General features: G+C 47.7%; 4 protein-coding genes and 1 long non-coding RNA gene across 13 annotated transcripts; 4 read left to right on the top strand and 1 right to left on the bottom strand.

Annotated features, from left to right (window-relative positions):
- Positions 1 to 31,632: 31,632 nt before the first annotated feature.
- Positions 31,633 to 54,164, top strand: LOC143770560 (ATP-dependent RNA helicase DDX19A). Of its 4 annotated transcripts, none has more exons than XR_013214663.1 (13): positions 31,642 to 31,814; positions 41,809 to 41,866; positions 44,303 to 44,377; positions 49,227 to 49,362; positions 50,077 to 50,169; positions 50,271 to 50,373; positions 50,644 to 50,758; positions 50,984 to 51,161; positions 51,235 to 51,472; positions 51,675 to 51,837; positions 51,915 to 52,106; positions 52,496 to 52,924; positions 52,988 to 54,164. XR_013214663.1 is itself a non-coding variant. In XM_077260270.1 (12 exons), exons 1-12 carry the CDS (start codon positions 31,758 to 31,760, stop codon positions 52,555 to 52,557), a joined length of 1,470 nt encoding a protein of 489 aa, XP_077116385.1. In that variant the 5' UTR covers positions 31,633 to 31,757; the 3' UTR covers positions 52,558 to 54,164. The 4 variants fall into 4 exon arrangements, 2 of the variants coding, with proteins under 2 accessions (XP_077116385.1, XP_077116384.1); XR_013214662.1 differs by lacking the exon at positions 31,642 to 31,814 and adding an exon at positions 35,336 to 37,415; XM_077260270.1 differs by having other exon boundaries at positions 31,633 to 31,814; positions 52,496 to 54,164.
- Positions 54,165 to 57,034: 2,870 nt separating this feature from the next.
- Positions 57,035 to 60,463, bottom strand: UBXN10 (UBX domain protein 10). 4 transcript variants are annotated; one of them, XM_077260265.1, is made up of 2 exons: positions 60,381 to 60,463; positions 57,035 to 59,241 (listed from the first exon to the last, which is right to left on the bottom strand). In XM_077260265.1, the coding sequence occupies exon 2, from the start codon at positions 59,224 to 59,226 to the stop codon at positions 58,504 to 58,506; it is 723 nt and encodes a 240-aa protein (XP_077116380.1). In that variant the 5' UTR covers positions 59,227 to 59,241; positions 60,381 to 60,463; the 3' UTR covers positions 57,035 to 58,503. The 4 variants fall into 4 exon arrangements, with proteins under 4 accessions (XP_077116380.1, XP_077116383.1, XP_077116381.1 ...); XM_077260268.1 differs by lacking the exon at positions 60,381 to 60,463 and adding an exon at positions 60,290 to 60,356; XM_077260266.1 differs by lacking the exon at positions 60,381 to 60,463 and adding an exon at positions 60,189 to 60,319.
- Positions 60,464 to 76,798: 16,335 nt separating this feature from the next.
- On the top strand, positions 76,799 to 92,142 carry LOC143770558 (acidic phospholipase A2-like). Its single transcript, XM_077260264.1, has 4 exons — positions 76,799 to 76,933; positions 77,102 to 77,249; positions 81,783 to 81,889; positions 91,883 to 92,142. The coding sequence occupies exons 1-4, from the start codon at positions 76,900 to 76,902 to the stop codon at positions 92,035 to 92,037; spliced, it is 444 nt and encodes a 147-aa protein (XP_077116379.1). The 5' UTR covers positions 76,799 to 76,899; the 3' UTR covers positions 92,038 to 92,142.
- Positions 84,627 to 88,739, top strand: LOC143766979 (uncharacterized). The gene is made up of 3 exons (XM_077255002.1): positions 84,627 to 85,458; positions 85,975 to 86,650; positions 88,683 to 88,739. Exons 1-3 carry the CDS (start codon positions 84,860 to 84,862, stop codon positions 88,737 to 88,739), a joined length of 1,332 nt encoding a protein of 443 aa, XP_077111117.1. The 5' UTR covers positions 84,627 to 84,859.
- A 6,841-nt stretch (positions 92,143 to 98,983) lies between the features above and the next one.
- On the top strand, positions 98,984 to 143,427 carry LOC143768761 (uncharacterized). 3 transcript variants are annotated; one of them, XR_013214012.1, is made up of 4 exons: positions 98,984 to 99,326; positions 100,185 to 100,444; positions 109,193 to 109,324; positions 109,412 to 109,799. It is a non-coding gene; the product is annotated as an uncharacterized LOC143768761 (long non-coding RNA). The 3 variants fall into 3 exon arrangements; XR_013214011.1 differs by lacking the exons at positions 109,193 to 109,324; positions 109,412 to 109,799 and adding an exon at positions 141,130 to 143,427; XR_013214010.1 differs by having other exon boundaries at positions 109,193 to 109,799.
- The last annotated feature ends 752 nt before the right edge of the window (positions 143,428 to 144,179 follow it).

The raw sequence follows: 144,179 nt of genomic DNA, 5'->3' as shown, positions 1-144,179 counted from the left end.
ATTAGAAAATCCTATTCCTCTTAGGGGTATTGATGCTACACCATTGGCAGCAAATAAACCGCAGTATTGGACTCAGGTTACCATGTGCATGACTCCTGAACACCGCGAGGTGATACGTTTCCTGGTTTTACATAAAATGCATGATTTGGTCGTTTTAGGGCTGCCATGGTTACAGACCCATAATCCAGTCCTGGACTGGAAGGCTATGTCAGTCTCAAGTTGGGGCTGTCGTGGTATTCATGAGGATTCCCTGCCTGTGTCTATTGCTTCTTCTACGCCTTCGGAAGTTCCGGAGTATTTGTCTGATTATCAGGATGTCTTCAGTGAGTCTGAGTCCAGTGCACTGCCTCCTCATAGGGACTGTGACTGTGCTATAGATTTGATCCCAGGCAGTAAATTTCCTAAGGGAAGACTGTTTAATCTGTCGGTACCTGAACATACCGCTATGCGTGCATATATCAAGGAGTCTCTGGAAAAAGGACATATTCGTCCGTCTTCTTCCCCTCTTGGTGCGGGATTCTTTTTTGTGGCAAAAAAGGACGGATCTTTGAGACCTTGTATTGATTATCGGCTTTTAAATAAGATCACTGTCAAATTTCAGTATCCTTTACCGCTGTTGTCTGACTTGTTTGCCCGGATTAAGGGTGCCAAGTGGTTCACCAAGATAGACCTTCGTGGTGCGTACAACCTTGTGCGCATTAAGCAAGGTGATGAATGGAAAACCGCATTCAATACGCCCGAAGGTCATTTTGAGTACTTGGTGATGCCTTTTGGGCTCTCCAATGCGCCTTCGGTTTTTCAGTCCTTTATGCATGACATTTTCCGGAAGTATCTGGATAAATTTTTGATTGTTTATCTGGATGATATTTTGTTTTTTTCTGATGATTGGGATTCGCATGTGGAGCAGGTCAGGTTGGTCTTTAAAATTTTGCGTGAAAATTCTTTGTTTGTCAAGGGCTCAAAGTGTCTCTTTGGTGTACAGAAGGTTCCCTTTTTGGGGTTCATTTTTTCCCCTTCTGCTGTGGAGATGGACCCAGTCAAGGTCCGAGTTATTCTTGATTGGACTCAGCCCTCGTCAGTTAAGAGTCTTCAGAAGTTCTTGGGCTTCGCTAACTTCTACCGTCGTTTTATCGCTAATTTTTCTAGCATTGTGAAACCTTTGACGGATATGACCAAGAAGGGCTCCGATGTAGCTAACTGGGCTCCTGCTGCCGTGGAGGCTTTCCAGGAGTTGAAACGCCGGTTTACTTCGGCGCCTGTTTTGTGCCAGCCTGACGTCTCACTTCCCTTTCAGGTTGAGGTGGATGCTTCGGAGATTGGGGCAGGGGCCGTTTTGTCGCAGAGAGGCCCTGGTTGCTCTGTTATGAAACCTTGTGCCTTTTTCTCTAGGAAGTTTTCGCCTGCCGAGCGAAATTATGATGTGGGCAATCGGGAGTTGTTGGCCATGAAATGGGCATTTGAGGAGTGGCGTCATTGGCTCGAGGGTGCTAAGCATCGTGTGGTGGTCTTGACTGATCACAAAAATCTGATGTATCTCGAGTCTGCTAAACGCCTTAATCCGAGACAGGCCCGCTGGTCATTGTTTTTCTCCCGCTTTGATTTTGTTGTCTCGTATTTACCAGGTTCAAAGAATGTGAAGGCCGATGCTCTTTCTAGGAGCTTTGTGCCTGATGCTCCTGGAGTCGCTGATCCTGTTGGTATTCTTAAAGATGGAGTTATCTTATCAGCTATTTCTCCGGATCTGCGACGTGTGTTGCAGAGATTTCAGGCTGATAGGCCTGAGTCTTGTCCACCTGACAGACTGTTTGTCCCGGATAAGTGGACCAGCAGAGTCATTTCCGAGGTTCATTCCTCGGTGTTGGCAGGTCACCCGGGAATTTTTGGCACCAGAGATCTGGTGGCCAGGTCCTTTTGGTGGCCTTCCTTGTCAAGGGATGTGCGGTCATTTGTGCAGTCCTGTGGGACTTGTGCTCGAGCTAAGCCTTGCTGTTCTCGTGCCAGCGGTTTGCTCTTGCCCTTGCCTGTCCCGAAGAGACCTTGGACACATATCTCCATGGATTTCATTTCTGATCTTCCGCTATCTCAGGGCATGTCCGTTATCTGGGTGATATGTGATCGCTTCTCCAAGATGGTCCATTTGGTTCCTTTGCCTAAGCTGCCTTCCTCTTCCGATCTGGTTCCTGTGTTTTTCCAGAACGTGGTTCGTTTGCACGGCATCCCTGAGAATATTGTGTCAGACAGAGGATCCCAGTTCGTTTCCAGGTTCTGGCGATCCTTTTGTAGTAGGATGGGCATTGATTTGTCGTTTTCGTCTGCTTTCCATCCTCAGACTAATGGACAGACGGAGCGAACCAATCAGACTTTGGAGGCTTATTTGAGGTGTTTTGTCTCTGCTGATCAGGACGATTGGGTGACATTCTTGCCGTTGGCTGAGTTTGCCCTTAATAATCGGGCTAGTTCCGCCACCTTGGTTTCGCCTTTTTTCTGCAACTCTGGTTTCCATCCTCGCTTTTCTTCGGGTCATGTGGAGCCTTCTGACTGTCCTGGGGTGGATTCTGTGGTGGATAGGTTGCAGCAGATCTGGAATCATGTGGTGGACAACTTGAAGTTGTCACAGGAGAAGGCTCAGCGCTTTGCCAACCGCCGCCGCGGTGTGGGTCCCCGACTACGCGTTGGGGATTTGGTGTGGCTTTCTTCCCGCTTTGTTCCTATGAAGGTCTCCTCTCCCAAATTTAAACCTCGTTTTATTGGGCCTTACAAGATATTGGAAATCCTTAATCCTGTATCTTTTCGTCTGGATCTTCCTGTGTCGTTTGCTATTCACAATGTATTTCATAGGTCCTTGTTGCGGCGGTACATTGTGCCTGTAGTTCCTTCTGCTGAGCCTCCTGCTCCGGTGTTGGTTGAGGGCGAGTTGGAGTACGTGGTGGAGAAGATCTTGGATTCTCGCCTCTCCAGGCGGAGGCTTCAGTACCTGGTCAAGTGGAAGGGCTATGGTCAGGAGGATAATTCCTGGGTGGTCGCCTCTGATGTTCATGCGGCCGATTTAGTTCGTGCCTTTCATGCCGCTCATCCTGATCGCCCTGGTGGTCGTGGTGAGGGTTCGGTGACCCCTCACTAAGGGGGGGGTACTGTTGTGAATTTGCTTTTTGCTCCCTCTAGTGGTTACTAGTTTTTTGACTCTGGTTTTTCTGTCATTCCTTTTATCCGCACCTGGGTCGTTAGTTAGGGGTGTTGCTATATAAGCTCCCTGGACCTTCAGTTCAATGCCTGGCAACGTAGTTATCAGAGCTAGTCTGCTGTGCTCTTGTCTACTGATCCTGGTTCCAGTTATATCAGCTAAGTCTGCCTTTTGCTTTTTGCTATTTGTTTTGGTTTTGTATTTTTGTCCAGCTTGTTCCAAATCTATATCCTGACCTTTGCTGGAAGCTCTAGGGGGCTGGTGTTCTCCCCCCGGACCGTTAGACGGTTCGGGGGTTCTTGAATTTCCAGTGTGGATTTTGATAGGGTTTTTGTTGACCATATAAGTTACCTTTCTTTATTCTGCTATCAGTAAGCGGGCTGTCATGATCTCCATGGCCAGAGAACTAGCATAAGCCTCTATAGGAACAAGCTCTTGGAAGATGTAACTGTACTGACCATGAACTAAACCTACCGCATCATCTAGAAGTAGCCAGGTAGCATGTCCTACTTTTTATCCCTATATGCCCAGCGCCGGCCGGAGAACTAAATAATGCTAGCAGAGGGAAATATAAGACCTGACTCACCTCTAGAGAAATGCCCAAAAGGAGACAGAAGCCCCCCACATATATTGGCGGTGATATGAGATGAAACAACAAACGCAGCAGGAAAATAGTTTTAGCAAATTTGAGGTCCGCTTTCTAGATAGCAGAAGACAGAAAGCATACTTTCATGGTCAGTAGAAAACCCTAACAAAACACATCCAGAAATTACTTTAGGACTCTGGCATTAACTCATAATACCAGAGTGGCAATTCCTGATCAACAAGAGCTTTCCAGACACAGTAACGAAACTGCAGCTGTGAACTGGAACCAAAATACAAAAACAAAACATGGACGAATGTCCAACTTATCTAGTAGATGTCTGGGAGCAGGAACAAGCACAGAGAGGCTTCTGATAACATTGTTGACCGGCAAGCATCTAACAGAGAAGCCAGGTTATATAGCGACACCCAGATCTAATCAGAACAGGTGAACAGGGAAGATGATGTCACAAGTTCAATTCCACCAGTAGCCACCGGGGGAGCCCAGAATCCAAATTCACAACAGCGGGCCTCTCTGTGCTAAACCTGGTTCATTTCTGTGTTTGTCATTTCCTCTTACCTCACCGTCATTATTTGTGGGGGGCTTCTATCCAGCTTTGGGGTCCCCTTCTCTGGAGGCAAGAAAGGTCTTTGTTTTCCTCTACTAGGGGTAGCTAGATTCTCCGGCTGGCGCGTGTCATCTAGAATCAACGTAGGAATGATCCCCGGCTACTTCTAGTGTTGGCGTTAGGAGTAGATATATGGTCAACCCAGTTACCACTGCCCTATGAGCTGGATTTTTGTATTCTGCAGACTTCCACGTTCCTCTGAGACCCTCGCCATTGGGGTCATAACACTTGTGATCCCTACTTGTAACACTGGGGCCAGGACAGAGCCTTGTGGTCCCCACTTGTAACACTGAGGCCAGGACAGAGGCTTGTGGTCCCTACTTGTAACACTGGGGCCAGGATAGAGCCTTGTGATTGCCACTTGTAACACTGGGGCCAGGACAGAGCCTTGTGGTCCCCACTTGTAACACTGGGCCAGGACAGAGCCTTGTGGTCCCTAGTTGTAACACTGGGGCCAGGACAGAGCCTTGTGGTCCCTACTTGTAACACTGGGGCCAGTACAGAGGCTTGTGGTCCCCACTTGTAACACTGGGACCAGGGCAGAGGCTTGTGGTCCCCACTTGTAACACTGGGAGCAGGATAGAGCCTTGTGGTCCCCACTTGTAACACTGAGGCCAGGACAGAGCCTTGTGGTCCCAACTTGTTACACTGGAGCCAGGACAGAGCCTTGTGATTGCCACTTGTAACACTGGGGCCAGGACAGAGCCTTGTGGTCCCTACTTGTTACACTGGAGCCAGGAGAGAGCCTTGTGGTCCCAACTTGTAACACTGGAGCCAGGACAGAGCCTTGTGTTCCCCACTTGTAATACTGGGACCAGGACAAAGCCTTGTGATTGCCACTTGTAACACTGGGCCAGGACAGAGCCTTGTGGTCCCTACTTGTAACACTGGGGCCAGGACAGAGCCTTGTGGTACCTACTTGTAACACTGGGGCCAGGACAGAGGCTTGTGCTCCCCACTTGTAACACTGGGGCCAGGGCAGAGCCTTGTGGTCCCCACTTGTAACACTGGGAGCAGGACAGAGCCTTGTGATGGCCACTTGTAACAGTGGGGCCAGGACAGAGCCTTGTGTTCCCCACTTGTAACACTGGGCCAGGACAGAGCCTTGTGGTCCCTACTTGTTACACTGGAGCCAGGAGAGAGCCTTGTGGTCCCCACTTGTAACACTGGGCCAGGACAGAACCTTGTGGTCACTACTTGTAACACTGGGGCCAGGACAGAGCCTTGTGGTCCCCACTTGTAACACTGGGACGAGGACAGAGCCTTGTGATTGCCACTTGTAACACTGGGGCCAGGACAGAGCCTTGTGGTCCCTACTTGTTACACTGGAGCCAGGAGAGAGCCTTGTGGTCCCAACTTGTAACACTGGAGCCAGGACAGAGCCTTGTGTTCCCCACTTGTAACACTGGGCCAGGACAGAGCCTTGTGGTCCCTACTTGTAACACTGGGGCCAGGACAGAGCCTTGTGGTCCCTACTTGTAACACTGGGGCCAGGACAGAGGCTTGTGGTCCCTACTTGTAACACTGGGGCCAGGGCAGAGCTTTGTGGTCCCCACTTGTAACACTGGGAGCAGGACAGAGCCTTGTGATGGCCACTTGTAACACTGGGGCCAGGACAGAGCCTTGTGGTCCCAACTTGTTACACTGGAGCCATGACAGAGCCCTGTGGTCCCAACTTGTAACACTGGAGCCAAGACAGAGCCTTGTGGTCCCCACTTGTAACACTGGGAACAGGACAGAGCCTTGTGATGGCCACTTGTAACAGTGGGGCCAGGACAGAGCCTTGGGTTCCCCACTGGTAACACTGGGCCAGGACAGAGCCTTGTGGTCCCTACTTGTTACACTGGAGCCAGGAGAGAGCCTTGTGATTGCCACTTGTAACACTGGGGCCAGGACAGAGCCTTGTGGTCCCTACTTGTTACACTGGAGCCAGGAGAGAGCCTTGTGGTCCCAACTTGTAACATTGGAGCAAGGACAGAGCCTTGTGGCCCCAATTGTAATACTGGGGCCAGGACAGAGCCTTGTGGTCCCCACTTGTAACACTGGGGCCAGGACAGAGCCTTGTGGTGGCCACTTGTAACACTGTGGCCAGGACAGAGCCTTATGGTCCCCACTTGTAACACTGGGGCAGAGACAGAGCCTTGTGGTCTCCACTTGTAACACTGGGGCCAGGACAGAGCCTTGTGGTCCCCACTTGTAACACTGGGGCCAGGACAGAGCCTTATGGTCCCTACTTGTAACACTGGTGTCAGGACAGAGCCTTGTGGTCCCTACTTGTAACACTGGGGCCAGGACAGAGCCTTGTGGTCCCTACTAGTAACACTGGGACCAGGAAAGAGCCTTGTGGTCCCTACTTGTAACACTGGGTCCAGGACAGAGCCTTGTGGTCCCTACTTGTAACACTGGGGCCAGGACAGAGCCTTGTGATTGCCACTTGTAACACTGGGGCCAGGACAGAGCCTTGTGGTCCCCACTTGTAACACTGGGCCAGGACAGAGCCTTGTGGTCCCTAGTTGTAACACTGGGGCCAGGACAGAATCTTGTGGTCCCTACTTGTAACACTGGGGCCAGGACAGAGGCTTGTGGTCCCCACTTGTAACACTGGGACCAGGGCAGAGCCTTGTGGTCCCCACTTGTAACACTGGGGCCAGGACAGAGCCTTGTGGTCCCTACTTGTAACACTGGGACCAGGACAGAGCCTTGTGATTTCCACTTGTAACACTGGGGCCCGGACAGAGCCTTGTGGTCCCTACTTGTTACACTGGAGCCAGGAGAGAGCCTTGTGGTCCCAACTTGTAACACTGGAGCCAGGACAGAGCCTTGTGTTCCCCACTTGTAACACTGGGCCAGGACAGAGCCTTGTGGTACCTACTTGTAACACTGGGGCCAGGACAGAGCCTTGTGGTCCCCACTTGTAACACTGGGGCCAGGATAGAGCCTTGTGGTCCCCACTTGTAAGGCTTGGACCAGGATAAAGCCTTGTGGTTCCCATTTGTAACACTGGGGCCAGGACAGAGCCTTGTGGTCCCTACTTGTAACACTGGGGTCAGGACAGAGCCTTGTGATCTCTACTTGTAACACTGTGGCCAGGATAGAGCCTTGTGGTCTCCACGTGTAACACTGAGGCCAGGACAGAGCCTTGTGGTCCCTACTTGTAACACTGGGCCAAGGACAGAGCCTTGTGGTACCTACTTGTAACACTGGGGCCAGGACAGAACCTTGTGGTCCCTACTTGTAACACTGGAGCCAGGACAGAGCCTTGTGGTCCCCACTTGTAACACTAGGGCCAGGGCAGAGCTTTGTGGTCCCCACTTGTAACACTGGAGCCAGGACAGAGCCTTGTGTTCCCCACTTGTAACACTGGGCCAGGACAGAACCTTGTGGTCCCTACTTGTAACACTGGGGCCAGGACTGAGCCTTGTGGTCCCTACTTGTAACACTGGGACCAGGACAGAGCCTTGTGATTGCCACTTGTAACACTGGGGCCAGGACAGAGCCTTGTGGTCCCTACTTGTTACACTGGAGCCAGGAGAGAGCCTTGTGGTCCCAACTTGTAACACTGGAGCCAGGACAGAGCCTTGTTGTTCCCCACTTGTAACACTGGGCCAAGGACAGAGCCTTGTGGTACCTACTTGTAACACTGGGGCCAGGACAGAACCTTGTGGTCCCTACTTGTAACACTGGAGCCAGGACAGAGCCTTGTGGTCCCCACTTGTAAAACTAGGGCCAGGGCAGAGCCTTGTGGTCCCCACTTGTAACACTGGGACCAGGACAGAGCCTTGTGGTCCCCACTTGTAACACTGGGCCAGGACAGAGCCTTGTGGTCCCTACTTGTAACACTGGGGCCAGGACAGAGCCTTGTGGTCCCTACTTGTAACACTGGGGCCAGGACAGAGCCTTGTGGTCCCTACTTGTAACACTGGGGCCAGGACAGAGGCTTGTGGTCCCCACTTGTAACACTGGGGCAGGGCAGAGCCTTGTGGTCCCCACTTGTAACACTGGGAGTAGGACAGAGCCTTGTGATGGCCACTTGTAACACTGGGGCCAGGACAGAGCCTTGTGGTCCCAACTTGTAACACTGGAGCCAAGACAGAGCCTTGTGGTCCCCACTTGTAACACTGGGACCAGGACAGAGCCTTGTGATTGCCACTTGTAACACTGGGGACAGGACAGAGCCTTGTGGTCCCTACTTGTTACACTGGAGCCGGGAGAGAGCCTTGTGGTCCCAACTTGTAACACTGGAGCCAGGAGAGAGCCTTGTGGTCCCCACTTGTAACACTGGGGCCAGGATAGAGCCTTGTGGTCCCCACTTGTAAGGCTTGGACCAGGATAAAGCCTTGTGGTTCCCATTTGTAACGCTGGGGCCAGGACAGAGCCTTGTGGTCCCTACTTGTAACACTGGGGTCAGGATAGAGCCTTGTGATCCCTACTTGTAACACTGTGGCCAGGATAGAGCCTTGTGGTCTCCACGTGTAACACTGAGGCCAGGACAGAGCCTTGTGGTCCCTACTTTTAACACTGGGCCAAGGACAGAGCCTTGTGGTACCTACTTGTAACACTGGGGCCAGGACAGAACCTTGTGGTCCCTACTTGTAACACTGGAGCCAGGACAGAGCCTTGTGGTCCCCACTTGTAACACTAGGGCCAGGGCAGAGCCTTGTGGTCCCCACTTGTAACACTGGGCCAGGACAGAACCTTGTGGTCCCTACTTGTAACACTGGGGCCAGGACAGAGCCTTGTGGTCCCTACTTGTAACACTGGGACCAGGACAGAGCCTTGTGATTGCCACTTGTAACACTGGGGCCAGGACAGAGCCTTGTGGTCCCTACTTGTTACACTGGAGCCAGGAGAGAGCCTTGTGGTCCCATCTTGTAACACTGGAGCCAGGACAGAGCCTTGTGTTCCCCACTTGTAACACTGGGCCAGGACAGAGCCTTGTGGTACCTACTTGTAACACTGGGGCCAGGACAGAGCCTTGTGGTCCCCACTTGTAACACTGGGGCCAGGATAGAGCCTTGTGGTCCCCACTTGTAAGGCTTGGACCAGGATAAAGCCTTGTGGTTCCAACTTGTAACACTAGGGCCAGGGCAGAGCCTTGTGGTCCCCACTTGTAACACTGGGACCAGGACAGAGCCTTGTGGTCCCCACTTGTAACACTGGGCCAGGACAGAGCCTTGTGGTCCCTACTTGTAACACTGGGGCCAGGACAGAGCCTTGTGGTCCCTACTTGTAACACTGGGGCCAGGACAGAGGCTTGTGGTCCCCACTTGTAACACTGGGGCAGGGCAGAGCCTTGTGGTCCCCACTTGTAACACTGGGAGCAGGACAGAGCCTTGTGATGGCCACTTGTAACACTGGGGCCAGGACAGAGCCTTGTGGTCCCAACTTGTTACACTGGAGCCATGACAGAGCCTTGTGGTCCCAACTTGTAACACTGGAGCCAAGACAGAGGCTTGTGGTCCCCACTTGTAACACTGGGACCAGGACAGAGCCTTGTGATTGCCACTTGTAACACTGGGGACAGGACAGAGCCTTGTGGTCCCTACTTGTTACACTGGAGCCAGGAGAGAGCCTTGTGGTCCCAACTTGTAACACTGGAGCCAGGACAGAGCCTTGTGTTCCCCACTTGTAACACTGGGCAACGACAGAGCCTTGTGGTCCCTACTTGTAACACTGGGGCCAGGACAGAGCCTTGTGGTCCCCACTTGTAACACCGGTGGCCAGGATAGAGCCTTGTGGTCCCCACTTGTAACACTGGGGCCAGGACAGAGCCTTGTGATCCCTACTTGTAACACTGGGGCCAGGATAGAGCCTTGTGGTCTCCACATGTAACACTGGGCCAAGGACAGAGCCTTGTGGTCCCCACTTGTAACACTAGGGCCAGGGCAGAGCCTTGTGGTCCCCACTTGTAACACTGGGACCAGGACAGAACCTTGTGATGGCCACTTGTAACACTGGGGCCAGAACAGAGCCTTGTGGTCCCTACTTGTTACACTGGAGCCAGGACAGAGCCTTGTGGTCCCTACTTGTTACACTGGAGCCAGGAGAGAGCCTTGTGGTCCCAACTTGTAACACTGGAGCCAGGACAGAGCCTTGTGTTCCCCACTTGTAACACTGGGCCAGGACAGAACCTTGTGGTCCCTACTTGTAACACTGGGACCAGGACAGAGCCTTGTGATTGCCACTTGTAACACTGGGGCCAGGACAGAGCCTTGTGGTCCCTACTTGTTACACTGGAGCCAGGAGAGAGCCTTGTGGTCCCAACTTGTAACATTGGAGCAAGGACAGAGCCTTGTGGCCCCACTTGTAATACTGGGGCCAGGACAGAGCCTTGTGGTCCCCACTTGTAACACTGGGGCCAGGACAGAGCCTTGTGGTGGCCACTTGTAACACTGTGGCCAGGACAGAGCCTTATGGTCCCCACTTGTAACACTGGGGCAGAGACAGAGCCTTGTGGTCTCCACTTGTAACACTGGGGCCAGGACAGAGCCTTGTGGTCCCCACTTGTAACACTGGGGCCAGGACAGAGCCTTATGGTCCCTACTTGTAACACTGGTGTCAGGACAGAGCCTTGTGGTCCCTAGTTGTAACACTGGGGCCAGGACAGAATCTTGTGGTCCCTACTTGTAACACTGGGGCCAGGACAGAGGCTTGCGGTCCCCACTTGTAACACTGGGACCAGGGCAGAGCCTTGTGGTCCCCACTTGTAACACTGGGGCCAGGACAGAGCCTTGTGGTCCCCACTTGTAACACTGGGACCAGGACAGAGCCTTGTGATTGCCACTTGTAACACTGGGGCCAGGACAGAGCCTTGTGGTCCCTACTTGTTACACTGGAGCCAGGAGAGAGCCTTGTGGTCCCATCTTGTAACACTGGAGCCAGGACAGAGCCTTGTGTTCCCCACTTGTAACACTGGGCCAGGACAGAGCCTTGTGGTACCTACTTGTAACACTGGGGCCAGGACAGAGCTTTGTGGTCCCCACTTGTAACACTGGGGCCAGGATAGAGCCTTGTGGTCCCCACTTGTAAGGCTTGGACCAGGATAAAGCCTTGTGGTTCCCACTTGTAACACTAGGGCCAGGGCAGAGCCTTGTGGTCCCCACTTGTAACACTGGGACCAGGACAGAGCCTTGTGGTCCCCACTTGTAACACTGGGCCAGGACAGAGCCTTGTGGTCCCTACTTGTAACACTGGGGCCAGGACAGAGCCTTGTGGTCCCTACTTGTAACACTGGGGCCAGGACAGAGGCTTGTGGTCCCCACTTGTAACACTGGGGCAGGGCAGAGCCTTGTGGTCCCCACTTGTAACACTGGGAGCAGGACAGAGCTGTTGTGAAATTGGATTCTGGGCTCCCCCGGTGGCCACTTGTGGAATTGAACTTGTGTGCATCATCCCCTCTGTTCACCTGCTCCTATCAGGATGTTGGAGTCGCTATATAACCTTGCTCCTCTGTCAGTTTCTTGCCGGTCAACAATGTAATCAGAAGCCTTCTGTGCTTGTTCCTGCTACTAGACAACTCCCAGCTAAGTTGGACTTTTGTCCTTGTGTGTTTTTGCATTTTGTTCCTGTTCACAGCTGCTGTTTCGTTACTGTGTCTGGAAAGCTCTTGTGATCGGAAATTGCCACTCTGGTGTTATGAGTTAATGCTAGAGTCTTAAAGGAATTTCTGGATGGTGTTTTGATAGGGTTTTCTGCTGACCATGAATGTGTCCTTTATGTCTTCCTGCTATCTAGAAAGCGGACCTCGATTTTGCTAAACCTATTTTCATACTACGTTTGTCATTTCATCTAAAATCACCGCCAATATATGTGGGGGCCTCTGTCTGCCTTTTGGGAAAATTTCTCTAGAGGTGAGCCAGGACTGTCTTTTCCTCTGCTAGGATTAGGTAGTTCTCCGGCTGGCGCTGGGCATCTAGGGTTAAAAAACGTAGGCATGCTACCCGGCCACTTCTAGTTGTGCGGCAGGTTTAGTTCATGGTCAGTATAGTTTCCATCTTCCAAGAGCTAGTTCTCATATATGCTGGGCTATGTTCTCTCGCCATTGAGAATCATGACAGTTTGACCGGCCCAAAAAAGGGTTAAATTACTGGCTGAGAAAGGAGAGAAAAAAGAAGTCTGCTACAATTATTATTTTTTTTTTTTTCCTCTAGTTCTGAGTGTGCTCTTAATTGAATCTCTTGCTAGTCTGCCTATACTGCAGCCTTCCTCTCTTTCTCTCCTTCTAATCCTTGAATGGCTCTGTGTTCACCTGTTTCAAATGGATCTTCAGAGTGTAGCTACAGGTTTGAATAATCTCGCCACAAAGGTACAAAATTTGCAAGATTTTGTTGTTCATGCACCTATGTCTGAGCCTAGAATTCCTTTGCCTGAATTCTTCTCGGGGAATAGATCTCACTTTCAAAATTTTAAAAATAATTGCAAATTGTTTTTGTCCCTGAAGTCTCGCTCTGCCGGAGACCCTGCACAGCAGGTCAGGATTGTAATTTCCTTGCTCCGGGGCGACCCTCAAGACTGGGCTTTTGCATTGGCACCAGGGGATCCTGCGTTGCTCAATGTGGATGCGTTTTTTCTGGCCTTGGGGTTGCTTTATGAGGAACCTCATTTAGAGCTTCAGGCGGAAAAGGCCTTGATGTCCTTGTCTCAGGGGCAAGATGAAGCTGAAATATACTGCCAAAAATTCCGCAAATGGTCTGTGCTTACTCAGTGGAATGAGTGCGCCCTGGCGGCGATTTTCAGAGAAGGTCTCTCTGATGCCATTAAGGATGTTATGGTGGGGTTCCCTGTGCCTGCGAGTCTGAATGAGTCCATGACGATGGCTATTCAGATCGATAGGCGTCTGCGGGAGCGCAAACCTGTGCACCATTTGGCGGTGTCTACTGAGAAAACGCCAGAAAATATGCAATGTGATAGAATTCTGTCCAGAAGCGAGCGGCAGAATTTTAGACGAAAAAATGGGTTGTGCTTCTATTGTGGTGATTCAACTCATGTTATATCAGCATGCTTTAAGCGTACTAAGAAGCCTGACAAGTCTGTTTCAATTAGCACTTTACAGTCTAAGTTTATTCTATGTGTGACCCTGATTTGTTCTTTGTCATCTATTACCGCGGACGCCTATGTCGACTCTGGCGCTGCTTTGAGTCTTATGGATTGGTCCTTTGCCAAACGCTGTGGGTATGATTTGGAGCCACTGGAGGCTCCGATACCTCTGAAAGGGATTGACTCCACCCCATTGGCTAGTAATAAACCACAATACTGGACACAAGTGACTATGCGTGTTAATCCGGATCACCAGGAGGTTATTCGCTTTCTGGTGCTGTATAATCTACATGATGTTTTGGTGCTGGGATTGCCATGGCTGCAATCTCATAACCCAGTCCTCGACTGGAGAGCTATGTCTGTGTTAAGCTGGGGATGTAAAGGAACTCATGGGGACGTACCTTTGGTTTCCATTTCATCATCTATTCCCTCTGAGATTCCTGAATTCTTGTCTGACTTTCGTGACGTTTTTGAAGAACCCAAGGTTGGTTCACTGCCTCCGCACCGGGAGTGCGATTGTGCCATAGACTTGATTCCGGGTAGTAAATACCCTAAGGGTCGTTTATTTAATCTGTCTGTGCCTGAACACGCTGCTATGCGAGAATATATAAAGGAGTCCTTGGAAAAGGGACATATTCGTCCTTCGTCATCTCCCTTAGGAGCCGGTTTTTTCTTTGTGTCTAAGAAAGACGGCTCTTTGAGGCCGTGTATTGATTATCGACTTTTGAATAAAATCACGGTTAAATATCAATATCCGTTACCACTGCTTACTGATTTGTTTGCTCGTATAAAGGGGGCCAAGTGGTTCTCTAAGATTGATCTCCGTGGGGCGTATAATTTGGTGCGAATCAAGCAGGGGGATGAGTGGAAGACCGCATTTAATACGCCCGAGGGCCATTTTGAGTATTTGGTGATGCCTTTTGGTCTTTCAAATGCCCCTTCAGTCTTCCAGTCCTTTATGCATGACATTTTCCGCGATTATTTGGATAAATTTATGATTGTGTATCTGGATGATATTCTGATTTTTTCGGATGACTGGGACTCTCATGTCCAGCAGGTCAGGAGGGTTTTTCAGGTTTTGCGGTCTAATTCCTTGTGTGTGAAGGGTTCTAAGTGTGTTTTTGGGGTTCAAAAGATTTCTTTCTTGGGATACATTTTTTCCCCCTCTTCCATCGAGATGGATCCTGTCAAGGTTCAGGCTATTGGTGATTGGACGCAACCCTCTTCTCTTAAGAGTCTTCAGAAATTTTTGGGCTTTGCTAACTTTTATCGTCGATTTATTGCTGGTTTTTCTGATGTTGTAAAACCATTGACTGATTTGACTAAGAAGGGTGCTGATGTTGCTGATTGGTCCCCTGATGCTGTGGAGGCCTTTCGGGAGCTCAAGCGCCGCTTTTCTTCCGCCCCAGTGTTGCGTCAGCCTGATGTTGCTCTTCCTTTTCAGGTTGAGGTCGACGCTTCTGAAATCGGAGCTGGGGCGGTGTTGTCGCAGAGAAGTTCCGACTGCTCCGTGATGAGACCTTGTGTTTTTTTTTCCCGTAAATTTTCGCCCGCCGAGCGGAATTATGATATTGGGAATCGGGAGCTTTTGGCCATGAAGTGGGCTTTTGAGGAGTGGCGTCACTGGCTTGAGGGGGCCAGACATCAGGTGGTGGTATTGACTGACCACAAAAATTTAATTTACCTTGAGTCTGCCAGGCGCCTGAATCCTAGACAGGCGCGCTGGTCGTTGTTTTTCTCTCGGTTTAATTTTGTGGTGTCGTACCTACCGGGTTCTAAGAATGTTAAGGCGGATGCCCTTTCTAGGAGTTTTGAGCCTGACTCCCCTGGTAATTCTGAGCCCACAGGTATCCTTAAAGATGGAGTGATATTGTCTGCCGTTTCTCCAGACCTGCGGCGGGCCTTGCAGGAGTTTCAGGCGGATAGACCTGATCGTTGCCCACCTGATAAACTGTTTGTTCCTGATGATTGGACCAGTAGAGTCATCTCTGAGGTTCATTCTTCTGCGTTGGCAGGTCATCCTGGAATCTTTGGTACCAGGGATTTGGTGGCAAGATCCTTCTGGTGGCCTTCCCTGTCACGAGATGTGCGAGGCTTTGTGCAGTCTTGTGACGTTTGTGCTCGGGCCAAGCCTTGTTGTTCTCGGGCTAGTGGATTGTTGTTGCCCTTGCCTATCCCGAAGAGGCCTTGGACGCACATCTCGATGGATTTTATTTCGGATCTGCCTGTTTCTCAGAAGATGTCTGTCATCTGGGTGGTGTGTGACCGTTTCTCTAAGATGGTCCATCTGGTTCCCTTGCCTAAGTTGCCTTCTTCTTCCGAGTTGGTTCCTCTGTTTTTTCAAAATGTTGTTCGTTTGCATGGTATTCCTGAGAATATCGTTTCTGACAGAGGGACCCAATTCGTGTCTAGATTTTGGCGGGCATTCTGTGCTAGGATGGGCATAGATTTGTCTTTTTCGTCTGCTTTCCATCCTCAGACTAATGGCCAGACCGAGCGGACTAATCAGACCTTGGAGACATATTTGAGGTGTTTTGTGTCTGCGGATCAGGATGATTGGGTTGCTTTTTTGCCTTTGGCGGAGTTCGCCCTCAATAATCGGGCCAGCTCTGCCACCTTGGTATCCCCGTTTTTCTGTAATTTGGGGTTTCATCCTCGATTTTCCTCCGGTCAAGTGGAATCTTCGGATTGTCCTGGAGTGGATGCTGTGGTGGAGAGGTTGCATCAGATTTGGGGGCAGGTGGTGGACAATTTGAAGTTGTCCCAGGAGAAGACTCAGCTTTTTGCCAACCGCCGTCGTCGTGTTGGTCCTCGGCTTTGTGTTGGGGACTTGGTGTGGTTGTCTTCTCGTTTTGTCCCTATGAGGGTTTCTTCTCCTAAGTTTAAGCCTCGGTTCATCGGCCCGTACAAGATATTGGAGATTCTTAACCCTGTGTCCTTCCGTTTGGACCTCCCTGCATCCTTTTCGATTCATAATGTTTTTCATCGGTCATTGTTGCGCAGGTATGAGGTACCGGTTGTGCCTTCCGTTGAGCCTCCTGCTCCGGTGTTGGTTGAGGGTGAGTTGGAGTACGTTGTGGAAAAGATCTTAGACTCTCGTGTTTCCAGACGGAGACTCCAGTATCTGGTCAAATGGAAGGGATACGGTCAGGAGGATAATTCTTGGGTCACTGCCTCTGATGTTCATGCCTCCGATCTTGTCCGTGCCTTTCATAGGGCTCATCCTGATCGCCCTGGTGGTTCTGGTGAGGGTTCGGTGCCCCCTCCTTGAGGGGGGGGTACTGTTGTGAAATTGGATTCTGGGCTCCCCCGGTGGCCACTTGTGGAATTGAACTTGTGTGCATCATCCCCTCTGTTCACCTGCTCCTATCAGGATGTGGAAGTCGCTATATAACCTTGCTCCTCTGTCAGTTTCTTGCCGGTCAACAATGTAATCAGAAGCCTTCTGTGCTTGTTCCTGCTACTAGACAACTCCCAGCTAAGTTGGACTTTTGTCCTTGTGTGTTTTTGCATTTTGTTCCTGTTCACAGCTGCTGTTTCGTTACTGTGTCTGGAAAGCTCTTGTGATCGGAAATTGCCACTCTGGTGTTATGAGTTAATGCTAGAGTCTTAAAGGAATTTCTGGATGGTGTTTTGATAGGGTTTTCTGCTGACCATGAAAGTGTCCTTTCTGTCTTCCTGCTATCTAGAAAGCGGACCTCGATTTTGCTAAACCTATTTTCATACTACGTTTGTCATTTCATCTAAAATCACCGCCGATATATGTGGGGGCCTCTGTCTGCCTTTTGGGAAAATTTCTCTAGAGGTGAGCCAGGACTGTCTTTTCCTCTGCTAGGATTAGGTAGTTCTCCGGCTGGCGCTGGGCATCTAGGGTTAAAAAACGTAGGCATGCTACCCGGCCACTTCTAGTTGTGCGGCAGGTTTAGTTCATGGTCAGTATAGTTTCCATCTTCCAAGAGCTAGTTCTCATATATGCTGGGCTATGTTCTCTCGCCATTGAGAATCATGACACAGAGCCTTGTGATGGCCACTTGTAACACTGGGGCCAGGACAGAGCCTTGTGGTCCCAACTTGTTACACTGGAGCCATGACAGAGCCTTGTGGTCCCAACTTGTAACACTGGAGCCAAGACAGAGGCTTGTGGTCCCCACTTGTAACACTGGGACCAGGACAGAGCCTTGTGATTGCCACTTGTAACACTGGGGACAGGACAGAGCCTTGTGGTCCCTACTTGTTACACTGGAGCCAGGAGAGAGCCTTGTGGTCCCAACTTGTAACACTGGAGCCAGGACAGAGCCTTGTGTTCCCCACTTGTAACACTGGGCAACGACAGAGCCTTGTGGTCCCTACTTGTAACACTGGGGCCAGGACAGAGCCTTGTGGTCCCCACTTGTAACACCGGTGGCCAGGATAGAGCCTTGTGGTCCCCACTTGTAACACTGGGGCCAGGACAGAGCCTTGTGATCCCTACTTGTAACACTGGGGCCAGGATAGAGCCTTGTGGTCTCCACGTGTAACACTGAGGCCAGGACAGAGCCTTGTGGTCCCCACATGTAACACTGGGCCAAGGACAGAGCCTTGTGGTCCCCACTTGTAACACTAGGGCCAGGGCAGAGCCTTGTGGTCCCCACTTGTAACACTGGGACCAGGACAGAGCCTTGTGATGGCTACTTGTAACACTGGGGCCAGAACAGAGCCTTGTGGTCCCTACTTGTTACACTGGAGCCAGGACAGAGCCTTGTGGTCCCAACTTGTAACACTGGAGCCAGGACAGAGTCTTGTGGCCCCACTTGTAATACTGGGGCCAGGACAGAGCCTTGTGGTCCCCACTTGTAACACTGGGGCCAGGACAGAGCCTTGTGTTCCCCACTTGTAACACTGGGCCAGGACAGAGCCTTGTGGTCCCTACTTGTAACACTGGGGCCAGGACAGAGCCTTGTGGTCCCCACTTGTAACACCGGTGGCCAGGATAGAGCCTTGTGGTCCCCACTTGTAACGCTTGGGCCAGGATAAAGCCTTGTGGTCCCCACTTGTAACACTGGGGCCAGGACAGAGCCTTGTGATCCCTACTTGTAACTCTGGGGCCAGGATAGAGCCTTGTGGTCTCCACGTGTAACACTGAGGCCAGGACAGAGCCTTGTGGTCCCCACTTGTAACACTGGGCAAAGGACAGAGCCTTGTGGTCCCCACTTGTAACACTAGGGCCAGGGCAGAGCCTTGTGGTCCCCACTTGTAACACTGGGACCAGGACAGAGCCTTGTGATGGCCACTTGTAACACTGGGGCCAGAACAGAGCCTTGTGGTCCCTACTTGTTACACTGGAGCCAGGACAGAGCCTTGTGTTCCCCACTTGTAACACTGTGCAAGGACAGAGCCTTGTGGTCCCTACTTGTAACACTGGGGCCAGGACAGAGCCTTGTGGTCCCCACTTGTAACACCGGTGGCCAGGATAGAGCCTTGTGGTCCCCACTTGTAACGCTTGGGCCAGGATAAAGCCTTGTGGTCCCCACTTGTAACACTGGGGCCAGGACAGAGCCTTGTGATCCCTCCTTGTAACACTGGGGCCAGGATAGAGCCTTGTGGTCTCCACGTGTAACACTGAGGCCAGGACAGAGCCTTGTGGTCCCCACTTGTAACACTGGGCCAAGGACAGAGCCTTGTGGTCCCCACTTGTAACACTAGGGTCAGGGCAGAGCCTTGTGGTCCCCACTTGTAACACTGGGACCAGGACAGAGCCTTGTGATGGCCACTTGTAACACTGGGGCCAGAACAGAGCCTTGTGGTCCCTACTTGTTACACTGGAGCCAGGAGAGAGCCTTGTGGTCCCAACTTCTAACACTGGAGCCAGGACAGAGCCTTGTGTTCCCCACTTGTAACACTGGGCAACGACAGAGCCTTGTGGTCCCAACTTGTAACACTGGAGCCAGGACAGAGCCTTGTGTTCCCCACTTGTAACACTGGGGCCAGGACAGAGCCTTGTGATCCCTACTTGTAACACTGGGGCCAGGATAGAGCCTTGTGGTCTCCACGTGTAACACTGAGGCCAGGACAGAGCCTTGTGGTCCCCACATGTAACACTGGGCCAAGGACAGAGCCTTGTGGTCCCCACTTGTAACACTAGGGCCAGGGCAGAGCCTTGTGGTCCCCACTTGTAACACTGGGACCAGGACAGAGCCTTGTGATGGCCACTTGTAACACTGGGGCCAGAACAGAGCCTTGTGGTCCCTACTTGTTACACTGGAGCCAGGACAGAGCCTTGTGGTCCCAACTTGTAACACTGGAGCCAGGACAGAGTCTTGTGGCCCCACTTGTAATACTGGGGCCAGGACAGAGCCTTGTGGTCCCCACTTGTAACACTGGGGCCAGGACAGAGCCTTGTGTTCCCCACTTGTAACACTGGGCCAGGACAGAGCCTTGTGGTCCCTACTTGTAACACTGGGGCCAGGACAGAGCCTTGTGGTCCCCACTTGTAACACCGGTGGCCAGGATAGAGCCTTGTGGTCCCCACTTGTAACGCTTGGGCCAGGATAAAGCCTTGTGGTCCCCACTTGTAACACTGGGGCCAGGACAGAGCCTTGTGATCCCTACTTGTAACACTGGGGCCAGGATAGAGCCTTGTGGTCTCCACGTGTAACACTGAGGCCAGGACAGAGCCTTGTGGTCCCCACTTGTAACACTGGGCCAAGGACAGAGCCTTGTGGTCCCCACTTGTAACACTAGGGTCAGGGCAGAGCCTTGTGGTCCCCACTTGTAACACTGGGACCAGGACAGAGCCTTGTGATGGCCACTTGTAACACTGGGGCCAGAACAGAGCCTTGTGGTCCCTACTTGTTACACTGGAGCCAGGACAGAGCCTTGTGTTCCCCACTTGTAACACTGTGCAAGGACAGAGCCTTGTGGTCCCTACTTGTAACACTGGGGCCAGGACAGAGCCTTGTGGTCCCCACTTGTAACACCGGTGGCCAGTATAGAGCCTTGTGGTCCCCACTTGTAACGCTTGGGCCAGGATAAAGCCTTGTGGTCCCCACTTGTAACACTGGGGCCAGGACAGAGCCTTGTGATCCCTACTTGTAACACTGGGGCCAGGATAGAGCCTTGTGGTCTCCACGTGTAACACTGAGGCCAGGACAGAGCCTTGTGGTCCCCACATGTAACACTGGGCCAAGGACAGAGCCTTGTGGTCCCCACTTGTAACACTAGGGCCAGGGCAGAGCCTTGTGGTCCCCACTTGTAACACTGGGACCAGGACAGAGCCTTGTGATGGCCACTTGTAACACTGGGGCCAGAACAGAGCCTTGTGGTCCCTACTTGTTACACTGGAGCCAGGAGAGAGCCTTGTGGTCCCAACTTCTAACACTGGAGCCAGGACAGAGCCTTGTGTTCCCCACTTGTAACACTGGGCAACGACAGAGCCTTGTGGTCCCAACTTGTAACACTAGAGCCAGGACAGAGCCTTGTGTTCCCCACTTGTAACACTGGGGCCAGGACAGAGCCTTGTGATCCCTACTTGTAACACTGGGGCCAGGATAGAGCCTTGTGGTCTCCACGTGTAACACTGAGGCCAGGACAGAGCCTTGTGGTCCCCACATGTAACACTGGGCCAAGGACAGAGCCTTGTGGTCCCCACTTGTAACACTAGGGCCAGGGCAGAGCCTTGTGGTCCCCACTTGTAACACTGGGACCAGGACAGAGCCTTGTGATGGCCACTTGTAACACTGGGGCCAGAACAGAGCCTTGTGGTCCCTACTTGTTACACTGGAACCAGGACAGAGCCTTGTGGTCCCAACTTGTAACACTGGAGCCAGGACAGAGTCTTGTGGCCCCACTTGTAATACTGGGGCCAAGACAGAGCCTTGTGGTCCCCACTTGTAACACTGGGGCCAGGACAGAGCCTTGTGTTCCCCACTTGTAACACTGGGCCAGGACAGAGCCTTGCGGTCCCTACTTGTAACACTGGGGCCAGGACAGAGCCTTGTGGTCCCCACTTGTAACACCGGTGGCCAGGATAGAGCCTTGTCGTCCCCACTTGTAACGCTTGGGCCAGGATAAAGCCTTGTGGTCCCCACTTGTAACACTGGGGCCAGGACAGAGCCTTGTGATCCCTACTTGTAACACTGGGGCCAGGATAGAGCCTTGTGGTCTCCACGTGTAACACTGGGCCAAGGACAGAGCCTTGTGGTCCCCACTTGTAACACTAGGGCCAGGGCAGAGCCTTGTGGTCCCCACTTGTAACACTGGGACCAGGACAGAGCCTTGTGATGGCCACTTGTAACACTGGGGCCAGAACAGAGCCTTGTGGTCCCTACTTGTTACACTGGAGCCAGGACAGAGCCTTGTGTTCCCCACTTGTAACACTGTGCAAGGACAGAGCCTTGTGGTCCCTACTTGTAACACTGGGGCCAGGACAGAGCCTTGTGGTCCCCACTTGTAACACCGGTGGCCAGGATAGAGCCTTGTGGTCCCCACTTGTAATGCTTGGGCCAGGATAAAGCCTTGTGGTCCCCACTTGTAACACTGGGGCCAGGACAGAGCCTTGTGATCCCTACTTGTAACACTGGGGCCAGTATAGAGCCTTGTGGTCTCCACGTGTAACACTGAGGCCAGGACAGAGCCTTGTGGTCCCCACATGTAACACTGGGCCAAGGACAGAGCCTTGTGGTCCCCACTTGTAACACTAGGGCCAGGGCAGAGCCTTGTGTTCCCCACTTGTAACACTGGGACCAGGACAGAGCTGTCATGATCTCCATGGCCAGAGAACTAGCATAAGCCTCTATAGGAACAAGCTCTTGGAAGATGTAACTGTACTGACCATGAACTAAACCTACCGCATCATCTAGAAGTAGCCAGGTAGCATGTCCTACTTTTTATCCCTATATGCCCAGCGCCGGCCGGAGAACTAAATAATGCTAGCAGAGGGAAATATAAGACCTGACTCACCTCTAGAGAAATGCCCAAAAGGAGACAGAAGCCCCCCACATATATTGGCGGTGATATGAGATGAAACAACAAACGCAGCAGGAAAATAGTTTTAGCAAATTTGAGGTCCGCTTTCTAGATAGCAGAAGACAGAAAGCATACTTTCATGGTCAGTAGAAAACCCTAACAAAACACATCCAGAAATTACTTTAGGACTCTGGCATTAACTCATAATACCAGAGTGGCAATTCCTGATCAACAAGAGCTTTCCAGACACAGTAACGAAACTGCAGCTGTGAACTGGAACCAAAATACAAAAACAAAACATGGACGAATGTCCAACTTATCTAGTAGATGTCTGGGAGCAGGAACAAGCACAGAGAGGCTTCTGATAACATTGTTGACCGGCAAGCATCTAACAGAGAAGCCAGGTTATATAGCGACACCCAGATCTAATCAGAACAGGTGAACAGGGAAGATGATGTCACAAGTTCAATTCCACCAGTAGCCACCGGGGGAGCCCAGAATCCAAATTCACAACAGTACCCCCCCCTCAAGGAGGGGGCACCGAACCCTCACCAGAACCACCAGGGCGATCAGGATGGGCCCTATGAAAGGCACGAACCAGATCAGAGGCATGAACATCAGATGCAGTGACCCAAGAATTATCCTCCTGGCCGTATCCCTTCCACTTGACCAGATACTGGAGTCTCCGTCTGGAAACACGGGAGTCTAGGATTTTTTCCACAACGTACTCCAACTCACCCTCAACCAACACCGGAGCAGGAGGCTCAACGGAAGGCACAACCGGTGACTCATACCTGCGCAATAACGACCGATGAAAAACGTTATGAATAGAAAAGGATGCAGGGAGGTCCAAACGGAAGGAAACAGGGTTAAGAATCTCCAATATTTTATACGGACCGATGAACCGAGGCTTAAACTTAGGAGATGAGACCCTCATAGGGACAAAACGAGAAGACAACCACACCAAATCTCCAACACAAAGCCGAGGACCAACACGACGGTGACGGTTGGCAAAAAGCTGAGTCTTCTCCTGGGACAACTTTAAATTGTCCATCACCTGCCCCCAGATATGATGCAATCTCTCCACCACCGCATCCACTCCAGGACAATCCGAGGATTCCATCTGACCGGAGGAAAATCGAGGATGGAACCCCGAATTACAGAAAAACGGGGAAACCAAGGTGGCAGAGCTGGCCCGATTATTGAGGGCGAACTCCGCCAATGGCAAAAAAGCAACCCAATCATCCTGGTCAGCAGACACAAAACACCTCAGATATGTCTCCAGGGTCTGATTAGTCCGCTCGGTCTGGCCATTAGTCTGAGGGTGAAAAGCAGACGAAAAAGACAAATCTATGCCCATCCTAGCACAAAATGCCCGCCAAAATCTAGACACAAATTGGGTTCCTCTGTCAGAAACGATATTCTCAGGAATACCATGCAAACGAACAACATTTTGAAAAAACAGGGGCACCAACTCGGAAGAAGAAGGCAATTTGGGCAGGGGAACCAAATGAACCATCTTAGAAAAACGGTCACACACCACCCAGATGACAGACATCTTCTGAGAAACAGGCAGATCTGAAATAAAATCCATCGAGATGTGTGTCCAAGGCCTCTTAGGAATAGGCAAGGGCAACAATAATCCACTAGCCCGAGAACAACAAGGCTTGGCCCGAGCACAAACGTCACAAGACTGCACAAAACCTCGCACATCTCGTGACAGGGAAGGCCACCAGAAGGATCTTGCCACCAAATCCCTGGTACCAAAAATTCCAGGATGACCTGCCAACGCAGAAGAATGCACCTCAGAGATGACTTTACTGGTCCAATCATCAGGAACAAACAGCCTATCAGGCGGACAACGATCCGGTCTATCCGCCTGAAACTCCTGCAAGGCCCGCCGCAGGTCTGGAGAAACAGCTGACAAGATAACTCCCTCCTTAAGAATACCTGTGGGGTCAGAGTTACCAGGTGAATCAGGCTCAAAACTCCTAGAAAGGGCATCCGCCTTAACATTCTTAGAACCTGGTAGGTACGATACCACAAAATTAAACCGAGAAAAAAATAATGACCAGCGCGCCTGTCTAGGATTCAGGCGCCTGGCGGTCTCAAGATAAATCAAATTTTTGTGGTCAGTCAATACCACCACCTGATGTCTGGCCCCCTCGAGCCAATGGCGCCACTCCTCAAACGCCCACTTCATGGCCAAAAGCTCCCGATTCCCAACATCATAATTCCGCTCAGCGGGCGAAAATTTACGGGAAAAGAAGGCACAAGGCCTCATCACGGCGCAGTCAGAACTTTTCTGCGACAACACTGCCCCAGCTCCGATCTCAGAAGCGTCGACCTCAACCTGAAAAGGAAGAGTCACATCAGGCTGACGCAACACAGGGGCAGAAGAAAAACGGCGCTTAAGCTCCTGAAAGGCCTCCACAGCATCAGGGGACCAATTAGCAACATCAGCACCCTGTCTAGTCAAATCGGTCAATGGCTTAACGACATCCGAAAAACCAGAAATAAATCGACGATAAAAGTTGGCAAAGCCCAAAAATTTCTGAAGACTTTTAAGAGAAGAGGGCTGCGTCCAATCACAAATAGCTTGAACCTTGACAGGATCCATCTCAATGGAAGAGGGAGAAAAAATATATCCCAAAAAGGAAATTCTCTGAACCCCAAAAACGCACTTAGAACCCTTGACACACAGAGAATTAGACCGCAAAACCTGAAAAACCCTCTTAACTTGCCGGACATGAGAGTCCCAGTCATCCGAAAAAATCAGAATATCATCCAGATACACTATCATAAATTTATCCAAAAAATCGCGGAAAATATCATGCATAAAGGACTGGAAGACTGAAGGGGCATTAGAAAGACCAAAAGGCATCACCAAATACTCAAAGTGGCCCTCGGGCGTATTAAATGCGGTTTTCCACTCATCCCCCTGCCTGATCCGCACCAAATTATACGCCCCACGGAGATCAATCTTAGAGAACCACTTGGCCCCCTTTATGCGAGCAAACAAATCAGTCAGCAACGGCAATGGGTATTGATATTTAACCGTGATTTTATTCAAAAGCCGATAATCAATACATGGTCTCAAAGAGCCGTCTTTTTTTTAACACAAAGAAAAAACCGGCTCCTAAGGGAGATGACGATGGACGAATATGTCCCTTTTCCAAGGACTCCTTTATATATTCTCGCATAGCAGTATGTTCAGGCACAGACAGATTAAATAAACGACCCTTTGGGTATTTACTACCCGGAATTAAATCTATAGCACAATCGCACTCACGGTGCGGAGGTAGTGAACCCAGCTTGGGTTCTTCAAAGACGTCACGATAATCAGACAGGAACTCAGGGATTTCAGAGGGAATAGATGATGAAATGGACACCAAAGGTACGTCCCCATGAGTCCCCTTACATCCCCAGCTCAACACAGACATAGCTCTCCAGTCAAGGACTGGGTTGTGAGACTGCAGCCATGGCAATCCCAGCACCAAATCCTCATGTAGATTATACAGCACTAGAAAACGAATAGTCTCCTGGTGATCCGGATTAATACACATAGTCACTTGTGTCCAGTATTGTGGTTTATTATTAGCCAATGGGGTGGAGTCAATCCCCTTCAGAGGAATAAGAGTTTCCAAAGGCTCTAAATCATACCCACAACGATTGGCAAAGGACCAATCCATAAGACTCAAAGCGGCGCCAGAGTCGATATAGGCGTCAGTAGTAATAGATGACAAAGAGCAAATCAGGGTCACAGACAAAATAAATTTAGACTGTAAAGTGCCAATGGAAACGGATTTATCAAGCTTTTTAGTACGCTTAGAGCACGCTGATATAACATGAGTAGAATCCCCACAATAGAAACACAACCCATTTTTCCGTCTAAAATTCTGCCGCTCGCTTCTGGACAGAATTCTATCACACTGCATGCTTTCTGGCGTCTTCTCAGTGGACACCGCCAGATGGTGCACAGGTTTGCGCTCCCGCAGACGCCTATCGATCTGAATGGCCATTGTCATGGACTCATTCAGACCCGCAGGCACAGGGAACCCCACCATAACATCCTTAATGGCATCAGAGAGACCCTCTCTGAAAGTAGCCGCCAAGGCACACTCATTCCACTGAGTAAGCACAGACCATTTACGGAATCTTTGGCAGTAAATTTCAGCTTCATCTTGCCCCTGCGATAGGGACATCAAAGTTTTTTCTGCCTGAAGTTCCAAATGAGGTTCCTCATACAGCAAGCCCAAGGCCAAAAAAAACGCATCCACATTGCGCAACGCAGGATCCCCTGGTGCCAATGCAAAAGCCCAGTCTTGAGGGTCGCCGCGGAGCAAGGAAATCACAATCCCAACCTGCTGTGCAGAGTCTCCAGCAGAACGAGATTTCAGGGACAAAAATAGCTTACAATTATTTCTAAAATTCTGAAAGCTAGATCTATTCCCTGAGAAGAATTCCGGCAAAGGAATTCTCGGCTCAAATACCGGAGCATGAATAATAAAATCTTGCAAATTTTGTACTTTCGTGGTGAGATTATTCAAACCTGCAGTTACACTCTGAAGATCCATTATTAACAGGTGAACACAAAGCCATTCAAAGATTATAAGGAGAGAGAAAAAAAAGAAAGACTGCAGCATAGACAGACTGGCAAGTGATCCAATTAAGAGCACAGAGGAAAAAAAAAAAAAAAAAAAACTCTCAGCAGACTTCTTATTTCTCTCCTTTCTCAGCCAAGGATTTTAACCCTTTAGTGGGCCGGTCAAACTGTCATGATCTCCATGGCCAGAGAACTAGCATAAGCCTCTATAGGAACAAGCTCTTGGAAGATGTAACTGTACTGACCATGAACTAAACCTACCGCATCATCTAGAAGTAGCCAGGTAGCATGTCCTACTTTTTATCCCTATATGCCCAGCGCCGGCCGGAGAACTAAATAATGCTAGCAGAGGGAAATATAAGACCTGACTCACCTCTAGAGAAATGCCCAAAAGGAGACAGAAGCCCCCCACATATATTGGCGGTGATATGAGATGAAACAACAAACGCAGCAGGAAAATAGTTTTAGCAAATTTGAGGTCCGCTTTCTAGATAGCAGAAGACAGAAAGCATACTTTCATGGTCAGTAGAAAACCCTAACAAAACACATCCAGAAATTACTTTAGGACTCTGGCATTAACTCATAATACCAGAGTGGCAATTCCTGATCAACAAGAGCTTTCCAGACACAGTAACGAAACTGCAGCTGTGAACTGGAACCAAAATACAAAAACAAAACATGGACGAATGTCCAACTTATCTAGTAGATGTCTGGGAGCAGGAACAAGCACAGAGAGGCTTCTGATAACATTGTTGACCGGCAAGCATCTAACAGAGAAGCCAGGTTATATAGCGACACCCAGATCTAATCAGAACAGGTGAACAGGGAAGATGATGTCACAAGTTCAATTCCACCAGTAGCCACCGGGGGAGCCCAGAATCCAAATTCACAACACAGAGCCTTGTGATGGCCACTTGTAACACTGGGGCCAGAACAGAGCCTTGTGGTCCCTACTTGTTACACTGGAGCCAGGACAGAGCCTTGTGTTCCCCACTTGTAACACTGTGCAAGGACAGAGCCTTGTGGTCCCTACTTGTAACACTGGGGCCAGGACAGAGCCTTGTGGTCCCCACTTGTAACACCGGTGGCCAGGATAGAGCCTTGTGGTCCCCACTTGTAACGCTTGGGCCAGGATAAAGCCTTGTGGTCCCCACTTGTAACACTGGGGCCAGGACAGAGCCTTGTGATCCCTACTTGTAACACTGGGGCCAGGATAGAGCCTTGTGGTCTCCACGTGTAACACTGAGGCCAGGACAGAGCCTTGTGGTCCCCACATGCAACACTGGGCCAAGGACAGAGCCTTGTGGTCCCCACTTGTAACACTAGGGCCAGGGCAGAGCCTTGTGGTCCCCACTTGTAACACTGGGACCAGGACAGAGCCTTGTGATGGCCACTTGTAACACTGGGGCCAGAACAGAGCCTTGTGGTCCCTACTTGTTACACTGGAGCCAGGAGAGAGCCTTGTGGTCCCAACTTCTAACACTGGAGCCAGGACAGAGCCTTGTGTTCCCCACTTGTAACACTGGGCAACGACAGAGCCTTGTGGTCCCAACTTGTAACACTAGAGCCAGGACAGAGCCTTGTGTTCCCCACTTGTAACACTGGGGCCAGGACAGAGCCTTGTGATCCCTACTTGTAACACTGGGGCCAGGATAGAGCCTTGTGGTCTCCACGTGTAACACTGAGGCCAGGACAGAGCCTTGTGGTCCCCACATGTAACACTGGGCCAAGGACAGAGCCTTGTGGTCCCCACTTGTAACACTAGGGCCAGGGCAGAGCCTTGTGGTCCCCACTTGTAACACTGGGACCAGGACAGAGCCTTGTGATGGCCACTTGTAACACTGGGGCCAGAACAGAGCCTTGTGGTCCCTACTTGTTACACTGGAGCCAGGACAGAGCCTTGTGGTCCCAACTTGTAACACTGGAGCCAGGACAGAGTCTTGTGGCCCCACTTGTAATACTGGGGCCAAGACAGAGCCTTGTGGTCCCCACTTGTAACACTGGGGCCAGGACAGAGCCTTGTGTTCCCCACTTGTAACACTGGGCCAGGACAGAGCCTTGTGGTCCCCACTTGTAACACCGGTGGCCAGGATAGAGCCTTGTCGTCCCCACTTGTAACGCTTGGGCCAGGATAAAGCCTTGTGGTCCCCACTTGTAACACTGGGGCCAGGACAGAGCCTTGTGATCCCTACTTGTAACACTGGGGCCAGGATAGAGCCTTGTGGTCTCCACGTGTAACACTGGGCCAAGGACAGAGCCTTGTGGTCCCCACTTGTAACACTAGGGCCAGGGCAGAGCCTTGTGGTCCCCACTTGTAACACTGGGACCAGGACAGAGCCTTGTGATGGCCACTTGTAACACTGGGGCCAGAACAGAGCCTTGTGGTCCCTACTTGTTACACTGGAGCCAGGACAGAGCCTTGTGTTCCCCACTTGTAACACTGTGCAAGGACAGAGCCTTGTGGTCCCTACTTGTAACACTGGGGCCAGGACAGAGCCTTGTGGTCCCCACTTGTAACACCGGTGGCCAGGATAGAGCCTTGTGGTCCCCACTTGTAATGCTTGGGCCAGGATAAAGCCTTGTGGTCCCCACTTGTAACACTGGGGCCAGGACAGAGCCTTGTGATCCCTACTTGTAACACTGGGGCCAGTATAGAGCCTTGTGGTCTCCACGTGTAACACTGAGGCCAGGACAGAGCCTTGTGGTCCCCACATGTAACACTGGGCCAAGGACAGAGCCTTGTGGTCCCCACTTGTAACACTAGGGCCAGGGCAGAGCCTTGTGTTCCCCACTTGTAACACTGGGACCAGGACAGAGCCTTGTGATGGCCACTTGTAACACTGGGGCCAGAACAGAGCCTTGTGGTCCCTACTTGTTACACTGGAGCCAGGACAGAGCCTTGTGGTCCCAACTTGTAACACTGGAGCCAGGACAGAGCCTTGTGGCCCCACTTGTAATACTGGGGCCAGGACAGAGCCTTGTGGTCCCCACTTGTAACACTGGGGCCAGGACAGAGCCTTGTGTTCCCCACTTGTAACACTGGGCCAGGACAGAGCCTTGTGGTCCCTACTTGTAACACTGGGGCCAGGACAGAGCCTTGTGGTCCCCACTTGTAACACCGGTGGCCAGGATAGAGCCTTGTGGTCCCCACTTGTAACGCTTGGGCCAGGATAAAGCCTTGTGGTCCCCACTTGTAACATTGGGGCCAGGACAGAGCCTTGTGATCCCTACTTGTAACACTGGGGCCAGGATAGAGCCTTGTGGTCTCCACGTGTAACACTGAGGCCAGGACAGAGCCTTGTGGTCCCCACTTGTAACACTGGGCCAAGGACAGAGCCTTGTGGTCCCCACTTGTAACACTAGGGCCAGGGCAGAGCCTTGTGGTCCCCACTTGTAACACTGGGACCAGGACAGAGCCTTGTGATGGCCACTTGTAACACTGGGGCCAGAACAGAGCCTTGTGGTCCCTACTTGTTACACTGGGGCCAGGACAGAGCCTTGTGGTCCCCACTTGTAATACTGGGGCCAGGACAGAGCCTTGTGGTCCCCACTTGTAACACTGGAGCCAGGACAGAGCCTTGTGGCCCCACTTGTAATACTGGGGCCAGGACAGAGCCTTGTGGTCCCCACTTGTAACACTGGGGCCAGGACAGAGCCTTGTGGTGGCCACTTGTAACACTGTGGCCAGGACAGAGCCTTATGGTCCCCACTTGTAACACTGCGGCAGGGACAGAGCCTTGTGGTCTCCACTTGTAACACTGGGGCCAGGACAGAGGCTTGTGGTCCCCACTTGTATCGCTGGGGCCAGGACAGAGCCGTGTGGTCCCCACTTGTAGCACTAGGGCCAGGACAGAGGCTTGTGGTCCCGACTTTTAACACTGGGGCCAGGACAGAGGCTTGTGGTCCCGACTTGTAACATTGGGGCCAAGACAGAGGCTTGTGGTCCCGACTTGTAGCACTCTTCCAATTGGATGTGCAACCATTTGTTAACACTCTTTGCGTTCAATCTCTGAGCCAGTTATAAATCCACCATCCTCTCCACCTCGGCGCCTGCTCCTCTCCTCTCCTCTCCTCTCCTCAGCGCCTGCTCCTTTACCCCTCAGGGCCTGCTCTTTTTCTTCTCAGCCCCTCTCCACCTCAGCCCCTGCCCCTCAACTCGGCCCTTGCCCCTCTCCTCCTCAACCCCTGCTCCGCCTCCTCTCCGTCTCAGCCCCTGCCCCTCTCCTTCTTGGCCCTTCCCCTTCTCAGCCTCTGCCCTTCTATTCCTCAACCCCTGACCCTCTCCTCCGCCTTTCTCCTCCTCAACCCTTGCCCCTCTACTACTCGACCCCTCTCCTCAGCCCCTGGCCCTCTTCTCCTCAGCCCCTGGCCCTCTTCTCCTCAGCCCCTGGCCCTCTTCTCCTCAGTCCCTGCGCCTTCTCTCCCCAGCCCCTGCCCCTCTCCTTCTCGGCCCCTACCCTTCTCCTTAGTAGCTCCTCTGCTCCGCAGCCCCTGCCCCTCTTCTCCGCAGCCCCTGCTCCTCTCCTCCCTGCTCCGGTCTCCATGGTAACAGAGGTTTGCCTTGTCCTATCACTTTATGTCATGTGACCTTCCTCACCTCAAGGGATTGGTGGAGACTGGAACTTCTGTTAGTTGGAACTGAAGTTCTGTGTCTCTTCTTCTAGTCGGGAGGATATCTAAGGAGCACCAGGGCGGAGCGGAGCTCCATTCCTATTGGTTGGGGCGGGCGGAAGCAGTGGTTTGTTCTTGTGGCGATTCCACTGTTGGAAGCTGAAGCACGATGGCGACTAATTCCTGGGCGCTGGCGGTGGACGAGCAGGAGGCGGCGGCTGATTCGGTGAGAGAGAGGCGGTCTCTGCGGTGTCCCCTCTAACCCCAGTCTCCGGCATCACATCCGGGCTCCCCGCACTGTTCACCCGGAGCCACGTGTGAGCCGCAGCAAGGGATCCCCGCAATGTCCGAGGAAGGCCCCGCCAGTCCCGTCCCCTGGAGACCCCACAAAATAGCGACGATAGCGGCTACATATACAGCAACAGTCCATAGGAAATAAGTCAGTGCACCAGCAGAATAGTGAGTTCAGCTCTGGTGTACAATACAGGATGTAACTCAGGATCAGTAATGTAATGTATGTACACAGTGACTGCACCAGCAGAATAGTGAGTGCAGCTCTGGGGTATAATACAGGATGTAACTCAGGATCAGTAATGTAATGTATGTACACAGTGACTGCACCAGCAGAATATTGAGTGCAGCTCTGGGGTATAATACAGGATGTAACTCAGGATCAGTAATGTATGTACAAGGGTGACTGCACCAGCAGAATAGTGAGTGCAGCTCTGGAGTATAATACAGGAGGTAACTCAAAATCAGTAATGTATGTACACAGTGACTGCACCAGAAGAATAGTAAGTGCAGCTCTGGAGTATAATACAGGAGGTAACTCAGGATCAGTAATGTATGTACACAGTGACTGCACCAGCAGAATAGTGAGTGCAGCTCTGGAGTATAATACAGGATGTAACTCAGGATCAGTAATGTAATGTATGTACACAGTGACTGCACCAGCAGAATAGTGAGTGCAGCTCTGGGGTATAATACAGGATGTAACTCAGGATCAGTAATGTAATGTATGTAGACAGTGACTGCAGCAGCAGAATAGTGAGTGCAGCTCTGGGGTATAATACAAGATGTAACTCAGGATCAGTAATGTAATGTATGTAGACAGTGACTGCAGCAGCAGAATAGTGAGTGCAGCTCTGGAGTATAATACAGGAGGTAACTCAGGATCAGTAATTTATGTACACAGTGACTGCACCAGCAGAATAGTGAGTGCAGCTCTGGGTTATAATACAGGAGGTAACTCAGGATCAGTAATGTAATGTATGCACACAGTGACTGCACCAGCAGAATAGTGAGTGCAGCTCTGGAGTATAATACAGGATGTAACTCAGGATCAGTAATGTAATGTATGTACACAGTGACTGCACCAGCAGAATAGTGAGTGCAGCTCTGGGGTATAATACAGGAGGTAACTCAGGATCAGTAATGTATGTACACAGTGACTGTCTGCACCAGCAGAATAGTGGGTGCAGCTTTGCTCAGCTGCTGCTCACTGTGTTGATTGTGGGTGTGGTCGCCACTGATCCTGCTGTGTGCTCCTGAGCTCCTGGGAACCACCACCTCTCCACCCGGGGACCTGCTCTCTCTCTTACCCAGGGAGTGAGTGGGTTTCCTGGGATGAGTGAAGGAGCCAAGTCCCAGGCTTCTGCTTCCCGGACCAGGCTGGCGGGGGGCAGAAGGAACCAGCAACCAGCCTGCACATCAGAGGATTCGGGGGTGAGACGCTCCACCAGGAGTCGCAGCAATGTGGCTCCTACTCCCCCCAGGTCTGCAGAGACCCAGAGAAGCCGAAGGCTTCCATGGAGGAGAAGCCTGCTAGCGTGCAGGATGACGGCCTTTCCGGAGGAAAGCTGAGTGCTCACGGAGGTGAGGCCGACCTCACTGAGGAGGGTTGGGCGCTGCAGAGACCCCGGGAGTCTGTGTCCACCTATGCCTCCCGGGTCATGAGCCACCTTCGTGAGTATGAAGAAGCAAGCAAGAGATTGAGAAGGCTCCGGGAGGAGCTGCGCTGCACAAGCGCAAAAGCTGCAGGCGCCTCCAGACCCAGGAAGACGCAATTCCAGGCTGAGGTAAAGAGGCTGAAGCAGGAAATTAATGACCTAGAGGTAAGAAAAGCCTTTATCCAAGAATAAAGTGGACCATTTAAAGAAAAATTGCAAAATGAAGACCGATTCAGAGAAATGGCTGATAACAGAGAGCAAAGGCAGATAGGGCTGCAGCCTGGGAGCCAGGTGGATGATGATGATGAGAAGAAGGAGGATGACCAGCAGAAAGCTCCACCTGGCAGCCTGCTTAGTCACTCACAGGCCACGTGCAGCGAGCTCCCTGCTGGACAGGCGACAATGACATCTCGTCGCAGTTCTGCTGGCTTTGGGGAGGACAGTGACATCGGCCAGGGAGGGGCACTAATGGCAGAGATCAAGCTTCTGGAGTCCCCAGTGTGCCTTCAGAACTTCCATCTTGGTGATGATTTGCCAGAGGAGGCACCTGGGGGCCAGAAAAAAAGGTGAAGAAGATCAAACCTAAGCTGCAGGAAGCGGTAAGCTATGTGTATGCCCCCCTCCCTGTACCCCCTGAGTCGGCTGCAGGGTCAGCTCGCTGTATAAGCCCCGTTGCCCAGCCCAGCCCGGGTTCTGCTGTGGATCCGGTGCAAAGGCGCGGGGAGACTACAAAGCAATGTAGTGAGGCACAGAGCTCCGTCTCTGCTTGTAGTAGCGGGGACGTAGCAGCAGGTGCATCAGCCGAGAGGCTGGACAGTGAGGGCGGCCCGGTGGCGGGCGAAAAATCAGGCCACGATACTGTGGTGCGCTCCCCAGTGGGAGGGGGGAGCAGCCCGGTGTCAGGGGCAGCTCCGGTAGCCTCGGTGCCCCTGAATGCTGTTGCCGCTGATCACTTAGTTGAGAAGCGGCGGCAGTGTGAGGGGGTTACCGGGGCTGGGCGTTCCGGTCCTCCCACCAAAGTCCTGTTCTGTGTTGGCGCCGCTGGTCAACAAGATCCTGATGCTAAGGATCAGCGGTGCCTCACAGCAGCTAAAGATCAACGGCGCCTGGTAGCAACCATGAAGCAGCGGAAAATATCAACTGATGCGGAGGGCACACATAAAACCAGGGGCGAGGTCGCCTCCAGTTCTGTGGAGGAGACTCAGCCCTTTGTGCCTGATGATGCGGAGGCCAAAATGTCACCCCCTGTTGTCACTGGTCCAGCAGGAGGGAATGTGGTGGTGGGTATGGATGAGGAAAACTCTTTGTCTAGTGGTGTGGTTGCTGGTTTGGTGGAGGGTGAGGAGGTTATTGAGGTGGGTAATGGTGTTGGTGTGGATGTGGTCACTGGTCCGGTTGCCCCCCCGGTGGTGGCAGCACCTGTCAGAAGTTATGCCGCTGTCACCTCCGGGGGAAATAGGGCGTCCTCCTCGTCTCTGGGCTCTGGGGATGGCATGTTGCAACGGCGTCTCCTGGAGGCTCTAAAGAGGGGAGAGAGATCACTAATGGTAGAGGGTCGAGAGGTTGATCTATCCTTCTGGATAGAGAGGCATGGCCTCGGGGCCTTCCGAGAGCAAAGGGGGGGATACAGTGTGGTCCCTCCCAACAGCTGGGCCGGGTAGTGTGCGTAGGAATGTGGTCCGTCTTCGGTGGAGGGGCAGTGATGCATGTCCTCCAAGGTTGAAGGTTGTGGAGCTCCTGCTGAGGATGGGCTTCAAGGCGATTGACATCTACGCCTTGATACATCCCTATTCCACACCTGAGTTTGATGTCGGCTTTGTTCGGCCGGAGGGGCTTGAACTCTTCTGGTCGAACTATGAGTTGGCAAAAAATGAGCCCGGCTGGCAAGACTTTGCCGTTCAGGCGGTGTCTCGCCAAAATCAAGTCAAGAAAGTGACCGTGATGACATGTAACGAGTCGCTTTCTTGTTATGACATCATGACGTGGCTTGGCCGGTATGGAGAGGTAGTGGAGATGCCAAAGAAAAACCGTGACGAGTTTGGTATCTGGTCAGGGGCCTGGACGTTTATGGTAAAACTTAAGCGTTCAGGTGGTACGGTTGCCCACATACCATCATCTGCCTTCCTGAGTAGGGATCGTATCCTGGTCTTCTACCAGGGGCAACCGAAGCTCTGTCACAAGTGCGGCGACCCTACACACTTCAGCGCAAACTGCACTGTGCAGAAGTGTGCATTGTGTGGGGATGTCGGCCATCTTGCTGCATCTTGTGTGGAGAGTAGGTGCCACCTGTGTGGTGAGTTAGGTCACCCATTCAGCCGTTGTCCTCGCTCCTTCGCTAACGCAGTCGTGACCCCAGTGGGAGGAAGCCGTGAGGCTGATTCTGCTGGGGAAGGGACTAGCAAGGGTGAGGGAGCTGAGGGGCCAAGGAAGAAAAGCAATAAAAAGACGCCTGCCCAGCTAAGGCGTCTAGACAAGCGCAGACAGGATAGGGAGCTGGGCGAGCCTCGGGCTACTGGGGTGGCCCCTGTCCTGGATGCCAGTCTTGCTGCTGAGGCCCCAAGGGATGATGAGTTGGATGAGGTCAGGAGGATCCACAGGGAGGAGAGTGCCACTGCCTCAGAGTCCTCCTATTATGAAAGTATGGGTGAGGATAATAGGCAGTGGCTAGAGGACAAGCGTAAGCTCGGCACCAAAAAGAAGAGAAAGAAGGGAGAAAAAAAATCTTCTCTCACTCTGACCAAGGTACCTAAGGAAGGAAAAACCGACTCCCCTCTGGTTGGTCTTTCTAACCGGTTCCAAGCCCTTGAAAACATCTCTTCCTCTGAGGAGGAAGCTGAGGGTGAGGTTCTGGCTTCGGCGGGGCTCACAGGGGGCGCCGAGTCTCCTCCTTCTGGGAACATAAGATCTTTGGAGGGAGGGACTGGCCCAGAGTCCGGAGACGAGGACGAAAAAAATAAAAACCGCGTGGAAATGGATACCTCCATGTCATTAAAGAGGGGGAAGGATTCCTCCTCTGAGGCAGAGGATAAGGGGAGTGGGAAAAAGAAAGCCATCTAACTCAATCACCAATGATGGCGGAACCCACTCCGTTGACGCTGGCGTCCATTAATGTCGCCAGCATAAAGTCAAATACAGCTAGATTTGCGGCCTTTGATTTTCTCAGCCGGGTTGAAGCTGACATTTTCTTTTTGCAAGAGACCAGGCTGCCAAACATGGCAGATGTGTTTAAAGCTAAGAGGGAGTGGAGACTCGGGCCCTCCTATTGGTCTCTTGCGGCCGAGCCGTATAGCGGAGTGGCGGTCCTTTTTACCGCACCGGTGGAATGCCGACGGGTTATTGAGTTAGAAATGGGGAGGTGCCTGATCTTAGATGTCCTCATGAAGGGACAAGAGCTCCGGCTCATTAACATCTATGGTCCCCAATCTAAGTGGGACTGGAAGTGTCTCTTTATGAGGATCAAGCCCTACCTTTTTACAAGTCGGCAGGTTGTCTTTGGAGGGGACTTCAATGCTGTCACGAGGCCCCGAGATAGAGGAGGTTCCAGAGACAAGCTGACTTATGATAGCGTCGCCCTTAATAGTATAGCTAGTGAGGCTCGCCTGGTGGATGTCCACATTCGGCACACCCCAGGCCACGAGGGGTTCACCTATCATAGAGGTAACTGTAGGTCCAGAATAGATAGGTTTTATTTAAAGGAGGAAGCTGTCTCTTCAGCAGTGTCTGTTGTTGAGGTGGAGTTCTCCGACCACTGTTTAATTTTGTTTTCTCTGAATGTTACAGAGACCCTCCAGATGGGAAGAGGCTTTTGGAGGCTCAATTCGTCTCTCTTGGAAGAAGCGGAGATAAGACAGTCCTTTGAGGATTTTCTTCAGAGCCAGGTACCCTTACTGGATCTTTGTAGTAGTAGGTCAGAGTGGTGGGAGATGTTCAAGGAAAGGGTGGCGAGATTCTTCCGCCAGCTCTCGAGCCTCAGGAGTCTGAGCAGGTACCGCCTATATCAGGGTCTGAGGAGGAAACTCGAGCATCTTGTCTCAACTGGAGGTAGCCGCGAGGAGATCTCCAGAGTGAAATCTTTGCTTATGAGGTGTCAGTACGATAGACACGCATCTTTGGTTTTTGAGAGGGATTACGGGAAGTACCGCTCGCCCGACCCTTACAGAAACTGCAAGATGTCAGTGAATAGTAAAGTGGTTACAGGACTGGTCGACACTACGGAGTCCCTGAGGCGATCCAGATCAGGGATCCTGGAGGTTGTCAGATCCTTCTACTCGCACCTCTTGGGGAAGAGGGATCTTGATTGGGATGAGATGTCGGCTTTCCTGGCAGAAGCTGTCCCCGAACCAGGGGTAGACCCCTCTCTTGACGTTTTGACAGAAATGATCAGGGAAGAGGAAGTTCAGTTGGCGATTGAAGGGCTTGCCCCCAAAAAATCGCCTGGTCCAGATGGCTTAACATCTGAATTCTATAAGACCTTTAAGGACGTTTTGGTTCCCCTCTTGACTGAGGTATTCAATGAGTGTCTTTCCTCGGGCACTCTGCCGAAGTCAATGAGGAGGTCTGCTCTGATCATCTTGTCAAAGGGTAAGGACCCATCTTGCATTGAGAATTGGCGTCCCATAGCGCTTCTCAATGCAGACAGGAAGGTTCTGGCAAAGGTGCTGTTTAATCGGCTGGTGACATTTGCACCCCGACTCCTTTCGGGGGCCCAGCATTGCTCTGTTCCAGGCCGCAGCACATTTAGTGCTGTGCTCTGTGTCCGAGAGGCAGTGGAGCAGGGTAGGGCTGGTCACTGGAAGGGGTACATGCTGTCACTGGACCAGGCAAAAGCGTTTGATCAGGTTAATCACGAGTACCTCTGGTCCGTCCTTCTGAGATATGGCCTGCCGGGGGGGTTTGTTGATTGGCTTAAGACCTTGTACAGTGGGGCAGAGAGTTTCCCGCTTGTGAATGGTTGGATTGGTAGCTCTTTTGAGGTTGGGTCCGGTGTTCGCCAGGGTTGTCCCTTGAGCCCGCTGCTGTACGTGTTTGCGATTGACCCTCTTCTTAGGAGGGTGGAGCGTGGACCGTTGGCCGGGATCGGGATGGATCAGGCAGCACCGGAAGCCACTCTGAGGGTGGTGGCGTATGCCGATGATGTCACTGTGTTTGCTTCCTCTCACGAGGAGGCAGGGTGGCTGATGTCAGAGGTAGATCGCTACTCGGAGGCATCCGGGTCCAAGATCAACCGGGATAAGTGTGAGAGTCTCTGGCTGGGAGGAGGAGATCCTGGTTTTGATCTCCCGGACACCCTTCCAGGACCCAAAGTCTCTGCAAAAGTCCTTGGCATCGAATTTGGCCAGGGGGATTACCCCAAACAAAATTGGGACAGCAGGCTAGAGATCGCCACTCAGAAGGTGAACCAATGGAAGGGTTGGTCTTTGACCCTAAGGGAAAGGGTAAACCTGATCAAAACTTACCTGCTCCCTTTACTGATTTATCTGGGCAGTGTGTGCATCTTGCCGGAATCTCTCTGGACTCGGGTCTACAGTTTGTTCTTCCAACTGTTATGGGGGAATAGACTGAACCTGGTCAAGAGGGAGGTTACTTACCGTACGAGGAGACTAGGAGGGTTGGGTATGGTCAACCCTGTGGTATTCCTTGTGGATACCTTCATTAAGATCAATATTGCAAACCTCTGGAAAGAGAGGGCTCCTCCGTGGGTATTCTCCTGTAGGGGATGGTTTCAGCCTTTCTTCCAGGAATGGGAGACAGGAGGGCAAGTGAAGGATCTTCGCACACCGCATGGACATCTTCCGGCTTACGCTACCTTGGTTCTGAAGGTAATTCGGCGGTGGGGTCTGGGAATGTGGGAGATCAGGACTCTGCCAAGGAAACTACTTGACAGTAGGGTTCTGTTGACCCATATCCAGAGGCCTCTGGCGCTCAGGGACTGCCCAAGTCGGGATCTTGGGGTGGGTTTGCATCTTTTGAATTCTATCAGGATCCCCTCGAAGTTTTGGGACTTGGCTTGGCGCTGCTTCCATGGGAAACTGTGTGTGAGGGACAATCTGAAGTGTAGGAGCTCTGAGGACAGGAATTGTCCTCGGGAGCATTGTGGTGCCTTGCTGGAAAGCATGGACCACTTCCTGCTTCATTGTCCCTTCAACACAGAGGTGTACAACAGGGTGGGCGCCTCCATTGGCTGGTCTCGGCTGACCGGTCTCTCCTATGCGGAATGGGCCTATGGAGCATTCGGAGACCTGGGTGGTCGGGACCGCTGCACCTTATTTCTAGTTAGCGCAGTGGTTAGGTATCACACGTGGAACGCACGGTGCTTAGTATCGACGCAACGAAAAATCCTCCCAGTGGACGATGTGTTTAGGACCATACTCGGTGACCTGGTGAAGGTGCGCTCTCTGGAGTATGGGAGACTGGGCGCACGGAGGGCCGCGCTCCTCTGGAGGGGCTTTTCTTTTAGTGTGCCCTAGTCTGGTCATCTCCTTTCCTGGTGGTGGGCTGCTGCTGACACTGTAGAATTTTGTTTTGTTTGATTATACAGTGATGTAGGGCTGCAGGCGCCGAACTTGGGCGTCGTGTTTTGTAATTATTGTGGTGTGTGCTGCTGTATATAATGTATATATTGTATATAGGGATATAGAATTGGGTGTAGGTGTTAGGTTGGGTGGTGGGAAAGGGGGGGAGGTGGGATTATCTTGAGGGACTATGGGACACTGGGTTGTTTGGGGGAAAAACTGGCACTGCCTGATCTGGCCTATGGACGTTGGACATTGACTGAGGCATGAGACGCAGGACCAGCTCTCAGGTCAGTGCGGGGGGTTGAGAATGGAGGATAGCTTGTAGTATTGTATATATTTGTTTAATTTGTAGTTATTTTATTTAAAACTAAAAAAATAAAAAAAAGTTCATGTATATAGTCTTTGTTTGCCATTGTTTATTTTATTTGTTATTATTATTTTGTTTGGTGACCGGACCTGAAGGTCAAAGTAGTTATTATTCTGTATATACTGTGTGAGAGGAGAGAATGAGCGGCTGGACCGGTGTTCAGTATACTGATTATTTTCTGGCTAATATTTTTGTTATGTTTTTCATTTTTATAATAAAAGATCTACAGGATGTAACTCAGGATCAGTAATGTATGTACACAGTGACTGCACCAGCAGAATAGTAAGTGCAGCTCTGGAGTATAATACAGGAGGTAACTCAGGATCAGTAATGTAATGTATGTACACAGTGACTGCACCAGCAGAATAGTGAGTGCAGCTCTGGGGTAGAATACAGGATGTAACTCAGGATCAGTAATGTATGTACACAGTGACTGCACCAGCAGAATAGTGAGTGCAGCTCTGGAGTAGAATACAGGATGTAACTCAGGATCAGTAATGTAATGTATGTACACAGTGAGTGCAGCTCTGGAGTATAATACAGGATGCAACTCAGGATCAGTAATGTATGTACATAGCGACTACACCAGCAGAATAGTAAGTGCAGCTCTGGAGTATAATACAGGATGCAACTCAGGATCAGTAATGTAATGTATGTACACAGTGACTGCACCAGCAGAATAGTGAGTGCAGCTCTGGGGTATAATACAGGATGTAATCGGGATAAGTGAAATACTCGGTTTCTAGGTGTTCCTGTGCCTCTCTTTATATTTCCCTTTATTCCGCCCTGTGTTCCTGTGTTCCTCCTTCTATAAACATCTCGTCACATAGAAGCTGGTGGACCTGATGCCTATTACTGGCTGATGGGAGGAACATGAGTTTGGATCAAAAGAAAATAATTCCATGAATGTACAGAGCTGCCCGGGGCCTTCATGTGCCCCTTACTGCTCGGATCCTGCGTTTCTCGTCCCTCATAGTCCTCCTTCTGTATTTAGGGCTGTGACGTTTGTTCTCGGCCTCCAGTTTGAGCGAGGAATCTTATTACACTTATATGAGGATTTTTGGAAGTTTCTTTTGCTCTTTTTTGGTTCTTTCCTCACAATCTCTGCTTGTTGACTGTGAATAGAACAATTTTTTACATCGGGAGGATGAGACGTCTGTGCAGTTATTACCCCTGACTGCTGAGGTTTTGTCACAATGTAGTTGTCTTATCAGCTTCAATTTAATTGTGTAGCCATTCTTCCCTGCAATCTCTTGTGTATTGCTGATACATTGTAACAAATGCCAGCAGCATGTGCAGGACGGGGCTGAATGTCCTGAATCCCTGGCCGCAAGCAGAGGTCGTGAAATGGCCGCAAATGTTCTGACCGTTCTTTCTCTTCTTCCTCAGTTCAATAAACTGCAGCTGAAAGATGAGAAAGTCCAAGCGCCTAAACCGGAGAATAACGGTGAGTACGAGCCCATCCACTGTGTCCTGTTTCACTTATTCCCATCATTGTGGCTCTATAGCTCCGGCCATAATGGGGGCTATGGAGAGTTATTTGGGGGGTTATTGCATCTCATCCTGACTGCATAGCTGTCCCCGGAGCAGACAACCACCATGTGATAACTGGCTGCTGATGTAAGTTCCTGCAGTGACTTTTCTATTGTCGCACCATGTGAATATTGGACTTAGTAGAAGGGAACAAGACCATGTCTCTGAATCTGCTGACTGCTTCATGGTCGCATCTCACATTTTGGGCAGGTGCATGCGAGCGTTTAAGTAAAAATTCTTTGTTTCATTCAGAACACTATGATGATTTTTTTCCAACTTATGTGTGTACAATTTTAATTTTTTCTTTTTCTTGACATCAGCAAATATAAACAATTTACAGTTTTAGATGCTATTTTGTGGCGCCCCCATACTGTTTTGTGCGCCTCCATCTTGTCATGTGCTACTCTCTTCCTGCGCCCTCGTTCTGTCGTGTGCTGCTCCCATTCTGTGCCCCCGTTCTGTCGTGTGCTGCTCCCATTCTGCGCCCCCGTTCTGTTGTGTGCAGCTTCCATCCTGCGCCCCCTTCTTGTCATGTGCTGCTGCCATCCTGTGCCCCCATCCTGTCATGTGCTGCTCCCATCCTGTGCCCCCATCCTGTCATGTGCTGCTCCCATCCTGTGCCCCCATCCTGTCATGTGCTGCTCCCATCCTGTACCCACATCCTGTCATGTGCTGCTCTCATCCTGTACCCCAATCCTGTCATGTGCTCCCATCCTGTCATATGCTGCTCCCATCCTGCGCCCCCATCCTGTCATGTGCTGCTCCCATCCTGCTCCCCATCCTGTCATGTGCTGCTCCCATCCTGTACCCCCATCCTGTCATGTGCTGCTCCCATCCTGTACCCTCATCCTGTCATGTGCTCCCATCTGGTACCCCCATCCTGTCATATGCTGCTCCCATCCTGCGCCCCCATCCTGTCATGTGCTGCTCCCATCCTGCGCCCCCATCCTGTCATGTGCTGCTCCCATCCTGCGCCCCCATCCTGTCATGTGCTGCTCCCATCCTGCGCCCCCATCCTGTCATGTGCTGCTCCCATCCTGCGCCCCCATCCTGTCATGTGCTGCTCCCATCCTGCGCCCCCATCCTGTCATGTGCTGCTCCCATCCTGTGCCCCCATCCTGTCATGTGCTGCTCCCATCCTGTGCCCCCATCCTGTCATGTGCTGCTCCCATCCTGTGCCCCCATCCTGTGCCCCCATCCTGTCATGTGCTGCTCCCATCCTGCGCCCCCATCCTGTCATGTGCTGCTCCCATCCTGCGCCCCCATCCTGTCATGTGCTGCTCCCATCCTGCGCCCCCATCCTGTCATGTGCTGCTCCCATCCTGCGCCCCCATCCTGTCATGTGCTGCTCCCATCCTGCGCCCCCATCCTGTCTTGTGTTGCTCCCGTCCTGCGCCCCATTCTGTAATGTGCTGTTCTCATCCATATGCCCCATATGCTGCTCCATAATGGTTGATGGCCCCCATAAGGTGCTCCATAGCATAATATACCCCGTATGCTGCTGCTGTGATTTAAAAAAAAATAAAAAAATGACATACTCACCTCTCATCGCTGGGGGTCAGGTGCCGGGGGCCTGAGCAGGTGGGGACATCGGCACTTGTGATATTCACCTTTCCCCGTTCCACCGCCGCGTGCCGCTGTGCCTTCCGCATCCTCTGGCTGTGACTGTTCAGTCTGAGGGCACGCACTATCCTCGTCATCACGCCCTCTGACTTGAACGTCACAGTGCGGCGGTGGAACGGGGACAGGTGAATATCGCAATGCTCTCCCTCCTGGCACGTCCCTGCTTCTCCGTCGGAGATCGAGGTATGCGGTCAGTGCTAACGCATACCGTGACCTCCTGGGCCAGAATTCTCATTCCCGGATGCATTACTCTGTGGGGTTCAGACGCTTGTGCAGTCTGTAAAGACTTCGGACAGAGTGACGCTCCCAGCATTATAAAATATATATTCGCATGTGGGTTAAAAATAATGAAAATACAACTAAAAATAAAATATATAATTCCTGTGGTATAGATTGTGCAGACAGAGCTTGGTTTTCTGGGGAGAAGCAGCAAAGGGAGCGTCAAATATACAGCGGTAGAATAGTAATGTGGGATTGAAACAAGAAGTGAGGGATGCTCCTCTGAGGCCGGGGATGCTCCTCTGAGGCTGCGGAGGCCCCTCTGAGGCCGGGGATGCTCCTCTGAGGCTGCGGAGGCTCCTATGTGATGGAGAGGCCATGCTTGGGAAGTGACGTGAGCTGGTGTTCAGCAGCTGAACTGTGCGGCACTGAGATATTTTGCTGATCTGACGACACTGAACAGAGGAACCTCCAGGTACTGACCTCTGCTCCCCTCTCGTTATCATAGGCACCGCTCCAGCAGATAACGGCGAAACAGAGAAGACGAGCAACGCAGCAGAGAAAACAGAGGATGACGAGAAAGGTGAGTGGCTGGGCGACCAACCGGGTCCTCGACCAGTAGCAGGGGTCATTAGTCAGCAGGCAGGTTCTCGCTCTCACACCTGAGACCAACATGGCGCAGAGCCCCTGATTCCAGCTATGTGTCACTTACCGGGATGTTTACTGCAGTTTTGATGAAATCTCTGTTGCTGTAGATCTAGCAGTGCTCTGAATGCTGAGCTCTGTGTAATCCTCCCCGATCACTGATTCACGGCTTCATGCAACAACATGGTGACAGATTCTCTTCTAAATGTGAAGTATAATGCAGATTGCAGACGGTTACTCCACAATGACCAGCCTGTAACAATGCAGCACTTCAGGTATGACGACATGTACGTGCTGCGCTCCCCACCCCCGCGCCGTCCCTCCTCTCTGTATTCCCACTACGACCAGTCCTGGAGTGGTGCCAAGTGTCCCTGACTCTGCTGGGGTCATTTTGACCCTCTCCTTGGTTTACAGCATTTGCTTCACCTCCTCGCCTGATCCCGCCGGCTGCGCCCCCATTCACTGTCTCCTGTTCACCTGTGGTGGGGGTTACTGGTGGCGGCCTCAGTGGGTAGGAGCTCTGGAGATCCCATTGCCGTTCATCACCTCTATTACCATTGGCCACACACGTTTCTTAAAGGAGAAAGCTTCCAGCCAGGCGCCACCCATCCAGTTTTCTGTCTTTTATGCTCCACTCTCTAGCGCGCTTTCTCCTGAGATTGTGGCTGCAGTCATTGTCGCTGTATTTGATGCTGGAAGGTGAAATTCTGTGCGATCGCCAGTCCCCTTAAAAATTCCCATCTAATTAATAATATGGGGGGATTACTGTCGATAGCGGCTATATTGTAATACTAAGTGTAAAGCGCTCGACTGGGATTGATGAGTTTCTGAGATCCTCGCCAGGAAAGCCTTCAACATTGCTCTGTATGCTGTGAGATCCCCTCCTGGTTGTAGCTACTCATATTGCAGATAGAGGGTCTGGAGGAGGCCGCAGAAAAGTCTAATGGAAAACGTATTGGTATGAGAAAACCCAGTGCTCGTCCTGCACAACAGATAAAGGATGTACAGGAAGATATCTCTGCAGGACAGGGGGAGATGAGAACATTATGGGAGGAAACAAAGGCGAATGAGAGGGCAGCGGTGGTGCAAGTGGACCGAGCTGAGGTTATGAAAGATGAGCGGTGCTCCCCACCAGGGGCTGCTCCTCCTGTACCCCTCACCTTCCTCTCCACCTGAGGCTGCTCCTCCTGAAGCCCCTCCCCACCACAGGCTGCTCCTCCTTATCCTCTCCCTTTCCTCCATGCCCTGGGACGCTCCTCCTGAACCCCTTCCCCCCTCCTTCCAGTCCCGGGGCCACGCCTTCTGAACCCCCTGCTATTGCCCCTCCTGATTCCCCCTCTTCCTCCGTGTCTGAGGCTGCTCCTCCTGACCTGGGTGTGCTACCCCTCCTGATCCGCTTCCTTGCTGCCTAGGTCTGCTGCCCTACCTGAACCCACTCCTCCCTGCCTGGGTATGCTGCCCCTCCTGAACCCCTTCTCCTTCCTCACTGCTTGGGTCTGCTGCCCCTCCTGAACCCCCTCTCCTTCCTCACAGTCTGGGTCTGCTGCCCCTCCTGGACCCCCTCTCCTTCACTGCTTGGGTCTGCTGCCCCTCCTGGACCCGTCTCCTTCCTGTCTGGGTCTGATGCCCCTTCTGGACCCCCTCTCCTTCCTCACTGCTTGGGTCTGCTGCCCCTCCTGGACCCCTCTCCTTCCTCCCTGTCTGAGTCTGCTGCCCCTCCTGGACCCCCTCTCCTTTACTGCTTGGGTCTGCTGCCCCTTCTTGACCCCCTCTCCTTCACTGCTTGGGTCTGCTGCCCCTCCTGGACCCCCTCTCATTCACTGCTTGGGTCTGCTGCCCCTTCTTGACCCCCTCTCCTTCACTGCTTGGGTCTGCTGCCCCTCCTGGACCCCCTCCCCTTCCTTACTGCTTGGGTCTGCTGCCCCTCCTGGACCCCCTCTAATTCACTGCTTGGGTCTGCTGCCCCTCCTGGACCCCCTCTCCTTCCTCTCTGCTTGGGTCTGCTGCCCCTCCTGGACCCCCTCTCCTTCACTGCTTGGGTCTGCTGCCCCTCCTGGACCCCCTCTCCTTCCTCACTGCTTGGGTCTGCTGCCCCTCCTGGACCCCCTCTCCTTCACTGCTTGGGTCTGCTGCCCCTCCTGGACCCCCTCTCCTTCCTCACTGCTTGGGTCTGCTGCCCCTCCTGGACCCCCTCTCCTTCCTCACTGCTTGGGTCTGCTGCCCCTCCTGGACCCCCTCTCCTTCCTCACTGCTTGGGTCTGCTGCCCCTCCTGGACCCCCTTTCCTTCACTGCTTGGGTCTGCTGTCCCTCCTGGACCCCCTCTCCTTCCTCTCTGCCTGGGTCTCCTGCCCCTCCTGGACCCCCTCTCCTTCACTGCTTGGGTCTGCTGCCCCTCCTGGACCCCCTCTCCTTCACTGCTTGGGTCTGCTGCCCCTCCTGGACCCCCTCTCCTTCACTGCTTGGGTCTGCTGCCCCTCCTGGACCCCCTCTCCTTCCTCACTGCTTGGGTCTGCTGCCCCTCCTGGACCCCCTCTCCTTCCCCTCTGCCTGGGTCTCCTGCCCTTCCTGGACCCCCTCTCCTTCCTCTCTGCCTGGGTCTGCTGCCCCTCCTGGACCCCCTCTCCTTCCTCACTGCTTGGGTCTGCTGCCCCTCCTGGACCCCCTCTCCTTCCTCACTGCTTGGGTCTGCTGCCCCTCCTGGACCCCCTCTCCTTCCTCACTGCTTGGGTCTGCTGCCCCTCCTGGACCCCCTCTCCTTCCTCACTGCTTGGGTCTGCTGCCCCTCCTGGACCCCCTCTCCTTCACTGCTTGGGTCTGCTGCCCCTCCTGGACCCCCTCTCCTTCCTCACTGCTTGGGTCTGCTGCCCCTCCTGGACCCCCTCTCCTTCCTCACTGCTTGGGTCTGCTGCCCCTCCTGGACCCCCTCTCCTTCCTCACTGCTTGGGTCTGCTGCCCCTCCTGGACCCCCTCTCCTTCACTGCTTGGGTCTGCTGCCCCTCCTGGACCCCCTTTCCTTCACTGCTTGGGTCTGCTGCCCCTCCTGGACCCCCTCTCCTTCCTCTCTGCCTGGGTCTGCTGCCCCTCCTGGACCCCCTCTCCTTCACTGCTTGGGTCTGCTGCCCCTCCTGGACCCCCTCTCCTTCCTCACTGCTTGGGTCTGCTGCCCCTCCTGGACCCCCTCTCCTTCCTCACTGCTTGGGTCTGCTGCCCCTCCTGGACCCCCTCTCCTTCCTCACTGCTTGGGTCTGCTGCCCCTCCTGGACCCCCTCTCCTTCCTCACTGCTTGGGTCTGCTGCCCCTCCTGGACCCCCTCTCCTTCCTCACTGCTTGGGTCTGCTGCCCCTCCTGGACCCCCTCTCCTTCCTCACTGCTTGGGTCTGCTGCCCCTCCTGGACCCCCTCTCCTTCCTCACTGCTTGGGTCTGCTGCCCCTCCTGGACCCCCTCTCCTTCCTCACTGCTTGGGTCTGCTGCCCCTCCTGGACCCCCTCTCCTTCCTCACTGCTTGGGTCTGCTGCCCCTCCCTCCTGGACCCCCTCTCCTTCCTCACTGCTTGGGTCTGCTGCCCCTCCCTCCTGGACCCCCTCTCCTTCCTCACTGCTTGGGTCTGCTGCCCCTCCCTCCTGGACCCCCTCTCCTTCCTCACTGCTTGGGTCTGCTGCCCCTCCCTCCTGGACCCCCTCTCCTTCCTCACTGCTTGGGTCTGCTGCCCCTCCCTCCTGGACCCCCTCTCCTTCCTCACTGCTTGGGTCTGCTGCCCCTCCCTCCTGGACCCCCTCTCCTTCCTCACTGCTTGGGTCTGCTGCCCCTCCCTCCTGGACCCCCTCTCCTTCCTCACTGCTTGGGTCTGCTGCCCCTCCCTCCTGGACCCCCTCTCCTTCCTCACTGCTTGGGTCTGCTGCCCCTCCCTCCTGGACCCCCTCTCCTTCCTCACTGCTTGGGTCTGCTGCCCCTCCTGGACCCCCTCTCCTTCCTCACTGCTTGGGTCTGCTGCCCCTCCTGGACCCCCTCTCCTTCCTCACTGCTTGGGTCTGCTGCCCCTCCTGGACCCCCTCTCCTTCCCCTCTGCCTGGGTCTCCTGCCCTTCCTGGACCCCCTCTCCTTCCTCTCTGCCTGGGTCTGCTGCCCCTTCTCAACCTCGGCTCGCCATGTGCTGTATGAGGGGCTACGGTGATGGAATCCCACATGTCACAGATTCCCACAGCTATCAATGGCAGACAGCGGATGAATCTGTGCCTCGGCGCTGGCTGTATAACGCAGCTGCCATCCTGGAGCCTGCATACACCTGTAATGCCATCCTCTGATCCGCCCTGTGTGTGTGATGGCAGCCGGATGGGTACGGTCACATATGACGGATGTGATGCCTGGTGCATGACTAGTCAGGTGATGGAAGAAGCCCCCTCTCCCTTCCTGGATGCCACAGTCATGGTGGTCCTGGCTGTTAGAGGATTTGTCTGCTACTGTCCGAGCCATAACGTAATGAAGCCCTCTTCTTCATCCGGCGATATCGGCGCTTGGTCACATTGTTGTACCGTGGCAGCGCTGCATCCAGTCAGTGGCTGTTGATGGGCTGCAGCCAGTCACTTCCCTAGGAGGAAGCTTGGTATAACCTGAGCCTGGAATGGCGTCGGTGTGGGGCACAGGTGTAAGGTTTCTACATGGGGGGGATCCACAGCATGTAAGAAGGGGTTGTCCACGTAGTGCAGTGTGAATGAGGGGGCTTCATCTGGCGGGACCCCTGATGTGTCCCCCGTCCTCTCCTCCATTCATTGTCTCCTCTCCCCCCAGAGGATAAAGCCGCTCAGTCTCTGCTGAACAAACTGATCCGAAACAACCTGGTGAACACGACCAACCAAGTGGAGGTCCTGCAGCGAGACCCCAACTCCCCACTCTACTCCGTCAAGTCCTTCGAGGAGCTGAGGCTGTAAGTGGGTGGTCCTAACCTGGAAATGGGGGGTAAATCCAAACTGCAAAACTACAACTCCCAGCATACCCCCCCCCCCCCATAGCCAGAAGTTATTAGGGCATTCTGGGAGTTGTAGTTTTTCAACAAAGTCTGCATCCTGGGCTGTTAACAGCACGTTTGGGCTTTTATTTTCTTTATTGGTGCTACGGACCCCCCGTCATTTCAATAATCCAGCCATTTATTACACGGTGGTTACGCACGTCCTGGCGGCAGATGCTTCTAGATCTTCTCCTCGATTCTGCAGCTTTTTTTCTTGCTGGGTAACGCGAAGGAGCAGCGCTAATTACATTACGGAGCCAAATCTCTGGCCTGAGTCTCCATGGTTACCGTCTCCGAGCGAGCCCCCCCACCCCTGCGCGGAGGCACTGGGGCCTGTAATAGCGGCTGCTCCTTAATGATGGCGTCGGCCCCCCGGACAGATGCGATTCCCGGCTCGATGTGACGCTTTTATTAATCTGCGCATTTTCTTTTTATATTGCTGGAATCTCGTCAATAAAAAACAAATCAATAAACTTACTCTGACGTCAGTATAAGCAGCGACCGGGGTCTCGGGTCACACGGGGGGTTATATGGGGGGTGGAAATATTACTTGCTCATTAAGGGTCAGTATCGGCGGTATCGCCCCTGCTCTGCTGTTTCTGGTAGTTTGACCCATCGGTTTTGTCTCTCCAGGAAACCCCAACTCCTACAAGGAGTCTACGCCATGGGATTCAACAGACCTTCCAAAATCCAGGAAACCGCGCTGCCGATGATGCTGGCCGAGCCGTAAGTGGCCACCCGGGGGTGTGAGAACTTCTACACCGGGGTTAATGTTCACACGAAGTACAAAGAGTTCTAACAGGAACTCGTCTGGTTGTGTCTTACAGATCACAGAATCTGATCGCTCAGTCACAGTCTGGCACAGGGAAAACGGCCGCCTTCGTACTGGCCATGCTGTCCAGGATCAACGCTGCAAACACCTATCCACAGGTGAGTGTCTCCATGCGCATCCTGCATTATACTCCAGAGCTGCACTCACTGTGTACATATATTACATTACTGATCCTGGGTTACATCCTGTATTATACCCCAGAGCTGCACTCACTATTCTGCTGGTGCAGTCACTGTGTACATACATTACTGATCCTGAGTTACATTAGTTATATATGACTGTACACAGTATGTGCACCAGCAGAACAGTGAGTGCAGCTCTGGAGCAGAACGCTTTGGCTCACGTCGCCCTGCTCTGTATCTCCGCAGTGCCTGTGTCTTTCTCCTACATATGAACTCGCTCTGCAGACTGGTAAAGTCATTGAACAGATGGGGAAGTTCTACCCGGAGCTGAAGCTGGCGTACGCTGTGCGAGGGAACCGATGTGAGTGCTCTGCTGGTATTGGCAGATGAGGTCGGGGTTCAGACCAGGTTCCTCGTCGTTGGGCCACTCTGTGAGATTCCCTGCAGGAAAATCTCTCTACTTTTGTCACTTATTCTGTAGTCAGAATGTGGCTTCAATTTTAAAAAATAAGTAGTTTAACATCTTCACAACATCCACCGTATATGTACTGCGTAGCGGGTGTGACTGTGTTCTTTATCCCCACAGTGGAGCGCGGCCATAAGCTGCAGGAGCAGATAGTCATCGGGACCCCAGGGACCGTGCTGGACTGGTGCTCCAAGCTGCGGTTTATAGACCCCAAGAAGATTAAGGTGTTTGTGCTGGACGAGGCCGATGTGATGATCGCCACACAGGGTCACCAGGACCAGAGCATCCGCATCCAGAGGTGAGCGCGGGGCACGTAGCGGCCGCTGCAGCGGGGACTGCACAGAGGGGTGACCAGACCTTGCATGTTGCAGGATGCTGACCAAGGACTGCCAGATGCTGCTGTTTTCCGCCACGTTTGAAGACTCGGTTTGGCGATTTGCTCAGAAAGTCGTCCCTGAGCCCAACATTATAAAGCTGAAGCGAGAGGAGGAGACGCTGGACACGATCAAGCAGTTCTATGTGCTCTGCAGTAACCGGGAGGAGAAGTTCCTGGCCCTGTGCAACATCTATGGGTCCATAACCATCGCACAGGCCATGATTTTCTGCCACGTGAGTGTTGGATGGAAATGGTTAATCACATCGGAGCTGTGCCTGTACCGCAGAGCCGATATACGAGATGACTCGTCCGGGCTGTCTAACCCCGTAGATGCTGAAGTCCTGAATGACGGTGTCATCTAGGTGGTTAGACGATGGAGAGAAACGGTTCCTCGTCTGAGCACCTGCGTATAATGGTGCACCATATTCTCTGCAGACCCGGAAAACTGCATCCTGGCTCGCGGGTGAGCTATCTAAAGAAGGCCACCAGGTGGCGGTACTGAGTGGCGAGATGATGGTGGAGCAGAGAGCAGCCGTCATCGACCGATTCCGAGATGGCAAAGAAAAGGTTCTGGTCACCACCAACGTGTGCGCCAGAGGTGGGTAAAGCCCCGCTACCGCCAGGGCCATGTAGGCATCGGCCTAGTGTGGGTGACCCGTCTTCCTCTTCCTCCAGGTATCGATGTGGAACAGGTCTCCATCGTCATCAACTTCGATCTTCCCGTGGATAAAGATGGAAATCCAGACAACGAGACTTATCTGCACAGAATCGGACGCACCGGGCGCTTTGGAAAGAGAGGCCTCGCCGTCAACATGATCGACAGCAATCACAGTATGAGCATCCTGAAACAGATCGAGCAGCACTTCAGTAAGTAACGGAGCGAAACGGCGCTGAGGGAGGAGTAAGGGAGGTCTGTGGGGCCGCCGGCTATCAGAGGAGTACTGGGGCCTAAATCTGCTGTGCCATGAGGGCGGCGGTACCTGTCACTGTGGCTCCTGTGGGTGTCCTGGTTACAGTGAGAAACTAAAAAAAAAGTTATTTAGGAGTTAAAGTTTTCTTTACTCCTACCCAGAAATGGGGCACAATAAAAAAAAAAAAATCATTTTTATAGACAGTTTTATTTTTGTTGCTGGAAAAGTTAGTTTTGGTTCTTAGAACCGCAACGAGATAAATTTGTAGTTAGAAGGAGCCGAGTCCAGATGGAGTGTCCTCCTGTGCCCCCTTGCCACCGCTCACGTCACTTCTGTCTCTCATAGAGAAACCCATTGTGAAGCTGGACCCAGACGACATCGACGAGATTGAGAGAATCGCCAACTGAACAGATCTCCGCCTGCCGCAGCCACCTCCCGACCTCTAGGATTGTTTCTCAGGATGTCACACGGCAGACGACATCCGAATCGGGACGTGGGACATCATTGTTTTTAGGATAGTGTTAAAGGAGTTGATTTTTTTTTTTTCCCTCCCCTCTTGTTATGGACCAGGCATTAACCCTTTTTGCTTACTCTTAAATTGGGGTTAATCAATTGCACTTCTCAGACTCCCCACTTGGTACTGTACTACCTGCTTAATCACGATGAAATTTTACCTGTATGGCCCTGACCTTGGATGGTGGCCTCCTGTATGATCCTGACCCTGGATGGTGGCCGCCTGTGCGGTCTTGACCCTGGATGGTGGCCGCCTGTGCAGTCTTGACCCTGAATGGTGGCCACCTGTACGGTCTTGACCCTGAATGGTGGCCGCCTGTACAGTCCTGACCCTGGATGATGGCCGCCTGTACGATCCTGACCTTGGATGATGGCCGCCTGTATGGTCCTGACCTTGGATGATGGCCGCCTGTATGGTCTTGACCCTGGATGGTGGCCGCCTGTGCGGTCTTGACCCTGAATGGTGGCCGCCTGTACAGTCTTGACCCTGAATGATGGCCGCCTGTACGATCCTGACCTTGGATGATGGCCGCCTGTGCTGTCCTGACCCTGGATGGTCGCTGCCTGTGCGGTCTTGACCCTGGATGGTGGCCGCCTGTATGATCCTGACCTTGGATGATGGCCGCCTGTGCAGTCTTGACCCTGGATGGTGGCCGCCTGTGCGGTCCTGACCCTGGATGGTGGCCGCCTGTGCGGTCTTGACCCTGGATGATGGACGCTAATCACATAAATTGCTGTTTTCCTTTCCATGTTTTTATTTGGTCCCTGTCGCCCCCGCTCTGAACTCCAGGTGGGGTACAGCTATTTATTTAGGCTCTTATCTATACTTCACCATGGACTTAATTACTCTTTTAGCTTTATTATCCAGTGATTTTTGTTGATGGGAGTCCCAGCATTTCCTGCTCGGTGGGTACAACATGCTGGGATGGGATGGGATATCTTGGATATCACGAGATTAAATGACAGCAAACAAGACCTCACGCCGTGGAGAAAACAAAACCGCCTTTAAATGGATTACCAGACGCCATCGGTTTTGCATCAGGAGCCGAGTGACGTTGCACAGACACAATGCCGTTCGCCTCGTTGTGCGAGAGTGATGGCGTCGGACAACCCCTTTAAGGTGATCATGATCCATGGTGCCCTAAGCACTCCTCCTGCTGCAGGCACGATGACCAAGGACAGAAAGGCCTGTCGCCATTATCACTGGGTCCCCCCGCCCCTCTTCCACCTATTTCCTTTTTAGCTGTTTGGTTCGTGTTAAAAAAAAATCGCTTCAGAAGAGAAGCAGGAAATTCTTTTACAAAGTAAAATTTAAAGGCAAAAATTAAAGAGCGCGATCTGTACCTAAAGTTTTAGGGAAAAAAAATGGACGATTTCAATTCGACAATAAGAAAAATTAGCAGGAATGATGGTCAGCAGCACGACGTTCGTGGGGAGGGACGGACTCCTGCGGCTCCAATGTTTTCTTATGTTTGAATAAAGAATGTTATGACACCGGTGATCGGCGGCGTCCATTGTGCTCATTACCGGCGTCCTCCATGCAAATAGATTTTGCTGCAGATGCTAAAACACGCTGTCAAAAAAAAGCCATTGCCAAAAAAAAGTGATCCTGTTGGCAACAAAGAAAAAAAACAAAAGTTACATTCCCACACTGCAGATTTTGTTTCAGAAAGTTCTGACCTATCACATACGTGTCAGCCAGCAAAAAGGTCAAACATTTCTGTATCAAAATCTGCACTGTGTGAATTCACCTGGAAAATACTTGATTCTTTCGTCTGTTGATTTCAGCAGCCGTAATTTATGATGTTAAGCCAGAATCAGTCTCCTTCCCCCTCTGGCAGCTGTCACTGTGGTCTCTTTTTATCTCCCTGATAACAGGAGTGTTCTCATTGTATGGAAGAGGCTGCTCCTTTCCTGACAAGCACGCAGAAAATGATTGATGGTGGCTGCTCCAGAGTGTCTCTGTGCATTGATCACTGAGCGTGTGTCCTCCAGCACTCGACTCGTTAGCTGGAAGGAACTAAGCATGTGGGTCCTACAGCACTCTGCTCTTTAGCTGGAAGTGACTGAGCATGAGTCCTCCAGCACCCGGCTCGTTAACTGGAGGGGACTAAGCATGTGAGTCCTCCAGCACTCTGCTCTTTAGCTGGAGGGGACTGAGCGTGAGTCCTCCAGCACTCTGCTCTTTAGCTGGAGGGGACTGAGCATGCGAGTCCTCAAGCGCTCTGCTCTTAAGCTGGAGGGGACTGAGCATGTGAGTCCTCCAGCACCCTTCTCGTTAACTGGAGGGGACTGAGCGAGTGTGTCCTCCAGCACTTGACTCGTTAGCTGGAGGGGACTGAGCATGTGAGTCCTCCAGCGCTCTGCTCTTTAGGTGGAGGTGCACATTACACTGAACAGCAGGTGGCGCTGTACTCTGACTTGCCTTTATTTATGGGATGATCCCTTTTATTCGCTCGCGCCTCTTGGGGGCAGAAGACACTTTCTACACATAAATGAACTGATGCTAGAGAGAAAACGTGCCCAATCTGTTTATTAGATGCAATTAGCAGAAGTAACGAGCGCACGGCAAACACACAGGATCAGTGGAGGACGGAGATGAGCGGCGCCAGTGCTGCTCCTTGTGGGCCGGGGTGACGCTGGAGAACCTCTGTGTGCCCCAAAACGTAGCGGTATGAGGAGTGTTTGGATTGGCCACATGCTGGGAGTTGTAGTTTTGCCACATTATACCCAGCAGATCCTACCACCATGTAATTCAGTACTTTCTGTTAAGTGGATGGCCAATATATTTCTGGTCTTAGGTGCCAGGGATTCTCTGCACCCAAAACACTGCACACACTGGTCGTCGGCCGATAACACAGGTCAACAAAAAAAATTTTTTTTTCTGGTGTCCAAAATATTTTAATGAATTTGGGGTATTTTTGGGGTGCTGATTCTGAATATGCTATCAGTTTTGCCAGATTGGCTTAAGTTTTTGACATTTTTGGTATCTTATTTATAGCACTTGTTGGTAAATGCGACGCATCATCTCATTAATTTCTTTGGATTAGTACTTGAACTGAGCAGTTCTCAATATAGTTTTGTGTTAATTAGTGTTCTAAAAGTTTGTTCATAGCTTGATTTTTGCACTAACTTTATGTTGTTGTCTGTTTTCCAGTGAAAAGCATGAACTCATCAAGAAGAAGTTGTCTTAACGATCCAGACTCATTCTGTTACATTTGTGGTGAATACACACTGCCAAAACATAGAAGAAACATAACAGACTTCGTAAAAAAAGTGTATTTTGCCTAAAATCTTCAAATTTGGTGTTCCAATGGTGTGGAGAGAGCCAAAAAATCATCATGATGACTGTTATTTCTGTGCAGTGCAAGTGCAAGGATTCAATAAGCATAAGAAACGAAAATGGGAGTAACATGGAATCTGCAAGAAGGCCTGTCCCTCATTGTGAAGATGTGCCTGTACCTGTGTTTACCATAAATAACAGTCATCATGATGATTTTTTGGCTCTCTCCACACCATTGGAACACCAAATTTGAAGCTTTTTCTTTGTCCTTTGCTCCATTTTCGTAATAATTCGATACATGCTTTGCACACTATGTGTGGTGCCCAAAACTTGTCTTGGTCCCCAAGCATAACCCCAAAATAGGCAAAATACACTTTTTTTACGAAGTCTGTTATGTTTCTTCTATGTTTTGGCAGTGTGTATTCACCACAAATGTAACAGAATGAGTCTGGATCGTTAAGACAACTTCTTCTTGATGAGTTCATGCTTTTCACTGGAAAACAGACAACAACATAAAGTTAGTGCAAAAATCAAGCTATGAACAAACTTTTAGAACACTAATTAACACAAAACTATATTGAGAACTGCTCAGTTCAAGTACTAATCCAAAGAAATTAATGAGATGATGCGTCGCATTTACCAACAAGTGCTATAAATAAGATACCAAAAATCTCAAAAACTTGAGCCAATCTGGCAAAACTGATGACATATTCAGAATCAGCACCCCAAAAATACCCTAAATTCGATGAAATATCTTTGGCACCAAAAATGCTGTTGACCAGTGTAATAATACAATCGCCGGGATATTTGGGCTCGTCCTGCGGATCTGGTAAGATGAGGAATCTGCGAGAGAGCGACTTCAGCACGTACTGAACTATACAGATGTCACGGGATCGGCACCCACAACGACGGCGCGTCTAATACTCGTCTGGTGTAACACAAGATCATGCGCCGCGCCCGGCGGTGCCATCTTGTCTGGGGGTTGGAGGGCCGCAATTTATAAAAAAAAAAAAAAAATAGAAAATCATCTTGGCGTCAGAGAATAAAGTCCCTAAGCCGAACTCCCAGACCAGTACAATGGCTACTGGCCCTGCACCCAGCTTTACAAGAGCACCGAAAGGAGAGTCTGTCTAATGAGAAAAGCTGGGTTACACGTGGTACTCTGAGCCCAGCACCCGGCTCTTCTACACTCAGAAAAACGTCTACGAAAGGACCCCACAGCGATGTTACTAAGCAGACAGCAGTATGGCCCACGCCACCTGCAGGGTCTGTGACCTTCCGAAGATGACTGGTGACACCCGCCGCATGGAGGATCTGTGACCTCCCGAAGATGACTGGTGACACCCACCGCCTGGAGGATCTGTGACCTCCCGAAGATGATGGGCGGCACCCGCCACCTGGAGGATCTGTGACCTCCCGAAGATGATGGGTGAAACCCGCCACCTGGAGGATCTGTGACCTCCCGGAGATGATGGGTGACACCCCGCCACCTGGAGGTTCTGTGATCTCCTGAAGATGATGGGTGACACCCGCCATCTGGAGGATCCGTGACCTTCCAAATATGATGGGTGACACCCGGCACCTGGAGGGTACATGACCTCCCGAAGATGATGGGTGACACCCGCCACCTGGAGGATCCGTGATCTCCTGAAGATGATGGGTGACACCCGCCACCTGGAGGACCTGTGACCTCCCGAAGATGATGCGTGACACCCGCCACCTGGAGGGTCCGTGACCTCCCAAAGATGCGTGACACCTGCCACCTGGAAGGTCTGTGACCTCCTGAAGATGATGGGTGACACCCGCCACCTGGAGGATCTGTGACCTCCCAAAGATGGGTGACACCCGCCACCTGGAGGGTCTGTGACCTCCCAAAGATGGGTGACACCCGCCATCTGGAGGATCTGTGACCTCCCGAAGATGATGGATGACACCCGCCACCTGGAGGGTCTGTAACCTCCCGAAGGTGATCGGTGACATCTCCTGAAGATGATGGGCGACACCCACCACCTGGAGGGTCCATGACTTTCCGAAGATGGTGGGTGACATCCCCCACCTGTAGGGTCAGTGGTATCTTTATTTTGATAGATGGTACCCAACGTCTGGAGCGTCTGTAACTTCTTGAAGACACTGGGTATCATTTGGGTAATCCGTGACCTTAATATAATGGGTGCCACCCCCTTACCTGTAGGGTCAGTGACTTGTTTAAGATGAATGGTGGCACCTGGACGATTGATGATCTAAAGGTGATCTGTTGCACCCCCAATTAGGAGCGCCTGTGGCCACCTGAGGACAATGGATGGCACCCCCAATTAAGAGGGTCTGTAGCCTCCTCGTACTATTGAAAGGCACTGACCTCTGGGAGGGTCTGGGACCTCCTGAAGTTGCTGGGTAGCATCCAATGCCTGGAACACAATGGTTCTGTCAGGACTCGTGAACTTATGGGGGATTTCCATTTTTGGGGAGAGAGGGTGATGCTACACAGCCTTGTCATGGACTGGCATTTGGGTTCGTGGTTGCGGGTCCCACCGCTGGACTATGGTATATACAGTCAGGTTCAGTCTCTCTCCAGCCGGTGGATGCACAGCACAGACTTGTTGGGGATCCCGCACTCCTGGAGGGTCCGGCTGAGGTCGGTGAAGCTTCTCCTTGGCACCTCCATTGACTCCACACTGCAGTCCTTACACGAGGTCCCTGTCTTCTGCTCCGCCGCTGCCAGGATGGTGAACAATGTGTCTGAGGGGCGGAAGAACTGCTCAAACCTCTGCCCGGAGTGGGACCTGACGGCCAGGAGCAGCCGGGGCTCCTGTGTGGACGGCGGTTCCTGCACTTTCACCTCAGAGTCCTCCATGTTGGTTTGGCCGCTGTCCTCTTCTCCACTTCGTTGCCGGTAGAGGGTCTTGGTGCTGTGGCGATCGCGGACCTTGGAGGTCAGCCTCATGGCGCTGGCTCTATGCACCAGGTCATCCTCTTCGCTGTCTCCACCGCCCACTGCCCCAATGGAGGGGAGGACGCGGTAGCGGTTGAGGCTGGAGGATGGGGGCCTGTACGGAAGCTGATGGAGAAGCTCCGGGACATCGTCCCTGGGACTGGACAGCGCTCGCGCTGAAGACACCCTGGGGGTGGGCGACATGCGGCAGGGGGAGACCTCCATGCTGTGGGCAGCGCCCTGTGGGGTGGTCCTGGTGCGACCTTTGGCAGATTTGGGTCTCGTGACGTGCATCCTCCGAAGCGGCTCCCCTGCACCACGAGAATTCAGGCCGGTCGGAGCGGACGCCATCTTTATTCACCGGACCTGGAAGAAAAGGCGCCACGTCAGTGTCCTCCATAGCAAAGTGCCCCCGAACCTACCCCGTACCTTCTCCCCAACATAGCAAACCTGAGAGGGCGCCCCTGTATGTGTCCCCCAAATGTCATCAGTGCCCCCCGAATCTACCCCGTGCCTTCTCTCCAATGTAGCAAACCTGAGAGGGGGCCCCCAAATGTCATCAGTGCCCCCCCTAATCTACCCCGTGCCTTCTCCCCAATGTAGCAAACCTGAGGGGGGCCCCCGTATAATGTGTCCCCAAATGTCATCTGTGCCCCCCCGAATCTACCCTGTGCCTTCTCCCCAACATAGCAAACCTGAGAGTTGGCCCCCGTATAATGTGCCCCCCAAATGTCATCAGTGCCCCCCTGAATCTACCCCGTGCCTTCTCCCCAATGTAGCAAACCTGAGAGGGGCCTCGTATAATGTGCCCCCCAAATGTCATCAGTTCCCCCCAAATCTACCCTGTGCCTTCTCCCGAACCTACCCCATGCCTTCTCACCAATATAAAGAACCTGAGAGAAGGCCTTACTGTATAATATGCCCCCCGTCCCATATCATGTGTCCCCGTCCCGTATAATGTGCCCCGCCGTGGGGTCCCGTATAATGTGCCCCCCCCCGTCCCGTATAATGTGCCCCCCTGTCCCGTATGTAACCCCCAGCCTATATACTGTGCCCCCCAATACTCCATACAGTTGGGGCCCCCACTTTGCGCCCCTCGTCCTGATCTTAGGGCTCCGCCATGTGCCGCTAAATACAACAGCTGCAGCTCACGTGACCCCGCAGTCCCCTCCACCTGCAGATTCCGGGGTGTGACTACTCCTCATGTACAGACTTGTACCCACACCGAAGCCTGCAGCGCACTGCACGACCCCCAGGGGGCGCCCTCCTAATTCTGGGCCATCAGCACCCCACCATACACACTGACCACACACCCCTATAGATGGTTCATTCCTGCAGAACGTCTCATAATCTGCTACGGTTGAAGGGCATCATCCATCAATTAATGGGGGTGCGAAAATACCGGCACTCTAACCTGCCTCTTCCACCCACATATAAACCGCCCGTCACCCGCAGCCTGTCCGGTAACCAGTCTATTCGCCACTGACAAACCGCCCCAGGGTTACCTGTGCACGGACGCTCTTATCGCCGCCATCTGGGAGTCCAGTAGCAGCTAGTAAACAACCCTGTCTCCCGGGGTAACCGTGCGTCACTCAAATGTCTGACGTCATCACGTTTAACAAGAACTCAGCTGCTGACAGATGTCGCCGTTACAGCGGCCGCCATGTTGTTGGTTGGCTAAAGTCACGGTAGAGGCAAATGCTAGTGGGCTAATAAAGGACCTCTGCCGACATCGTTACCATGTGACGTCACAGAAAGAGGCGGAGCCTCCTCATTAATTGCATTGCAGACCTGAAGGAGCCGCGGAGAGATGACAGTGAGAGGACGGAGGGGCTGAAGGCTTGGCTTAGGGGCTGCATGTTGGGGGCTGCACATGGTTAATCACTGCTGCCCCCATTGGATCTCAAAATCTACTTTTCTTATCACTTTGTCTTTGGAGTGTGGGAGGAAACTGGAGGAATAGTATAGTGCTAACCACTGAGCCACTGTGCTGCCCTATATATAGTATAGTGCTAACCACTGAGCCACTGTGCTGCCCTATATATATAGTTCTAACCACTGAGCCACTGTGCTGCCCTATATATAGTATAGTGCTAACCACTGAGCCACTGTGCTGCCCTATATATATAGTTCTAACCACTGAGCCACTGTGCTGCCCTATATATAGTATAGTGCTAACCACTGAGCCACTGTGCTGCCCTATATATAGTATAGTGCTAACCACTGAGCCACTGTGCTGCCCTATATATAGTGCTAACCACTGAGCCACTGTGCTGCCCTATATATAGTATAGTGCTAACCACTGAGCCACTGTGCTGCCCTATATATAGTATAGTGCTAACTACTGAGCCACTGTGCTGCCCTATATATAGTATAGTGCTAACCACTGAGCCACTGTGCTACCCTATATATAGTATAGTGCTAACCACTGAGCCACCGTGCTGCCCTATAGTGATAACCACTGAGCCACTGTGCTGCCCTATATATAGTATAGTGCTAACCACTGAGCCACTGTGCTGCCCTATATATAGTGCTAACCACAGAGCCACTGTGCTGCCCTATATATAGTATAGTGCTAACCACTGAGCCACTGTGCTGCCCTATATATAGTATAGTGCTAACCACTGAGCCACCGTGCTGCCCTATATATAGTGCTAGCCACTGTGCTGCCCTATATATAGTATAGTGCTAACCACTGAGTCACTGCTGCCCTATATATAGTATAGTGCTAACCACTGAGCCACTGTGCTGCCCTATATATAGTATAGTGCTAACCACTGAGCCACTGTGCTGCCATATATATGGTATAGTGCTAACCACTGAGCCACTGTGCTGCCCTATATATGGTATAGTGCTAACCACTGAGCCACCGTGCTGCCCTATATATGGTATAGTGCTAACCACTGAGCCACCGTGCTGCCCTATATATATAGTATAGTGCTAACCACTGAGCCAGAAATGTCTGATCTATCAAAATATGAAACAAATTGATCCGATCAGTATGTGGTCTAATGAAAAATAAATAAAAACGCCAGAATTACATTTTTTTATTGCCGCAACGTTGCAAAAAATGCAATAAAAGGTGATGAAAGCATCATATCCCCCCCATAATGACATTAATAAAAACGTCAGTTCAGGGCGTAAAAACTAAGCCGCCATTGAGCCCCAAATCCTGAAAATCTGAATGTTACAGGTCTCTGAAAATGGCGATAAATGCAAAAACATTTTTTTCAGACAAAGTTTGGAATTTTATTTCACCATGTAAATAATAAACTCTATATGTTTGATATCTGCGAACTCGTACGGACCCCGAGAATCATAATGGCAGCTCAGTGTCACCATATACTGAACTGGTAAATAAAAAATCCCTCAAACCTTGTGGAAGTGCACTTTTTTTTGCAATTTCATTGCATTTGGATTTTTTTTCCATTTTCTAGTACAATATATGGTAAAATCAATGGTGTCATTCAAAAGTGCAACTTTGTCCTGCAAAAAAAAACAAAACACACAAGCCTTCCCACGGCCATATGGCTGGAAAAATAAGAAAAAACCTGTGGAAAGTCCGGGGGTCTCCGCTAGATACTCTGTATACAACAATCAGATGAGCACAGCAGCAGAAATCTTACTGCTGTCTCCCGAGATCTTGTTCCATTTTTCCTGTTTGTAAACATTCTATCAGTCTGGAGTCTGAGATGTTTATTGTTCACCTGGATACAATTGTAACAAACCTCAGCTACAAGAGTATGACAGGAGGGGTTTCAGCATCTGGATAGAAATAAAAAAACCCCTCCTCACGTGATTCCTGAGGAATAAGCATTCACGGGCAGCGGCAAAAGCCATATATAAGAAAGTGTGTAAGAAGCTGCGTCCAGCCTGCTGAACTCCCTGAAGAGCTCGGCCCTCGCTGCTCACACAGCCGCCGCCTCCGTCCCAGAGGATTTCACTGGAATTAAATCCACAATAAATAGAAATCCGTTTGTCAGTCTGAAGTTTATATTATATTCATCGTCTTCTTAATTATTACTATATATAGGTAACTATTAAAATGAAAGGAGAAAACATGAAAGTTCCCATAGGGGTTCACATCTGACCCAACTGTTCTGCTGGGCTCATTACATATAATATCATAGTGCCTTGATAAAGTTTTCATACCCTGTGAACTTTTCCTACATCCACAAATTTCATTGTATTTTATTGGAATCCCACCGCGCTGCCACCAATCTGTCACGGTTCACGGGGAGGATACCTTTATCATCCCCACCACTCACACCAATTTGTCACGAACCGGGGTTGTTTGGTTGCCCCTGGTTCCTTCTGAAGGGGATTTATCTATATCCCACTTCCCAGTTCCGCTTTGAAACTTTAAAAAAACAAAAACACCAAGATGGAAGTCAAAATATGGTAGACAATATATATAGAATAAAATATAAAATATCAAAATTAAGGCCAAGACATATAAGCGTATATATAAAAAATGCCTTTATTTATTATATGGCAAATGGCACTACATAATGTGCCTGTACTTGGAAAAATTAATCAAAAGGTATATAACAATAATATAATAACTGGACGGACAAAGAAGTAAGGAAATCATATAAGACTTGGACCATGGTGAACACAATACATGTATCTACATAAATAGGTGTTATACAAAAAAGCAATGTGCTAAAAAATGATGCAATACATGCAGTAATAAAATTACATGTGTGCAAATGCTATACTGTGAGAAACCAAAAAATCAAGCTATGGACGATAAAATAAGTATAATGGTACAGGTGTATATAATATATACCATGTGCCAAGATATGTGGCAAAAAATGATGCTAAAAGAGTAGTGATATATAACGTGCTGAGCAAAGTAAAAATCAATGAAGGATGAGTGAAAAAATAGATGTGTCAAATACTACATGTAAGGTGCACCAAAATGCAAGAAGCTATAAACCTGGTATATACCTGCAATGTCCGTCCCTCCAAGTACAGCACACCCCGACGCGCGTTTCGGATTAAAATCCTTCGTCAGGGGGTGGTGTACTAGTGGACCGGAGGGTTTTTATGCATGTGTGGAAAGACGCCAATGAGAAGGAGCGGAAGCATTAGCGGCGCATGCGCCGCCAGGAGGACCCGGAAGTGTACAGCGCTCGTGTCACGCTGCGCAGCAGTAGATAAGATTCACTGCCATGGCTACCAAAGACGCGAGATGCACACATACCGGGTGAACCTGGGAGCGTGCAGACCCAAAATAACAAAAGTATAGAAGAGGTTGAGAAAAATAATAAATAATAATAGAGAATGTGTGTGTGTGTGTGTGTGTGTGTGTGTGTGTGTGTGTGTGTGTGTGTGTGTGTGTGTGTGTGTGTGTGTGTGTGTGTGTGTGTAAAACAAAAAATAAAAGGATATACACTGAATGTAGTATAATAATGTACCACTATAAAGTAGACAATATAGAAAATATATATATCTACATATGTGCAAATGAGCAGTTACAGGTAGGCAAAAAAATAATAAATACAACATATACATATGTGCAAAATATAACATCTATGTGATAAATGTGAAATTGGAAAAAATCTATATCCTTTGAAATATCCAATTGGGGACATATACACACAGAAAAAAAAAGGGGGTGAATATAATAAGAGACAAACCATGCCCCGTGAGGGACAAGGGAGATAATAAAAAGCACACACAAAAAATACGTTACAAAGAAAGGGACGCTTTCCAGAAATAATACAAAATAAATATATTAGTAGGCACAAAATTAATGTTAGAAATAGAACACTTGGTTTTTTTCAGATGAGTCAGAGACGGTGACCACCAAAGGAGTCCGACATCAATCCATATATGCCCACTTCAAATGTAATAGTAACAAAGGAAGGAAAGGACCAACGAGGTATATATATTGCTAAAATATAAAAAATGAAATATTAAAATCAAAATCAAAATAGTCCTGCATAAGGGTATATAAAAAGGATAAAATACAAAATAATAAAAGAAAAAAAAAAAAACGTACATGTCCGCGATTGCGGAGACACACACCAGAACATAATGCTCATTTATATAAAAGTATGTAAAAGTAAAAATATATACTGGTTCAATTAAAAAGGTTCACAAGAAAGACACAAAACTAATATTCTCATTTAAGCCTAAGGGTGAAACTGTTTTGAGTGTCCAGATCCATTTCAATTCTAATCTCGCCAAAGGTATACTAATCTTACCCTTCTCTAATAGTGGGTTTGATTGTATCAATCCCAATGACCCGTAACAAGGAGGCATCAGAATCATGACAAATTCTAAAATGTTTCGGGAGGGTCTTAAGTGTAGATATATCCTCAATATCTTTGGCAGCGACAATACCCAAAACATGTTCTCGAATTCTCACTTTTAATTGGCGAGTAGTCAAGCCAACATATATTAAGGAGCATGGACAGGTGGTGTAATATACTACCGCCTTGGTGTTACAGGTTATAGGTTGGGTAATTTTAAAAGTCTCCAAGCCATTAGAGCTTACAAAAGTCTGGGCCCTCTCAACATTAGGACAGGCCACACATTTTCCACATAGACAGCAACCAGCGGACGGTTTAGAGGCTGACAAGAAGGATTTGAATTCTTCAATATAATGGCTTTTAACCAATTTATCTCCCAAATGTGTAGACCTTCTAAATGTCATGCTAGGTTGGTTGGAGAATAGGTTCGCTGCATATGCTGTATAGTCTTCCGCTTTTAAACTTGCAGCTCTCTGGCCCCCCCTTACCCTCAGGTCAGTCAGGGTACTACCATAATAGAGAAAAGTAAAGCCGCACAGCTGCCCCACGATCCGAGACCGACTGCGATCCATCCAAGCCGTGTCACACAGGAGCCTGATATCCAGGTAGAGGTGCCCGCATGAGTAAGAAGTGCAATCATCAGAGAAGATACAGAGAAATGCGGCAACACTCACCAGTCCAAGTGTGGTTCAATTCCTTTATTGAAGCATGTAAAACACAGCCGTCCTATTCATGGTCCGGGATGGTGAAACAGAGAAGGAGGTGAGCAGGATGTCACATCCTGCTCACCTCCTTCTCTGTTTCACCATCCCGGACCATGAATAGGACGGCTGTGTTTTACATGCTTCAATAAAGGAATTGAACCACACTTGGACTGGTGAGTGAAGTCAGGGTACTACACCTAGGGTAATTAGTCACCCAAAGGGCTGCCTGCTATGTACTGGCAATTGGGCACGCTGCAGCTAGGGCGATATAACTATTCCCACACAGGCGGGAACAATATCAACGCCGCCAGTTGCTGCAAAGACGCCCAATTGCACAGGACAAAGTATGCTGCCACCAGCTTTGATTTTCCAAGGATTAACGGGTCCGGAGCCAACCCAAATCAGTAGCGTAATTCACTTCAGAGGACGCGACAGTTCGTTTAGAGCATTGGGAGACAAGCTAGTAATTTTATATTTTACTCCAAAAAGAGGTAGGCAGTGTTTACAAAGTATAAAAATAAATTATAAAGGAGACAATCATATGTACAATACAAATTACAAATAAAATGGGATTAAAATTGAAAAGAATACTTACAGGTCATTATGTCATTGTATCATTTTGACTGGCCGTGTGCTGGGGGGAAGGGTGAACATATATCCAGATGCATGGCACCCCTCTATATAGCAGCTGAACCCCGGACAAAAGGCACTGCAAGAATGCTGTCTCACTAAGTTATTCCTAGCCCCAAACCCAGGCGCTTCCCCTGTGGTGACATCACTTAGATGCTGACATCTCCCCTTTACTTAGAATATGAAAACTATTTTTACACGTATCTCGCTGTATGAATCTCGTATAAGAAAGACACGATGATCAGAACGTGCCCCACATCACGGAGATTCTTTTAAGTGTACACAATGCATAATTACCTGAACCGCTTATGAAGAAATCCACACTTTGAACTCGTTGCGTTTAGCTGCTAGTGCTTTCAGTGGGTGATAGATCGATAGATGGATATCTGGAATATATAACCCTAATATCCTTAGACCGGATCGGTGCCCATATATATCACGTTAATAGAACAAAGGATCTCATGCAGTTTGGATGGGGCTATAACAGTTTGGGCTGGTATTGGCTGGGAGGAGGGAATGAGTAGTTTTAGGAAGATTTACAGTTAAGTCCATATATATTTGGACAGAGACAACATTTTTCCAATTTTGGTTATAGACATTACCACAATGAATTTTAAGCAAAACAATTCAGATGCAGTTGAAGTTCAGACTTTCAGCTTTCATTTGAGGGTATCCACATTAAAATTGGATGAAGGGTTTAGGAGTTTCAGCTCCTTAACATGTGCCACCCTGTTTTTAAAAGGACCAAAAGTACTTGGACAGATTCAATAATTTTAAATAAAATGTTAATTTCTAGTACTTGGATGAAAACCCTTTGTTGGCAATGACGGCCTGAAGTCTTGAACTCATGGACATCACCAGACGCTGTGTTTCCTCCTTTTTGATGCTCTGCCAGGCCTTCACTGCGGTGGTTTTCAGCTGCTGTTTGTTTGTGGGCCTTTCTGTCTGAAGTTTAGTCTTTAACAAGTGAAATGCTGCTCAATTGGGTTGAGATCAGGTGACTGACTTGGCCATTCAAGAATCTTCCACTTCTTTACTTTAATAAACTCCTGGGTTGCTTTGGCTTTATGTTTTGAGTCATTGTCCATCTGTAGTATGAAACGACGCCCAATCAGTTTGGCTGCATTTGGTTGGATCTGAGCACACAGCATGGCGGCTCTGAATACCTCAGAATTAATTCGGCTGCTTCTGTCCTGTGTCACAGAGGCAATTTGCATATTATATTTCCCAGAGGAGCATTGCACGGCGAATAAGCCTCCTTACCTTGACAAGCCAGAGATGGTATGTCACTCTCCATAAGGAGAAACGATACCCCTTAGACTCCAGTCCAGAGCCTCTCACCTAGCCAAATCAGTTCTCATGCTTCGCATTGACGAGGGCCAACAGCCCGAAACACTGTGTCTGCGAATTGAGATACTGATTTGGCTTTTATCCTAAGTCATATTGCACGACTCGTTAAAGGGTTGATTGTGACTTGTAGGATCGCTACTTCCAACAGGTAGCGCTATAGAGTTTAAGTCCTCTTTTTTTCTCAGAAGAGGCAATTTGCACATCATCCATAAACACTAGTGACCCAGTGCCACTGGCAGCCATGCATGCCCAAGCCATCACACTGCCTCCGCCGTGGTTTACAGATGATGTGGTATGCTTTGGCTCATGAGCTGTACCACGCCTTTGCCATACTTTTCTCTTTCCATCATTCTGGTAGAGGTTGATCTTGGTTTCATCTGTCCAAAGAATGTTCTTCCAGAACTGTGCTGGCTTTTTTAGATGTTTTTTAGCCTTTTTCTTCTTGATGCTTATGAGTGGCTTGCACCGTGCAGTGAACCCTCTGTATTTACTTTCATGCAGTCTTCTCTTTATGGTAGATTTGGATATTGATACGCCGACCTCCTGGAGAGTGTTGGTCACTTGGTTGGCTGTTGTGAAGGGGTTTCTCTTCACCATGGAGATTATTCTGCGATCATCCACCACTGTTGTCTTCTGTTGGCGCCCAGGTCTTTTTGCATTGATGAGTTCACCAGTGCTTTCTTTCTTTCTCAGGATGTACCAAACTGTAGATTTTGCCACTCCTAATATTGTAGCAATTTCTCGGATGGTTTTTTTCTGTTTTCGTAGCTTAAGGATGGCTTGTTTCACCTGCATGGAGAGCTCCTATGACCGCATGTTTACTTCACAGCAAAACCTTCCAAATGCAAGCACCACATCTCAAATCAACTCCAGGCCTTTTATCTGCTTAATTGAGAATGACATAACAATGGGATTGCCCACACCTGTCCATGAAATAGCCTTGGAGTCAATTGTCCAATTACTTTTGGTCCCTTTAAAAACAGGGTGGCACATGTTAAGGAGCTGAAACTCCTAAACCCTTCATCCAATTTTAATGTGGATGCCCTCAAATGAAAGCTGAAAGTTTGAACTTCAACTGCATCTGAATTGTTTTGTTTAAACTTCATTGTGGTAATGTCTATAACCAAAATTAGAAAAACGTCTCTGTCCAAATATATATGGACTTAACTGTATCTGCTACAGCTAAGGCTACTTTCACACTAGCGTTTTTTTGCATACGTTGCAATGCGTCATTTTGGCGAAAAAACGCATCCTGCAAAGTCGTCTGCAGGATGCGTTTTTTCCCCATAGGCTAACATTAGCGACGCATTGCGACGTATTGACACACGTCGCAACCGTCGTGCGACGGTTGCGTCGTGTTGTGGCGGACCGCCGGCCACAAAAAACGTTACATGTAACTTTTTTTGTACCGACGGTCCGCCATTTCCGACCGCGCATGCTCGGCCGGAACTCCGCCCCCACCTCCCCGCACCTCACAATGGGGCAGCGGATGCGTGGAAAAACAGCATCCGCTGCCCCAGTTGTGCGGCGCTTGCACAGTATGCGTCAGTAAGTCGGGCCGACGCAGCGCGATGGCCCCGTACCGACGCTAGTGTGAAAGTAGCCTAAAAGCCATAAACTGCTCACACCTTGGTATCAAATTGCACAGATTGTCTGCCATAGGGCTTTGTCTTTATATGAGCGAATGCAGAGGGGGAGAAAGGAGGGTCGAATCTGCAGCATGTGTGTGGAAAGCCTAAACTCACAATATGACATTTTTACATTATCATGACAATATATAAAATATTAATTTTTATGTACTGTTAAATCCTGTATTATACTCGAGAGCTGCACTCACTGTTCTGCTGGTGCAGTCACTGTGTACATACATTACATTACTGATCCTGAGTTACATCCTGCATTATACCCCAGAGCTGCACTCATTATTCTGCTGGTGCAGTCACTGTGCACATACATTACATTACTGATCCTGAGTTACATCCTGTATTATACCCCAGAGTTGCACTCGCTATTCTGCTGGTGCAGTCATTGTGTACATACATTGCATTACTGATCCTGAGTTACATCCTGTATTTGTATTATACTCCAGAGCTGCACTCACTATTCTGCTGGTGCAGTCACTGTGTACATACATTGCATTACTGATCCTGAGTTACATCCTGTATTACACTCCAGAGCTGCACTCACTATTCTGCTGGTGCAGTCACTGTGTACATACATTACATTACTGATCCTCAGTTACATCCTGTATTATACCCCAGAGCTGCACTCACTATTCTGCTGGTGCAGTCACTGTGTACATACATTATATTACTAATCCTGAGTTACAGCCTGTATTATACCCCAGAGCTGCACTCACTATTCTGCTGGTGCAGTCACTGTGTACATACATTACATTACTGATCCTGAGTTACCATCTGCTTTATACTCCAGAGCTGCACTCACTATTCTGCTGGTGCAGTCATTGTGCACATACATTACATTACTGATCCTGAGTTACATCCTGTATTTGTATTATACTCCAGAGCTGCACTCACTGTTCTGCTGGTGCAGTCACTGTGTACATACATTACATTACTGATCCTGAGTTACATCCTGCATTATACCCCAGAGCTGCACTCACTATTCTGCTGGTGCAGTCACTGTGTACATACATTACATTACTGATCCTGAGTTACCATCTGCATTATACTCCAGAGCTGCACTCACTATTCTGCTGGTGCAGTCATTGTGCACATACATTACATTACTGATCCTGAGTTACATCCTGTATTTGTATTATACTCCAGAGCTGCACTCACTGTTCTGCTGGTGCAGTCACTGTGTACATACATTACATTACTGATCCTGAGTTACATCCTGCATTATACCCCAGAGCTGCACTCACTATTCTGCTGGTGCAGTCACTGTGTACATACATTACATTACTGATCCTGAGTTACCATCTGCATTATACTCCAGAGCTGCACTCACTATTCTGCTGGTGCAGTCATTGTGCACATACATTACATTACTGATCCTGAGTTACATCCTGTATTTGTATTATACTCCAGAGCTGCACTCACTGTTCTGCTGGTGCAGTCACTGTGTACATACATTACATTACTGACCTGAGTTACATCCTGCATTATACCCCAGAGCTGCACTCACTATTCTGCTGGTGCAGTCACTGTGTACATACATTATATTACTGATCCTGAGTTACATCCTGTTTTATGCCCCAGAGCTGCACTCACTATTCTGCTGGTGCAGTCACTGGGTACATACATTACATTACTGATCCTGAGTTACATCCTGTTTTATGCCCCAGAGCTGCACTCACTATTCTGCTGGTGCAGTCACTGGGTACATACATTACATTACTGATCCTGAGTTACATCCTGTATTATACTCCAGAGCTGCACTCACTATTCTGCTGGTGCAGTCACTGTGTACATACCTTATATTACTGATCCTGAGTTACATCCTGTATTGTACTCCAGAGCTGCACTCACTATTCTGCTGGTGCAGTCACTGTGTACATACATTACATTACTGATCCTGAGTTACATCATGTATTATACTCCAGGGCTGCACTCACTATTCTGTAAGGGTGTCTTTTTTGCCGTGGGATTCAGCAACGACAGGCTGTGCAATCTGACCTGAAAATAAGTGGGAAGGTCCCCTTCCCCCAGTCACCACATGACGTACCATTGAATGATATGAACGAACTGTAAGTCGATTTTCACCGTTAATCCCTTTTTATTTGTAATTGTTTGTACATACAATACTTGTCTTCTTTTATAATATCCTTTTACCCTTTTGTAAACACTGCCTACCTTTTTGGAGTAAAATATAAAATTACTAGCTTAGTTTCTCCTTGCTCCATAATGTACTGTCACGTTATCTGAAGTGAATTACGCTACTAATCTGGGTTGGCTCCGGACCCGTTATTAATTATGAAATCGGAGCTGGTGGCAGCGGAGTTGTCCTGTGCGTTTGGGAGGCCTTGTAGCGACGGATGGCGTTGGTAATTATTGTTCCCGCCTGAGTGGGAGTAGTTATATCGCCCTCACTGCAGCGTGCCCATTATCCAGTACAAAGGCAGCCTTTCAGGCGACTAATTATCCTAGGTGCATACCCCGTCTGACCTGAGGGTAAGGGGGCACCAGAGAGCTGCATTTTCCAAACCGGAACTGGGAAGTGGCATGTAGATAAATCCCCTTTAGAAAAGAACCAGGGGCAACCAAACAACCCAGTTCATGGCATATTAGTGTGAGTGGCGGGGATGATAAGGATATCCTCCCTGGGATCCGTGACACCTGTATTATACTCCAGAGCTGCACTCACTGTTCTCCTGGTGCAGTCACTGTGTATATAAAGAGGCAGGATGCGCCGTACATCGGACACAACAGCGTGATGTGAATGATATTGTAATGTATTTCACTCTGACGGTTTTGTAAAAAAATAATTTATAACTTGTAATGTTGGAATTTCACCACAAGGTGGCATATGGAACGATACAATTGAATTGAGCTGTACTGCAGATTGCAAGATGGAGCAAAGTAAAAACTAGCAGTTGAATTATTGATTATTAAAAATTATTTGCACAATATACTTCACGTTTTTGCTCGAATAAGGATTTCCACTTCAATTTGTATTTCAGCTGTTAGCGGTGATAGTAGGAATCAGCAGGGCTTGTAGCTGGAACTGTACTACATTCGTTATACTCTTAATTAATTGCAAATAAAAATTAAATGCAGAAGAGTTACAATATCAGAAGAATATGAGGTCAGGAACTCTGTTGATACAAATCTGTAAAATCCTATGAAAAGCAGAAAAGTTTAGAACACTATTAGGCCAGTCTCACACGTCCAGATAATTCCGGTACCAGAAAAATCGGTACCGGAGTTATTCGTGTCCGTGTGTCCGTGTGCTCACGTGGCACATCAGTGTGGCACACGTGCGGCAGCCGTGTGCCGCCCGTGTGCCGACTGGGTACCACACGGACCGTGCAGGAGACAGCGCTACAGTAAGCACTGTCCCCTGCTTTGGGTGCTGAAGCCGGAATTCATTCCTTCTTCCCAGCAGCGTTCGCTGGAGAGAAGGAATGAAAAATCATTGTTTTTTTATTTTTTTTGCGGTTAAAATAAAGTTCCTGGTAACCTCCCCCCTCCCACCCCCTGTGCGCCCGCCCGCTGGAAATAAAATACTCACCCAGCTCCCTCGATGCTTCCTCCCAGCGTCGCAGCTTGTTCTGTATGAGCGGTCACGTTGTACCGCTCATTACAGTGATGAATATGCAGCTCCACCCCTATGGGAGGTGGAGCCGCATATTCATCACTGTAATGAGCGGCAGCACGTGGCTGCTCATACAGGACAAGCTGCAGCGCTGAGAGGAAGCATCGAGGGAGCTGGGTGAGTATTTTATTTCCAGCGGGCGGGCGCACAGGGGGTGGGAGGGGGTTGGTTACCGGGAATTTTATTTCAACAGCAAAAAAAATAAAAAAACAATGATTATTCATTCCTTCTCTCCAGCGAACGCTGCTGGAGAGAAGAAATGAATGGCGGCTTCAGCACCACAAGCTGGGGGGACAGCGCTTACTGTAGCGCTGTCTCCTGCACAGCACACGGACAGCACACGGACAGCATCCGTGTGCGGTACGTGTTTTACACGGACCCATTGACTTTAATGGGTCCGTGTGATCCGTGCGCTCCCACGAACACTGACATGTCCTTGTTTTCAAACGGACACATGGTCCGTGAAAACACGCTGACATGAGCAGAGACACATTGATTTTAATGTGTCTACGTGAGTCAGTGTCTCCGGTACGTGAGAAAACTGTCACCACACGTACCGGAGCCACTGACGTGTGAAACAGGCCTTAGCGATTAGCTATAATCCTGCATCATGTGCATTAAAGTGATAAATCAGAAAGCGGCTGCTGCAGTTTTAGGAGAAAAAAACAGTAATTGTAAAAATGAAATTGTCTTCTTTGTATATATTACAAGTATATTGTCTGGATATAAATGATTTATATAATTGTAGAACACAAAATCTATAGTTAGAATATTATTCTTGCCCTCGGCTAATGACAGGTGCTCATAAACCTCAATGGGAAGAATCGCCACATTGTCCTGACTGCCGACAATACAGACTATATCAATGGTGCGGAATATATCCCCATTGTGGGGTCATTCAGTGCTGTGGGGAGAGACATCCATTATGACAAGCCTATGAGCTGCAGGTGTTCAATATACAGAAAGGTCAAATTAATACGAGGCTTCCATTATGTTTTATTCTTGTTGTTTGTTTGATACAATGTTGCAAGTAGCATCCATAGAGAAATACTGCAAAGAAGTGAGAGAAATACATTGTATGTACAGAACTGAGATCCAACTGAGTTCAAGACTCCGGCCGCACTTAGATCTTCGAGTTTGCTGCTCTGGCAGAAGGTGCAGAGAGCACAGTGAGCAGAGAAGGATTTGGTTAGAGAAGACCCATCAGCGCTTTTTACACATTAAACAATTAGACTCAGGATGAAGCGGCTGAAAAGCTGAATAAAATAAAGCTGTTGGACCATGCAAGACTTGGTCTGGTCATACCACATCTCCCGGCGAGAGGGAAAGCATAAGTCAGTTATCATTATTGAGTATATAGATTAAACAGCAGGGGCTCGCAGCTGCTACTTTCTGCATTACCCTACCTGTTTCATCACAGGAGCGAGTGTCTTCAGTCCTCTGAGCTCATCATAAATCCAGTCAGTGATGTAGGAGTGACGTGCCCGCAGAGCAGTGGGGTACTCGGTACCGGGTCTGGTCACAAGGGGGATGTCATGGTGGCTGCGACCCGGTCCGTGGCCCTGGGCATCAACGTTAAAGGGGAAAATGTTCAAAGTTTGTCGTGACGCCACCTGTGGTGTTCGGTCAATAGGGGGACCGACGCTGCATTAGAGGGGTCCCCTGGGGGATATTGCGGCAGCCCAGATGTTACACTTCCCACAGGTGAAGCGGGGTCCCCAGGGGTCCTATGGTGTCTGGCGTAGATGATATAGCCAGTAAATAAGTGGAGGAGACAAGTTGTAAGTCTTTAACTGGTTTACTACAGGTTGCTGGCCATAGTCCAGGGTACCAGGCACAGGTGATGGTGGTCCGGCCGGCTCAGAGGCAAGTGAGAGTTCTCCTGTACCAGTAGAGGTCCATGGGCCTTTCCAACTAGCGCCTTTCAAGGTGAGGTCCCTGCTGCCTGAAGCTTCCTACAGGGTCCTCCAGTTTCCCCCTGTCCTGGGACAGGTAACTGCACTACGGGCAGCTTGAGCCTTTTTACAGGGACTCTAACATGCCTGGGCTCCTCAGGTGCTGCTGCGTCTCAGGCATGGTGCGGGCAGGTAATGTGTAGTGTCGTGCCCTCCGGTTCTGCTCTGTGTCCTAGAGTCCCACAAAAGCCTCGGGCTCCCGGTTCCCGGCTATTGCGCTTCAGCTTTGAGGGTGCCCTGCCACAGTTCACCTCTGTACCTCTGTTCCCTGTGCTCCTTCCCTTCTGGCTACTCCACATACAACAACCCTTCAGGTTCTTCCTCCTTCCAGAGGCTGTAGCTCCCTCGTGGCTGCCAGGCCTCTCTGTCTGCACTGCATCTCTCCTAGATGTCTGCTCTGCTTGGTCTCCCAGGACCAACTGCCTAGCTCCTCCTCCAGGTCAGGATACATAAAGCGGAAGGGAAGCTCCCCTGAATCTGGGTGATGAGCTCCCCCTCCTGGCCTGGATTCATAATGTGTTGCATGTGTGCCTTACCTGGTGAAGAGAACTCCTTTGCCTCTGAGCATGACATTACCTTCCCTGAAGGAAAAGCAACATCACTGCAGCACCCGGTAACGTGGGGTGCTGCAGGAGCTCTGACCATTTATGTCACTGACTTGATTTATGATGAGCTCAGAAGGCTGGAGACACTCGTTCCTGTGATAAAACAGGCAGGGTAATGCGTTATGTCAGAAAGTAGCAGCTCGGCCCATTACATGTCTTGTATCCTGCTTCTATCACCAGTTTTGCCCACTTCAGTCTCCATCTCTAATTTTCAATTGTCTCTGAGCTGGTGGGCTGAGATGAGCTGCCATGATGTCTCCCATACACTCCACAGTCAGACTTGATGTAGCTCGTGAGGATTTCTGTAAACCCGTTTAGGACACAAATTCTGCAACAAATGTCAAAGTGAATAAGAACACAAGGGACAAGTGGTGAGAAGGCAATTTTACCAAGATTTTGCCGTTTTGTAAGAAAGCATCCACTTTACCATATACAATACAGAAAAATGGAAAAGAAATTCAAAGTAAGCTGAGATGGTAAAAAAAAACTACAATTTTGACAGTGTAATAAAATTACCCCCATCACATTAGTCAAATGAAAACTCGTCCTAATCACATGTCAAGACAAGCTACAGTCTGAAGAAACACGACTCCCGAGACCTGTGTCTCAACTGACAGAGGAGCTGTATTTTAAGAGAATGTGCTGGTGAGCTGCTGGAAAATGGCTGTGACAGGATAAATCTCATCTGCTGACTGACTGCGGAAGGAGGACTGAGGAAACATATCTTCTGTGCTCAGTCAGTTGAGGAGAAGCTTTATTTCTTCTCTTGTCAGACACTTCTTCTCGGCTCAGGCAGCTCCGTGTGCTTCCAAAACTGAGATTTCAGAAATGTGACAAAAGTGCATATAATATTATGACTTCAGATGTTCGATAGAACATAAATAATTCTGACTTTTGTTTAGTTTGTTTCCTTGTCATGTTGTGTTTTCTATGGGACTGAGGGAAAAAAACAATGTGGGAAAGTCAATGATAATACTATTGACTTCTCTCGTTTGTTGCCCCAGGATCAAATGTGCAGTGCAGGTAAGGGTTAATTTTTCCCTACACTATCACCGCCTCATATGTTGCTGTTATTAGGTATTTGGCCCCAGGCAGCCAATAGCAGACAGCACTCGGCAGCCCCACCTAGTGGTAGGAATATGTAGTGCAGATATCAGGAGGATATAATCCATGGTGGTATCTGCTGCTCCTACAGATCGTCTTCTCCTGGATATTCGCCCTCTGTCTCCGGTGCACAATGATAACCTGTGTGCTGCTCCTCCTCCGTCTTGGTAAGTCCTGATATTATCCGGAGCCTCTCAGGTGATGGGAATATAGCAGGGACTGATCTCCAGGCAGCTCCCTGATCTGAGGAGGAAAATTCCCCGTAATCTCCATCATTCCTGGTGAATGCAGCACTCCAAGTCACACAACGAGGTGATGGTGGTTTTATCTTCTAGGGTCGGTGGAAGGAGATGGACCTTATCTCAGTGATTTCAGAGACATGGTTAGCGAAACAATGAACAGAAGAGTTACAGATTTTAACTTATACGGCTGCCAGTGTGGAATATTATCTGTGGGAAGTAAGATAGTGGATGAAATTGATCGCTAAGTGGCTGATAATATATGTTACTTATAATTACGTGGGTGTAAGGAAGTTACGGTGCTGCCCCCCACATCCACCCCCTAAACAATTATGTGTTGTAATTTAATGCATTGCACTGTTATCAATGTGATTTACCTGTTTAGAATTTTTTCAATGCACTTAGTTGAGTACTGTAAGGAAAACCACACATGAGAGGAGCCGGGAGATACAGATATTCCCCCGCCATCACCAATCTGTGATGGGGCTTACAGTGACAGCTCTTTGGTGCCCCCTTACCTTCAGGTCAGTTAGGGAACTGCACCTAGAATAAGTAGTTGCCGGAGAGGCTGCCCTGTCACATACTGGTTATTAGGGCACTCTGCCGTGAGGGTGGTGTATGTATCCCCAGTCCCAGGCCAGGAATATATATATAAACCTCTGATCCCCCAATAACACCAGGACGGTATGCTGCCACCAGTTCCTCGTTAGATATAAGCCCGGTCCGTTACCAAGCCTGTATCTGGTCAGAAACCAACCCCAGGTAGCGTGTAAGTACTAGCCGGGTATCGAGATAACAGAGCAGCCCAAAATTAATTGATATTTTAATTGCCAAAAGGAGCACTAGAAACTACAAATATATACAGAGTAATATACAGATATTACAGCAGAGGTACAGATAAAGTTAGGGTACAGGTTGGGGATTGCAGTTAGTGTATGTGTCACATTACAGTTTCTTATCACTTGTGGATGGAGGGAAGCTCTCGTATCCACAGTCACTGTCTCAGTTTCTGGTCCATCTCCGTGTGTGACGTGATGCAGCTTCCATGGCAGAACAATGACAAAGGGTAAAGGTGTGTGGCTAGCTTTTAACCCGTAGCTCGCCACCTCCCATATTCGCCACCGCCCCTCTGGGTTGGACTGAATTCTCCCTTGACTTCTTAGCTGAAATAATTCCCAATATCTAGGATGGGTCATAACTTGCTAGTGGAAGGTCCAAACGGGACAACTAACGTCTCAATGGGTTCGTTGGGTCTGGACCGATACACAGAGTCCAAACTTGGGTCAGGCAAGAAGTTCTGGATAGCTAGTCTCAATAGCTCGGTATCCGGGACAGCTAGACAAATATGAGATGCAGGGATGCAGGTGGAGGACTCCCAGGGTTCTGGTGGTATATTGGACATAACCCTGAGCTGCATGGTGCTCTCATAATTCATTTCTAGATGTCGGTGCCTAAGTTTCTAGAGTTTCCACCGATAGATAATTGATGCTGGCCGCCTTGCACAAGACAGCAAGGGGTCCTAGCTCTGCTCCTCCTCGCCTTTATTAACACGTGGCTTCTTATTCTCTGGCTATATGGTAAAGTTCTGTTCTTTTGGGAATTGTGTACTTATACCAAGGGTGCGGGCCACTTCAGTAGTGAAGGAAGATCTCTGGACAATATATTGGGCCTGAATTAATTAGTCCAAAATGGAGTCTCCCTCATCCCTCAGAGGTATAAATAGAGTTAATGCTTGGGACTAGCCCAGAATGGGAGGGGCTATGTGGGAAGACAGAAGGCAACTTCCTGATAGTGAGTGAGATGGGCCCAGTGTTCAGTAGATGCAGACCTAAGGTCTAACAGATGGCAGACTGACATGTTATAGTGTGTCGTGCGGAGAGGGAAGACCACAGGGCATCCGATAATACATCCTAAGGACTAAAGGTACCTTCACATTAAGCGACGCTGCAGCGATAGCGACAACGATGCCGATCGCTGCAGCGTCGCTGTTTGATCGCTGGAGAGCTGTCACACAGACCGCTCTCCAGCGACCAACGATGCCGAGGCCCCCGGGTAACCTGGGTAAACATCGGGTTGCTAAGCGCAGGGCCGCGCTTAGTAACCCGATGTTTACCCTGGTTACCAGCGTAAAATGTAAAAAAAGCCAACACTACATACTTACATTCACGTCCCCCGGCGTCCGCTTCCTGCACTGACTGAGCGCCGGCCCTAACAGCAGAGCGGTGACGTCACCGCTGTGCTGTACTTTCACTTTACGGCGCTCAGTCAGTGTGGGAAGCGGACGCCGGGGGACGCGAAGGTGAGTATGTACTGTTTGGTTTTTTGCGCTTAGTAACCCGATGTTTACCCTGGTTACCAGTGTAAAACATCGCTGGTATCGTTGCTTTTGGTGTCAAACACGACGATACGACCAAATAAAGTTCTGAACTTTGTTCAACGACCAGCGATATCACAGCAGGATCCTGATCGCTGCTGCGTGTCAAACTAAACGATATCGCTATCCAGGACGCTGCAACGTCACGGATCGCTAGCGATATCGTTTAGTGTGAAGGTACCTTTAGGAATTGTGAACAGATATCAGAAGGAGAGATTTGACAGATTGGAGCCAGGACAGGGAGGCCACCTAAATGGTACAGGACTTATCTCAAGGGAGGTAGACGGCCCACTTAGGGATTGTATCACAAGAAGGGATTGTATGAGCAGGACTTTAGTGAACAGTTATCTATGGTGAGAGGGAGCTCCATTGTGTGTATTGGATGGAATCAATGGTCGCCATATTGAGACTTACCTCTCCTACAGAGAACAGTGGACTTCAAGGATCTAGTGAGGAGTCGTATGGATGCACCTCAAGTAGTGGGGTCCTCATTAGTCAGCTGGCAACTAACACTAGCTGGGAGCAGCCGCAGCCTTACAACTCAACCCGTGCTCCCATCTCCCATAATTGTTTGCTGGATTGTTGGCTGGATATTCATCAACCTCTGTGTTGGACTCATTAAACACTGGCATGTCTCTGTAGTGGAGATGATTTCCTTGGTGGTGGGCCATTATGGAGGTAGTATCTGGTGTTGGTGGTAGGGGTACTAAATCTCCCAAAACTGATGCAATAACACAAGCCCTCTCCTCACTTGAGGCTCCGAATCCCAATGTGATCACAAATTCCTGGATTGGGGCTCCTTGTGACTGGGTATTGGATTCAAGACTACCACTGGATCCTGGATTTGGCAAGCAGATTAATTCCTCTGGGTCCATTTCAGTGGAGTTTTCATCATTCTCCACGATGTTCTGGGTAACCTAAAGGACCAATTCCTGTATCAAAACCGACTGACTGTTGGTTGCCTGGTATTCGATCTGTCAAAGCTGGCACATCTCCTGTAGTCGTCGTTTCTTGTTATGGCTGTATTTCCCCTCCAGTCCTCCTCCCAAGGCTGAACTAGTGGGGTTGGTCATGGTGGCATCTGAAACCTGCTGTGTATGCCTCACCTATGTTCTGCTGCGTCTGCCTATATGCCTCCCTGGGTATGGAGCCCATGGACGGTGTTTGTGAACACCAGTCCCCTGCAGCTCTTCCAGATCCGCCGGGCTCAGTAGTATAATACTGCTACCACCAAAATGTGGAGACACGGGGGTCAGTGCATGCTGTCATCTACCCAAGGGCATAACACTACCCAGACAACACAGGTTGAGGGTAAAACAGCATGGCAATACTTTGTTAAACCACAAAACAGGCAAATACCACGTAGGACAGTCCAAGCAAAATATCCCAAGATGGTGCACACTACAGAGTCTCACCCTTCGGCTGACTTATCAGGATTAGAGCAGCTGCGACTTTGGGGCTTCCAGGGCCGACTAACCCCCCAGTGGCACACTGCTTTTGGTGAGCACCCACAGAGAGGAGGTATTAACAAGCCTAGGAAGCTGACAGTCTATTGTGGTATGTGGCCAGGTGACTGGAGGGTCACAACATGGCTTCTCCGAATGTCTACATGGGACCAAGTGACCGGAGGGTCGCAACTTGGCTTCTTCAAACATTTTTGAAGGTTCAGTGATGGTCAATGTAGCAGCTCTGTATTCTTCCAGCTAGGACCATGGTCCTTGAGCTGGCATTCTGTAGAATGTGAAATCTTGATGGAGCCATGTTGTCCTGGCAGCTGTCCTCTAGAGTATTCCTTTACGGAATCATGGTGTTTGGTCTGTTGTTCTGTCAAGTCACACTTGATACAGAGGCATATCCTTTTATAGTTCACAACTGTCCTATAGGCATCATCCACAGGTGAGGGAGGAGGTAGGATGAGAATATCTCTCATTGTTTGAGTATTTAATCAATCTGCATAGTATGCCCTTTACTGTTTGCAGGTCAACAAGCCACATGTATTTATTCAATGGAGAATCAACACATTATCAAAACATCGATTGTTCAATGACCCTGTGTCCCTATCTTGCAAGGATAGCAGACAATAACCTGTAGGAGCTGATAGAAGAGGCAAACAGCAGTCATTTGTCAATTCAGAAACAACAAAACATTCAAACAATAGTCTATGATTCTTAACCCATGGAAGAAATCACAACAGGCATAATTAAGATTAAATGATTTGTCATCACACACAGTGATAACTCTGAGTACAGATAATGTAGTAGATGTCACCTGCAGTCCCATGTAACACCACAGATAACACAGTGATAACTCTGAGTACAGATAATGTAGTTGATCTCACCTGCAGTCCTATGTAACAACTGCTGATTGGACACTTACAGGCGACGGTCTTCTCTCCTCCTTTAGATGCTGTCTTGCACAGTTTTGCATGTATAAAGCGATCAGCACAGATGGCTGCCGGCCATTGTTAGCGCTTTACTATTACACCTACAGTAATGGGACCATCACCTGCGGTAAGTTTGGGGGTCTCCTCAGGGTTGGGACATTCGGGGACATTGTGAGAGGCAGAAAAATTACAGCTTTATTCTTATTGAATTTCTAAACATCAGACGAGTGGTGTCCGTCCAGGTGATTTGATGTTCGGCTGTGACAGTGTGACTGTGGTTTCAGGTGACTTTCCAGGATAAGCCGTCGTGTGTGCACAGGACACATAACACTAATTCTGCCCATTATAAAACTTCTAGACTTTATTTTAGAAGTTTTTCCCTCTGCACTAGAAGCCTCAGCAGTTTTCTTTGTTTCTCTCTACTCTCCCATCTCCATCCCTGTTCCATAGACTTCTAAAGGCAGAAGACTGAACTACACGCAGATTCCAGATGTTTTTTAGAGTGAACAGTTCATACAAAACAGGAGCAGGGCGACGTAGGCGAGGGGGAAAAATGGGCACTTGTCCAGGGTCTCCATTCCCAAAAGGACCCCCAGCCTCTATAAGACAGAAACTCAGGGCATACTGCCAGTCCTGCAATAATCTGGAGGAACCGAAGAGAAAGATAAATACTGGGATGCTTCCTAATGTGTGCAAGTGTGTAGCATAGAGTGTGTGTAGCATAGAGTGTGTGTAACATACAGTGTGTGTAGCATAGTGTGTAACATACAGTGTGTGTAGCATAGAGTGTGTGTAACATAGTGTGTGTAGCATACAGTGTGTGTAGCATAGTGTGTAACATACAATGTGTGTAGCATAGAGTGCGTGTAGCATAGAGTGCGTGTAACATACAGTGTGTGTAGCATAGAGTGCGTGTAACATACAGTGTGTGTAGCATAGAGTGCGTGTAACATACAGTGTGTGTAGCATAGTGTGTGTAACATACAGTGTGTGTAGCATAGTGTGTAACATACAGTGTGTGTAGCATAGAGTGCATGTAACATACAGTGTGTGTAGCATAGAGTGTGTGTAACACAGTGTGTGTAGCATAGTATGTAACATACAGTGTGTGTAGCATAGTGTGTAACATACAGTGTGTGTAGCATAGAGTGTGTGTAGCATACAGTGTGAGTAGCATATGGAGCGCCCCCAGACGCAGGGCAATGGGGTACTCGGTACCGGGTCCCTCTGTCTCAGTTCTGGGGATGTCACGGTGGCCCGACCTGGTCCGTGGCCCTGCTAAGGGGCGTCCAATTAAAGGTGTAGGTGGTGGTGGTTTAGGTCGCGGTAAATAACGAGGACACAGGGTTGCAGTCTCTTTACCTTTTACTGTAGACTTCGGCATCCACAATCCAGAGCACTGCTAACAGGGCTTGCTGAGACTGGCCGGTCCGAAGGCACATCCAGAGTTCCCTTTGCAGGTGGAAATCAATAGCCTTCCTACTTGCGCCTGTGTGTTGTAGTACCTCCCTGCTGAGCACCACGGGATAGTCCTCACAACTCTTGTATCTGTTTCTGATGTTCTCTCTCTCCGTCCCCCAGTTTGGATAGGACGCACCCGTATGACGGGAGTAGGCCTGGAGCTATTTTATAGGGACCCTAGAGACACCCCTCTCCCACAATTTGCCTCCGTTGTCTGCTTAGGTGAAAAGGTGAGACAGCCAACATGAAGTCACCTGCCCTGCCGTGATTGAAGTAAAGCATAGAGCCAGTACTCCCTCGGTGTTCCGGCCACCGGCTACGCGCCTCAGAAGGATGTTGCCACGATCTTAGGGCACGACTCCTCCCGGTATTATCTCTTTTGTTGCTGTGATCTCGTTTCTCACTTCTCCACAATATACTTCGCTTCTTGTCCTTTCTTAAGATACCGCCGCAATGAAGTGCAGGCGCGGCTCCATAACGATCTGTCTCTTGCTAGGCCTCTGTCAGGATCCCACCCCTGACAGGGACCCCCCTGAATCTTTCCCCGCAACACCCTCTCTCACTGGATGTTGCCTGGGTAAAACCCAGTCAGCTTTCTCACTAACTTCCTATCCAACCCCCAGTTTTACCAGAGTGTGAGGAGTGGCCTAATACATAGAACCTTTTGCTCCCCCTGGTGGCCGGAGTGTGAAGTGTAATGTGTGACTGTGATACCTGGTCAGGTGAACTCCTTTAGTACAATCAGACGTACCATCACTCCCCTTAGCGGCAGAGCGACAATACTGCACGACCAGGACTCTGGGGTGCTGCACATAGAGCGTGTGTAACAGTGTGTGTAGCAGAGTGTGTGTAACAGTGTGTGTAACATACAGTGTGTGTAGCATAGTTTGTGTAGCATACAGTGTGTGTAACATAGTGTGTGTAGCATAGAGTGTGTAACAGTGTGTGTAACATACACTGTGTGTAGCATACAGTGTGTGTGCATAGTTTGTGTAGCATACAGTGTGTGTAGCATACATTGTGTAGCATACAGTGTGTGTAACATAGTTTGTGTAGCATACAGTGTGTGTAACATACAGTGTGTGTAGAATAAATTATAGATTAATAGGAATCTGTCAGCCCCCAAAACACCCAGTAATCTAACCAAAGGACGTCCTCTCTCTTCTTCGGCCGCTCGCTGCAGAGCTGCACCCGGGAGCGTTGAGGCAGAGGAGGACGGTGTGCGTGCTCATGTCCGAGCTTTGTCTTCAGACAGGAACGCCAGCGCTGCTGATCAGCAGAGAAGGAGGTGGATGGAGGCGACATCTAGGAGCAGCGGGTGCACCGCGCACCCTCATCTCACATCACAGGACTGTCAGCAGAGCGGAGGGACAGGTTACGATGAAGGTGGAGCGTCGGGCTGACCACGCTGTAGTTCTAGTGTCATGTGATGGAGTGTTTGGTGACTGACAGCCGCCTCTCAGCCTGATCTGTAGCAGCAGATAACGGTTTCTGTGGCATCTATTATTTCCGCACTATGTCAGTATCATAGCTGCTTAGGCTACTTTCACACTAGCGTTAACTGCATTACGTCGCAAATCCGTTTTTTTGCCGAAAAAACGGATGCGTCAAAAAAGTGAAAAACGGTGACAAACGTATGCCACGCATCCAGCATTTCGACGGATCCGTCGCAAATCCGCTAAACGTTTCCGTCGAAAATACTGGATGCGTTGCATACGTTGCATACGTTTTACCATCCGTTGTATCCGTTTTTCCGACGGATCCGTTTTTAAAATGGGAGGCTCCCAAATTTGATTGGCTACTGGAAAATTTGAAAAACTATATAGTACTGTTTTTACAGCCCATCTTTGTGGGTTTTAGTTTTGTGGCAGCGATGGAAGGTGTTCTTGGGAGGATTGCTAGTTTGGTTACCGACGTTATCTTTGAGACAAATCGCCTGGATATCATAGTACGGGAGAAGGAGGCGGCAGCGGAGAGGCGTAGGATGCTTCTGCAGCAACGGAGACGGAGGCGACTGTGGATTCATCCGATTAATCAACTACGGATGACCCGGGGTGTCCAGTCCACTCTGTACCTGGAGTTGCGGCACAATCCACACAAATTCCACAACTACGTGCGGATGAGGATTGAACATTTTGATTTTTTGCTTGCAAAAATGGAGGATGTCATCCGAAGACAGGACACAAGGATGAGGCTTGCCATCACACCGGCGGAGCGGCTGATGGTGACCCTGCGGTAAGCCTCTTTTTTTTTCTGTCATTGGTCATTTTGAATGTTATATTACATGCTGCAGACAATACTGCGCTGGCATACTGCGCACTATTTTCTGCAGCATGTAATTTTGGTTTTCTTGGCGGACATTCCACTGCTTTATTTAAATGTCATTGCTGATATTGAATGTTAGATAACAGACTGCAGAAAATACTGCGCTGAAATATTGCGTTGCATTTTCTGCTGTTTTTTTTTTTTTAAGTTTTTTGGGCTTGATGACATGCAACTGCTTTTTTTTCTGTCATTGGTCATTTTTAATGTTATATTACATGCTGCAGACAATACTGCGCTGGCATACTGCGCACTATTTTCTGCAGCATGTAATTTGGGTTTTCTTGGCGGACATTCCACTGTTTTTTTACACCGGTTTCATGCTGGTTTTATTGTGTGTCCCGTCCTTAAAAAAAAATTAACAGTGCCATATTAAAACTTGTTGGTCTGTGCAATTTTTGCTAACATTTTTTTTTTTTTTTTTTAAAGTTTCCTAGCTACGGGTGAATCTATGACTTCGCTCCATTATCAGTTCAGGCTGGGCATTTCCACTATCTCTGGAATAGTGAAGGACACATGTCGGGCTGTTTGGACCACTTTGCAACCAGAGTATATCCCCCAACCATCCATGGAAATCTGGTTGCGAAGTGCTGAAGAGTTTCAGCAAATTTGCAATTTCCCTAATTGTGTGGGTGCAGTTGACGGGAAACATATAAGGATTGCGAAACCGGCAGGAACAGGATCAGAGTATTATAATTATAAGAAGTATTTCTCCATCGTCCTTATGGCTATTGCAGATGCCAACTGCAGGTTCCTTGCCGTGGACATCGGAGCATATGGACGGTCCAACGATTCGCAAGTTCTTAAAAACTCTCCGATGGGTCGTTGCCTTTATGGAGAGAGCTACGATTTACCGCCAGCCAGACCACTGCCAGGAACAAATGACCCAGCCCTGGAATATGTCTTTGTAGGTGATGAAGCCTTTCAACTGTCGCCGCACCTACTGAAACCGTACAGTAGCCGGAACTTAAACCATACCAAGCGGGTCTTTAATTACCGGCTTACTAGAGCACGAAGAGTAGTGGAGTGTTCCTTTGGCATATTGACGGCGAAGTGGCGAGTTCTGCTGACGGCTATCAAGCTGAAAACAACAACTATAGACAAGGTAGTTAAAGCCTGCGTGGTGCTCCACAACTTTGTCCTTTCAAAGGAGCCCGTTTCCTTGGATGATGAAGAGTTGGAGACCACCTTGTGGGACTACCGCAGCAGCTCGGTTCGCTCTACAAGTTCAGTTACAAGGATGAGGGACCAGTTTGCCGATTATTTTGTCTCACCTGTCGGGCGGATCCCGTGGCAAAACATGATTGTGTAACCTGTTTCCCATGTATAACCTGTTTCCCATGTGTTTTGTTTATGTAAAAAATGTGTTTCTGCCCCCCCCCCCCCCAAAAAAAAAGCCAAAAAGCGTGGTTTTCTTGCTAGTAAAACCATTATGTTATACCTTTAACATGTCTGGTGTTTGTTTTTATTAAACTTTTTTTTATTATATTACCTTAATAAATCCACACACACACAAAGAGTAGAATTATAATCAGAATTTTATTTTAACTCTTTTTTTTTTTTTTTTTGCCAAAAAAATATAGATATTTTTTATTTTCCAATTTTTTTTTTGGAAAACTTTGCAAAATTTTTTAAATTATTGACATAAACATTTAAAAAACATATTTACAAGTCTTGAAAGTGTTGGGTGGAGATATGAGAGGAGGAGGGGCAGGAAGGTTGGACCATGTCGATAGGTGGGGAAACCCTACTTGTTTGGGGTGCAGTGGAAGGGGGGGTTAAACCAAGAGGCTGACCAGAGGGGGGTGGTGTTGGGGTAGGGGGAAGAGAAAAGCTGAGTAAAGAAAACATTGGGGAAGTAATTTGGTCTGGGGGCCGGGATTGTTGTGGGGACTGGGTTGGGTATTGTGACTGGGTAGGGTAGTGGGACTGGGTTGGGTAATGGGGCTGGCGTGGGGTTTGTGGCTGGGTTTGGTAATGGGGGGTATGGTGTGGAAATGGGGCCTGGGGTGGAATTGGAGTGGAGGTGTGGGTAGGTGTGTGGGTAGATTCATTAACGGCCTGCAGTAGAGCATTATGGCAGGTATTCATTACCCGCATCTGTTGCTCAAAAGAAAGCTTCTCCATGCTCCTGAGCATGGATTGGAAAAAAATATTGGCCGGATCTGGACTTACAGCTGAATGCAGCCTATCCAAGCGACTGCTGGTTTCCTGGCTTGTTTCACTGATGCGTGACTGCACCATGTTGAAACCAGCAGTCACTTGCTCTCCCAAAATTTTGAAAGAGCCTTGGAAGGATGCATTCAGGTGTAAGAACTCAGGAGCATAGCTCCTTTCCTGACCCCTCTGTCGCTGCCGCCACGAACCTAATGGTGGTGTCGAGGTGGCAGGATCAGAGGGGTGGGGTAAAGGGAACGCTAACTGTTCAGCATCAGATGCGAGCAATGAAGCCTGCAATAATGCTCCACTGCTTGGGGCGGATGAAGTGGAGGGGACAGAGGGGTCAGAGGAGGGGACAGTGGTGTGGGGCCTACCGACGTGGCCCTCAGTGGCGGACTCAGGAGGGATCGCTCCAGAGGGCGCAGAGGAAGATGCAGGCACCCGGTGGCTGGAGAAGGTGCTGTGAAAGAAAAAACAAAAGAAATTAATACATTGGAATGAAAAAGCCCTGACTGAAAGCAAACTAAGTAGACAGGTTAACATGGTCATTAGTGGGCTGTAGAATACTTACACTCTGCTCAGCATGGTTCGCCTCAGGAAGGAGAGGGCCTGGCCATATTTGTATTTGCTCCTCTTCCTTCCTGCAGAGCCACTCGGGGCCTTCATCTCATCGTTGAATTCCCTCTTAAAGCGATCCCTCAGTGACCGCCACCGCTTCCTAACCTTTCCAACTGTGAAGACAAGAATCAAAAGAAAAAAAAAAAATTGGTAAATGCAATACATTACAGTCAGCTCAAAACATCACTGGAAAGTGAATACTTACCTAGTTTGCTCAGCTGCTGAGGATGAAGGCTCTCCCGCCTTGGAAACAGGTTGCGACACACTTCGTCCCAGAGCCGACGGGTGACACCGGTATCGGCATGCCTGCGGTCAGCCATGTTCCACAGCGGCTCCCGCTCGCGAACCTCCTCAATGAGATCATCTATGTCGATGTCATCATCTTCATCGTCATCTACTGCGGGAGCACGCTGTGAAGCCTGTGCCAAAAAAAGGAAGAAGAAAAACAAACAAATTAGTACACTGAAACACTAAAGTACCAATAGAATCCCCCTCCCAAAAAAAAAAAAAAAAAAACTCACTGATGGCCGACCGCGGCGACGAGTCCGCCGACTCTGGGAGTGTCTGGGAGAACCTTCAGCGGCAGCAGCAGGAGCAGCAGCAGCAGCCTGAAATAAAGGAAACAAATTCTCAGTTAGGTAGGCATATATTTTCTGTGTTTAGTAAGCTGTTTTGTGTATGGTGCAGTGTGATGTGCGAAGCAACTGTTTCACCACTACTTACACTTGGTTCCTCCTCCACTTGCATCTCTCCACCCATCTCGCCCCCTTCTGACAGCTCCTCATCTGATTCAGCTTCCTGTTGAAACATAATTTATGCATGTAGTGATCAAAAAAAAAGTAAATTAAAAAAAAAAAAAAAAAAATTGTGTTAACTTACCGATACACACTGTTGCTGTGGAGGAGGGCTGTCCGAAGAGGACATTGTTGTGGAAGTAAAGGCCGGTGGCTGTGGTCCTGGGCTGACAGGCGGCGGCTGTGGTCCTGGTTTTTCTGTAAGTTTAAAGACACTTGCAATCTGCTCTACACATTGAAGCAGCAGATTTGGGGTCTTCAAAACTTACTTTTAACAGTTGGTGGCTGTGGTCCTGGTGGGCTGGTCCTGGGCTGACAGGCGGCGGCTGTGGTCCTGGTTTTTCTGTAAGTTTAAAGACACTTGCAATCTGCTCTACACACTGAAGCAGCAGATTTGGGGTCTTCAAAACTTACTTTTAACAGTTGGTGGCTGTGGTCCTGGTGGGCTGGTCCTGGGCTGACAGGCGGCGGCTGTGGTCCTGGGCTGACAGGCGGCGGCTGTGGTCCTGGTTTTTCTGTAAGTTTAAAGACACTTGCAATCTGCTCTACACATTGAAGCAGCAGATTTGGGGTCTTCAAAATTTACTTTTAACAGTTGGTGGCTGTGGTCCTGGTGGGCTGGTCCTGGGCTGACAGGCGGCGGCTGTGGTCCTGGGCTGACAGGCGGCGGCTGTGGTCCTGGTCCCTGGTGTATCTATAATAAGTATAATGGATTTCTAGTTAGACCACCCCCTAAACTAGGTAATGTTTTAATAAACACCCTGCTAAAATGATGTGAGAAAAGTTCATTAAATGTGAACACCAAAACCCCAAAACAGGTGCACGGTATACCATTCATTTCCATGTTCCCAAAAAAATATTTTTAAATGTGAACCCACCATGTAAACATATATTTACCACATTTTATTTTCAAAAATCACCTCCCCAAAAAAACCTTTAAGTGTAACCTTTATTAAAAAAAAGTGCCCTCAACCAACTGTGTATTGCAAGTATAACCATTGGTACATACACCTGTTTTAAATTTACCTTTATGAAATGATACTACGGACATTTTTTTAACAAAAATTTTATTATTTTCTTTTTTTTTCACTCTTTTTTTTTAAATCACAATTAGGAGCTGACATGCTCTTTATTTTAAATACAAGTACATCAACTGCAAATGGTTTTAACAGTAAAATAAAACCAACACTTTTAAATAGAAAAAAAAAACCACACTCACACATTCAAACCACAAGCTGCAGACCGCTAGACTTTTTTAAAAAAATACATCAGATTTAAAAAAAAAAAAAAAAAAACACATTTAAACCACATGCTGCACAGACCACTATACAGTCAATACATCAGAAAAAGGCAATTAACTAATTAAAGCATGGACAAATGCACATGCAATCAACAAGACGCACACAAACATGCATGGTATGTGTCCACATTCCGGATCGCATCAGGATTTGGTCAGGATTTTCCATCAGTATTTGTAAGCCAAAACCAGGAGTGTAACAATTAGAGGGAAAGTATAATAGGAAAACAGGCACACTTTTGCTTTTATCACCCACTCCTGGTTTTGGCGTACAAATACTGATGGAAAATCCTGACCAAATCCTGATGCAATCCTGCACATGGACACATACCCTCCCACATGAACAGGCATAAGATTGACAAAGGCATAATAAGGTGCAGGCACATGATACAAAAGCACACAGCCGTCCAAAAATACACACATACACATGCACGCACATAGCTTTATGCAAATACACATATGTACAACAAAGGCAGAAAGGTGAACCCAATCAGAAGACGCATACACACACACACATACAAAAGGCTGACAATCCTTTGGCTGGAGCTGCATGTCTTCACAGTGGCTGGCATCATGGTGGATCTGGACTCTAGCATGGCACTGGCTGGTGCAGGACGATGGCAGGCCTCAGGTTCTCTTCAGGTTTTAAGCTCTTGCTGTAGTCAGTAGTACCTCATACACACAGAAATGCACAGGCACACAGATGCACACAAAAATTGCAATACTCACACTGGCTCTATGGTGGCTGGAGTCTTGTGGCAGGATGGCTGCAGTCTTGTGACAGGCTGGCTGGACTCTTGTGGCAGGCTGGCTTCTTGTGGCAGGCTGGCTGGGGTCTTGTGGCAGGCTGGCTTCTTGTGGCAGGCTGGCTGGACTCTTGTGGCAGGCTGGCTGGGGTCTTGTGGCTGGCTGGGGTCTTGCTGGCAGTCTCTTCTCCTCTCTGTCTTCTTGCTGGCATATGTGGGGTTGAAGGCCCAGGCCAGGTTTATATAGATTTGGGGGTGTCTGGCCAATTGGCAACAAAATTCTGCTTCTGAGCATGCTCAGTGTAAAAAAAACGTATTGCAGCGCTGTATTGCGTCGTACGACGTGTCCCGACGCATCCGTCGCTCATAGGCTTCCATTGCAGCCAACGACGTATGCCGCAGGATGCGTCGCGACACGTTTTTTAGGCGGAGACAAAAAACGTTACAATCAACGTTTTTTTGAGACGACGTGTCGCCAAATTTCGACGCATACGTCGTAAAACGTACACGACGTATGCCAATCCGTCGCCATACGTCGCCAATACAAGTCTATGGGAAAAAAACGCATCCAGCAAAAACTTTTGCTGGATGCGTTTTTTCTGAAAAAAGACGTTTTGAGACGTAATGCAGTTAACGCTAGTGTGAAAGTAGCCTAAGTCTCACGTCTCGGGCCGGCATCCACCACGGATGATCAGTAATGGATGTTTCTGTTATACCCACAGATGATGAGGACGAGTCCGGCTGCACCAGACGAACCCGTGAGAGCGACCGGAAAACCGTCATGTGTTTAATGAGCCACAAGTATTCAGAAGTGAATGCAAAATACAAACGTTTCGGCAGATGTTCGGGGAGGCGTCCACCCTGTGATCAGCAATAATAAAGATTGGGTGCACAGAAAAGGACACTGCTCCTAATTCATAAGAATATGAAAAATCTGGCACTCTAGAAAATGTATGCAGAGAATTTTATTAAAGATAAATAATCCCAATATCTTGTGTAACGTTCCGGTCTTACAATCAAACCTTCCTCAGAAAAGATATATTGAGAGGTGGACAGCCCAATTATAATGGCATACTGGAAAAAGCCAAAGTTAGACAATAAGTGAAGGGCCCATAAATCGCGCAATGGAATGGAGAAAGTTCCCTGGCGAGAAGCGCAATAATGAGGCGTCCTGAAGAGCTCGGCCTGTCGCTGATCACACAGCCGCTGTGTCTGTCACACAGGATTTCACTAGAGTTACATCCTGTATTATACTCCAGAGCTGCACTCACTATTCTGCTGGTGCAGTCACTGTGTACATACATTACATTACTGATCCTGAGTTACAGCCTGTATTATACTCCAGAGCTGCACTCACTATTCTGCTGGTGCAGTCATTGTGTACATACATTACATCACTGATCCTGAGTTACCTCCTGTATTATACCCCAGAGCTGCACTCGCTATTCTGCTGGTGCAGTCACTGTGTACATACATTACATTACTGATGCTGAGTTACATCCTGTATTATGCCCCAGAGCTGCACTCGCTACTCTGCTGGTGCAGTCACTGTGTACATGCATTACATTACTGATCCTGAGTTACCTCCTGTATTATACTCCAGAGCTGCACTCGCTATTCTGCTGGTGCAGTCACTGTGTACATGCATTACATTACTGATACGGAGTTACATCCTGTATTATGCCCCAGAGCTGCACTCGCTATTCTGCTGGTGCAGTCACTGTGTACATACATTACATTACTGATCCTGAGTTTCCTCCTGTATTATACTCCAGAGCTGCACTCGCTATTCTGCTGGTGCAGTCACTGTGTACATGCATTACATTACTGATCCTGAGTTGCATCCTGTATTATACTCCAGAGCTGCACTCACTATTCTGCTGGTGCAGTCACTGTGTACATACATTACATTACTGATCCTGAGTTACATCCTGTATGAGTTACATCCTGTATGAGTTACATCCTGTATTATACTCCAGAGCTGTACTCACTATTCTGCTGGCGCAGTCACTGTGTACTTAGACTACATTACTGATCCCGAGTTACATCCTGTATTATACTCCAGAGCTGCACTCACTGTTCTGTAGGTGCAGTCACTGTGTACATACATTACTGATCCTGAGTTACATCCTGTATTATACTCCAGAGCTGCACTCACTATTCTGCTGGTGCAGACACTGTGTACTTAGATTACATTACTGATCCTGAGTTACATCCTGTATTATAGCCAGAGCTGCACTCTCTATTCTGCTGGTGCAGACACTGTGTACATACATTGCATTGTTGATTCTGAGGTACGTCCTGTATTATACCCCAGAGCTGCACCGGGAGGATATTTTTATCATCCCCACCGTTCACACTAATATGCCATGAACTGGGGTTGTTTGGTAGCCCCTGGTTCGTTCTGAAGGGGATTTATCTATATCCCACTTCGCAGTTCCGATTTCGAACTTGCAGCTCTCTGGCGCCCCCTTTCCCTCAGGTCAGACAGGGTACTGCACCTATGATAATTAGTCGCCAGAAAGGCTGCCTTACTTTGTACTGACTAATGGGGCACACAGCAGCGAAGGCGATATAACTACTCCCACTCATGCGGGAACAATAATTATCAACGCCGTCCGTCGCTACCAAGTTTCCCAAACGCACTGGACAAATCTGCTGTCACCAACTCCGATTTCTTAATTAATAACGGGTCGGGAGGCAACCCAAATTAGTAGTGTAATTCAATTCAGAGGACATTACAGTACGTTATAGAGCAAGGATAAACTAAGCTAGTAATTTTATATATTTTACTCTAAAAGGTAGGCAGTGTTTACAAAAGTAGAAAAAAAATGTTCTAAAAGAAGACAAGTATCCTATGTACAAACCATTACAAATAAAAAGGGATTAACAGAAGAAAATCGACTTACGGTTCTTTCATATCATTCAATGGTATGCCGTGTGGTGACTGGGGGAGGGGACCTTCCCCAAAAATCTTCAGGTCAGATTGCACAGCTTGTCGTAGCTGAATCCCCTGGCAAAAGACATCCCCTTTTTTGGGCCTCTGAGTTTTATCCCTTTGCCCAAAACTAAGGTTCTCCCTCTTGGATGAACTTATGGGGTGGGCAGAGCTATGGAATGCACTCCTCTTTCTTGAGTATATGAAAGAACATCATCCCACATATCTTGGCATATGAACCTCGTAGAAAGACGACACCCATGTCGCTCAGCGTGACCTAGGGGTTTGTTTAAGCATAGACATGGGGTAGCTGGGTGACCTAGTTACGTAGTAATCTATTTCTCAATAGTGCTGGTTCTGGAATCTAGAAAACTCACTGGCTGGTAGTTCTACTGAGGCACATGTCAAAAATGTATTTGTCCCACTCCTATCATTAATCGGTGCTATCATATTTACATTTGCAAAGACAAAGGAACCTTGTTTTTTTCCATGTGCTTCTACTTGTACTTCCACTTTAAGGCCATAAAACTCCTCAGTGAAGGTTGCTGGCACGCTGGTCTCACATTACAGCTGTATAGCAGGGGGAGGGAGAGGGAGTGAAATAGCAGCCTGTGTCTGGAACCAATGCATCTTCTGAAAATTACTCAGACCATGGCATTTTTACATTATCATTACAGCTGCACTCACTATTCTGCTGGTGCAGTCACTGTGTGCATACTTTACATTATTGATCCTGAGTTACATCCTGAATTATACTCAAGAGCTGCACGCCCTATTCTGCTGGTGCAGTCAGTGTGTACATACATTACTGATCCTGAGTTACATCCTGCATTATACTCCGGAGCTGCACTCACTATTCTGCTGGTGCAGTCACTGTGTGCATACATTACATTACTGATCCTGAGTTACATCCTGTATTATACTCCAGAACTGCACTCACTATTCTGCTGGTGCAGTCAATGTGTCCATACAATACTGATCCTGAGTTACATCCTGTATTGTACTCCAAAGCTGCACTCACTATTCTGCTGGTGCAGTCACTGTGTACATACATTACATTACTGATCATGAGTTACATATCCTGTATTATACCCCAGAGCTGCACTCAACCTTCTCCTTGTCCAGTCACTCTGTACATACATTACATCACTGATCCTGAGTTACATCCTGTATTATACTCCAGAGCCGTACTCACTATTCTGCTGGTGCAGTCACTGTGTCCATACATTACATTACTGACCCTGAGTTATATCCTGCATCATACCCCAGAGCTGCACTCACTATTCTGCTGGTGCAGACAAACTGTGTACATATATTACACTTCTGACCCTGAGTTACCTCCTGTATTATACCCCAAAGCTGCACTCACTATTCTGCTGGTGCAGTCAATGTGTCCATACAATACTGATCCTGAGTTACATCCTGTATTATACTCCAGAGCTGCACTCACTATTCTGCTGGTGCAGTCAATGTGTCCATACAATACTGATCCTGAGTTACATCCTGTATTGTTCTCCAAAGCTGCACTCACTATGTCAGGACACTGAACATTTTTTATTACCTTTTGTGCATTACTGCCCTTTTCCAAGATGGCGTCTTTGGTCTCATGTGCACTGTGTCTTCCTGCTATAAAACTCCACCCCAGCTTTCAGTCTGTGCTAGAGTATTCTGCCTTGCATCCAGCTCCTGACCCTGGTGACTCCCTGGCTATATACCTGCTCCTGTGAACCTGTGTGGTGATCCTGCTACTCTGCTCTGAGTTCCTGCTGCATACACCAGTTTCCAGTAATCCTCCTTCATCTGCTGCTCGTGTTTACTTCCATCTGCATTTACTGGACATGTAAGCTGTTGCTGCCTTGCATAAACCTGAGACTTTCACCCAGGCCTCCCTGGTTGAGCTAAGATATTATTTGAACTGCCTTATAAGCATATTTATCTGTATCCTCAAAAATAATTGTGCTTCATAGACTTTCTGCGTGATTGCATTTTCCTCTGAAGTTTCCTATAGACTGCTAAGCTACGTTTAATATTTACACCAAGTGTTGTGGACCTGAGTTTCTCTCTGCACCCGTTTGAATCACCGTGTGATAATATAGACTTTACCACTTATAAAACTGTGTCCTGTAGTTGTCTTGTTCCACGCAAAGAGTCTCCTGAGTTATCCCCTATAATTATTACAGGATACTCTAGCCACAAAAGAGGAGACTGCTGGAACAATGACTGCAGAGAGCAGATTAGAGCAGGAGTTTTCAAAATAAGATCACTGCAGAAAGATGTGGAAGGTCTGCAAAAAAAGTTTGGAAGCTTTAAACACAATCAACAAGTGCTTGGACAGACTTTGCAGGACTTAAGCACCCGCATGGCAGCCCAGGAAAACAAACTTGCTGGCATAGAGTCCCAGTATGGACGGGCTTTTCAGGACGTAAGCACGCAAATAGCTGCACAAGCGACTTTACCATCTGGGCAACCGCCAGAAGCTAGCCCACCTAAGTTGCCCCCATTCAGATTTAATGGTGATCGCGACAAATTTCGTGGCTTTGTGAATCAATGTATGCTATATTTTGATGTGCATGCTGACCGTTTTCCTAATGATAGATCCAAAGTATTGTGTGTAATAATGCTGCTGACCGCACGAGCGCTCGCCTGGGCGAACACGATGATTGAGTCTCGTGACCCACTGTAAAATAACTTGGATGATTTCTTGGCCACTATGGCATTAATGTTTGATGACCCTAATCGCCGTGCAACCGCTGAATCTGCTTTATTGTCTTTACGCCAGGCTAAACGTTCTGTTATTGAGTATGCTACTGAATTCAGGAGATTAGTGGTAGATACCAATTTGGACAGTTATGCACAATTGCCTATTTTTAAAAGGGGTCTGTCTAGTATTGTAAAAGATGAACTAGCTCGCTCTGAGTCACCACAAGAGCTAGAGACATTTATACAGCATTGTGTGCGCATAGACATTCGCCTTACTGAGCGTAGGCAGGAGAAGTTTGCTGCATATAACCGTATTTCTAACTTTTCCCTAACTTCCAAAGAGCCTGCAGGTAAAACATCTCGGGAGGTGGAGGAGGTGCCCATGCAAATTGATTCCGTTGAGAGGCGCGAGATCAATGAGCGCCGGGAGCATCGCCTTCGTAAAAGTCTATGTTTCTACTGCGGCCAGTCTGACCACTTCTTGATCAATTGTCCTAAGTGTCCTAGACGGCCTAACAAGGTGCTAGCAGCAGTAGGGGAGTATGACAACTGTGATGACGAATCTGACATCTCTGAATGTAGCCTGCCTTTAAACGCTGTATTCCATTCACTATGACTTCACCCCCCAAGGAGCTTAAGGAAAAGAACTCTCACTGTTCTCTCCCTATTAAGATCCTGTGTTCAGGACAGTGGATTTCCATTGCAGCTATGATTTACTCTGGTGCAGGTGGCAATTTCATGGATATCGCATTTGCCAAGGAACATGGTATTGAAATTCAGCAAAGAGCCTCTCCAATTACCATGGAAATAGTGGATAGGTCACCTTTAATCTCTGGGCCTGTGGATCAGGAGACCGTACCCCTTGAAATTTTGTTGGAGCTTAATCATCAGGAGCAACTTTCTTTCTTGCTAATTTCTTCTCCTCATTTTCCTGTGATTTTAAACATTCCTTGGTTGCATTCTCAGAACCCAATTATCAACTGAGAGACCAAGGAGATTATCTTTCCAACAAGGAGCAACTCAGCGTTAACAGAAGCTGTCCCTGAGTCCGCGGCTACGGAACCACATGTACAGGTATTTTCTTTACCTCCAGCATATAAAGAGTTCTCTGAAATCTGTGACAAGAAGAATGCAGATCAGCTTCCTCCACACAGGCATTATGACTGTCCCATTGAGCTGCTTCCTGGGGCAGCTATTCCTTTTGGTAACATATACCCTTTGGCGGCACCTGAGCTTCAAGCCTTAAAGGAGTATATTGATGAAAATCTGGCCAAAGGCTTCCTACGTCCTTCTTCCTCACCAGCAGGGGCACCTATATTTTTTGTAAAAAAGAAGGATGGGACCCTGAGACCCTGTGTTGACTATCGGGAACTCAATAAGGTAACCGTACAAAACCATTACCCTTTGCCTCTGATTCCCGAATTACTGGAAAGAGTCCGCCATGCTAAGGTGTTCTCTAAACTGGATCTTCACGGGGCTTATACTTTGGTGCATATTCGTCCAGGGGATGAGTGGAAGACAGCATTCAGATGCCGGTATGGACACTTTGAATATCTTGTGATGCCCTTCGGGCTTTGTAACGCCCCTGCAACGTTTCAACACCTTGCTAATGACATTTTCAGAGATTTGTTGGACCAGTTTGTGGTGATCTATTTGGACGATATACTAATCTTTTCTGACTCTTTACAGGAACATGAAGAACATGTCAAAACTGTTTTAAGATGTCTGAAAGAGAACCATCTGTATATTAAGCCGGAGAAATGCGAGTTCCATTGTTCTGAGATACAGTTCTTAGGTTACATCATCTCTTCCCAGGGGCTGAACATGGAATCTGGTAAGACTCAGGCTATCCTTGACTGACCGGTACCCAAGAATGTTAAGGAGGTCCAAAGTTTTATTGGTTTTGCAAATTTCTACAGACGCTTCATTCGAAATTTTTCTGATATTGTCCGTCCCATTACTTCCTTGACAAAGAAGGAAAAGCCCTTTAAGTGGTCATCACAGGCTCAAGAAGCTTTTGATCGGCTTAAGATCTGTTTCGGTTCCCTGAAAAATGCCCACAGGAAAAATGCCCACAGGAGAATTGCCCATATGAAAAATGCCCACAGGAAAAATGCCCACAGGAAAAGTGCCCACACAGAAAATTCCCCACACGGAAAATTCCCCACACGGAAAATTGCCAATTACAGCATCACAAAGTTTCAGATCTATGATATTTCAGGTGCAAGGTGAGGATGTTCACATAATATGTGATCAACTTGTGATTTACAGTTGACCTATTGCAAAACTGCAAAAATGATGATCCGTGGTTTGCAGCAGTCTGTCATTATCAGCAATAGATAGATCTAGTCTGCTCTCATCTCTCACTGATTCTGCCTTACTCCTCCCACCAGCCCAAAACAGCAGCACATGCAGAACCAGCAGCAGTGTGATCCAGAGGAGCCATCACTGCTGTCAGTGATCACAAAAGTATCACTGCTGCTGGCAGAGATATTTGGTCCTGGAAGCCCAGAAGGCACAGCAGAAAGGTGAGATTCTGTCACTTGTACCATTTTGTGTTCTTGCTGAGAATGTATGATATGCTTTTGCAGTGGAGTCCGATGGGCCCCAGTGCGAAATCTGGACCTTTCCCCCCACACACACGTTGGTCAGATGTATGGGCCCCTGTAGTGTTCTAAATTCTATAAAGACGTATGAATTGCCCCCCTCCCCCTTCATTATGTGGTAATGTCCCCCATACTGGTATATATGCCCATCATCCTGGTGAATGTGTCTGCATCCTGGTATATATGTCCTAATGCTGGTATATATGGTCCCCATCCTAGTATGTATGGTCCACGTGATCTCCATCCTTGTATTTATGCCCCATTTCTGGTATATATGTCCCTATCCTGGTTTTCATGGTCCCCAATCCTAGTTTATGTGTCCCCGTTCTGACAGTAATGCATAATTGAAAACAATAACATTCTACTCACCTTTCCTCTGCTCCCACGTCGCCCAGTGTCTTTTGTAGCCACCGCACAGCCCGGCAGCTGACATCGGAGTGTGTGCCATTTCATGCACCGCTCCCTGTGGCTGCACCTCTTATGTCAGCTCACAGCCAATGTGCCGGCAGCATGTATCGCAGTGCAGGGACCCCACGGGTCTCTGCAACATGATGCATGTCATCTGGATCTGCATCTTCTGTGAAGACGCAGATCCAGCAGAAGCAGGCACCTTTACCCCCTTGCCTGGTTGTGGACTTGATGCCTGTGACCATAGTCGTTACACATCTGTGTTTTTTTGTATTGGTGAACCAATAGTCTTATCTATCCCCATATTTGTTAATTTATTTTCAATAAAAGTGTATTTTGCGTTCATCTAAAGTATTCTATTTCTTCTTGTAGTGCTAACAATGGAGTTTGCAAAAAGCCAGAGAAACAACAAAGTTATGATTTACTTGGGGTTTGAATATCTTGCATTTCGTACTATCAACGCAGTGGTGACTTGGAAATGCCGACTGTACCGCTCTTCAAAGTGCCATTCAATTCTCAAAACAAAAGATGGCGACGTAGTTCAAGAACCAACAGAACATTGTCATAGCTCCTGCCCTCAAAAAGCAGAAGCAAACGTTGCCAGAAGCAAAATGAGAGAAGACATGAGAGCAGTAAGTGCTACTCCTCACAGCGTGATGGGAAAGGTGTTGTCTGTGTTGAGTAATGATGTATTGGCCCATATGCCAAGACAATCATCTCTTGCGAGAAGCCTGGTCTATCATAGAACAGGTGGTAATTTGCCTAACCCAAAAACTATACATTTATGCATTCCGGAAAAGTATAGTTAACTGATACTTCATGATTCAGGATTCTGCAGAGCATCTCACCTATAATTCTATATTATTCTTGTGCCGTGCAGAGCATCTCACCTATAATTCTGTATTATTCTCCTGTCCTGCAGAGCATCTCACCTATAATTCTATATTATTCTCCTGACCTGCAGAGCATCTCACCTATAATTCTATATTATTCTCCTGCCCTGCAGAGTATCTCACTTATAATTCTATATTATTCTCCTGCCCTGCAGAGCATCTCACCTATAATTCTATATTATTCTCCTGTCCTGCAGAGCATCTCACCTATAATTCTATATTATTCTCCTGCCCTGCAGAGCATCTCACCTATAATTCTATATTATTCTCCTGCCCTGCAGAGTATCTCACTTATAATTCTATATTATTCTCCTGCCCTGCAGAGCATCTCACCTATAATTCTATTTTATTCTCCTGTCCTGCAGAGCATCTCACCTATAATTCTATATTATTCTCCTGCCCTGCAGAGCATCTCACCTATAATTCTATATTATTCTCCAGCCCTGCAGAGCATCTCACCTATAATTCTATATTATTCTCCTGTCCTGCAGAGCATCTCACCTATAATTCTATATTATTCTCCTGTCCTGCAGAGCATCTCACCTATAATTCTATATTATTCTCCTGCCCTGCAGAGCATCTCACCTATAATTCTATATTATTCTCCTGCCCTGCAGAGCATCTCACCTATAATTCTATATTATTCTCCAGCCCTGCAGAGCATCTCACCTATAATTCTATATTATTCTCCTGTCCTGCAGAGCATCTCACCTATTATTCTATATTATTCTCCTGCCCTGCAGAGCATCTGACATATACCTGCATACTATCCCCCTGTCCTGCAGAGCATTTAGCCTATAGCTCTATGCTATTCTCTGTTCTGCAGAGCATCTCACCTATAACTCTCTACTGTTTTCCTGTGGGTATTCATGTCTGTGGGCACTTTTCACATATGTGAACCCCTTGCACCTGAAATATCATAGATCTGAAACTTTGTGATGCTGTAATTGGCAATTTTCTGTGTGGGGAATTTTCCGTGTGGGGAATTTTCCGTGTGGGCATTTTTCATGTGGGCATTTTTCATGTGGGCAATTTTCCTGTGGGCATTTTTCTGGTCACCATCTGTTTCACATCAGCACCGCTGTTGATACACCCAGATCCAACACTTTATTTCATTGTGGAGGTGAACGCTTCTGATAATGCTTTGGGGGCTATTCTCTCCCAAAGAACTGGAGAGAAGGGTCTGCTACATCCTTGTGCTTTCTTTTCCCGTAGACTAACCTCAGCAGAGAAGAATTACGACGTGGGAGACAAGGAATTGCTGGCTATTATTGCAGCTTTCAAAGAATGGAGACATCATCTGCAAGGAGCTGCACAACAGATCATAGTGCTAACTGACCATCGCAATTTAGAGTTCCTTAGATCCGCTAGATGTCTTTCTCCTCGTCAGGCTCGTTGGAACTTATTTTTAAATCAATTTAACTTTGTTACCTCGTACCGTCCAGGTTCTCGTAATGGGAAGGCTGATGCTTTATCCCAAATCCATGCTGCGGATTCCGTACCTGGAGCCACGTCCAAGACCATTCTATCTGATGCCAATTTCATCAGAGTTATCCACGATCAGGACTTGTGGAAGGAGTGCAGGGAGGCCTATGACGGTGATGTATTTCTGGCCAACCCACCTGTGGATATTAATCTTGTCTTTAAGGGTGGCATGTGGTTCAGAGATCGACGTGTCTATGTCCCTGAGGTCGTCCGTCTGCAGATCCTCAAGTTGGTACATCACTCCAAGTTGGCTGGTCACAGGGGGGTACAGAAGACACAAGAGTTCCTGAGCCGATTCTTCTGGTGGCCAACTTGCCTGAAGGATACCAATGACTATGTTCTCTCTTGCGAGGTATGTGCTCGTTACAAGACTCCTCATGTGGCTTCTACGGGTCTTCTACAACCATTACCTGTTCCGTCCCACCCTTGGGGGTCTATATCAATAGACTTTATTGTGGAGCTGCCTACATCGGGGGGCATGAATCCAATCATGGTGGTAGTTGATCGCCTGACTAAAGCTGCTCATTTTGTTCCGTGCACCGGCCTCCCCTCAGCTAAAGATACAGTGAACTTGGTTATACAGAATGTCTTTCGGTTGCATGGGGTTCCGCATGAGATCATCTCTGACCGTGGAGTACAGTTCACTTCAAGATTCTGGAAGGGGTTTTGCTCTTCACTCAATATTAATGCCTGTCTCTCTTCCGCTTACCATCCTCAGACAAATGGTCAGACTGAGAGTACCAACCAGACGCTGGAACAATATCTAAGATGCTATGTCAGCCATCTCCAGGATGATTGGTTGGAGTTGCTTCCGTTAGCTGAATTTTCATATAACAATTCTCAGAGCGCCTCCACTAAATTTACACCTTTCTTTGCCAATCTGGGTTATCATCCGTGTATCTTACCTAGGTCTCCAATTAATTCTCCGGTTCCGGCAGTGGAGGAAAGGCTGACTGCGATGAGGCAAAATCTGGAGGTTCTGAAGGAATCCCTGACCACAGCTCAAGAACGATATAAGAGATCGGCTGATAGATTCCGTAAACCTGCACCCATGTTCAAGGTAGGAGATTTCGTGTGGTTAGCAACTAAGAATCTGAAGTTAAACATTCCTTCACAAAAACTTAGACAGAAATTCATTGGCCCTTTCAAGATCAACGGTATTGTGAGCTCTGTGGCCTGCCGGCTGAAGCTGCCTAGGACTATGAAGGTACATCCAGTTTTTCATGTATCTTTACTAAAGCCTGTATCTCCTAATACCTTCCAGGGACGTGTTGTGCCACCTCCGCAGCCTGTGGTGATTGATGGGCAAGAACAATTTGTGGTGGAGGAAATTGTTGATTCCAGGATCCGCAGGAATCGGCTCCAATATCTGACAAGATGGCAGGGATATCCCCTGAGGAAGACTCTTGGGAACCTGTGGAAAACATCAATGCCCAACAGAAGATTTCTCGTTTTCATCAGAGATTCCGTGAGAAACCAGGTCCAGGATCGTCCTGAGGCCGCTTCTAAGGAGGGAGTAATGTCAGGACTCTGAATATTTTTTATTACCTTTTGTGCATTACTGCCCTTTTCCAAGATGGCGTCTTTGGTCTCATGTGCACTTTGTCTTCCTGCTATAAAACTCCACCCCAGCCTTCAGTCTGTGCTAGAGTATTCTGCCTTGCATCCAGCTCCTGACCCTGGTGACTCCCTGGCTATATACCTGCTGTCATGGTCGCTGATACCTACTTGTCCGGCCGGCACGCTCCCAACGTCCCTCCTTCTTCTCGGTCCGGCTTCTCTGCTTCTCGGCGCGTCGGCGCATGCGCCCTAGGGTCTCCTCCGCCGCTCTGCCTTCAGGGAGGTTGTGACCCGGTAGCTCCGCCTCCAACATGGCGGCGCCCACCGGGTATTTCTGTTCGGTGCCTCCTCAGGTAAGCGCCTACGTATCTTCGTTGTAACTGCTACGTTTGTTCCAGCGTTGTATTCGGGCCCATCCTTAGGATAGCTTCCTCTGTTCCGTACCTTCTTTGCTTTCGGTTCCTCTGGCTTTCCCCAGCTTCCTCCGTTTTCTCATTACTCCTGCTCCAGCCTCCTGTTAATATTTGTATTATTACTTTTCAGTTCTTCGCCTCGTCATCCTCAGCGTTCCTGTTCCGCTGCTTCACCCAGTCGTCCCTTTGGCTCCGGCAGTTGCGGTTCCATCCTCCCTGGGCCTGCTCCTAACACTCCCTGTATAGGGGGTGCATCCATCAGGTTTGCTCGCCCTAGGGGGCTCTGGGACCGCGACCCAGAGGGTCCACTTTTGGGTTCACCTCGTCTCTCTGTCTCACCCCCGTGTAGCGTGATAGTATGCGTAGGCCATGGATCCCGCTGGAGCCGCTGCTGCTCAGAAAGAATTGCTCTTTCTTCGCGAAAATCAGTCCCGTATGATGGCCTTTATGAAGTCTATGGAATCTCGTTTATCCTCACTTCAATCTCCCGATCCCAGGAATGCTTCTTTGTTGCTTAATTTGCAGCAAGAGCTGGCGCAACAGCGCGACACCCAAACGCAAATTTTGACTTATATGGCCGCTATAGATTCTCGCCTTCTCTCTCTGCAGACTCCTATGCCTACTGTCGCTCCGGTCCCCGCTTCTCACGCACCTCCTCGTCTGGCCAAACCCCCACACTATAATGGAGACCCCAAATTATGTTGGGGATTCTTAAATCAGTGTCGTCTCCATTTTGAGCTCTTGCCGTTGCAATACCCCACCAATCGGGCTAAAATAGCTTTCATAATTTCTCATCTTGAGGGGAATGCGTTGGCGTGGGTAAATCCTCTCTGGGAACGTGACGATCCTCTGATGTCACACTTAGCAGACTTCCTTGAAACGTTCCGTCGAGTTTTCGACGAACCAGGTCGTCTGGCCTCTACTACTGAGTCCCTATTCAGTTTACAACAGGGGACCCTATCAGTTGGTCAGTACGCCATTCAGTTCCGCACATTATCTTCTGACCTTGGGTGGAATAATGAGGCTTTGGTAGGGGCATTCTGGCGTGGACTATCCGGGCGCATTAAAGATGAGTTGGCGGGTCGAGATACTCCTACTAATTTGGAGGATCTGATATCCTTGGCTACCCGTATTGACCTCCGATTTCAAGAACGAGCGTGTGAGAGAAGGATTCCTCGTCCCTCCCTGCCATTACGGAGACCACCTAGTCCTAGACCCAGAGTATCTACCACCCAACCGGCGCCTGAGCCGATGCAAGTTGGCCGGCTCAAGATGTCTGAGCAATGGCGCCAGGAAAGACGCACCCAGGGGCTATGTTTCTACTGTGGCAGTGCTTCCCATCTCCTCCGTGCTTGTCCTGATCATCCGGAAAACTCCTCCGCCTAGGTCAGGTAAGAGAGGCCTGCCTAGGTGCATGTGATACCGCTCTACCCCTTACGCTTTCCGTCCTACTTCATGTCACAGGTAAACGCTATTCTTTGCTAGCTTATATTGACTCGGGTGCAGCTGGGAATTTTATCAGACTAGAGGAGGTTGTTAGATTCTCTGTTCCCGTCAAGACACTAGAAAGCCCTCTTTTTCTTGCTTCGGTGGACGGCAAGCCCTTGCAAGAGACTATAACCCAGGTCACACAGGTAGTAGAACTTCAAGTAGGGGTTTTACACAAGGAGAAAATTGCGTTTTACGTTTTAGCCAATATTTCCCATCCTGTACTTTTAGGCTTACCATGGTTGCGGACCCATGAGCCCGCGTTAGATTGGCAAAATGGCAATATTCTTTCTTGGGGGGATTCCTGTCGGGCTCGGTGTCTGTTGTCGGTACGTCCTGTGGGTGACTCTTGCTCTTCCCTTGTCCTTCCTGGTCTGCCTTCTGCTTACTCTTCCTTTTCTGATGTCTTCAATAAAAGGGAAGCGGAGAATCTCCCTCCACATCGGCCCTATGACTGTCCTATAGACCTGGTTCCTGGTACCATGCCTCCGCGAGGAAGAATCTACCCCCTCTCACCTGCAGAGACTCAAGCCATGTCAGAGTACGTTCAGGAGAACCTTGCTAAAGGTTTCATTCGGAAGTCCACCTCTCCTGCGGGGGCCGGTTTCTTTTTTGTCAAGAAAAAAGACTCTTCGTCCATGCATAGACTATAGAGGTTTGAACAACATAACGGTGAAGAACAAATATCCATTACCTTTAATCTCTGAACTCTTTGACCGCTTAAGAGGAGCACGAGTATTCACTAAGTTGGATCTTCGTGGTGCTTACAACCTGGTTCGAATTCGTGCAGGGGATGAATGGAAGACCGCATTTAACACCCGTGACGGCCATTATGAGTACTTGGTGATGCCTTTTGGTCTCTGTAACGCTCCCACTGTGTTCCAAGAATTCGTAAATGACGTCTTCAGAGATTGCCTATATATTAGTGTCGTAGTCTATCTAGACGACATACTTATCTTCTCTCCGAATCTCTCCTCCCATCGACGTGACGTCCGTCTTGTTTTTCAACGCCTCCGTGAGAATCATCTTTTTGCCAAGATCGAAAAATGTGTTTTCGAACAATCAAGTGTACCGTTTCTGGGATATATTGTTTCTGATACCGGTCTGAAGATGGATCCAGCTAAGGTGTCTGCGGTTTTGGATTGGCCATGGCCAGTAGGAGTTAAAGCCATTCAACGTTTCCTCGGCTTCGCCAATTACTATAGGCAATTCATTCCACATTTTTCTTCATTAACCAAGCCCATCTCAGCTCTCACTCGCAAAGGACTTGCTTCCAACAACTGGTCCCCGGAGGCGCAAAATGCATTTCTAACTTTGAAACAGAAATTTGCTGTAGCCCCGGTGCTTCATCGTCCAGATGCCAACAGACCCTTTGTCCTTGAAGTGGTTGCATCTTCCGTGGGAGTCGGAGCAGTCCTCTTACAGAAGTCTGCTTCTGGACGTGTCGTTACGTGTGGTTTCTTCTCCAAATCATTTTCTTCTTCGGAACGTAATTACTCTATCGGAGACAAGGAACTGTTAGCCATTAAGTTGGCCTTAGAGGAGTGGCGATATCTCCTCAAGGGGGCTGTTCATCCCTTCACTATATTTACGGACCATAAGAACCTAGCCTATGTGCAATCTGCTCAAAGACTTAATCCTCGACAGGCCAGATGGTCCCTGTTTTTTTGACGTTTTGATTTTGAACTCCATTTCCGTCCTGGAGACAAAAATATCAGAGCTGATGCTCTCTCACGGTCCTCTCAACCTTTGGATGAAGTGGAGAGTCCTGCTCATATTATTGATCCTGCTAGGGTCATTTCCGTTGCTCCTCTGGAAGTAATTTCTCCGCCTCCTGGGAAAACCTTCGTGGCAAGCGAGGACAGAAGGAGAGTTCTGCTTTGGGGTCACTCCTCCAAATTTGCTGGGCACGCGGGAACCAAGAAGACACTTTCTCTTATAGCACGTCACTACTGGTGGCCGTCCTTTCGTCAGGATATCCTGGATTTCATTGCCTCGTGTCCCTCTTGTGCTAAGAATAAGGTTCCTCGGCAATTACCTTCCGGACTCTTACATCCGCTTCCAGTACTTTCTAGTCCTTGGAGTGATAGTGCCATGGACTTTATCACGGATCTCCCTCGCTCCTCTAATTGCTCCGTTATTTTGGTGGTAGTGGATCGATTTTCCAAAATGGCCCACTTCATACCCTTATCTGGATTGCCATCTGCTCCCGAATTGGCGAAGATCTTCATCTTTCATATCTTCCGACTTCACGGCTTTCCTCGTAGTATCGTTTCGGATCGTGGAGTCCAGTTCACTGCTCGCTTTTGGAGAGCTCTGTGTGGCTTAATGAAGGTGACTCTAGATTTCTCCTCCGCTTATCATCCTCAGTCCAATGGCCAAGTGGAGCGTGTCAATCAAGTTCTCACGTTCTATTTACATTTCTCCAATGCTCATCAAGATGACTGGGTTTCCTTGCTTCCATGGGCTGAATTCGCCTAGAACAATCATCCTTGTGAATCTTCTTCTAAATCTCCATTCTTTGTGGTTTTTGGGCAACACCCTGGCATTCCTTTTCCCATTTCCTGCACTTGTGGCGTACGGGCAGCTGATTCTTTGTCCCAGGAGTTCTCCAAAATTTGGCAGGAGACTAAGGAGTCGCTTCTCAAGGCCAGTGATCGTATGAAAAGATATGCAGATAAGAGACGTCTTGGTGTCCCTGCATATCAACCGGGGGATAAGGTGTGGCTCTCCTCTCGGTACATTAGGCTAAAAATCCCTTCTCATAAACTTGGTCCTCGCTACATTGGCCCCTTTGAAATTTCTAACCGAATCAATGATGTGGCATATAAGTTAAAATTACCCGCTTCTTTGCGTATTCCTAATGCCTTTCATGTCTCGCTTCTTAAACCTGCTGTATTTAATCGTTTTCACTCATCTTCTCCTTTTGTCTCATCCTCCTCTTCCGACGATCAATTCGAGGTGAGGGATATTTTAGCCCAAAAAACGGTTAAGGGTCGGACGTTATTTCTAATTGACTGGAAGGGTTTTGGTCCTGAGGAGAGATCTTGGGAACCTCGAGAAAACATCAATTCACCCCATATTTTGAAGAGCTTTCTTTCCAGTTCTAAAAAGAGGGGGAGTAAGAAAGGGGGTACTGTCACGGTCGCTGATACCTACCTGTCCGGCCGGCGCGCTCCCAACGTCCCTCCTTCTTCTTCTCTGTCCGGCTTCTCTGCTTCTCGGCACGTCGGCGCATGCGCCCTAGGGTCTCCTCCGCCGCTCTGCCTTCTGGGAGGTTGTGACCCGGTGGCTCCGCCTCTAATATGGCTGGCTGCGCCCACCGGGTATTTCTGTTCGGGGCTTCCTCAGGTAAGCGCCTACGTATCTTCGTTGTGACTGCTCCATTTGTTCCAGCGTTGTATTCGGGCCCATCCTTAGGATAGCTTCCTCTGTTCCGTACCTTCTTTGCTTTTGGTTCCTCCGGCTTTCCCCAGCTTCCTCCGTTTTCTCATTACTCCTGCTCCAGCCTCCTGTTAATATTTGTATTATTCCTTTTCAGTTCTCCGCCTCATCATCCTCAGCGTTCCTGTTCCGCTGCTTCACGCAGTCGTCCCTTTGGCTCCGGCAGTTGCGGTTCCATCCTCCCTGGGCCTGCTCCTAACACTCCCTGTATAGGGGGTGCATCCATCAGGTTTGCTCGCCCTAGGGGGCTCAGGAACCGCGACCCAGAGGGTCCACTTTTGGGTTCACCTCGTCTCTCTGTCTCACCCCCATGTAGCATGATACCTGCTCCTGTGAACCTGTGTGGTGATCCTGCTACTCTGCTCTGAGTTCCTGCTGCATACACCAGTTTCCAGTAATCCTCCTTCATCTGCTGCTCTTGTTTACTTCCATCTGCATTTGCTGGACATGTAAGTTGTTGCTGCTCTGCATAAACCTGAGACTTTTACCCAGGCCTCCCTGGTTGAGCTAAGATATTATTTGAACTGCCTTATAAGCATATCTATCTGTGTTTGGACTAAAACAAGGACTTATTCGTGTCAAGCATCCTCAAGAATAACTGTGTTTCATAGACTTTCTGCTTGATTGCATTTTCCTCTGAAGTTTCCTATAGACTGCTAAGCTGCGTTTAATATTTACACCAAGTGTTGTGGACCTGAGTTTCTCTCTGCACCTGTTCGAATCACCGTGTGATAATATAGACTTTACCACTTATAAAACTGTGTCCTGTAGTTGTATTGTTCCACGCAAAGAGTCTCCTGAGTTATCCCCTACAATTATTACACACTATTCTGCTGGTGCAGTCACTGTGTACATACATAACATTACTGATCCTGAGTTACATCCTGTATTATACTCCAGAGCTGCGCTCACTATTCTGCTGGTGCAGCCACTATGTACATACATTACATTACTGATCCTGAGTTACATCCTATATTATACCCCATAGCTGCACTCACTATTCTGCTGGTGCAGTCACTGTGTACATACATTCCTGATCCTGAGTTACCTCCTGTATTATACTCCGGAGCTGCACTCACTATTTTGCTGGTGCAGTCACTGTGTACCTACATTACATTCCTGATCCTGAGTTACATCCTATATTATACCCCATTGCTGCACTCACTATTCTGCTGGTGCAGTCACTGTGTACATACATTACATTACTGATCCTGAGTTACATCCTATATTATACCCCAGAGCTGCACTCACTATTCCTCCAAACACCCCAGTGTCCCATCATAGTCCCACAAGATAAGCCCACCTACCCCCTTTTCCCACCACCCAACCGAACACCTACACCCAAATCTATATCCCTATATACAATATATACAGCCGCACACACCACGATAATAAAAAATCACGAAGCCCAAGTTCAGCGCCTGCAGCCCTACATAACTGTATAATGATCAAACAAAACAAAAATCTACAGTGTCAGCAGCAGCCCACCACCAGGAAAGGAGATGACCAGACTAGGGCACACTAAAAGAAAAGCCCCTCCAGAGGAGCGCGGCCCTCCGTGTGCCCAGTCTCCCATACTCCAGAGAGCGCACCTTCACCAGGTCACCGAGTATGGTCCTTAACACATCGTCAACTGGGAGGATTTTTCATTGCATCGATACTAAGCACCGTGCGCTCCACGTGTGATACTTAACCACTGCGCTAACTAGAAATAAGGTGCAGCGGTCCCGACCACAAAGGTCTCCGAATGCTCCATAGGCCTATTCCGCATAGGAGAGACTGGCCAGCCGAGACCAGCCAATGGAGGCGCCCACCCTGTTGTACACCTCTGTGTTGAAGGGACAATGAAGCAGGAAGTGGTCCATGCTTTCCAGCAAGGTACCACAATGCTCCCGAGGACAGTTCCTGTCCTCAGAGCTCCTACACTTCAGATTGTCCCTCACACACAGTTTCCCATGGAAGCAGCGCCAAGCCAAGTCCCAAAACTTCGAGGGGATCCTGATAGAATTCAGAAGATGCAAACCCACCCCAAGATCCCGACTTGGGCAGTCCCTGAGCGCCAAAGGCCTCTGGAAATGGGTCAATAGAACCCTATTATCAAGGAGTTTCCTTGGCAGAGTCCTGATGCTCAGTTTGAAATAGACCATCTCCCCAAGTAACGAGCACATCCGAGCACCCAGATACTCGAGTAGTAACCGAGTGTCACCGAGCACTTTTGCTCACGCCTAGTACTTAGTTAACATAATTTTGACAAAAAAAAATGCAAAAGCCATCCAGCCACTTCATGGTGACCCTAATTGGGACAGTCCTAACCTCAAATATTCAAGCCTTACCATTTTTCAAGTGACATGCATATGGATAAGGGCTGAGGATGGAGCTTTTGGGTAAAGTGTGAGGTGGCTGTGATTGAGTCCAAGTTCTTTTTTATCAAAATAACTTTACTTAACACACTCAGTCCAGTGACAGGCATTGCACAGTGATCCTCAACACGCTCATTTCCTTTCCTCTGTGCTGTCCCTCGCCCTCCTCTCATTCTTTATTTCCGTACCGTATCCTCTGGGCGAGGGCGAAATCAAGGATGGCACTTTCCAACCTTTTCCAGACCGTAAGTTTCGGATGTTTATGATTTTCAGCTGAACCTAGTTGCTATTCCTCGCTGCACTTTTCTCTTCATGTCCAAATAACTTCTGGCCCCCAAGACCCTGGACCACTGGACTTCTCTTGCACTATTTACCTCAGCAACCTCACTTCTCGTCATCCCACACTCTGACTGACTGAAAACAGGGAGTGTCTGTAACTGCCACTACTCTGGCCCTGCCCAGTGTCTCAACTGTCACTACTCTGGCCCCGCCCAGTGTCTCAACTGCCACTACTCTGGCCCCACCCAGTGTCTCAACTGCCACTACTCTGGCCCCGCCCAGTGTCTCTAACTGCCACTACTCTGGCTCCACCCAATGTCTCAACTGTCATTACTCTGGTCCCACCTAGTGTCTCAACTGTCACTACTCTGTCCCCGCCCAGTGTCTCTAACAGCCATTCCTCTGGCCCCACCCAGTGTCTCAATTGTCACTACTCTGGCCCCACCCAGTGTCTCTAACTGCCACTACTCTGGCCCCACCCAATGTCTCAACTGCCACTACTCTGGTCCCACCCAGTGTCTCAACTGTCACTACTCTGGCCCCGCCCAGTGTCTCTAACTGCCACTAATCTGGCCCAACCCAGTGTCTCAACTGTCATTGCTCTGGCCCCGCCCAGTGTCTTTAACAGCCACTACTCTGGCCCCACCCAGTGTCTCTACTGTCACTATTCTTGCCCCGCCCAGTGTCTAACTGCCACTACTCTGGTCCCGCCCAATGTCTCAACTGCCACTACTCTGGTCCTACCCAGTGTCTCAACTGTCACTACTCTGGTCCCGCCCAGTGTCTCTAACTGCCAATACTCTGGCCCCACCCAGTGTCTCATCTGTCACTACTCTGGCCCCGCCCAGTGTCTCAACTGTCACTACTCTGGCCCCGCCCAGTGTCTCTAACTGCCACTACTCTGGCCTCACCCAGTGTCTCAACTGTCAATACTCTGGCCCCACCCAGTGTCTCAACTGTCACTACTCTGGCCCTGCCCTGTGTCTCTAACTGCCACTACTCTGGCCACGCCCAGTGTCTCAACTGTAACTACTCTGGCCCCACCCAGTGTCTCAACTGTCACTACTCTGGCCCGGCCCAGTGTCTCAACTGTCACTACTCTGGCCCCGCTCAGTGTCTCAACTGTCGCTACTCTGGCCCCGCCCAGTGTCTCTAACTGCCACTACTCTGGCCTCACCTAGTGTCTCAACTGTCAATACTCTGGCCCCACCCAGTGTCTCAACTGTCACTACTCTGGCCCCACCCAGTGTCTCTAACTGCCACTACTCTGGCCTCACCCAGTGTCTCAACTGTCAGTACTCTGGCCCCACCCAGTGTCTCAACTGTCACTACTCTGGCCCCGCACATTGTCTCTAACTGCCACTACTCTTGCCCCGCCCAATGTCTCAACTGCCACTACTCTGGCCCCACCCAGTGTCTCAGCTGTCACTACTCTGGCCCCGCCCAGTGTCTCAACTGTCACTACTGTCTCAACTGTCACTACTCTGGCCCCACCCAGTGTCTCTGCCACTACTCTGACCCAGTCCAGTGTCTCTAACAGCCACTACTCTGGCCCCACCCAGTGTCTCTAACAGCCACTACTCTGTCTCAACTGTCACTACTCTGGCCCCGCCCAGTGTCTCTAACAGCCACTACTCCAGCCCCACCCAGTGTCTCTAACTGTCACTACTCTGGCCCCACCCAGTGTCTCTAACTGCCACTACTCTGGCCCCACCCAGTGTCTCTAACTGCCACTACTCTGGCCCTGCCCAGTGTCTCTAACTGCCACTACTCTGGCCCCACCCAGTGTCTCTAACTGCCACTACTCTGGCCCTGCCAAGTGTCACAACTGTCACTACTCTGTCTCAACTGTCACTACTCTGGCCTCGCTCAGTGTCTCTAACTGCCACTACTTTGGCCCCACCCAGTGTCTCAACTGTCACTACTCTGTCTCAACTGTCACTACTCTGGCCCTGCCCAGTGTCTCTAACAGCCACTACTCTGGCCCCGCCCAGTGTCTCAACTGTCACTACTCTGGTCCCACCCAGTGTCTCTAACTGCCACTACTCAGGCTGAAACAAGTTCTTATCCTAACCTTATCTTATCTCCTAATCTACAGCACCCCACAGGAACTAAACCGTATATTATCCATTACTATTACTAAACCTTAGGGTACAGTCTCACAGTGGCACTTTTGTCGCTACGACGGTACGATCCGTGACGTTCCAGCGATATCCATACGATATCGCTGTGTCTGACACGCAGCAGCGATCAGGGACCCTGCTGAGAATCGTACGTCGTAGCAGATCGTTTGGAACTTTCTTTCGTCGCTGGATCTCCCGCTGTCATCGTTGGATCGGTGTGTGTGACACCGATCCAACGATGCGTTCGCTTGTAACCAGGGTAAACATCGAGTTACTAAGCGCAGGGCCGCGCTTAGTAACCCGATGTTTACCCTGGTTACCATCGTAAAAGTAAAAAAAAAAAACAGTACATACTCACATTCCGGTGTCCGTCAGGTCCCTTGCAGTCTGCTTCCCGCTCTGACTGACTCCCGGCCGTTAAGTGAAAGCACAGCACAGCGGTGACGTCACCGCTGTGCTCTGCTCTTACTTTCCGGCCGGCAGTCAGTTAGAGCGGCCCTGCGCTTAGTAACCCGATGTTTACCCTGGTTACCCGGGGCCTTCGGCATCGTTGGTCGCTGGAGAGCGGTCTGTGTGACAGCTCTCCAGCGACCACACTACGACTTTCCAATGATCACGGCCAGGTCGTATCGCTGGTCGTGATCGTTGGAAAGTTGCAGAGTGTGACAGTACCCTTACTCTAATACTGTATCTCCCTATCTCTAACCCTAGTCCATAGAGATATACAGTGGGTATGGAAAGTATTCAGACCCCTTTAAATGTTTCAAGTCCTATCAGTGTAATTACACAGCTGGCCTCCAATGAAGGAGTAGAACCATCTCAAGGAGGATCACAAGGAAATGGACTGCATGTGACTTAAATATGAGTGTTTGAGCAAAGGGTCTGAATACTTATAACCATGTGATATTTCAGTTTTTCTTTTTTAATAAATTTTAAAAAATTACATTTCTGTTTTTTCAGTCAAATGTGGTGCAGAGTGTACATTTATGTGAAAATAATTAACTTTTTGGAATTTACCAAATGGCTGCAATGAAACAAAGAGTGAAAAATTTAAAGAGGTCTGAATACTTTCCGTACCCACTGCATAACTTACTCAGTACACAAACATCATAACATTGTTTAGCATATTACTACACAATAAAACAGTACATGTACCATCTTACACATAAAATGTACCCGCTTTATTAGGGAAGAACATGAAGGGATACAGGGCATAACTTAGCCCCCCATCACACCCTTACAAAAACACATCATTCTACTGTTATCGAAAAAGGAATGAGGCCTACAAAGAAAAGAACACAGTTGTAATAAATATAGGGGATATCCCTGCCATCTTATCAGATATTGGAGCCGATTCCTGCGAATCCTGGAATCAACTGAAAAAACCAAAAACTGACAAAAGACCTAAAACGTATAAATTTTAATGTAGTAATTAAAATCGACTATCACTAATCTCATTAGGACCAACAGTAGAGAGCCTGCAAGGGGAAAAAAAAAAAAAAAAAAAAAAAAGATGGGTCTCTGGTGTACCAATAAGAAATTGCAATGCCAGACGTCACCTCACTTGAATTTATTTACTCATGTCTGTATCTATTTCAAATATCTGACAGACAATAGAGACATTGTTCTAGGAGGTATATTTCTATGGACACAAATAAAAATAATATTTTGGTTTACTTCTGGTTAATAATACTTTTATCTTGCTGTATTATCACAGTGGCACAAGCTACTCCTCATTTGGGGAATACCCCATAGAGAAGACAGAGACAAACTCTCTCTTTCTCCAGAGTTATTGTGCTCGGTTTGTACATACTGGGCATTTTTACCACCAATAATTTAAAAGTCCTAGAGAGTATTATTTTCTACTTTTCATTTTTGTTTGTCTCCTTTTTATGTCACACGCCAATATATATATATATTCCATGATTTCAATCCTACTAGTGCACACCAATTACCAGTATTCTACCCTTCTATTTTTGTTTGTCTTTATCTCATTTTTCCATACTAGAATATTATCTATTATCCTAATTGTGCTATCTGCGCACTAACTGCCAATAATCAGCAGCACTGGCACTGTATATATTACATTTTCCTTTTTTTTTTGGTGTAATTTTTGTATGTTGGTGGTGGCTTTTTTTATGTGTAGGGACTCCTGCAAGGGATTTTAGGGTCAGTCCACGTTGAGCGGGGGCGCCACTTCGTATCCCAGGGTGCCAACCTCCGCTGTTAGGAAGGGCATTCCGGGTAGGGATAGGCACATCTATCTTCCCTAGCCCTTTCCTATTAATTTTTTAAGGAATAGATATTTTTGCTTCTGGCATTGCAATTTCTTATTGGTACACCAGAGACCCATCTTTTTTTTTTTTTTTTTTTTTTTTTTTTTTTCCCCTTGCAGGCTCTCTACTGTTGGTCCTAATGAGATTAGTGATAGTCGATTTTAATTACTACATTAAAATTTATACGTTTTAGGTCTTTTGTCAGTTTTTGGTTTTTTCAGTTTAAATATTAGACCTAGCTATTGTAATTGGTTTTTCTTTAAGAATCCTGGAATCAACAATTTCCTCCACCACAAATTGTTCTTGCCCATCAATCACCACAGGCTGTGGAGGTGGCACAACACGTCCCTGGAAGGTATTAGGAGATACAGGCTTTAGTAAAGATACATGAAAAACTGGATGTACCTTCATAGTCCTAGGCAGCTTCAGCCGGCAGGCCACAGAGCTCACAATACCGTTGATCTTGAAAGGGCCAATTAATTTCTGTCCAAGTTTTTGTGAAGGAACGTTTAACTTCAGATTCTTAGTTGCTAACCACACGGAATCTCCTACCTTGAACATGGGTGCAGGTTTACGGAATCTATCAGCCGATCTCTTATAACGTTCTTGAGCTGTGGTCAGGGATTCCTTTAGAACCTCCAGATTTTGCCTCATCGCAGTCAGTCTTTCCTCCACTGCCGGAACTGGAGAATTAATTGGAGACCTAGGTAAGATACACGGATGATAACCCAGATTGGCAAAGAAAGGTGTAAATTTAGTGGAGGCGCTCTGAGAATTGTTATATGAAAATTCGGCTAACGGCAGCAACTCCAATCAATCATCCTGGAGATGGCTGACATAGCATCTTGGATACTGTTCCAGCATCTGGTTGGTACGCTCAGTCTGACCATTTGTCTGGTGATGATAAGCGGAAGAGAGACAGACATTAATATTGAGTGAAGAGCAAAACCCCTTCCAGAATCTTGAAGTGAACTGTACTCCACGGACAGAGATGATCTCATCTGGAACCCCATGCAACCGAAAGACATTCTGTATAACCAAGCTCACTGTATCTTTAGCTGAGGGGAGGCCAGTGCACGGAACAAAATGAGCAGCTTTAGTCAGGCGATCAACTACCACCATGATTGTATGATTGTATTCATGCCCCCTAATGTAGGCAGCTCCACAATAAACTCACCAGAAGAATCGGCTCAGGAACTCTTGTGTCTTCTGTACCCCCCTGTGACCAGCCAACTTGGAGTCATGTACCAACTTGAGGATCTGCAGACGGACGACCTCAGGGACGTAGATACGTCGATCTCTGAACCACATGCCACCCTTAAAGACAAGATTAATATCCACAGGTGGGTTGGCCAGAAATACATCACCGTCATAGGCCTCCCTGCACTCCTTCTACAAGTCCTGATCGTGGATAACTCCGATGAAATTGGCATCAGATAGAATGGTCTTGGACGGGGCTCCAGGTACGGAATCCGCAGCATGGACTCGGGATAAAGCATCAGCTTTCCCATTACGAGAACCTGGATGGTACGAGATAACAAAGTTAAATTGATTTAAAAATAAGTTCCAACGAGACTGACGAGGAGAAAGACATCTAGCGGATCTAAGGAAATCTAAATTGCGATGGTCAGTTAGCACTATGATCTGTTGTGCAGCTCCTTGCAGATGATGCCTCCATTCTTTGAAAGCCGCAATAATAGTCAGCAATTCCTTGTCTCCCACGTCATAATTCTTCTCTGCTGAGGTTAGTCTTCGGGAAAAGAAAGTACAAGGATGTAGCAGACCCTTCTTTCCAGTTCTTTGGGAGAGAATAGCCCCCAAAGCATTATCAGAAGCGTCCACCTCCACAATGAAAGAAAGTGTTGGATCTGGGTGTATCAAGAGTGGTGCTGAGGTGAAACAGATCTTAAGCCGATCAAAAGCTTCTTGAGCCTGTGATGACCACTTAAAGGGCTTTTCCTTCTTTGTCAAGGAAGTAATGGGACGGACAATATCAGAAAAATTTCGAATGAAGCGTCTGTAGAAATCTGCAAAACCAATAAAACGTTGGACCTCCTTAACGTTCTTGGGTACCGGCCAGTCAAGGATAGCCTGAATCTTACCAGATTCCATGTTCAGCCCCTGGGGAGAGATGATATAACCTAAGAACTGTATCTCAGAACGATGGAACTTGCATTTCTCCGGCTTAATATACAGATGGTTCTCTTTCAGACGTCTTAAAACAGTTTTGACATGTTCTTCATGTTCCTGTAAAGAGTCAGAAAAGATTAGTATATAGTCCAAACAGATCACCACAAACTGGTCCAACAAATCTCTGAAAATGTCATTAGCAGGGTGTTGAAACGTTGTAGGGGCGTTACAAAGCCCGAAGGGCATCACAATATATTCAAAGTGTCCATACCGGCATCTGAATGCTGTCTTCCACTCATCCCCTGGACGAATATGCACCAAATTATAAGCCCCACGAAGATCCAGTTTAGAGAACACCTTAGCATGGCGGACTCTTTCCAGTATTTCGGGAATCAGAGGCAAAGGGTAATGGTTTCGTACGGTTACCTTATTGAGTTCCCGATAGTCAACACAGGGTCTCATCCTTCTTTTTTACAAAAAATATAGGTGCCCCTGCTGGTGAGGAAGAAGGACGTATGAAGCCTTTGGCCAGATTTTCATCAATATACTCCTTTAAGGCTTGAAGCTCAGGTGCCGCCAAAGGGTATACGTTACCAAAAGGAATAGCTGCCCCAGGAAGCAGCTCAATGGGACAGTCATAATGCCTGTGTGGAGGAAGCTGATCTGCATTCTTCTTGTCACAGATGTCAGAGAACTCTTTATATGCTGGAGGTAAAGAAAATACCTGTACATGTGGTTCCGTAGCCGTGGACTCAGGGACAGCTTCTGTTAAGGCTGAGTTGCTCCTTGTTGGAAAGATAATCTCCTTGGTCTCCAAGTTGATAATTGGGTTCTGAGAACGCAACCAAGGAATACCTAAAATCACAGGAAAATGAGGAGAAGAAATTAGCAAGAAAGAAAGTTGCTCCTGATGATTAGGCTCCTACACAATTTCAAGGGGTACGGTCTCCTGATCCACAGGCCCAGAGATTAAAGGTGACCCATCCACTATTTCCATGGTAATTGGAGAGGCTCTTTGCTGAATTTCAATACCATGTTCCTTGGCAAATGCGATATCCATGAAATTGCCACCTGCACCAGAGTCAATCATAGCTGCACTGAAAATCCACTGTCCTGAACACAGGATCTTAATAGGGAGAGAACAGTGAGAGTTCTTTTCCTTAAGCTCCTTGGGGGGTGAAGTCATAGAAAGTGAATGGAATACAGAGTTTAAAGGCAGGCTACATTCAGAGATGTCAGATTCATCATCACAGTTGTCATACTCCCCTACTGCTGCTAGCACCTTGTTAGGCCGTCTAGGACACTTAGGACAATTGATCAAGAATTGTCAGACTGGCCGCAGTAGAAACATAGACTTTCACGAAGGCGATGCTCCCGGCACTCACTGATCTCGCACCTCTGAACGGAATCAATTTGCATGGGCACCGCCTCCTCCTCCTGAGATGTTTTACCTGCAGGCTCTTTGGAAGGAAGGGAAAAGTTAGAAATACGGTTATATGCAGCAAACTTCTCCTGCCTACGCTCAGTAAGGCGAATGTCTATGTGCACACAATGCTGTATAAATGTCTCTAGCTCTTGTGGTGACTCAGAGTGCGCTAGTTCATCTTTTACAATACTAGACAGACCCCTTTTAAAAATAGGCAATTGTGCATAACTGTCCCAATTGGTATCTACCGCTAATCTCCTGAATACAGTAGCATACTCAATAACAGAACGTTTAGCCTGGCGTAAAGACAATAAAGCAGATTCAGCGGTTGCACGGCGATTAGGGTCATCAAACATTAATGCCATAGCGGCCAAGAAATCATCCAAGTTATTTAACCGTGTGTCACGAGAATCAATCATCGGATTCGCCCAGGCGAGCGCTTGTGCGGTCAGCAGCATTATTACACACAATACTTTGGATCTATCATTAGGAAAACGGTCAGCATGGACATCAAAATATAACATACATTGATTCACAAAGCCACAAAATTTGTCGCGATCACCATTAAATCTGAATGGGGGCAACTTAGGTGGGCTAGCTGGTGGCGGTTTCCCAAAGGGAAAAGTCGCTTGTGCAGCTATTTGCATGCTTATGTCCTGAAAAGCCCATCCATACTGGGACTCTATGCCAGCAAGTTTGTTTTCCTGGGCTGCCATGCGGGTGCTTAAGTCCTGCAAAGTCTGTCCAAACACTTGTAGATTGTGTTCAAAGCTTCCAAACTTCTTTTGCAGACCTTCCACATCTTTCTGCAGTGATCTAATTATGGAAAACACCTGCTCTAATCTGCTCTCTGCAGTCATTATTCCAGCAGTCTCCTATTTTGAGGCAAGAGTATCCTGTAATAATTATAGGGGATAACTCAGGAGACTCTTTGCGTGGAACAAGACAACTACAGGACACAGTGGTAAAGTCTATATTATCACACGGTGATTCAAACAGGTGCAGAGAGAAACTCAAGTCCACAACACTTGGAGTAAATATTAAACGCAGCTTAGCAGTCTATAGGAAACTTCAGAGGAAAATGCAATCTCGCAGAAAGTCCATGAAGCACAATTATTCTTGAGGATACTTGACACAAATAAGTCCTTGTTTTAGTCCAAACACAGATAGATATGCTTATAAGGCAGTTCAAATAATATCTTAGCTCAACCAGGGAGGCCTGGGTAATAGTCTCAGGTTTTTGCAGAGCAGCAACAGCTTACATGTCCAGCAAATGCAGATGGAAGTAAACACGAGCAGCAGATGAAGGAGGATTACTGGAAACTGATATATGCAGCAGGAACTCAGAGCAGAGTAGCAGGATCACCACACAGGTTCTATTCTGCCACCGATATACGTGGATGAGATGTGTCTGAGGGATGTGATCACAAATCGCTATATAAACAATGGCGGACAGCGTTACTCACTAACTGTGCTCCTAGTCCTTATCAGCTGTGCGTGGTGATCCAGAAGGATGATGCAGTGATACATTCAACAGGTTTTATTTACAGTACCTTGGTGAGATGAGGACTGTAGGTTAGAGGTATTACAGGATCACCAGATAGAGATAGTAGAAGCTCCAGGTTAGAGAGGTAACAAAAGAATCCTTTCTCCAGCTCTGCAGCACATGTGAGATCTAAGATGGCACAGAGTACAAAACAGGAAAAGAAGCAAGAAGATAGGAGGAGCTAAAGACAGAAAGGCATTGTGGGAAAGTTCCATAAGGAATATTACAGTGTGATACAGCGCAATGGCCAGTAGATGGCAGCAAAGTACAACAAATACAATAAATGATAGAACTAGGTATATTACCATTACTTAAATGTCCATGTATGGCTGAAAGTCTATCTAAATAAACTGAACAGCACACTCCCCGTCTGAAATCCTTGGATTTCACTATACCATAAGTCTCGAATTGGGAGTGTTAACCAGAAGTGCATGGAGGGATACCTCAACCTGTAAGATAAAAACAATGCATGCAATGCAACAATAACATATTGTATAACAAGATAGACAAATGTCTATAACGAGTTTCTGAAGTAATCCAACGGATAACCCATCTTCGGATTGGAGAAGCCGCGCTAGGCCAAACTGTCCCCAACCCATTTGTAATCCAAAGGTTGAAGTTCCTTGTGAAAAAACATTCTGCTGCACATTGCGTATCACAATGAGTTCACTCAGAGCAATGCCTTTTGCAGAGAGAGGCTTATGGCAGATATGCCAACCGTGACAATCAGTGTGACTGTCCTTATTGCGATAGCATTGTACAATGTGTACTAACCTTGCAATGGCACGAACCAGTCTCGTCCATCTTGAGAAGCGATCAAAACGCCGACAGTCCAAGCCAACCTTCTCCTTGAATTTGGTGATGAAGGTGCTGACATCAGGACGGATCTCTGGGTCGACATCTGGATCCTGAAGGCTGAAGCTGTCTTCAACGGCAGTCTCTTCGCACTGTTCGTGAAGGAACTCTGGTCCTGTCAACCAAGAAGAGCTTGCAAAGGCACCAATAGACACTGGTCTAGTAGCAAGGTCCGCAGGGTTAAAATGGGATGGGACGTGCTGCCATTGCTGGGGTTTGGAGGATTTCCTGATTCTTTCCACTCGGTTACTGACATAGATGTAGAAGCGTTTCGTCTGGTTGTATATGTAGCCCAGAACTACCTTACTGTCTGTGTAGAATTTTGTGTCATCCACGTGAATAGCTAGTTCACTCTGTATGAAGTCTGCAATCTCTATGGCTAGTACAGCCCCGCAGAGCTCAAGTCTGGGTATGGTGTGCTCGGGTTTAGGAGCCAGTTTAGCCTTTCCAAACAGAAATCCAACATGGGCTTCATTATTAGAGTCTACAACCTTCAAGTAAGCGACAGCGGCAATAGCTTCAGTGGAGGCATCAGCGAATACATGAATCTCTTTCCTTTGACTCGTAGTTAGGGATGCCGGAGTGTAACAACGTGGTATGTGGATCTTATCCAAGGCGCAAAGAGATTCTCTCCACGACTTCCACCTTAGTTGTTTGTCCGCAGGGAGTGGTATATCCCAGTCCTTAATGCACTCTGAGAGTTGTCTCAGCAGGAGCTTGCCTTGTATAGTCAGGGGTGCGACAAACCCAAGTGGATCATATAGACTGTTCACCACTGACAGAACCCCACGCTTAGTAAATGGTTTTTCTGCACCATTAACCTGAAAGCTGAAGGAGTCCTTTAGCAAATTCCACCTCAGGCCTAGGCTTCTCTGTACTGGTGGATTGTCTGAGCCTAGGTTCAAGTCCCTAAATTCTGCGGCATGATCATTAGGGTGAAAGGCCTTCATGACAACAGCACTATTGGAGGCAATTTTATGCAATCTTAAATGAGCTTTAGAAAGCATACCTTGTGTCCATTTGAGCAGATCTATGGCTTCCTCCGCTGTAGGCAGGGATTTAAGGCCGTCGTCCACGTAGAAGTCCTTTTCAACGAACTGTTGGGCATCCTTCCCGAACTCTGCGGTGCCATCGGAGGCGGTCCTACGTAGGCCGTATGTAGCGACTGCAGGAGAAGGACTGTTTCCGAAAACGTGCACCTTCATGCGGTATTCAACCATTTCCTTGTTAGTGTCGTTGTCTCGGTGCCATAGAAAACGGAGATCATTTCAGTGATCTTGTTGCACGATAAAACAATGGAACATTTGTTCGATGTCAGCGGTAATGGCGACAGGTTCCCTTCTGAATCTCATGAGCACTCCCACCAGGTTATTAGTCAGGTTCGGACCAGTGAGGAGAACGTCATTCAGAGATACGCCGTCATGTTTGGCGCTAGAATCGAACACCACTCTGATTTGTTTCGGCTTTCTTGGATGATACACTCCAAAGGAAGGTAGATACCAGCATTCTTCATCAGCTTGCAATGGTGGAGCTGGCTCTGCGTGATCATTGCGAAATATCTTGTCCATAAAAGCTATGAAATGTTCCTTCATTTCAGGCTTGTTCTTTAATGTTCTCTGCAGTGAGATGAATCTGGATAAGGCCTGTTCTCTGTTGTTAGGAAGCCTGGTCCTTGAAGCCTTGAAGGGTAAGGGAGCAACCCAGCGGTCAGATTCATTTTTGAAGAATCCACTGTCCATGATTTTAAGAAACTCCTTGTCTTCTATGGATAAGGCGACTTTGTTATCATCTTTTGTTGTGTGAAACACTGTTCTCCCTAAGTCATCACCGTAGGGAGTGGGGATGATGTCAGGCTCCTGGATGCAATCAGAGAACCTTTCTTTCACTTCGTAGTGATGAAGGCATGGCTTAAAGTGAGTTGCGCGACCATTTTGGAGCACATACGTTTTACAGGCGTTGACTTCGGATGCCTTATGACTCCTATCCAGACATACATCGCCCACGATTACCCAGCCTAGGTCGAGTCTTTGGGCGTATGGAGCATCATCTGGACCGTTGCATTGTTGGCGTACCTTGTGGACCTTCAGAATGTCCCTTCCGAGTAGGATTAGAATATCAGCATTCATGTCCAGAGGAGGAATTTCATTAGTCAGGTGCCTCAAGTGGCGATGATGAAGTGCGGCTTCCGGAGTGGGGATCTCCTCCCTGTTATCAGGTATCTGGTCACATTCAATTATGGTTGGCAAGGGTATATGCACGTTTCCCTTGATTGAAGAGACTATGTACCCAGAGGCTCTCCTGCCAGAAGTCTCAATACGACCAGAGCAGGTGTTGAGGGTGTATGGAGTCGTTTGTCCCTTTATGTTGAAGATCTCAAAGAATTTGGGCCTTGCTAGAGATCGGTTACTTTGCTCATCTATTATGGCATACATTTTAGAGGCCTTGTCGGGTTGTCCTTCTGGATAGACCTTAACCAGACATACCTTGGCACAGCATTTAGGAACGATCCCTTCTCCACATACCTCAGTACATGAGGAGGAAACAGCAGTTGCAGTTGGGTCAGGCACTTGTGGCTCCCCGCCATGCTTTTGAGCAGGGTCGGATGCTGCAGAAGGTTGTGAGTTGTGTGGAGCTGGCGTGGGATGCATGGCTGTGACATGTTTATCACTGCTGCATTCAGTGCACTTAATGGCGGCCTTACAGTCCTTAGCAAGGTGGTCTAAGGAGGTGCAACACTTATAACATATCCCTAGCTCCTTGAGGGTGTCTTTACGCTCCTGCAGAGTTCTTGCTCTGAATCCACGGCATTCTTTGAGTGGGTGAGGCCTTTTGTGGATAGGGCACATACGGTTACTGTCCATGACTTTAGGCATACCTCCCAACTTTTGAAGATGGGAAAGAGGGACAAAGTTTGCGGCGCGCTTTGCGCGCCGCGGCAAATTTTAGGCCACGCCTCTGACCACACCCATTCATAATTAGTCACACCCATATCCACATCCCAACCACACCCATTTAGCACTGCCGATCACACTGTTTCATATACAATAATTATAGACAAAAAAATATGGCCACACATGATGCTCCATACTGTATAATGACCACACATGATGCCCCATACTGTATAATGGCCACACATGATGCTCCATACTGTATAATGGCCACACACAGTTCTCCATACTGTATAATGACCGCACATGATGCTCCATACTGTACGATGACCACACATGACGCTTCATAATATATAATGACCACACATGACGCTCCATAATATATAATGAACACACATGACGCTCCATACTGTATAATGAACACACATGATGCTCCATACTGTATAATGACCGCACATGATGCTCCATACTGTATGACCGCAAATGATGCTCCATACTGTATAATGACCGCACATGATGCTCCAGACTGTATAATGACCGCACATGATGCTCCAGACTGTATAATGACCGCACATGATGCTCCAGACTGTATAATGACCGCACATGATGCTCCAGACTGTATAATGACCGCACATGATGCTCCATACTGTATAATGGCCGCACATGATGCTCCATACTGTCTAATGACCGCACATGATGCTCCATACTGTATAATGACCGCACATGATGCTCCATACTGTATAATGGCCACACATGATGCTCCATACTGTATAATGGCCGCACATGATGCTCCATACTGTATAATGGCCGCACATGATGCTCCATACTGTATAATGGCCGCACATGATGCTCCATACTGTATAATGGCCGCACATGATGCTCCATACTGTATAATGGCCACACATGATGCTCCATACTGTATAATGGCCGCACATGATGCTCCATACTGTATAATGGCCGCACATGATGCTCCATACTGTATAATGGCCGCACATGATGCTCCATACTGTATAATGGCCGCACATGATGCTCCATACTGTATAATGGCCACACATGATGCTCCATACTGTATAATGACCGCACATGATGCTCCAGACTGTATAATGACCGCACATGATGCTCCAGACTGTATAATGACCGCACATGATGCTCCATACTGTATAATGGCCGCACATGATGCTCCATACTGTCTAATGACCGCACATGATGCTCCATACTGTATAATGACCGCACATGATGCTCCATACTGTATAATGGCCACACATGATGCTCCATACTGTATAATGGCCGCACATGATGCTCCATACTGTATAATGGCCGCACATGATGCTCCATACTGTATAATGGCCGCACATGATGCTCCATACTGTATAATGGCCGCACATGATGCTCCATACTGTATAATGACCGCACATGATGCTCCATACTGTATAATGACCGCACATGATGCTCCATACTGTATAATGGCCGCACATGATGCTCCATACTGTATAATGGCCGCACATGATGCTCCATACTGTATAATGGCCCCACATGATGCTCCATACTGTCTAATGACTGCACATAATGCTCCATACTGTCTAATGACCGCACATGATTCTCCATACTGTATAATGACCGGACATGATGCTCCATACTGTATAATGACATACAGGCACGCAGCTCACACACGCACGCAGCTCACAAACACATGCAGCTTTGACACAAATGCATCACACACGCAGCCATCACACACACACGCAGCCATCACACACACACACGCAGCCATCACACACACACACGCAGCCATCACACACACACACACGCAGCCATCACACACACACGCAGCCATCACACACACGCAGCCATAACACACACACGCAGCCATCACACACACACGCAGCCATCACACACACACACGCAGCCATCACACACACGCAGCCATCACACACACACATGCAGACATCACACACACACACGCAGACATCACACACACACACACACAGCCATCACACACACGCAGCCATCACACACACACACGCAGCCATCACACACACACGCAGCCATCACACACACGCAGCCATCACACACACACATGCAGACATCACACACACACACGCAGACATCACACACACACACACACAGCCATCACACACACGCAGCCATCACACACACACACGCAGCCATCACACACACACGCAGCCATCACACACACACGCAGCCATCACACCCACACACGCAGCCATCACACCCACACACGCAGCCATCACACCCACACACACGCAGCCATCACACACACACACACGCAGCCATCACACACACACACACACGCAGCCATCACACACGCAGCCATCACACCCACACACACGCAGCCATCACACACACACACACGCAGCCATCACACACGCAGCCATCACACACGCAGCCATCACACACAGCCACCACACACACAGCCACCACACACACAGCCATCACACACACACACAGCCATCACACACACACAGCCATCACACACACACAGCCATCACACACACACAGCCATCACACACACACACGCAGCCATCACACACATCACACACACACACAATCTCCTCTGTGATGCAGGGGCGGCTGATGTCCATGTGCAGCTCTCTGCTGAAGTCTTCAGTCTCCTGCTCACAGCTCTGCACTATCCCGGCACCTCCCCCGTCTCTCCTTCTCTGCCGGGATAGCAGATAAGAGCAGAAGCCGGAGATCAGTGCACACACAGCCAGAGGTAGTGAATCGCTGACCTTTCTTCTTGATTGCTGCTGGCTCTCTCCTTCAGCTTGGCAGCGCCGCACAGGGGGCGGGGGCGGGGGGGGGGGCTCGCGGGCGGTCAGGAGGCAGCTTTTATAAAAAAAAAAAAAAAAAAAACAGCCACGGGCTCTCTCTACGTCCCGGAAGTGGGCGGGGCTTCACCGGCGGCCGCAAAATCGGGATTTTAAATGCCCGAAGCGGGACAGCGGGACCCCGGTGCCAAAGCGGGACTGTCCCGCTGAAATCGGGACGGTTGGGAGGTATGCTTTAGGAGCAACATTATTTGTTTTAGTGAAGGCAGGTGTAGTAAGTGGAATGTCAGTCTTTCTCACAGATACTGTGTTCCTTGAATCTCTACGTTTGGCAATGTTATCATACCTTGTAGATGATGATGATGCTGGTGAAGTAGGCTCAGTGAAGTCGAAGCTGGGATCATTCTTCTTCCGAGCTTGGTCACTGATGAACCTGGAAAAATATGAAAAGGGGGGAAAGGACACATCATACTGCCTTTTATACCGTGAGCCCGTGGTCTGCCCATTTATCCTGCATGCCGTGTGGCAACTTGGACACTATTGGATTAACGCCATGAGCAGTATCTAGGTAGCTCAGTCCTGAAAGACGTGGGTCTAATTTTGCCAATTCTATTTCCTTTAGCAGGTCGCTCAAATCTTGAAGTTTTCTATTGTCCTTGTTAGTTATCTTTGGGAAGGTTTGCAGTCTTTTAAATAAGGAACTTTCTATTGCTTCTGAGCTGCCATAGGTTTGTTCCAGTCTCTCCCAGGCTGCAATAAGACCTGCATCTGAATAGTCCACATGAACTGCCCTTATTGTCTTTATGCGCTCTGCTGATTCAGGGCCTAACCAGTTAACAAGCAAATCCAGTTGTTCCTTGCCGGTGAGATTAAGGTCTTGGATCACTGCTTGGAAGGTGGATTTCCAGGCTCTATAATTCTCAGCACGATCATCAAACTTTGAGAGACTAATGTTTATTAACTCCCGGCGAATCATGTATCTGGCGAAGTCAGACATGTCCGATCTCCCGGTCATTGTTGCAGGATGAACTTGTGGTATCCGTAGGGAATGTAAGTTCTCTGGCTTATATGACTGCGACAAATCAGGACGAAATGATGCGGCATAAGGGTTAAACTGCGGTTTAGTCTCTAAAGGTTCTGTTGGCTGTTGCCTAAATTGTGGGTTAGTGCTGGAAGTTACCTTGTCGGCAGTAGGTGGCGACATTTCTTGACTTGCGGGCACATCCGTGTTAGAAACTGGAGGTGGCGCTGGTGCAGATGTAGAATGTCTTAGCACGTAATCAGTAGTGCGATCAGCTGCGTCTTCCATTTCTTCTGGAATAAGACAGTCCGAATTATCATCTTGTCCCAGTGCTTGTTCAAGGACCTTCAGTTTAGCAAGGGCTGTTGCTTCTTCCCTTCCTGCTTGGAGTATTTTTAATTTCCTTTGAGCTTCCATTTCATTTCTTTGAGCTTCCATTTGGGCTTCTACTTCCACTTCAGCCTCCCTCTTAGCAAAGGAGCTTTTTACTCTAGCTTCTTCTGCAGCCGCACGGATCTCCAGTAGCTTGTTGGACAATGTCGACTTCCTGGAGTGAGATGATCTGGAAGACCGAGCTGTGATTTTGGTCGATGTTGTGCGATGTGACCTAACCTCTTGGAGGTGAGCGATGCGGAGTTCTGCTTTATCCTGAGCATCTCGGACTAATGAGGTCTTTTCTTGGAGAAGAGTTTCCCTTTCAGTTAGTTCTGCTGGGGCATCTTCCATGTCACAGTTACTCAGGAATGTGATGTACTTTACAGACAGTCTCTGGTAGCGATCATAGGCGGCAGATAAACTCTTCAATGTGGCGGTTAAACCTGCGGCGTCACTGTGATAGCGTGGAAGAGCTGCTAAATAGTGATCAACTCTGCCCCATAAATGTTCTAGGTTATCATGGAACTCGTCTCTAGTAGTCTCAAAGTTCTCTCTGACCTTTTGTGTCGGCTTGGTTACACGTCTGGGTCGTACTTCCTGCTCTGTAGTAAGTGTGGACTCTGCTCCTGCAGCATCTATGGTGTCGGGAACCTGATGTGCTTCGCTTGCAGATGGGTCCACGGTGCCCTTTGTGGACATGTTTTAGCTAAGATGGTGGATGGTTAAGACTTGCTAGCAGACAATGCATATGCACACAGACACTGTAGACTTAGGTCTCTTGTTACTATTCTGCCACCGATATACAGTTAGGTCCATATATATTTGGACAGAGACAATATTTTTCTTATTTTGGTTATAGACATTACCACAATGAATTTTAAACAAAACAATTCAGATGCAGTTGAAGTTCAGACTTTCAGCTTTCATTTAAGGGTATCCACATTAAAATTGGATGAAGGGTTTAGAAGTTTCAGCTTCTTAACATGTGCCACCCTGTTTTTAAAGGGACCAAAAGTAATTGGACAGATTCAATAATTTTAAATAAAATGTTTATTTTTAGTGCTTGGTTGAAAACCCTTTGTTTGCAATGACTGCCTGAAGTCTTGAACTCATGGACATCACCAGACGCTGTGTTTCCTCCTTTTTGATGCTCTGCCAGGCCTTCACTGCAGTGGTTTTCAGTTGCTGTTTGTTTGTGGGCCTTTCTGTCTGAAGTTTAGTCTTTAACAAGTGAAATGCATGCTCAATTGGGTTGAGATCAGGTGACTGACTTGGCCATTCAGGAATATTCCACTCCTTTGCTTTAATAGACTCCTGGGTTGCTTTGGCTTTATGTTTTGGGTCATTGTCCATCCGTAGTATGAAACGACGACCAATCAGTTTGGCTGCATTTGGCTGGATCTGAGCACACAGTATGGCTCTGAATACCTCAGAATTCATTCGGCTGCTTTTGTCCTGTGTCACATCATCAATAAACACTAGTGACCCAGTACCACTGGCAGCCATGCATGCCCAAGCCATCACACTGCCTCTGCAGTGTTTTACAAATGATGTGGTATGCTTTGGATCATGAGCTGTACCACGCCTTCGCCATACTTTTCTCTTTCCATCATTCTGGTAGAGGTTGATCTTGGTTTCATCTGTCCAAAAAATGTTGTTCCAGAACTGTGCTGGCTTTTTTAGATGTTTTTTAGCAAATTCCAGTCTAGCCTTTTTATTCTTGATTCTTATGAGTGGCTTGCACCGTGCAGTGAACCCTCCGCATTTACTTTCATGCAGTCTTCTCTTTATGGTAGATTTGGATATTGATACACCTACCTTCTGGAGAGTGTTGGTCACTTGGTTGGCTGTTGTGAAGAGGTTTATCTTCACCATGGAGATTATTCTGCGATCACCCACCACTGTTGTCTTCCGTGGGCGCCCAGGTCTTTTTGCATTGATGAGTTCACCAGTGCTTTCTTTCTTTCTCAGGATGTACCAAACTGTAGATTTTGCCACTCCTAATATTGTAGCAATTTCTCGGATGGGTTTTTTCTGTTTTCGCAGCTTAAGGATGGCTTGTTTCACCTGCATGGAGAACTCCTTTGACCGCATGTTTACTTCACAGCAAAACCTTCCAAATGCAAGCACCACACCTCAAATCAACTCCAGGCCTTTTATCTGCTTAATTGAGAATGACATAACGAAGGGATTACTCACACCTGTCCATGAAATAGCCTTGGAGTCAATTGTCCAATTACTTTTGGTCCCTTTAAAAACAGGGTGGCACATGTTAAGGAGCTGAAACTCCTAAACCCTTCATCCAATTTTAATGTGGATACCCTCAAATGAAAGCTGAAAGTCTGAACTTCAACTGCATCTGAATTGTTTTGTTTAAAATTCATTGTGGTAATGTCTATAACCAAAATAAGAAAAATGTTGTCTCTGTCCAAATATATATGGACCTAACTGTACGTGGATGAGATGTGTCTGAGGGATGTGATCACAAATCGCTATATAAACAATGGCGGACAGCGTTACTCACTAACTGTGCTCCTAGTCCTTATCAGCTGTGCGTGGTGATCCGGAAGGATGATGCAGTGATACATTCAACAGGTTTTATTTACAGTACCTTGGTGAGATGAGGACTGTAGGTTGGAGGTATTACAGGATCACCAGATAGAGATAGTAGAAGCTCCAGGTTAGAGGTAACAAGAGAATCCTTTCTCCAGCTCTGCAGCACATGTGAGATCTAAGATGGCACGGAGTACAAAACAGGAAAAGAAGCAAGAAGATAGGAGGAGCTAAAGACAGAAAGGCATTGTGGGAAAGTTCCATAAGGAATATTACAGTGTGATACAGCGCAATGGCCAGTAGATGGCAGCAAAGTACAACAAATACAATAAATGATAGAACTAGGTATATTACCATTACTTAAATGTCCATGTATGGCTGAAAGTCTATCTAAATAAACTGAACAGCACAGGTTCACAGGAGCAGGTATATAGCCAGGGAGTCATGAGTCAGGAGCTGGATGCAAGGCAGAATACTCTAGCACAGACTGAAGGCTGGGGTGGAGTTTTATAGCAGGAAGACACAGTGCACATGAGACCAAAGACGCCATCTCGGAAAAGGGCAGTAATGCACAAAAGGTAATAAAAAATGTTCAGAGTCCTGACAACTGTACCTACAGCGAAATATGGTGGAGGTTCAGAGATGTTGTAGGGTTGTTTTGCTGCCTCTGGCACTTGGTGTATTGACTTGACAGAAAGCTGGGTTTGCGTTCTAGGTCATGGGTGTTTCAGCAGGACAATGGCCCCAAACATACTTCAAGAAGACCCAGAAATGGAAGGAAAAAAAAATATCTGGAAAGCTCTGGAGTGGCATCAATGAGTCTGAATCTAAATCCCATTGATCACATGTGGAGCAGTTTGCAAAATAAAGGTGGTACAAAATTCCAGTTGAGCGATTCATTGGTTATTTATTCCAAGGAGTGTGCAACCAAATATTAACACCTTTATCCATACGTCCAGGTCACTGTGTACTTTCTGACTTTGGACATCTGGATACGTCATGGCGTGATCGTCGCCGGGTGTTGGCTGATTCTGACAGCTGACACTCCAGGCAGATTAATCCCCGAAATTGATTGCAGCATTTAGAAAGCAGGCAAAGGGAGGTAGCCCCCTCTATCCTTCAATCGGTGCCCCCGTGCTGTTATTGCAGGGGCCCGATCGTTACCATGGTGACCCGATGTCGTCATGACGACACCAATGTCCCCACGTACTAGCAACATAGTTAGATCATGCGAAGTGCATGATCTAACTAACTTATGTCTGCAGGGCTATCAGGTTATGAACCTTTGCAATGCTCCTGCTTTGCAATAGTTCATAACAGCGATTAGGCTGCAAAAAGTGAAAGTACCATAGTAGGACTAAGAAAAAAAAGTAAAAAAATAAAAAAAGTAAAAATATTTAAAAAAATAAATAAATCACAAAATAGTTTAAATATATATATTGTACCCATACATAAATATTTAAATATTTTTTATGAAAAAAACAAACAAAAGTACACGTTTGGTATCGCCACATCTGGAAAGACCCAACCTATAAAATGGTCTTTTGAGTTAACCCCTTCAGTGAACACCGTAAAAAAAAAAAATGCGGCAAAACACGATGCTTTATTTTCATACCACTGAACAAAAAATGGAATAAAACACTATCAAAAAGATGAAAATTATATAAAATATATAAAATGATTATTCTTCCCTAATATCAATACATTTTTAACACAATTCCCTTAATTATTCCCAAAAATTGGATGCTAAAGCTGCAAAAACAATTAGCTAGTTTTATATGGGATAAAAAAAACTCTAGGATTGCAAAACAAATATTACAGAAGCATAAGCGGAAAGGGGGAATAGGTTTGCCGAACCTTGAAGCCTACCAACTATCTAGCGTTCTCACACAAAGTAGGACATGGTTAGAACAAGATCGAAACAGCTGGAAAGAAATAGAAATTTCTCTAAATAATGGCAAATCATTATCCTCTTTAGTTCTAAAATTACATGTTTTAATTACAAGCCTAAGTCCTCCTCAAACACCTATATTAAAAGACACTATTCTTACCTGGAAAAAACTAGCCAATATTTTAAGTATAATATCCAAAATATACCTTTGGAGACTATCCCTATATCAATATTTGGAAACGCAATTCGAAGGATATATTTAAAGAATTGGTGAAAACAAGGTATATTATATCTATCTAATCTCATTACGGACTATAAGAAAAATTCTTTTATCATTTTTCAGGACCTCATACAAAAATTTAATGTACCAAACTCTGAATTTTTCAACTTTTTGGAAGTCCGGAAATATTACTATAAAAATGTTGTTTCCGAACCTCACCCATCTTAAGGAAGTGCTGGATCTCTTAAGCAACCCTTCTAACAATAATAAATGGAAGACTAGTGAGCGTTATGTATCCTTTAATGAAGATATTGAATTCTTAAGGAAAGCACATATCTTGAATTGGGAAAAAGATCTTAATCATTTTGAGACAGATAGTTGGGTCAAAGCCTTTAAGACAACTTATTCCTCTACTTCTTGTGCTGTCCTACATGAAGCGTGTGGTAAATTATTATCTAGATGGTACTTCACACCATTAAAACTGCACAAAGTCTTTACAACACAATCAAGAATTTGCTGGAGGGAATGTGGCCATTTATTTCACATTTTTGGGGAATGTCCTGTAATAAGATCTCTATGGATTGAAATATCTGAGCTCATTTCAAGAATCGTCAAACTTAATGTTAATCTTACACCGCACCTTGCATTGTTATCTCTTGGTATTCAACATATTCCTTTCCAATTTCGACATATAATTATTCATATTTTATTGGTCACTAAATTAATGATTGCTTCAAGGTGGAAACAGAAAGATATTCACAAAATTTCAGATATTATAGAGAGAATTTCAACTGAGAGTTTTTGGATTCTCGCTTGCTTGGAGAGAGAACACATTTGTAACGTATACCGAGAGATGGCACATTTGGAACAATGTTTTTCCTTCTTCTCCTTAGCTTGAATTCCTGAATCGCTGGTTTTTGTTCATTCTGCCTCCCAAACATCAGAATAGAAAGAAATAAAAAAATGTCATATGTCCAACACAAAACAAGACCTCACAAGACTCTGTGGGCCAAAATATGGAAAAATTATAGCTCTCAAAATTTGGCGATGCTAAAACTTGGTTTTGCAATAAAAAGCGTCTTTTAGTGTGTGACAGCAGCAAAACACAAAAAAACTATATGAATCTGGTATCGCTGTAATCGCACCAACCTGAAGAATAAAGTCATCTAATCACTTATACCGTAAGAGGAACGGCATAAAAATAAATAAAATAAATTCTTCACATGCTGCTGGTTTGTTTATTCTGTCTCCCAAAGATCGCAGTAAGGCTCGGCTCACATTTATCCTGCGCTCTGCGCTGAGCGCTTACACTGGGGTTTCCGTGTAAATCTGTGAAATACGTGATTCAGACAAAAAATCCTGCAAAAGATTCCCTATAGTGAGGCAGATGGAGGCACTTTGAATGCCATTTGATTTATGATCCGGCGATGTCCGTCTTTTTAGACGTGCATAAAAGCGCGGTCAATCACAGTTTTGTGCAGTTCTAAAAAGAAGGACTCCAAGGACACTAAGTTTCTAGTCAGGTCCATCATATCGTATCAGAAATATAGGGATTTTCCACGTTACTGGTAGTACAAAGGCTCTGGAAAAGCCAAAGTGCCTGACTGGTATTTAGCATCCACGTTTGGCATTTTGTAGTGATGAGAGGTTGCCTAATTTACGGGTGCATGTCTCCAGAAGCATGAGCTGGGCATAACGTCCGGGTGGCTACAACATATTGGGAACTACAATGTACTGGGAACTACACTGTACTGGGTGCTACAATATACTGGAGACCACAATGTACTGGGGACTACAATGTACTGGGACTACAATGTACTGGGTGCTACAACATACTGGGGACCACAATGTACTGGGAACTACAACGTACTGGGTGCTACAATATACTGGGGACCACAATGTGCTGGGACTACAATGTACCGGGTGCTACAACATACTGGGGACCACAATGTACTGGGGACTACAACGTACTGGGAACTAAAACTACAAAGCATGGACACTGCAATGGTGGTCTGAAATTTTCACTCAGCAACATCCACTGCTCTTTGTTTCTGGTAAACACCCATGGATTCAAAATTGTCACTACACCTGTAGATACATTCAAAAAGGGGTATAATTTCCAAAATGGAGTCACCTGAGGGGGGATTCTGCTTCTCTATCACTTATGGCATCTGTATATCTAGTTCGCAAACTATTCTAGGAAAGTCTGCACCCCAGGAGGCAAATAGCGCTCCATCTCTCTTAAGTCTCGCCGTATGGCTAAGCAGTACTGTACAGCCACATATGGGGTAGTTTCTATATTTAGCAGTAATTGTGTGACATATTTTGGTGCCATTTTTGCCCATTTCCCCTTGTGAAAATGTAAAATCTGGAGCTAAAACTAAATTTTGGTGGTAAAAATATAATTATTTTTTCTTTACTACTCAATGGTATAACATTCTGTGACACACCTGTGGTGTCAGTATGATCACTGCACCCTTAGATGAATTTAATGAGAAGTCTAGTTTGTAAAATGGGATCACTTATGGGGAGTTCTGGTGTTCCGGCACCTCAGGGGCTCTGCCAAATTGACTTCGAACCCTCAAACAGTCCAGCAAAATCGGAACTCCAATATGGCTATTCTTCCATTCTCATCTTTGTACTGTACCTCAAAAGTAGTTTTCGACTACATATGGGGTATCAGTGTACTCAGGCCAAACTGCTCAACCAATTTTGCAGTCCATTTTCTCCAGTTAACCTTGTGAAAAAATTGTGTTTTTTGTGGAAAAATGTGATTTTTTTATTTTCACGGCTCACTGTTATAATCTACTTTGAAGCACCTGGGGGTTGAAGGTGCTCACCACACATTTAGATAACTTCCCCGAGGGTTCTAGTTTCCAAAATGGTGTCACTGGGGGGTTTCCATTATTTAGGCACATCAGGGACTCGCTAAATGCGAAATGGCCTCCACTAATAATTCCAGTAAATTTTGCATGCAAAAAGTCAAATGGCGCTCCTTCCCTTCCGAGCCCTGCCATGCACATGAATGGTAGTTTTCCCCCACATATTGGGTATTTGCGTACTCAGGAGAAGTTGCACAATAGATTGTACTGTGCTATTTCTCCTGTTACCCTTGTAAAAATGCAAAATTTGGGGTTAAAAGTAATTTTTTTTAATTTTCACGACTCAACATTATACATTTCGGTGAAGCACCTTGATGTTCAAAGTGCTCACCAAACATTTAAATAAGTTCCCTGAGGGGTCTAGTGTCCAAAATCTTGTCACTTGTGGGTGGTTTCCACTGTTTATGCACATTAAGGGCTCTCCAAATGCGACATGGCATCTGCTAATAATTCCAGCAAATTATATATTCAAAAAGTCAAATGGCGCTCCTCCCCTTCCGAGCTCTGCGGTGTGCACAAACAGTGGTTTCCCCCAACATTTGAGGTATCAGAATGTTCAGGATAAATTGCGCAACAAGTTCGGGGCTCCATTTTTTCCTGTTACCCTAGCAAAAATAAAAAAAAGTGAGTCTAAATTAAAATTTTTGTGAAAAAAGTTAAACGTTTAATTTTTCCTTCCACATTGCATTAATTTCTGTGAAGCACCTGAAGGGTTAATAAACTTCTTGAATATGATTTTGAGTACCGTGAGGAATGCAACTTTTTGAATGGTGTCACTTTTGGGCATTTTCTGTCATATAGGCCCCTCTAAGTCTTTTCAAATGTGAGGTGGTCCCTAAAAAAAAGATTTTGTAAATTTTTGGGGAAAAAAGAGAAATCGTTGGTCAACTTTTAACCCTTATAACTTCCTAACGCTAAAAAAAAATTACGGTTCAAAAATTGTGCTGATGTAAAGTAGACATGTGGGAAATGTTACTTAATAACTATTTTATGTGATATAACTCGCTGATTTAAGGGCATAAAAATTGAAAGTTTGAAAATTGTTAGATTTTCAAAATGTTGGCCAAATTTCTTTTTTTTTTTCACAAATAAACACAAGTCAGATAGAATAAATTTTACCGCTATCATGAAGTACAATATTTCATGAAAAAATCAGTGTGATCTATTGAAGCTTTGCAGAGTTATGACCTCATAAAGTGACACTGGTCAGAATTGTAAAACTTGGCTTGGTCATGAAGGTGAAAACAAGCTTGGGGGGTAAAGGGGTTAACCCCTTAATGTAGCAGAGGCGATCGGACAAGTGCAGCTTCTAGTCTCCCATGGAGACTTTTGAAGCAAGTAAAAAGTAAAAAAAAATATTTTTAAAAATCGGAAAAAAATAAAAAAAATATAAAAAGTTCAAATCACCCCCCTTTAGCCCCATTCAAAATGAAACAATATAAAAAAATCAAATATACATATATTTGGTATTGCAGAGTTCAGAATCACCCGATCTATCAATATAAAAAAAATTAATCCAATTGGTAAATGGTGTAGCGAGAAAAAAAATCAAAACCCCAGGATTAATTTTTTTGGTCACTTCAACATTGCAATAAAATGCAAAAACAGGCGATCAAAGATTGTATACACACCAATATGGCATCAATAAAAACGTCATATTGGCACGCAAAAAATAAGCCCCCTCCCAGCCCCAGTTCCAAAAAAATGGAGACGCTATGGGTCTCGGAAAATGGCATTTTTAATTTTTTAATTTTTTTTTTTTTATTTCTTTAAAAATTTTAGAATTTTTTTTCACCACTTAGATAAAAAAGAACCTAGACACGTCTATGAACTCGTAATGACTTGGGAATCATGATGGCAGGTCAGTTTTAGCATTTAGTAAACCTAGTAAAAAAAGCCAAACAAAAAACAAGTGTAGGATTGCACTTTTTTTGCAATTTCACCTCACTTGGAATTTTTTTCCCATCTTCTATTACACGCCATGGTAAAACCAATGATGCTGTTCAAAAGTACATCTCGTCCTGCAAAAAACAAGCCCTCACATGGCCATATTGAAGGAAAAATGAAAAAGTTTTGGCTCTGGGAAAAAGGGAAAACGAAAATGTAAAACCAAAAATACCCCTGGCCGTTAAGTGGTTAAGTTGAAGGTGCCAATAATTTTGTTCAGCTCATTTGTGTTATTTCTGTGTGAAATTATGTCCAATTTGCCTTTTTTTCCTGTTTTTTGTGTGTTGTTCCAACGTGAAGCGAGGACCCCCTGGTGTGGACAGGTTATTAATATTAATATATTATTAATTAATTAATATATATATTAATATTTGCTGGGAATAGACAAAAAGTCTGGGGTTTGTTTATTAAAAGACAGAGAAGTAGGTTCTTCTCAGGGATAAGCTGCTATGATGAAAGAACTTCCCCAATGTACAGCTAGGAATATTGGGGTTAGTATTGATCAGATATTGATGGGACATACATTTTCAACTCCAGGACTAATAGGGGAAGAATATGCATATTTTTTTCATAACTGTGACACATACCGATCAGACTCAAATCAATAGTGTAACCCAGCCCCATTCCCCCAACTCTAGGGATGGGCAACACTCAGAATATATATGTGAACATACTGATCAACGATCGCGCTATTAAACTGCGTTGAATCAAAAGTGTTTTCAGTTTTTTTAAAAGGTTACAACTTTATTAACACATATACCAACAAAACGATACATAAAAATTAAAATAGTGCCTCAAAACCGCTAAAAAAGCTGTAATAATAGGTAAGCGTAAGAACTACCTACATCCAGGAAGAAAAGAGTTTTTAATTATAATAGTTTCCAAGTGGCATAACAATTATATTACTTTAGGATATAAAGGAATATCCCAGATAGAGAACAACAATGTGTCACAAGTCAAATAGCATGCTGAGAAAACACCTCAAAACAAATAGGTGCCTACAAGTAAATAGGCGCCCCCAAATATCCAAGGCAAATTGCCCTACTGTTAGTATCTGTTGTATTAACACTTGAAAATTCTGATGTAAACATTATTACAGTGCTGGTGCCTATAAATAATCCATGGGGCATAAAGATAGCAGCAGAATATACATAGGTTAACAGTGTTATTATTATAGTCTTAACAATCCTATGAGCCTGTCTCAAGAGGAAAAAACTCTCATTACACGTTGATGCCCAATAAGATGCCCATATAAATAATTATAAGCATTAAGCATGGGCCAGTATCTAAATATACCGATTTATAGCTAAACTGAATCAACCAATTTAAGAGCCCATATAGATTAAGTGTTAACCACAACTAACCCCAGATCAAATCAATACGACATAATGAGCCACGCTGTAGTGACAGCGTTTCATCACAGCACCATGAGCACTATGAGCACTAGCAGCACTCTAACTCAATATAGCATAATAAATCCCGCTGTAATGACAGCGTTTCATAACAGCACCATGAACACTATTCAGATTCTTACAACGAGGATATAGTGAGAAAATAAAACACAAAGGTTTAACAAGGGCAAAAAGGACATCGAGAAATACCTTATTGTATAACAATGGTACCAAGATGAATAAGGATAATAAAGAACAGGTACGATTGATAACTGGATATCACAATAAATGGTATCCATTCAGACAGATCATAGAGAAACATTGGTCTGTACTGCATACTGACCCGATCCTTAAACAAATTTTGCCTTCCAAACCATCTATAGTGGCCAAAAGGTCCAGGAATATCCGTGATATTCTGGTGCATAGCCATTATGAATCAACAAGAAGAAGTAAAGGATTTAATAAAGATCTAATTGGGTTCTACCCGTGTGGCCATTGCAAGGCATGCGCAAATTGCGTGAAAGCTAAAAAATTTACTAATTTTGATGGTTCAAAGAGTTACGACATTAGGAAATTTATCTCCAGTGCATCAAAAGGAGTGATTTATCACTCAACTTGTCCATGTGGTAAGATATATATTGGGCTCACCACGAGAGAGTTAAAAAAACGAGAGCCCGGACACTTTAAGGACATCGAAAAGGCTAGGAGTGTGGATGATTTTGCTAGCCTGAAAACACTTCCAAGGCATTACAAAAAATGTCATAATTGTGACCCAAGATTAATGGAAGTGAAAGCGATAGACGTTGTTAATATGGGGCCCAGGGGAGGGGACCTGGCTAAAGCCCTGGCTCAAGTCGAAAGCCGGTGGATTTACCGGTTGGGCACCCTAGCACCTCAGGGCTTGAATGAAAATTTGAGGTTTGGCGCTTTTTTGTGACTCTCATGATTTCTTTTCAGTGTTCATAATGTGTTTTTTCATCGGTCTGCTGTTTTTATCCATGTGTGTCCTGTCTGTTTGAATTAGTTCACTTTTATTTTTTTACATTAGTGCTTATTTTAATTGTTATATTATCTTTTCATAGAGTTTTGCGTCCCATTAAACCATGGGTTGATACAGATCTGGAACTTATCCGCTTATAACCGAAAATCGAGTTGATGTCCGGATATGGAGTGAAGTGAATGCTGACCTCACGGAGTAGGATCTTCTGACTGCTTATCAAAATTGGAGGCTATACCTGAATCTTAAAAAACCTCACATCAAGGATACTCCAGTGTAGCCAGGGGACTGGGCGCTACTAATTCATTAGTTTGCAACAGAATTATGAGCTGAGGTTTGGACATGAGGTGAAGTGTATATCCCATTCCTAACTATGGAACAAGACCTTTTGAGCGCTTTCACCATTTCAACCTTAGAGACCTTTTTACCTGAACATTCCAATTTGGTTTTTACATTCATGGATTGGATTACCCATTAAGAAATTCTGAAACCAAACATCCGTCTATTTTTACAATTTATTTGACATGGACATTGTAGTCACTGGGTCCCTATATCTAATACATGTTTACTAATACACTGTTTGCTGTTTTTATTCAAGATTATTTGCATTGGGATTGTGTGGTTAGATTATAAGATAGCGAAATGGCCTATATTGTGCGGCTGTAAATGTCATTATTTACCATGTATACTGATGTGAATGATATGGGTTGATATATGTTTGATTTAGTAAGGGTTGGGTAGGGAAGTAACAACTATTTTCTATTCATGTATCTACACTATTTATTCTTATTATATATTAAATTTATATTGTTACCTTTTTTTATTTCTTGGTGGTTGTTCTGTGTCTTCTTTTTCACTCATTTCCTTTATTTATTGCACCGGGGGTTACATTATGGTCTATTGATCCCATCCTGCAGATGAACCTGCAGTTGACTACCTTCACCACTTAGGTAGTCTCATTTTTTGATGGTTTTTTCACTTGTTTGCACTTCTATTGACTATCAGCCGAGGGTATGGTCCGCACTGGTAACCTCATCCTGCAGGGGAGGTTCCAGTTGTTCCTTTCCTGTCTGTGCTGCTATGTCTATAAAATTATTCTTCACACACACTGTTATTTGTATTCTATTTATTTTGGTTATGTAGTTCAATTTTAGTCTTAGTGTGTCTAGAATTTTATATGATTTTGAGTAGCGTTAATATACACTAGGATTTTTTAACTAATTTGTTGGTGGTAAGTTGTTATGCTAGCGTATCTGCCTATTCCACCCATGCAGTATGTCAAAGATATAGGGTACACCCACTGCTGTGTAACATCTTATCTGCCCATACATGCCCTACATAAAAAGGATGTGATTTGCAGCTCACAGGCGTTTTACTTTACTATTTAGTTATATGCGGACCGGGCTATTTGGTTATTCATAGTTCATAGGCGTTTTATTACATTTAGCTATATGTGGACAGGGGTATTTTGGTAAGATTCATTTGTCCTGTTGGTTGCTATAGATATGCACACTATGAGCTATTAGAATTTCCCTGTATTGGATCCCGTGTCTAGTTTTTCTTGATTATTGAGATCTTTTTGCCTGGATGGAGTCAAACTTAGCCTCTCTCCATGGCCAGTTGTTTATATTCATACTTTGTTTAATTTGGTTAGCTCCGAGTGCCACTTGGTGTCTACAATGGGTGGGCTGTAATGACGCACCATCTTAAGGCCCGCCCTGAATCAGTCTGATTGGTGCATGGCACTTTAAAACTCTATGATTTTGTACTGTGGACACGCCCCCAGGAGGAAGCTGTCGCGAAACGCGCGTCGGGGTTTGGTCTAGGTGTAGCGTGCCACGCGGCATACACGGTGAACACCATACATCCAGGTATATGTATTTATTTATTTCCGTAGCTGAGTCATCTGTGTGCTGTATATTTAGCAAACACCTCTGCTGTAGCGCTACTTAGTATGTTACCACTATTGGTAACAATGCGGTTATTTTTGCGGAACTTAGTGTGCTGCTAGTGCTCATAGTGCTGTTATGAAACGCTGTCATTACAGCGGGATTTATTATGCTATATTGAGTTAGAGTGCTGCTAGTGCTCATCGTGTTCATGGTGCTGTGATGAAATGCTGTCACTACAGCGTGGTTCATTATGTCGTATTGATTTGATCTGGGGTTAGTTGCGGTTAACACTTAATCTATATGGGCTCTTAAATTGGTTGATTCAGTTTAGCTATAAATCGGTATATTTAGATACTGGCCCATGCTTAATGCTTATAATTATTTATATGAGCATCTTATTGGGCATCAACGTGTAATGAGAGTTTTTTCCTCTTGAGACAGGCTCATAGGATTGTTAAGACTATAATAATAACACTGTTAACCTATGTATATTCTGCTGCTATCTTTATGCCCCATGGATTATTTATAGGCACCAGCACTGTAATAATGTTTACATCAGAATTTTCAAGTGTTAATACAACAGATACTAACAGTAGGGCAATTTGCCTTGGATATCTGGGGGCGCCTATTTACGTGTAGGCACCTATTTGTCTTGAGGTGTTTTCTCAGCATGCTATTTGACTTGTGACACATTATTGTTCTCTATCTGGGATATTCCTTTATATCCTAAAGTAATATAATTGTTATGCCACTTGGAAACTATTATAATTAAAAACTCTTTTCTTCCTGGATGTAGGTAGTTCTTACGCTTACCTGTTATTACAGATTTTTTAGCGGTTTTGAGGCACTATTTTAATTTTTATGTATCGTATTGTTGGTATATGTGTTAATAAAGTTGTAACCTTTTAAAAAAACTGAAAACACTTTTGATTCAACGCAGTTTAATAACGCGATGGTTGATCAGTATGTTCTCAAATCAATAGTGGCCAGATTGCTGACAACAGCCATGCCATGCTTCCTACCTATGAAAAGATAAAATACAAAAGTGATATCGAATGCCTGTGATAATCAGAATTGAAGATACCGTAAATGTTTAAAATCTTGTAATTTTCTCAAATTGAAGCTCCATTCCATGTCCAGCCTTGTTATCAAGGGGACGTGTGTGGATATAACTTAGGTGCTGATAAAAAGACAAGCCAAATTATGATCTGACGGATGCCAATCTAAATAGAAAGTGGTTTAT

This window comes from Ranitomeya variabilis, chromosome 4, assembly GCF_051348905.1.
Source record: "Ranitomeya variabilis isolate aRanVar5 chromosome 4, aRanVar5.hap1, whole genome shotgun sequence".
Taxonomy (NCBI): Eukaryota; Metazoa; Chordata; class Amphibia; order Anura; family Dendrobatidae; genus Ranitomeya; species Ranitomeya variabilis.
Note: the sequence above shows the minus strand (reverse complement) of the source record. Positions and strands in the feature narration are given on the sequence as shown.

Coding starts and splice junctions, on each gene's coding strand:
- LOC143770560 (XM_077260269.1), top strand. CDS start 36,606: ATGATGGCGGAACCCACTCCGTTGACGCTGGCGTCCATTAATGTCGCC. Junction 44,378..49,226: donor AACAGAGGATGACGAGAAAG/GTGAGTGGCTGG, acceptor CTCTCCCCCCAG/AGGATAAAGCCGCTCAGTCT. Junction 51,162..51,234: donor CAGAGCATCCGCATCCAGAG/GTGAGCGCGGGG, acceptor TGCATGTTGCAG/GATGCTGACCAAGGACTGCC.
- UBXN10 (XM_077260265.1), bottom strand. CDS start 59,226: ATGGCGTCCGCTCCGACCGGCCTGAATTCTCGTGGTGCAGGGGAGCCG.
- LOC143770558 (XM_077260264.1), top strand. CDS start 76,900: ATGATAACCTGTGTGCTGCTCCTCCTCCGTCTTG. Junction 77,250..81,782: donor ATAGTGGATGAAATTGATCG/CTAAGTGGCTGA, acceptor CTCCTCCTTTAG/ATGCTGTCTTGCACAGTTTT. Junction 81,890..91,882: donor TAATGGGACCATCACCTGCG/GTAAGTTTGGGG, acceptor TTATACCCACAG/ATGATGAGGACGAGTCCGGC.
- LOC143766979 (XM_077255002.1), top strand. CDS start 84,860: ATGCCACGCATCCAGCATTTCGACGGATCCGTCGCAAATCCGCTAAAC. Junction 85,459..85,974: donor CGGCTGATGGTGACCCTGCG/GTAAGCCTCTTT, acceptor TTTTTTTTAAAG/TTTCCTAGCTACGGGTGAAT. Junction 86,651..88,682: donor AAACAACAACTATAGACAAG/GTAGTTAAAGCC, acceptor CTCCTCAATGAG/ATCATCTATGTCGATGTCAT.